General features: G+C 44.8%; 1 protein-coding gene across 3 annotated transcripts; it reads left to right on the top strand.

The window, feature by feature from the left end:
- The first annotated feature begins 35,756 nt into the window (after positions 1-35,756).
- On the top strand, positions 35,757-138,488 carry SLC29A1 (solute carrier family 29 member 1 (Augustine blood group)). Of its 3 annotated transcripts, none has more exons than XM_063444156.1 (13): positions 35,757-35,794; positions 96,624-96,688; positions 117,476-117,557; positions 118,406-118,698; positions 123,201-123,340; positions 124,995-125,129; positions 128,147-128,244; positions 129,900-129,984; positions 131,316-131,389; positions 132,286-132,394; positions 135,911-135,996; positions 136,615-136,814; positions 137,431-138,488. In XM_063444156.1, exons 2-13 carry the CDS (start codon positions 96,666-96,668, stop codon positions 137,540-137,542), a joined length of 1,437 nt encoding a protein of 478 aa, XP_063300226.1. In that variant the 5' UTR covers positions 35,757-35,794; positions 96,624-96,665; the 3' UTR covers positions 137,543-138,488. The 3 variants fall into 3 exon arrangements, with proteins under 3 accessions (XP_063300226.1, XP_063300224.1, XP_063300225.1); XM_063444154.1 differs by lacking the exon at positions 35,757-35,794 and adding an exon at positions 36,616-36,696; XM_063444155.1 differs by lacking the exon at positions 35,757-35,794 and adding an exon at positions 77,892-77,972.
- The last annotated feature ends 5,691 nt before the right edge of the window (positions 138,489-144,179 follow it).

Raw genomic sequence — 144,179 nt, 5'->3', positions numbered from 1 at the left:
TCCATGAGAACGCAGTGTGTTAATACCAGCATTAAAATAGCGTCACATCCATGAGAACGCAGTGTGTTAATACCAGCATTAAAATAGCGTTACATCCATGAGAACGCAGTGTGTTAATACCAGCATTAAAATAGCGTTACATCCATGAGAACGCAGTGTGTTAATACCAGCATTAAAATAGCGTCACATCCATGAGAACACAGTGTGTTAATACCAGCATTAAAATAGCGTCACATCCATGAGAACGCAGTGTGTTAATGCCAGCATTAAAATGGCGTTACATCCATGAGAACGCAGTGTGTTAATACCAGCATTAAAATAGCGTTACATCCATGAGAACGCAGTGTGTTAATACCAGCATTAAAATAGCGTTACATCCATGAGAACGCAGTGTGTTAATGCCAGCATTAAAATGGCGTTACATCCATGAGAACGCAGTGTGTTAATACCAGCATTAAAATAGCGTTACATCCATGAGAACGCAGTGTGTTAATACCAGCATTAAAATAGCGTTACATCCATGAGAACGCAGTGTGTTAATACCAGCATTAAAATAGCGTTACATCCATGAGAACGCAGTGTGTTAATACCAGCATTAAAATAGCATTTCATCCATGAGAACGCAGTGAGTTAATACCAGCATTAAAATAGCGTTACATCCATGAGAACGCAGTGTGTTAATACCAGCATTAAAATAGCGTCACATCCATGAGAACGCAGTGTGTTAATGCCAGCATTAAAATAGCGTTACATCCATGAGAACGCAGTGTGTTAATACCAGCATTAAAATAGCGTCACATCCATGAGAACGCAGTGTGTTAATACCAGCATTAAAATAGCGTCACATCCATGAGAACGCAGTGTGTTAATGCCAGCATTAAAATAGCGTTACATCCATGAGAACGCAGCGTGTTAATGCCAGCATTAAAATAGCGTTACATCCATGAGATCGCAGTGTGTTAATACCAGCATTAAAATAGCGTTACATCCATGAGAACGCAGTGTGTTAATACCAGCATTAAAATAGCGTTACATCCATGAGAACGCAGTGTGTTAATACCAGCATTAAAATAGCATTTCATCCATGAGAACGCAGTGAGTTAATACCAGCATTAAAATAGCGTTACATCCATGAGAACGCAGTGTGTTAATACCAGCATTAAAATAGCGTCACATCCATGAGAACGCAGTGTGTTAATGCCAGCATTAAAATAGCGTTACATCCATGAGAACGCAGTGTGTTAATACCAGCATTAAAATGGCGTTACATCCATGAGAACGCAGTGTGTTAATACCAGCATTAAAATAGCGTTACATCCATGAGAACGCAGTGTGTTAATACCAGCATTAAAATGGCGTTACATCCATGAGATCGCAGTGAGTTAATACCAGCATTAAAATAGCGTTACATCCATGAGAACGCAGTGAGTTAATACCAGCATTAAAATAGCGTTACATCCATGAGAACGCAGTGTGTTAATACCAGCATTAAAATAGCGTTACATCCATGAGAACGCAGTGTGTTAATGCCAGCATTAAAATAGCGTTACATCCATGAGAACGCAGTGTGTTAATGCCAGCATTAAAATAGCGTTACATCCATGAGAACGCAGCGTGTTAATACCAGCATTAAAATAGCGTTACATCCATGAGAACGCAGTGTGTTAATACCAGCATTAAAATAGCGTTACATCCATGAGAACGCAGTGTGTTAATACCAGCATTAAAATAGCGTTACATCCATGAGAACGCAGTGTGTTAATACCAGCATTAAAATAGCGTTACATCCATGAGAACGCAGTGTGTTAATACCAGCATTAAAATAGCGTTACATCCATGAGAACGCAGTGTGTTAATACCAGCATTAAAATAGCGTCACATCCATGAGAACGCAGCGTGTTAATACCAGCATTAAAATAGCGTTACATCCATGAGAACGCAGTGAGTTAATACCAGCATTAAAATAGCGTCACATCCATGAGAACGCAGTGTGTTAATACCAGCATTAAAATGGCGTTACATCCATGAGAACGCAGTGTGTTAATACCAGCATTAAAATAGCGTTACATCCATGAGAACGCAGTGTGTCAATACCAGCATTAAAATAGCGTTACATCCATGAGAACGCAGTGTGTTAATACCAGCATTAAAATAGCGTTACATCCATGAGAACGCAGTGTGTTAATACCAGCATTAAAATAGCGTTACATCCATGAGAACGCAGTGTGTTAATACCAGCATTAAAATAGCGTTACATCCATGAGAACGCAGTGTGTCAATACCAGCATTAAAATAGCGTCACATCCATGAGAACGCAGTGTGTTAATACCAGCATTAAAATGGCGTTACATCCATGAGAACGCAGTGTGTCAATACCAGCATTAAAATAGCGTCACATCCATGAGAACGCAGTGTGTTAATACCAGCATTAAAATAGCGTTACATCCATGAGAACGCAGTGTGTTAATACCAGCATTAAAATAGCGTTACATCCATGAGAACGCAGTGTGTTAATACCAGCATTAAAATAGCGTTACATCCATGAGAACGCAGTGTGTTAATACCAGCATTAAAATAGCGTCACATCCATGAGAACGCAGTGTGTTAATACCAGCATTAAAATAGCGTTACATCCATGAGAACACAGTGTGTTAATACCAGCATTAAAATAGCGTCACATCCATGAGAACACAGTGTGTTAATACCAGCATTAAAATAGCGTCACATCCATGAGAACACAGTGTGTTAATACCAGCATTAAAATAGCGTTACATCCATGAGAACACAGTGTGTTAATACCAGCATTAAAATAGCGTCACATCCATGAGAACACAGTGTGTTAATACCAGCATTAAAATAGCGTCACATCCATGAGAACACAGTGTGTTAATACCAGCATTAAAATAGCGTCACATCCATGAGAACGCAGTGTGTTAATACCAGCATTAAAATAGCGTTACATCCATGAGAACGCAGTGTGTCAATACCAGCATTAAAATAGCGTCACATCCATGAGAACGCAGTGTGTTAATACCAGCATTAAAATGGCGTTACATCCATGAGAACGCAGTGTGTCAATACCAGCATTAAAATAGCGTCACATCCATGAGAACGCAGTGTGTTAATACCAGCATTAAAATAGCGTTACATCCATGAGAACGCAGTGTGTTAATACCAGCATTAAAATAGCGTTACATCCATGAGAACGCAGTGTGTTAATACCAGCATTAAAATAGCGTTACATCCATGAGAACACAGTGTGTTAATACCAGCATTAAAATAGCGTCACATCCATGAGAACGCAGTGTGTTAATACCAGCATTAAAATAGCGTTACATCCATGAGAACACAGTGTGTTAATACCAGCATTAAAATAGCGTTACATCCATGAGAACGCAGTGTGTTAATACCAGCATTAAAATAGCGTTACATCCATGAGAACGCAGTGTGTTAATACCAGCATTAAAATAGCGTTACATCCATGAGAACGCAGTGTGTTAATGCCAGCATTAAAATAGCGTTACATCCATGAGAACGCAGTGTGTTAATGCCAGCATTAAAATAGCGTTACATCCATGAGAACGCAGTGTGTTAATGCCAGCATTAAAATAGCGTTACATCCATGAGAACGCAGTGTGTTAATACCAGCATTAAAATAGCGTTACATCCATGAGAACGCAGTGTGTCAATACCAGCATTAAAATAGCGTTACATCCATGAGATCGCAGCGTGTTAATGCCAGCATTAAAATAGCGTTACATCCATGAGAACGCAGTGTGTTAATGCCAGCATTAAAATAGCGTTACATCCATGAGAACGCAGTGTGTTAATACCAGCATTAAAATAGCGTTACATCCATGAGAACGCAGCGTGTTAATACCAGCATTAAAATGGCGTTACATCCATGAGAACGCAGCGTGTTAATACCAGCATTAAAATAGCGTTACATCCATGAGAACGCAGTGTGTTAATACCAGCATTAAAATAGCGTTACATCCATGAGAACGCAGTGTGTTAATACCAGCATTAAAATAGCGTTACATCCATGAGAACGCAGTGTGTTAATACCAGCATTAAAATAGCGTCACATCCATGAGAACGCAGTGTGTTAATACCAGCATTAAAATGGCGTTACATCCATGAGAACGCAGTGTGTTAATACCAGCATTAAAATAGCGTTACATCCATGAGAACGCAGTGTGTTAATGCCAGCATTAAAATGGCGTTACATCCATGAGAACGCAGTGTGTTAATACCAGCATTAAAATAGCGTTACATCCATGAGAACGCAGTGTGTTAATGCCAGCATTAAAATAGCGTTACATCCATGAGAACGCAGTGTGTTAATACCAGCATTAAAATAGCGTTACATCCATGAGAACGCAGTGTGTTAATACCAGCATTAAAATAGCGTTACATCCATGAGAACGCAGTGTGTTAATACCAGCATTAAAATAGCGTTACATCCATGAGAACGCAGTGTGTTAATACCAGCATTAAAATGGCGTTACATCCATGAGAACGCAGTGTGTTAATACCAGCATTAAAATGGCGTTACATCCATGAGAACGCAGTGTGTTAATACCAGCATTAAAATAGCGTTACATCCATGAGAACGCAGTGTGTTAATGCCAGCATTAAAATAGCGTTACATCCATGAGAACGCAGTGTGTTAATGCCAGCATTAAAATGGCGTTACATCCATGAGAACGCAGTGTGTTAATGCCAGCATTAAAATAGCGTTACATCCATGAGAACGCAGTGTGTTAATACCAGCATTAAAATAGCGTTACATCCATGAGAACGCAGTGTGTTAATACCAGCATTAAAATGGCGTTACATCCATGAGAACGCAGTGTGTTAATACCAGCATTAAAATAGCGTTACATCCATGAGAACGCAGTGTGTTAATACCAGCATTAAAATAGCGTTACATCCATGAGAACGCAGTGAGTTAATACCAGCATTAAAATAGCGTTACATCCATGAGAACGCAGTGTGTTAATGCCAGCATTAAAATGGCGTTCCATCCATGAGAACGCAGTGTGTTAATACCAGCATTAAAATGGCGTTACATCCATGAGAACGCAGTGTGTTAATACCAGCATTAAAATAGCGTTACATCCATGAGAACGCAGTGTGTCAATACCAGCATTAAAATAGCGTTACATCCATGAGAACGCAGTGTGTTAATACCAGCATTAAAATAGCGTTACATCCATGAGAACGCAGTGTGTTAATACCAGCATTAAAATAGCGTTACATCCATGAGAACGCAGTGTGTTAATACCAGCATTAAAATAGCGTTACATCCATGAGAACGCAGTGTGTTAATGCCAGCATTAAAATGGCGTTCCATCCATGAGAACGCAGTGTGTTAATACCAGCATTAAAATGGCGTTACATCCATGAGAACGCAGTGTGTTAATACCAGCATTAAAATAGCGTTACATCCATGAGAACGCAGTGTGTTAATACCAGCATTAAAATGGCGTTCCATCCATGAGAACGCAGTGTGTTAATACCAGCATTAAAATAGCGTTACATCCATGAGAACGCAGTGTGTTAATACCAGCATTAAAATAGCGTTACATCCATGAGAACGCAGTGTGTTAATACCAGCATTAAAATAGCGTCACATCCATGAGAACGCAGTGTGTTAATGCCAGCATTAAAATGGCGTTCCATCCATGAGAACGCAGTGTGTTAATACCAGCATTAAAATAGCGTTACATCCATGAGAACGCAGTGTGTTAATACCAGCATTAAAATAGCGTTACATCCATGAGAACGCAGTGTGTTAATGCCAGCATTAAAATGGCGTTACATCCATGAGAACGCAGTGTGTTAATACCAGCATTAAAATAGCATTACATCCATGAGAACGCAGTGAGTTAATACCAGCATTAAAATAGCGTTACATCCATGAGAACGCAGTGTGTTAATACCAGCATTAAAATAGCGTTACATCCATGAGAACGCAGTGTGTCAATACCAGCATTAAAATAGCGTTACATCCATGAGAACGCAGTGTGTTAATACCAGCATTAAAATAGCGTCACATCCATGAGAACGCAGTGTGTTAATGCCAGCATTAAAATGGCGTTACATCCATGAGAACGCAGTGTGTTAATACCAGCATTAAAATAGCGTTACATCCATGAGAACGCAGTGAGTTAATACCAGCATTAAAATGGCGTTACATCCATGAGAACGCAGTGTGTTAATACCAGCATTAAAATAGCGTTACATCCATGAGAACGCAGTGTGTCAATACCAGCATTAAAATAGCGTTACATCCATGAGAACGCAGTGTGTTAATACCAGCATTAAAATAGCGTTACATCCATGAGAACGCAGTGTGTTAATACCAGCATTAAAATAGCGTTACATCCATGAGAACGCAGTGTGTTAATACCAGCATTAAAATAGCGTCACATCCATGAGAACGCAGTGTGTTAATACCAGCATTAAAATAGCGTCACATCCATGAGAACGCAGTGTGTTAATACCAGCATTAAAATAGCGTTACATCCATGAGAACGCAGTGTGTTAATACCAGCATTAAAATGGCGTTACATCCATGAGAACGCAGCGTGTTAATACCAGCATTAAAATAGCGTCACATCCATGAGAACGCAGTGTGTTAATACCAGCATTAAAATAGCGTTACATCCATGAGAACGCAGTGTGTTAATACCAGCATTAAAATGGCGTTACATCCATGAGAACGCAGTGTGTTAATACCAGCATTAAAATAGCGTTACATCCATGAGAACGCAGTGTGTTAATACCAGCATTAAAATGGCGTTACATCCATGAGAACGCAGTGTGTTAATACCAGCATTAAAATAGCGTCACATCCATGAGAACGCAGTGTGTTAATACCAGCATTAAAATAGCGTTACATCCATGAGAACGCAGTGTGTTAATACCAGCATTAAAATAGCGTTACATCCATGAGAACGCAGTGTGTTAATACCAGCATTAAAATAGCGTCACATCCATGAGAACACAGTGTGTTAATACCAGCATTAAAATAGCGTCACATCCATGAGAACGCAGTGTGTTAATGCCAGCATTAAAATGGCGTTACATCCATGAGAACGCAGTGTGTTAATACCAGCATTAAAATAGCGTTACATCCATGAGAACGCAGTGTGTTAATACCAGCATTAAAATAGCGTTACATCCATGAGAACGCAGTGTGTTAATGCCAGCATTAAAATGGCGTTACATCCATGAGAACGCAGTGTGTTAATACCAGCATTAAAATAGCGTTACATCCATGAGAACGCAGTGTGTTAATACCAGCATTAAAATAGCGTTACATCCATGAGAACGCAGTGTGTTAATACCAGCATTAAAATAGCGTTACATCCATGAGAACGCAGTGTGTTAATACCAGCATTAAAATAGCATTTCATCCATGAGAACGCAGTGAGTTAATACCAGCATTAAAATAGCGTTACATCCATGAGAACGCAGTGTGTTAATACCAGCATTAAAATAGCGTCACATCCATGAGAACGCAGTGTGTTAATGCCAGCATTAAAATAGCGTTACATCCATGAGAACGCAGTGTGTTAATACCAGCATTAAAATAGCGTCACATCCATGAGAACGCAGTGTGTTAATACCAGCATTAAAATAGCGTCACATCCATGAGAACGCAGTGTGTTAATGCCAGCATTAAAATAGCGTTACATCCATGAGAACGCAGCGTGTTAATGCCAGCATTAAAATAGCGTTACATCCATGAGATCGCAGTGTGTTAATACCAGCATTAAAATAGCGTTACATCCATGAGAACGCAGTGTGTTAATACCAGCATTAAAATAGCGTCACATCCATGAGAACGCAGTGTGTCAATACCAGCATTAAAATAGCGTCACATCCATGAGAACGCAGTGAGTTAATACCAGCATTAAAATAGCGTTACATCCATGAGAACGCAGTGTGTTAATACCAGCATTAAAATAGCGTTACATCCATGAGAACGCAGTGTGTTAATACCAGCATTAAAATAGCGTTACATCCATGAGAACGCAGTGTGTTAATGCCAGCATTAAAATAGCGTCACATCCATGAGAACGCAGTGTGTTAATACCAGCATTAAAATAGCGTTACATCCATGAGAACGCAGTGTGTTAATACCAGCATTAAAATAGCGTTACATCCATGAGAACGCAGTGTGTTAATACCAGCATTAAAATAGCGTTACATCCATGAGAACGCAGTGTGTTAATACCAGCATTAAAATAGCGTTACATCCATGAGAACGCAGTGTGTTAATACCAGCATTAAAATAGCGTCACATCCATGAGAACGCAGTGTGTTAATACCAGCATTAAAATGGCGTTACATCCATGAGAACGCAGTGTGTTAATACCAGCATTAAAATGGCGTTACATCCATGAGAACGCAGTGTGTTAATACCAGCATTAAAATGGCGTTACATCCATGAGAACGCAGTGTGTTAATACCAGCATTAAAATAGCGTCACATCCATGAGAACGCAGTGTGTTAATACCAGCATTAAAATAGCGTTACATCCATGAGAACGCAGTGTGTTAATACCAGCATTAAAATGGCGTTACATCCATGAGAACGCAGTGTGTTAATGCCAGCATTAAAATAGCGTTACATCCATGAGAACGCAGTGTGTTAATACCAGCATTAAAATAGCGTCACATCCATGAGAACGCAGTGTGTTAATACCAGCATTAAAATGGCGTTACATCCATGAGAACGCAGTGTGTTAATACCAGCATTAAAATGGCGTTACATCCATGAGAACGCAGTGTGTTAATACCAGCATTAAAATGGCGTTACATCCATGAGAACGCAGTGTGTTAATACCAGCATTAAAATAGCGTCACATCCATGAGAACGCAGTGTGTTAATACCAGCATTAAAATAGCGTTACATCCATGAGAACGCAGTGTGTTAATACCAGCATTAAAATGGCGTTACATCCATGAGAACGCAGTGTGTTAATGCCAGCATTAAAATAGCGTTACATCCATGAGAACGCAGTGTGTTAATACCAGCATTAAAATAGCGTCACATCCATGAGAACGCAGTGTGTTAATACCAGCATTAAAATAGCGTTACATCCATGAGAACGCAGTGTGTTAATACCAGCATTAAAATAGCGTTACATCCATGAGAACGCAGTGTGTTAATACCAGCATTAAAATAGCGTCACATCCATGAGAACGCAGTGTGTCAATACCAGCATTAAAATAGCGTCACATCCATGAGAACGCAGTGAGTTAATACCAGCATTAAAATAGCGTCACATCCATGAGAACGCAGTGTGTTAATACCAGCATTAAAATAGCGTCACATCCATGAGAACGCAGTGTGTTAATACCAGCATTAAAATAGCGTTACATCCATGAGAACGCAGTGTGTTAATACCAGCATTAAAATAGCGTTACATCCATGAGAACGCAGTGTGTTAATACCAGCATTAAAATAGCGTTACATCCATGAGAACGCAGTGTGTTAATACCAGCATTAAAATAGCGTTACATCCATGAGAACGCAGTGTGTTAATACCAGCATTAAAATAGCGTCACATCCATGAGAACGCAGTGTGTTAATACCAGCATTAAAATGGCGTTACATCCATGAGAACGCAGTGTGTTAATACCAGCATTAAAATGGCGTTACATCCATGAGAACGCAGTGTGTTAATACCAGCATTAAAATGGCGTTACATCCATGAGAACGCAGTGTGTTAATACCAGCATTAAAATAGCGTCACATCCATGAGAACGCAGTGTGTTAATACCAGCATTAAAATAGCGTTACATCCATGAGAACGCAGTGTGTTAATACCAGCATTAAAATAGCGTTACATCCATGAGAACGCAGTGTGTTAATACCAGCATTAAAATAGCGTTACATCCATGAGAACGCAGTGTGTTAATACCAGCATTAAAATAGCGTCACATCCATGAGAACGCAGTGTGTTAATACCAGCATTAAAATGGCGTTACATCCATGAGAACGCAGTGTGTTAATACCAGCATTAAAATGGCGTTACATCCATGAGAACGCAGTGTGTTAATACCAGCATTAAAATGGCGTTACATCCATGAGAACGCAGTGTGTTAATACCAGCATTAAAATAGCGTCACATCCATGAGAACGCAGTGTGTTAATACCAGCATTAAAATAGCGTTACATCCATGAGAACGCAGTGTGTTAATACCAGCATTAAAATGGCGTTACATCCATGAGAACGCAGTGTGTTAATGCCAGCATTAAAATAGCGTCACATCCATGAGAACGCAGTGTGTTAATACCAGCATTAAAATAGCGTTACATCCATGAGAACGCAGTGTGTTAATACCAGCATTAAAATAGCGTTACATCCATGAGAACGCAGTGTGTTAATACCAGCATTAAAATAGCGTTACATCCATGAGAACGCAGTGTGTTAATACCAGCATTAAAATAGCGTTACATCCATGAGAACGCAGTGTGTTAATACCAGCATTAAAATAGCGTTACTGTAACGGACCGTTTCACTTCCAAGAGGATAAAACCCAGTTTAGGCGATAATCCCCTTTTCTCAGAAAGGCACAGCTACTGCAGAACATCAGAACTCACGAACTGGATCCACACGAACACTGGAACAGCTGAACAAGAAAAGCAGACATCGGCTTACACTCTTGGCAGTCAGCATACAATCCCATTCCCCCAAAGACCGAGACGACACATCGCTTTGAGGGTTAAGCAAGAACTCTAGACTGGGACACCCAGTCTGGCTTTTATTTCCAACTCACACATACAGGCCACACCCAGGGGGAGGCATAAAATAACCAATGACATAGATGTTACCTCCCACACATCCCCTCCCCTTAGTGTGACACATAATCCCATTATGCATACAGTTTAAAATATACTTTTACACAACTTCCATAACTTTAAAACCATACATCACATTCACATAAAAATACATATCCACAATCAATCCATTCAGGGGAACAACATATTAAAAAATGGCATGAATCCGACCAGGGGTTTAAAAGTTACTAAAAGTATCTTTTGGGCCTGGGCTTGCAGCATGGCACAATCTGGCTCAAACAGAAGTAAAACATCCCCCACAATGCATCCCGGCTTCCTCCCTTCTGCCCTGGAGATAATTGGAGAAGTAATTCAATTATCTAGGACTAGAGTCAGACTCCATTAACCACATGGTTGCAAAAAGACAGTAAAAGACATAAAATTACCTACTGATACATTTAACACATAAAACACACATTTCTACATATCCACAGTTTAACTGAACACATAAATACCTACATAATATTTAAGACAGTATTACTGTGATATGTTACAAAGTCTTAAAGGGACATTAGTCCCAAAAGTCCCAATATGTCCATCGCTGATTTTAAAGGGCCAGTAGCAGCAATATAAATTATTACATGCCCAAATATAGTTTCTAAAGTGCAACACGTCCAGGGGCCATAGTCAGCGGGCAGGAGGCCAGCAGCCAGGCCTCTCCAGTTCACAGTGGCGAAGCTGGTTTCGCCACATTTCTCCCCTTTGCCAATTAGACTAACAGGGTACCTGACTTTCTGCCGGTCAGTGCCCTGGTTAGTCCAGCAACCCACCCACAAAACAGAAATAACAGAGCAGCCCACCCACACTAACCGGTTACTACATCTGGGTGAGGAAGGATTTTGTCCAAGTTCTGGTGTTTCACCCCTGCTGGGTGGGAGACGGGTAGGCTGCCTTGGTGGGTTGCTGAGGGGGCAGAGACCAGCGGTACTCTGTCTTGTTGCCAGCACTACCACGGGAGTAGTCTGGTGGGCGTCTGGTTGCTGGAGACTGGCTGTCTCCCCTTTAGGTGCACAGCTCGACTGCTGGAGGGGGAGACCGACTGTCTCCCCTTTGGATCCATCACACTGAGGCTGGGGAACAGGACCGACCGTCCCTATCCCTTGTGCTGTAAGTGCAGAGACTACGGTCCCATCTGTACAGTTGAGGGGCTTAACATCTCCCCTTGGTGGGTTAGGTTGCCGTGGGAGAGAGGGTGTAACAAGTTCCTCTCTCTGGATGGCAAACTGCCGCTGGGGAGAAAGGATGGCACCTTCTGCTCCCTGGGGTACACACTGCCGCTGGGGAGGAAGGATTGCACCTTCTGCTCCCTGAGACACCCCCTGCCGCTGGGGAGGGAGGACACGGCTCTCCTCTCCCTTTACTTCACACTGCCTTCCTGGCACATCACTTTGCTGCTGGGGGGCAGGAACAACAACCTCTGCCCCCTGTAACTCAGCCTGCCGCTGGGGAGGAAGGACGACACCTTCATCTCCCTGGGGTGTACGCTGCCACTGGGGAGGAAGGACGACACCTTCATCTCCCTGGGGTACACACTGCCGCTGGGGAGGGAGGACGCTGCTCTCCTCTCCCTTCACTTCACACTGCCCTCCCGGCACATCACTTTGCTGCTGGGGGGCAGGAACAACAACCTCTGCCCCCTGTAACTCAGCCTGCCGCTGGGGAGGAAGGACGACACCTTCATCTCCCTGGGGTGTACGCTGCCACTGGGGAGGAAGGACGACACCTTCATCTCCCTGGGGTACACACTGCCGCTGGGGAGGGAGGACGCTGCTCTCCTCTCCCTTCACTTCACACTGCCCTCCCGGTACATCCCTTTGCTGCTGGGGGGCAGGAACAACAACCTCTGCCCCCTGTAACTCAGCCTGCCGCTGGGGAGGAAGGACGACACCTTCATCTCCCTGGGGTTGCTCACAGGACCAGTCTAGGAACTCTGCTACCTCGGGTACTGCTGGTTGCTGTTGGGCGGGAGGACCGGTTGTCTCTTCCCAGGCCTCATTGATGAGTCGCAGGTAATCCCCCTCCAGGTTCCATTCCTGGGTGACCAAATATCGTAGGTCTGCCTCGAGGTCCACAGCGCCAAAGAGACCCAGCATGTTCTCCCGGATGCCGTACAGGTCCCAAAAACGATAGTCGGCATCTTCCCCAAAGTCCTCGTCACCACTATTATCCCAAAATAGACCGGGGCCAGTGTATTCTCCGCCTTCTGGGAACTCATACTCTGCCATCCTGGGGACACACTGAGCCGCGTACCACTGTAGCGCCTGGTATGCGTCGTCGAGCACCAGTTCTGCGTATACTAGAATCTCGAGTCTAGTCACCCACTTTTCTGTGGTCTGTTTTCTCAGGAGGGGCATCCGCTCTGCCATTCTAGCCAGAATTCGCTGCCTTCTGCTGCGGCGCTGATCCCCTCGTGAATACTGTACTTCCTCTAGGGCTTCGTCCCACAATTCGGCTCTGGCAGTCTCTCTGTACATCAACATGTCCTCTTCTGACATTGCTCTAGACCTCCGGAGTACGGAACCGTACAATCTATCCTGCAACTTCTCCTCCATTTTCTGAGTTCCTTTGTAGAAAGGGTCGCTGTACGGATACTAGCGTTGCCCTCAATTTGTAATCCAGAAATGGTGTTGTCTGTAGCTGTCCCTCTGGTTGTAGGAACGATCCCGCCGCTTGCCACCAATTGTAACGGACCGTTTCACTTCCAAGAGGATAAAACCCAGTTTAGGCGATAATCCCCTTTTCTCAGAAAGGCACAGCTACTGCAGAACATCAGAACTCACGAACTGGATCCACACGAACACTGGAACAGCTGAACAAGAAAAGCAGACATCGGCTTACACTCTTGGCAGTCAGCATACAATCCCATTCCCCCAAAGACCGAGACGACACATCGCTTTGAGGGTTAAGCAAGAACTCTAGACTGGGACACCCAGTCTGGCTTTTATTTCCAACTCACACATACAGGCCACACCCAGGGGGAGGCATAAAATAACCAATGACATAGATGTTACCTCCCACACATCCCCTCCCCTTAGTGTGACACATAATCCCATTATGCATACAGTTTAAAATATACTTTTACACAACTTCCATAACTTTAAAACCATACATCACATTCACATAAAAATACATATCCACAATCAATCCATTCAGGGGAACAACATATTAAAAAATGGCATGAATCCGACCAGGGGTTTAAAAGTTACTAAAAGTATCTTTTGGGCCTGGGCTTGCAGCATGGCACAATCTGGCTCAAACAGAAGTAAAACATCCCCCACAATGCATCCCGGCTTCCTCCCTTCTGCCCTGGAGATAATTGGAGAAGTAATTCAATTATCTAGGACTAGAGTCAGACTCCATTAACCACATGGTTGCAAAAAGACAGTAAAAGACATAAAATTACCTACTGATACATTTAACACATAAAACACACATTTCTACATATCCCCAGTTTAACTGAACACATAAATACCTACATAATATTTAAGACAGTATTACTGTGATATGTTACAAAGTCTTAAAGGGACATTAGTCCCAAAAGTCCCAATATGTCCATCGCTGATTTTAAAGGGCCAGTAGCAGCAATATAAATTATTACATGCCCAAATATAGTTTCTAAAGTGCAACACGTCCAGGGGCCATAGTCAGCGGGCAGGAGGCCAGCAGCCAGGCCTCTCCAGTTCACAGTGGCGAAGCTGGTTTCGCCACAGTTATATCCATGAGAACGCAGTGTGTTAATACCAGCATTAAAATAGCATCACATCCATGAGAACGCAGTGTGTTAATACCAGCATTAAAATGGCGTTCCATCCATGAGAACGCAGTGTGTTAATACCAGCATTAAAATGGCGTTCCATCCATGAGAACGCAGTGTGTTAATACCAGCATTAAAATAGCGTTACATCCATGAGAACGCAGTGTGTCAATACCAGCATTAAAATAGCGTTACATCCATGAGAACGCAGTGTGTTAATACCAGCATTAAAATAGCGTTACATCCATGAGAACGCAGTGTGTTAATACCAGCATTAAAATAGCGTTACATCCATGAGAACGCAGTGTGTTAATACCAGCATTAAAATAGCGTCACATCCATGAGAACGCAGTGTGTTAATAGCGTTAAAATAATATTATATTTATAACAGCTTAGTGTTGTTATACCAGCGTTAAAATAGCATTATATTTATAACAGCTTAGTGTCGTTATACCAGCGTTAAAATAGCATTATATTTATAACAGCGTTGTGTCGTTGTACCAGCGTTAAAATAACATTATATTTATAACAGCGTAGTGTCGTTATACCAGCGTTAAAATAGCATTATATTTATAACAGCTTAGTGTCGTTATACCAGCGTTAAAATAGCATTATATTTATAACAGCTTAGTGTCGTTATACCAGCGTTAAAATAGCATTATATTTATAACAGCTTAGTGTCGTTATACCAGCGTTAAAATAGCATTATATTTATAACAGCGTTGTGTCGTTGTACCAGCGTTAAAATAGCATTATATTTATAACAGCGTAGTGTCGTTATACCAGCGTTAAAATAGCATTATATTTATAACAGCTTAGTGTCGTTATACCAGCGTTAAAATAGCATTATATTTATAACAGCGTAGTGTCGTTATACCAGCGTTAAAATAGCATTATATTTATAACAGCGTAGTGTCGTTATACCAGCGTTAAAATAGCATTATATTTATAACAGCTTAGTGTCGTTATACCAGCGTTAAAATAGCATTATATTTATAACAGCGTTGTGTCGTTGTACCAGCGTTAAAATAGCATTATATTTATAACAGCGTAGTGTCGTTATACCAGCGGTAAAATAGCATTATATTTATAACAGCGTAGTGTTGTTATACCAGCGTTAAAGTAGCATTATATTTATACAAAAAGAGAAGTCCTGCGCTTAAGCAGCAAGGACTACAACACACATCAGCCCCAATATATAGTAAAAACCAAAGAAAAGAAAATGTTACTTGCGCTTTCTCCTTAATCCCTATGTATATTTAGACAAACGGAGGTCATTTAGTTGCTCCAATGGCCATTGGAGGGATGCCCGCCTGCCAACGTCAAGGCAGACCCCCCTAAGCGGGTCCTAACACTGACCCTTCAGCCTGCTTCCTTGAGCTTCTGGCAAAGATATCTCTAATGAGACAGAAAGGGGTATTTTTTATATACAACCCTTTACTTATTAACCCTTAATAGGGAACACATGGGATGGGTAGCAGCATTGTAACTAGGCTGTGTGATACAAAGTAAATACAAATACAAAAAGAGAAGTCCTGCGCTTAAGCAGCAAGGACTACAACACACATCAGCCCCAATATATAGTAAAAACCAAAGAAAAGAAAATGTTACTTGCGCTTTCTCCTTAATCCCTATGTATATTTAGACAAATGGAGGTCATTTAGTTGCTCCAATGGCCATTGGAGGGATGCCCGCCTGCCAACGTCAAGGCAGACCCCCCTAAGCGGGTCCTAACACTGACCCTTCAGCCTGCTTCCTTGAGCTTCTGGCAAAGATATCTCTAATGAGACAGAAAGGGGTATTTTTTATATACACCCCTTTACTTATTAACCCTTAATAGGGAACACATGGGATGGGTAGCAGCATTGTAACCAGGCTGTGTGATACAAAGTAAATACAAATACAAAAAGAGAAGTCCTGCGCTTAAGCAGCAAGGACTACAACACACATCAGCCCCAATATATAGTAAAAACCAAAGAAAAGAAAATGTTACTTGCGCTTTCTCCTTAATCCCTATGTATATTTAGACAAATGGAGGTCATTTAGTTGCTCCAATGGCCATTGGAGGGATGCCCGCCTGCCAACGTCAAGGCAGACCCCCCTAAGCGGGTCCTAACACTGACCCTTCAGCCTGCTTCCTTGAGCTTCTGGCAAAGATATCTCTAATGAGACAGAAAGGGGTATTTTTTATATACACCCCTTTACTTATTAACCCTTAATAGGGAACACATGGGATGGGTAGCAGCATTGTAACCAGGCTGTGTGATACAAAGTAAATACAAATACAAAAAGAGAAGTCCTGCGCTTAAGCAGCAAGGACTACAACACACATCAGCCCCAATATATAGTAAAAACCAAAGAAAAGAAAATGTTACTTGCGCTTTCTCCTTAATCCCTATGTATATTTAGACAAATGGAGGTCATTTAGTTGCTCCAATGGCCATTGGAGGGATGCCCGCCTGCCAACGTCAAGGCAGACCCCCCTAAGCGGGTCCTAACACTGACCCTTCAGCCTGCTTCCTTGAGCTTCTGGCAAAGATATCTCTAATGAGACAGAAAGGGGTATTTTTTATATACACCCCTTTACTTATTAACCCTTAATAGGGAACACATGGGATGGGTCGCAGCATTGTAACCAGGCTGTGTGATACAAAGTAAATACAAATACAAAAAGAGAAGTCCTGCGCTTAAGCAGCAAGGACTACAACACACATCAGCCCCAATATATAGTAAAAACCAAAGAAAAGAAAATGTTACTTGCGCTTTCTCCTTAATCCCTATGTATATTTAGACAAATGGAGGTCATTTAGTTGCTCCAATGGCCATTGGAGGGATGCCCGCCTGCCAACGTCAAGGCAGACCCCCCTAAGCGGGTCCTAACACTGACCCTTCAGCCTGCTTCCTTGAGCTTCTGGCAAAGATATCTCTAATGAGACAGAAAGGGGTATTTTTTATATACACCCCTTTACTTATTAACCCTTAATAGGGAACACATGGGATGGGTAGCAGCATTGTAACCAGGCTGTGTGATACAAAGTAAATACAAATACAAAAAGAGAAGTCCTGCGCTTAAGCTGCAAGGACTACAACACACATCAGCCCCAATATATAGTAAAAACCAAAGAAAAGAAAATGTTACTTGCGCTTTCTCCTTAATCCCTATGTATATTTAGACAAATGGAGGTCATTTAGTTGCTCCAATGGCCATTGGAGGGATGCCCGCCTGCCAACGTCAAGGCAGACCCCCCTAAGCGGGTCCTAACACTGACCCTTCAGCCTGCTTCCTTGAGCTTCTGGCAAAGATATCTCTAATGAGACAGAAAGGGGTATTTTTTATATACACCCCTTTACTTATTAACCCTTAATAGGGAACACATGGGATGGGTAGCAGCATTGTAACCAGGCTGTGTGATACAAAGTAAATACAAATACAAAAAGAGAAGTCCTGCGCTTAAGCAGCAAGGACTACAACACACATCAGCCCCAATATATAGTAAAAACCAAAGAAAAGAAAATGTTACTTGCGCTTTCTCCTTAATCCCTGTGTATATTTAGACAAATGGAGGTCATTTAGTTGCTCCAATGGCCATTGGAGGGATGCCCGCCTGCCAACGTCAAGGCAGACCCCCCTAAGCGGGTCCTAACACTGACCCTTCAGCCTGCTTCCTTGAGCTTCTGGCAAAGATATCTCTAATGAGACAGAAAGGGGTATTTTTTATATACACCCCTTTACTTATTAACCCTTAATCCATGAGAACGCAGTGTGTTAATACCAGCATTAAAATTGCGTCACATCCATGAGAACGCAGTGTGTTAATACCAGCATTAAAATAGCGTTACATCCATGAGAACGCAGTGTGTTAATACCAGCATTAAAATGGCGTTACATCCACGAGAACGCAGTGTGTTAATGCCAGCATTAAAATAGCGTTACATCCATGAGAACGCAGTGTGTTAATACCAGCATTAAAATAGCGTTACATCCATGAGAACGCAGTGTGTTAATACCAGCATTAAAATAGCGTCACATCCATGAGAACGCAGTGTGTTAATGCCAGCATTAAAATAGCGTTACATCCATGAGAACGCAGTGTGTTAATACCAGCATTAAAATGGCGTTACATCCATGAGAACGCAGTGTGTTAATGCCAGCATTAAAATAGCGTTACATCCATGAGAACGCAGTGTGTTAATACCAGCATTAAAATAGCGTTACATCCATGAGAACGCAGTGTGTTAATACCAGCATTAAAATGGCGTTACATCCATGAGAACGCAGTGTGTTAATACCAGCATTAAAATGGCGTTACATCCATGAGAACACAGTGTGTTAATACCAGCATTAAAATAGCGTCACATCCATGAGAACGCAGTGTGTTAATAGCGTTAAAATAACATTATATTTATAACAGCGTAGTGTCGTTATACCAGAGTTAAAATAGCATTATATTTATAACAGCTTAGTGTCGTTATACCAGCGTTAAAATAGCATTATATTTATAACAGCGTAGTGTCGTTATACCAGAGTTAAAATAGCATTATATTTATAACAGCTTAGTGTCGTTATACCAGCGTTAAAATAGCATTATATTTATAACAGCGTAGTGTCGTTATACCAGAGTTAAAATAGCATTATATTTATAACAGCTTAGTGTCGTTATGCCAGCGTTAAAATAGCATTATATTTATAACAGCGTAGTGTCGTTATACCAGCGTTAAAATAGCATTATATTTATAACAGCGTAGTGTTGTTATACCAACGTTAAAATAGCATTATATTTATAACAGCGTAGTGTCGTTATACCAGCGGTAAAATAGCATTATATTTATAACAGCGTAGTGTCGTTATACCAGCGGTAAAATAGCATTATATTTATAACAGCGTAGTGTCTTTCCAGCTACTAATTTAACACGGTATACCTACTACTTCTGATCACACACCAAATGACATGTCAACTGCAACATGTTTACTTTAATGAAAAGTGCAGTTATCTCTTGCCATGATATTGTTTATGTTGCAAAGTTTACATATGACATTGTGGCAATGCAAGCATGTATGATAATCTTTTGCACAACAAAAATAAAAATGAAAAAATAAAATAAAGCATTACATTTATAACTGCGCAGTGTCATTATAGCATGGTTTCTAATGGTGTTTGTCGTTAAATTTTGGGGTACATAAGTATCACGTATTCATCCGCACATAAAAATGTGGTTAATGGCATTTACTGTCCTGACAGGAAAAGTTGTGCCGAGCAGCAATCATGCACATGGAAACCTGGTAATTACTTTTGGGGTCAAAGGCCAGTTATGGCCAATCAGATCCACAGGAGGGTATTTAAACCCAGCTCTCCTCTTGCTCATTGCCCTGTTTTGGTTTCATGCCTATGGTTATCCGAGAGTGCGTTCCTGATCTTGATTTTATGGTATTTGACTTTGGCTTCGTTTTGACTTCCCTGAATTCTGGTATCCTTGACTTTTGGGTTTCCCTCATCTTTGTGTCGGATTCTGTGTCCCTGACCTCGGCTAGTATTTTGACTATTCTTGGATACGTCCGGCCATTCTAAGGTCCGGTTATACTTTAACCTTAGTCCTAGGTGTGACACAGGACTGCGTGCTGAATCAACTTGTAATCCTGACAATAAGCTAGCCATAATAACCATAGATAACTGTAACGAAGCTCCGTGTACTCCGACCGAGTACCCTCCGTTGATGGATGCTCCTAGCGCTCTCAGAGGACTCCAAGCACTGCAGACGACACCACAACCAACGCAGGCTCCACAACCGCCGTAGCTTAACTGGAGCCTCGCCGTCCTCCTTCCACCCTGGATCGAATTCTGTCCTCCAGGACCATGTGGGGAAGACCTCTCCTCCAGGAGAGCGTATCCGGAACAAGCTCTTAAAAGAGCTAAGTGATTGAAAGCTCAGGGGAATATGCAGAGCATAGCAATCCCCAGTGTGATATAGCAGTTCCCTCCAATAACGAGACAAGGCTACGTATTGAGGGTCAGAAGAGGTCTGAGGTCTGGAACACCCAGCCTGCTTTTTATTACAAAAAGTACACACAGGACACACCCAGGGGGAGGCATAAAATAACCAATAACAGAATAGTACAGCCCACAGGTTGCCTCCCCTCTGCTTGGGAGATAATTGAGTTTCCTACTATATCTACTCAATTATCTCCAAGCTAAAACTTACATATTTTTATACATTTTTATGCACTTTCATAACTTTCCCATTTTACATAGCACATTAATAAAACTTACATTTTTATGCACAACATAAATTGTGGAACGACATATTCAAAATTCGTGAGAATCCGTCCAGTGGTTCCAGAAATATTAAAAAGTCCCTTTGGACCGACCGCACGCCTGTTTGCATGCCCAAAAACAGTTCCACAGATTCAGGCTGTGTGGTCGGTCTATTTCTGTCCTGAAAAACGGTAAAGTCCCATCCGAAAGCGGTGTTCGAATAGTCGAACGCACTTCGACTTTTGTCGAAGTGTCGAAGTCAAATGCGGTTAAAACTTCCGCGGTGATCGCTAGTCGAGTGGCGATCTATTTCCCCTGAAAAGATGATAAAGTCCCATTCGAACGTGTGTTCGAACGTTCGAACGGGACTTAGTCTCCAGCTGTGGTGTCAAAGGATAAGGAAAAGTACAGGTCACCGCTGACCGCGTTCGATTGCCTTAAGATGGCCGCCGCCACGTGTTCGGCTTCAATACTTCGACGGCTTTGGTACTTCGACTGCATTCGAAGTGCCAGTTAAAACGTTGAAACACTGCTCCCAAGTATTAAAAGGGCCAGGAGCAGTATACACAAATCCATTATGCCCAAATGTACGTTTTCCAGGGCAATACAGTCCAGGGCCATAGTCGCTGGGGAGGAGGCAGGCAAGCAGGCTTCTCCAGGACAAAGTGGCGAAGGGCACTTCGTCACACATCTCCCCTTTGGGGGAAAGACTAACCAGGCACCTGACCTTCTGTCGGTCAGTGCCTCCGTTAGTTGATCCACCAACCCACAATAAATAGGTGCCAGAGTAGCCCCCCCACAACAACAAAGTACAAGAGCAGCCCACCCACAACAAACAGTTACTGCACCTGGGTATTTTGCTGTGGTGATGAGGCAACACGCTGAGGGGACTTGAAGGGCAGAGGCCAACGGCACTCTGCCCAGCTGCCAGCTCTTCTGCTGGGGTAGCCTGCGGGACATCAGGCTCTGGACCAGGGACAAAGGTAGGGCAGAGGCCGACTGCACTCTGCCCAGCTGCCAGCTCTTCTGCTGGGGTGCTGGTAACGTAGTCTGGCTCAGTAGCCAGGGAAACATAGGAGTCAGTGAGGGTTAATGTCGCCTCTGTTAACCCTGGTGCCACGCTAGGAGTTAGCTGGGGAGGGGAATTTGTACTTACCCCCTCCTCCTGTTGTCCCGGTGAGGGTCATTGGGGATCTGGACAGGTTGTCCAGCATCCCTGTAGGTCAGGCACAGAGACCACGGTCCCATCTGCGCCGTCTGGGAGATTGGTGTCTCCCCTTGTTAGGGTAAGCTGCCGCTGGGGAGAGGGGTTGCTGTGCTCCTTTCCCGGAAACACAGGCTGCCGCTGGAGAGGGAGACCGCCTGTCTCCACTCCCGTAACATTGTCCTGCTGCTGTAGAGAGGGACCAACTGTCTCTGCTCTCTGTAGGACACACTGCTGCTGGGGGGGAAGGATGACACCTTCGGCCCCCTGTAACTCACACTGCCGCTGGGGGGGAAGGGCGACACCTTCGGCCCCCTGTAACTCACACTGCCGCTGGGGAGGAAGGACGACACCTTCAGCTCCCTGGGGTTCACACTGCCGCTGGGGGGGAAGGACGACACCTTCGGCCCCCTGGGGTACACACTGCCGCTGGGGAGGAAGGACGACACCTTCAGCTCCCTGGGGTTCACACTGCTGCTGGGGGGGGGAGGACGAAACCTTCGGCCCCCTGGGACTCACACTGTCGCTGGAGATCTGGGTTGGTTGCCCAGGATCCCTGTAGGGCCGGTAGAGAGACCTCGGTCCCATCTCTACCTGCCATCTGGAGGTCATCGCCGGACCAGTCAGTGAGGTCTGGTTCTGCTTGTCGGGTAGGTTGGGGCTGCACGAAGCTGAGCAGGTGTTAGTAGTCCTGCTCCAGCTCCCACTCCCTTGTTACCAGGTGGGTCATGTCTTTTCTCACCTCGTGTTCGTCAGCCCAGACATACATGCCCATCCGGTAGTCATAGCTGTCCCAAAACCTAGACCCCTCCGTGCTGCCAAGATCAATGCTGTCCTCCAAGGCATCCCATAATAGACCCGGGCCATCATAATCATCCCCCTCCGGTAAGTCGTGCTCGGCCGTCCAGGGGGTAAGTCGAATGGTATGCCACCAGAGGGCCTGGTATGCGTTGTCTAGCCAGATCTCTCGCCGTACCAGGGTCTCTAGTCTGGTCACCCACTCATCCAGGGGATGCTCTCCCAATAGATACATCCGCATCGCCACACGCTTCTGTAGCCGCTGCTCATCACTGGGGAGACTCTCACCTCGCCGCCACTGGGCGTCTTCCAGGGCATCATACCAGAGTTCCTTTCTGTCTGCATCCCTGTAATCTGCGGCCGCCTCCTCCTCGTCATCATGGAACGCTGTCCGAAAACTAGTTGATTCCATCCTGCTGTAGCCAGGGGCGCTGTACGGATGCTAGCGTTGCCCTCAATTTGTAATTCCAAACGTTACCAGTGTCTCCGAGCTGCTTCTCCTCGCACTAGGACGCCATCCCACTGCTGCCACCAATGTAACGGAGCTCCGTGTACTCCGACCGAGTACCCTCCGTTGATGGATGCTCCTAGCGCTCTCAGAGGACTCCAAGCACTGCAGACGACACCACAACCACCGCAGGCTCCAAAACCGCCGTAGCTTAACTGGAGCCTCGCCGTCTTCCTTCCACCCTGGATCGGGTTCTGTCCTCCAGGACCGTGTGGGGAAGACCTCTCCTCCAGGAGAGCGTATCCGGAACAAGCTCTTAAAGAGCTAAGTGATTGAAAGCTCAGGGGAATATGCAGAGCATAGCAATCCCCAGTGTGATATAGCAGTTCCCTCCAATAACGAGACAAGGCTACGTATTGAGGGTCAGAAGAGGTCTGAGGTCTGGAACACCCAGCCTGCTTTTTATTACAAAAAGTACACGCAGGACACACCCAGGGGGAGGCATAAAATAACCAATAACAGAATAGTACAGCCCACAGGTTGCCTCCCCTCTGCTTGGGAGATAATTGAGTTTCCTACTATATCTACTCAATTATCTCCAAGCTAAAACTTACATATTTTTATACATTTTTATGCACTTTCATAACTTTCCCATTTTACATAGCACATTAATAAAACTTACATTTTTATGCACAACATAAATTGTGGAACGACATATTCAAAATTCGTGAGAATCCGTCCAGTGGTTCCAGAAATATTAAAAAGTCCCTTTGGACCGACCGCACGCCTGTTTGCATGCCCAAAAACTGTTCCACAGATTCAGGCTGTGTGGTCGGTCTATTTCTGTCCTGAAAAACGGTAAAGTCCCATCCGAAAGCGGTGTTCGAATAGTCGAACGCACTTCGACTTTTGTCGAAGTGTCGAAGTCATATGCGGTTAAAACTTCCGCGGTGATCGCTAGTCGAGTGGCGATATATTTCCCCTGAAAAGATGATAAAGTCCCATTCGAACGTATGTTCGAACGTTCGAACGGGACTTAGTCTCCAGCTGTGGTGTCGAAGGATAAGGGAAAGTACAGGTCACCGCTGACCGCGTTCGATTGCCTTAAGATGGCCGCCGCCACGTATTCGGCTGTAATGGCGGCCACTTCGACGGCTTCGATACTTCGACGGCTTTGGTACTTCGACGGCTTCGGCACTTCGACTGCATTCGAAGTGCCAGTTAAAACGTTGAAACACTGCTCCCAAGTATTAAAAGGGCCAGGAGCAGTATACACAAATCCATTATGCCCAAATGTACGTTTTCCAGGGCAATACAGTCCAGGGCCATAGTCGCAGGGGAGGAGGCAGGCAAGCAGGCTTCTCCAGGACAAAGTGGCGAAGGGCACTTCGTCAAAATAACCACACTGACATTACGGACACACCATTATAAAGGTCCCCAAAATGAAGCCACTCTCTTAGTTAGCAGGAAACTCTACATGCTGACCCTGCCCTTTGGCACCAATGTTTTTTACCTTAATACCCCTAACCCTAGCAGGGAGATTAAAGTTTTGGTTTATTTTGAATGTCGCCGTGATGGCGTTGCTCTCTTATAATACAGCTCTGTCACATTAAGGGACACTGGACACTGGCTGCTGATCCTCCAACCCAACTGGAACGGTCACAGTGCTGTTATTGCAGATTTTCTTTCCTTTCAATTTGGCCCAACATGCCGACACCCCATGAGAGGCATACTGCTTTCTCCCTCTCTACCTAAACCATGCGTGCCAAAAGGCGTTAATGTGGCATGTTATTACGGCTGATAATTCCCCCACAGGCGATAGTCTAATAGTCCATATTCTCACATTGTCTGTCTGACGGGGGGCTGTCCGGGAGTTGTATGTTATCAGAATTCCCTTCCCCATTAAAAGGAATTGTGATCAAGGTGGCTTTTCTAGTTTCATTTTCAAATAGCCTGTTTCTTCTTCTTCTTATTATTAATATTATTATTTATATAGCGCCATCAAATTCCGCAGCGCTTTACAATAGGTAGTTGTAACCAGACAAGTTGGACACATAGTAACAGAAGGGTTGAGGGCCCTGCTCAGTGAGTTTACATGTTAGAGGGAGTTGGGTATAGTGACACAGTAACAGAGGGATTGAGGGCCCTGCTCAGTGAGTTTACATGTTAGAGGGAGTGGGGTATAGTGACACAGTAACAGAGGGATTGAGGGCCCTGCTCAGTGAGTTTACATGTTAGAGGGAGTGGGGTATAGTGACACAGTAACAGAGGGATTGAGGGCCTGCTCATGTTAGAGGGAGTGGGGTATAGTGATACAGTAACAGAGGGATTGAGGGCCCTGCTCAGTGAGCTTACATGTTAGAGGGAGTGGGGTATAGTGACACAGTAACAGAGGGATTGAGGGCCCTGTTCAGTGAGTTTACATGTTAGAGGGAGTGGGGTATAGTGACACAGTAACAGAGGGATTGAGGGCCCTGCTCAGTGAGTTTACATGTTAGAGGGAGTGGGGTATAGTGACAGTAACAGAGGGATTGAGGGCCTGCTCAGTGAGTTTACATGTTAGAGGGAGTGGGGTATAGTGACACAGTAACAGTGGGATTGAGGGCCCTGCTCAGTGAGCTTACATGTTAGAGGGAGTGGGGTATAGTGACACAGTAACAGAGGGATTGAGGGTCAGGCTCAGTGAGCTTACATGTTAGAGGGAGTGGGGTATAGTGACACAGTAACAGAGGGATTGAGGGCCCTGTTCAGTGAGTTTACATGTTAGAGGGAGTGGGGTATAGTGACACAGTAACAGAGGGATTGAGGGCCCTGCTCAGTGAGTTTACATGTTAGAGGGAGTGGGGTATAGTGACAGTAACAGAGAGATTGAGGGCCCTGCTCAGTGAGCTTACATGTAAGAGGGAGTGGGGTATAGTGACACAGTAACAGAGGGGGTGGAGGGCCCTGCTCAGTGAACTTACATGTTAGAGGGAGTGGGGTATAGTGACACAGTAACAGAGGGATTGAGGGCCCTGCTCAGTGAGTTTACATGTTAGAGGGAGTGGGGTATAGTGACACAGTAACAGAGGGATTGAGGGCCCTGCTCAGTGAGTTTACATGTTAGAGGGAGTGGGGTATAGTGACACAGTAACAGAGGGATTGAGAGCCTGCTCAGTGAGTTTACATGCTAGAGGGAGTGGGGTATAGTGACACAGTAACAGAGGGATTGAGGGCTCTGCTCAGTGAGTTTACATGCTAAAGCGAGTGGGGTATAGTGACACAGTAACAGAGGGATTGAGGGCCCTGCTCAGTGAGATTACATGTTAGAGGGAGTGGGGTATAGTGACACAGTAACAGAGGGATTGAGGGCCCTGCTCAGTGAGTTTACATGTTAGAGGGAGTTGGGTATAATGACACAGTAACAGAGGGATTGAGGGCCTGCTCAGTGAGTTTACATGTTAGAGGGAGTGGGGTATAGTGACAAAGTAACAGAGGGATTGAGGGCCCTGCTCAGTGAGTTTACATGTTAGAGGGAGTGGGGTATAGTGACACAGTAACAGAGGGTTTGAGGGCCCTGCTCAGTGAGTTTGCATGCTAGAGGGAATGGGGTATAGTGACACAGTAACAGAGGGATTGAGGGCCCTGCTCAGTGAGTTTACATGTTAGAGGGAGTGGGGTATAGTGACACAGTAACAGAGGGATTGAGGGCCCTGCTCAGTGAGTTTGCATGCTAGAGGGAATGGGGTATAGTGACACAGTAACAGAGGGATTGAGGGCCCTGCTCAGTGAGTTTACATGTTAGAGGGAGTGGGGTATAGTGACACAGTAACAGAGGGATTGAGGGCCCTGCTCAGTGAGTTTACATGTTAGAGGGAGTGGGGTATAGTGACACAGTAACAGAGGGATTGAGGCCCTGCTCAGTGAGTTTACATGCTAGAGGGAGTTGGGTATAGTGACACAGTAACAGAGGGATTGAGGGCCCTGCTCAGTGAGTTTACATGCTAGAGGGAGTGGAGTATAGTGACACAGTAACAGAGGGATTGAGGGCCTGCTCAATGAGTTTACATGTTAGAGGGAGTGAGGTATAGTGACACAGTAACAGAGGGATTGAGGGCCCTGCTCAGTGAGTTTACATGCTAGAGGGAGTGGGGTATAGTGACACAGTAACAGAGGGATCAAGGGCCTGCTCAATGAGTTTACATGTTAGAGGGAGTGAGGTATAGTGACACAGTAACAGAGGGATTGATGCCCTGCTCAGTGAGTTTACATGCTAGAGGGAGTGGGGTATAGTGACACAGTAACAGAGGGATTGAGGGCCCTGCTCAGTGTGTTTACATGTTAGAGGGAGTGGGGTATAGTGACACAGTAACAGAGGGATTGAGGCCCTGCTCAGTGAGTTTACATGCTAGAGGGAGTTGGGTATAGTGACACAGTAACAGAGGGATTGAGGGCCCTGCTCAGTGAGTTTACATGCTAGAGGGAGTGGAGTATAGTGACACAGTAACAGAGGGATTGAGGGCCTGCTCAATGAGTTTACATGCTAGAGGGAGTGGGGTATTGTGACACAGTAACAGAGGGATTGAGGCCCTGCTCAGTGAGCTTACATGCTAGAGGGAGTGGGGGTATAGTGACAGTAACAGAGGGATTGAGGGCCCTGTTCAGTGAGTTTACATGCTAGAGGGAGTGGAGTATAGTGACACAGTAACAGAGGGATTGAGGGCCTGCTCAATGAGTTTACATGTTAGAGGGAGTGGGGTATTGTGACACAGTAACAGAGGGATTGAGGCCCTGCTCAGTGAGCTTACATGCTAGGGGGAGTGGGGTATAGTGACACAGTAACAGAGGGATTGAGGGCCCTGCTCAGCGAGTTTACATGTTAGAGGGAATGGGGTATAGTGACACAGTAACAGAGGGATTGAGGGCCTGCTCAGTGAGTTTACATGTTAGAGGGAGTGGGGTAGAGTGACACAGTAACAGAGGGATTGAGGGCCTGCTCAGTGAGTTTACATGTTAGAGAGAGTGGGGTATAGTGACACAGTAACAGAGGGATTGAGGACCTGCTCGGTGAGTTAACATGTTAGAGGGAGTGGGGTATAGTGACACAGTAACAGAGGGATTGAGGGCCTGCTCAGTGAGTTTACATGTTAGAGGGAGTGGGGTATAGTGACACAGTAACAGAGGGATTGAGGCCCTGCTCAGTGTGTTTACATGTTAGAGGGAGTGGGGTATAGTGACAGTAACAGAGGGATTGAGGGCCTGCTCAGTGAGTTTACATGTTAGAGGGAGTGGGGTATAGTGACACAGTAACAGAGGGATTGAGGGCCCTGCTCAGCGAGTTTACATGTTAGAGGGAGTGGGGTATAGTGACACAGTAACAGAGGGATTGAGGGCCTGCTCAGTGAGTTTACATGTTAGAGGGAGTGGGGTATAGTGACACAGTAACAGAGGGATTGAGGGCCCTGCTCAGTGAGTTTACATGTTAGAGGGAGTGGGGTATAGTGACACAGTAACAGAGGGTTTGAGGGCCCTGCTCAGTGAGTTTACATGCTAGAGGGAATGGGGTATAGTGACACAGTAACAGAGGGATTGATGCCCTGCTCAGTGAGTTTACATGCTAGAGGGAGTGGGGTATAGTGACACAGTAACAGAGGGATTGAGGGCCCTGCTCAGTGTGTTTACATGTTAGAGGGAGTGGGGTATAGTGACACAGTAACAGAGGGATTGAGGCCCTGCTCAGTGAGTTTACATGCTAGAGGGAGTTGGGTATAGTGACACAGTAACAGAGGGATTGAGGGCCCTGCTCAGTGAGTTTACATGCTAGAGGGAGTGGAGTATAGTGACACAGTAACAGAGGGATTGATGCCCTGCTCAGTGAGTTTACATGCTAGAGGGAGTGGGGTATAGTGACACAGTAACAGAGGGATTGAGGGCCCTGCTCAGTGAGTTTACATGTTAGAGGGAGTGGGGTATAGTGACACAGTAACAGAGGGATTGAGGGCCCTGCTCAGTGAGTTTACATGTTAGAGGGAGTGGGGTATAGTGACACAGTAACAGAGGGATTGAGGGCCCTGCTCAGTGTGTTTACATGTTAGAGGGAGTGGGGTATAGTGACACAGTAACAGAGGGATTGAGGCCCTGCTCAGTGAGTTTACATGCTAGAGGGAGTTGGGTATAGTGACACAGTAACAGAGGGATTGAGGGCCCTGCTCAGTGTGTTTACATGTTAGAGGGAGTGGGGTATAGTGACACAGTAACAGAGGGATTGAGGGCCCTGCTCAGTGAGTTTACATGTTAGAGGGAGTGGGGTATAGTGACACAGTAACAGAGGGATTGAGGGCCCTGCTCAGTGTGTTTACATGTTAGAGGGAGTGGGGTATAGTGACACAGTAACAGAGGGATTGAGGCCCTGCTCAGTGAGTTTACATGCTAGAGGGAGTTGGGTATAGTGACACAGTAACAGAGGGATTGAGGGCCCTGCTCAGTGAGTTTACATGCTAGAGGGAGTGGAGTATAGTGACACAGTAACAGAGGGATTGAGGGCCTGCTCAATGAGTTTACATGCTAGAGGGAGTGGGGTATTGTGACACAGTAACAGAGGGATTGAGGCCCTGCTCAGTGAGCTTACATGCTAGAGGGAGTGGGGGTATAGTGACACAGTAACAGAGGGATTGAGGGCCCTGCTCAGTGAGTTTACATGCTAGAGGGAGTGGAGTATAGTGACACAGTAACAGAGGGATTGAGGGCCTGCTCAATGAGTTTACATGTTAGAGGGAGTGGGGTATTGTGACACAGTAACAGAGGGATTGAGGCCCTGCTCAGTGAGCTTACATGCTAGGGGGAGTGGGGTATAGTGACACAGTAACAGAGGGATTGAGGGCCCTGCTCAGTGAGTTTACATGTTAGAGGGAGTGGGGTAGAGTGACACAGTAACAGAGGGATTGAGGGCCTGCTCAGTGAGTTTACATGTTAGAGAGAGTGGGGTATAGTGACACAGTAACAGAGGGATTGAGGACCTGCTCGGTGAGTTAACATGTTAGAGGGAGTGGGGTATAGTGACACAGTAACAGATGGATTGAGGGCCTGCTCAGTGAGTTTACATGTTAGAGGGAGTGGGGTATAGTAACACAGTAACAGAGGGATTGAGGCCCTGCTCAGTGTGTTTACATGTTAGAGGGAGTGGGGTATAGTGACAGTAACAGAGGGATTGAGGGCCTGCTCAGTGAGTTTACATGTTAGAGGGAGTGGGGTATAGTGACACAGTAACAGAGGGATTGAGGGCCCTGCTCAGCGAGTTTACATGTTAGAGGGAGTGGGGTATAGTGACACAGTAACAGAGGGATTGAGGGCCTGCTCAGTGAGTTTACATGTTAGAGGGAGTGGGGTAGAGTGACACAGTAACAGAGGGATTGAGGGCCTGCTCAGTGAGTTTACATGTTAGAGGGAGTGGGGTATAGTGACACAGTAACAGAGGGATTGAGGGCCCTGCTCAGTGAGTTTACATGTTAGAGGGAGTGGGGTATAGTGACACAGTAACAGAGGGATTGAGGGCCTGCTCAGTGAGTTTACATGTTAGAGGGAGTGGGGTAGAGTGACACAGTAACAGAGGGATTGAGGGCCTGCTCAGTGAGTTTACATGTTAGAGAGAGTGGGGTATAGTGACACAGTAACAGAGGGATTGAGGACCTGCTCGGTGAGTTAACATGTTAGAGGGAGTGGGGTATAGTGACACAGTAACAGAGGGATTGAGGCCCTGCTCAGTGTGTTTACATGTTAGAGGGAGTGGGGTATAGTGACAGTAACAGAGGGATTGAGGGCCTGCTCAGTGAGTTTACATGTTAGAGGGAGTGGGTTATAGTGACAAAGTAACAGAGGGATTGAGGGTACTGCTCAGTGAGCTTACATGTTAGAGGGAGTGGGGTATAGTGACACAGTAACAGAGGGATTGAGGGCCTGCTCATGTTAGAGGGAGTGGGGTATAGTGATACAGTAACAGAGGGATTGAGGGCCCTGCTCAGTGAGCTTACATGTTAGAGGGAGTGGGGTATAGTGACACAGTAACAGAGGGATTGATGGCCCTGCTCAGTGAGTTTACATGTTAGAGGGAGTGGGGTATAGTGACAGTAACAGAGGGATTGAGGGCCCTGCTCAGTGAGTTTACATGTTAGAGGGAGTGGGGTATAGTGACAGTAACAGAGGGATTGAGGGCCCTGCTCAGTGAGCTTACATGTTAGAGGGAGTGGGGTATAGTGACACAGTAACAGAGGGATTGAGATCCTGCTCAGTGACCTTACATGTTAGAGGGAGCGGGGTATAGTGACACAGTAACAGAGGGATTGAGGGCCCTGCTCAGTGAGGTTACATGTTAGAAAGAGTGGGGTATAATGACACAGTAACAGAGGGATTGAGGGCCCTGCTCAGTGAGGTTACATGTTAGAGGGAGAGGGGTATAGTGACACAGTAACAGGGATTGAGGGCCTGCTCAGTGAGGTTACATGTTAGAGGGAGTGGGGTATAGTGACCGTAACAGAGGGATTGAGGGCCCTGCTCAGTGAGCTTACATGCTAGAGGGAGTGGGGTATAGTGACACAGTAACAGAGGGATTGAGGCCCTGCTCAGTGACCTTACATGTTAGAGGGAGTGGGGTATAGTGACAGTAACAGAGGGATTGAGGGCCCTGCTCAGTGAGCTTACATGCTAGAGGGAGTGGGGTATAGTGACACAGTAACAGAGGGATTGAGGCCCTGCTCAGTGACCTTACATGTTAGAGGGAGCGGGGTATAGTGACACAGTAACAGAGGGATTGAGGGCCCTGCTCAGTGAGGTTACATGTTAGAGGGAGTGGGGTATAGTGACAGTAACAGAGGGATTGAGGGCCCTGCTCAGTGAGCTTACATGCTAGAGGGAGTGGGGTATAGTGACACAGTAACAGAGGGATTGAGGCCCTGCTCAGTGACCTTACATGTTAGAGGGAGCGGGGTATAGTGACACAGTAACAGAGGGATTGAGGGCCCTGCTCAGTGAGGTTACATGTTAGAGGGAGTGGGGTATAATGACACAGTAACAGAGGGATTGAGGGCCTGCTCAGTGAGTTTACATGTTAGAGGGAGTGGGGTATAGTGACAGTAACAGAGGGATTGAGGGCCCTGCTCAGTGAGCTTACATGCTAGAGGGAGTGGGGTATAGTGACACAGTAACAGAGGGATTGAGGCCCTGCTCAGTGACCTTACATGTTAGAGGGAGCGGGGTATAGTGACACAGTAACAGAGGGATTGAGGGCCCTGCTCAGTGAGGTTACATGTTAGAGGGAGTGGGGTATAGTGACAGTAACAGAGGGATTGAGGGCCCTGCTCAGTGAGCTTACATGCTAGAGGGAGTGGGGTATAGTGACACAGTAACAGAGGGATTGAGGGCCCTGCTCAGTGAGTTTACATGTTAGAGGGAGTGGGGTATAGTGACACAGTAACAGAGGGATTGAGGGCCCTGCTCAGTGAGTTTACATGTTAGAGGGAGTGGGGTATAGTGACACAGTAACAGAGGGATTGAGGGCCCTGCTCAGTGAGCTTACATGTTAGAGGGAGTGGGGTATAGTGACACAGTAACAGAGGGATTGAGGGCCCTGCTCAGTGAGGTTACATGTTAGAGGGAGTGGGGTATAATGACACAGTAACAGAGGGATTGAGGGCCTGCTCAGTGAGTTTACAAGTTGGGAGCACGTAAGACCACTGAGAAGGGGATTGCAATAGTCAAGTTGAGAAAGAGCAATGACATGGACCAGCACCTTAGCTGCGTCTGGTGTTAAATAGGGGCGGATGCGAGCTATGTTTTTGAGATGGAAGCGGCTGGATTTGGTGATCTACTGGACATGAGGGGTGAAGGAGAGGTTGGAAGTCAAAGAGAACACCTAGGCAGCAAACCTGCGAGGTAGAGGTGATGGTGGCGCCATTGACTTGGAGGGAGACAGAAGTAGCAACATTTGAGGGAGGAAAGATCAGAAGTTCTGTTTTGGACAGGTTGAGTTTAAGGAAGTGAGCAGCCATCCAGTTGGAAATCGCATAGAGGCAGTCAGAGACACGAGTCAAGATGGGCGGAGAGAGATCAGGAGAGGACAGGTAGATTTTTGTGTCATCCACATAGAAATGATATTGGAAGCCAAAGGAGCTGATGAATTTACCAAGGGAGGCAGTATAGATGGAGAACAGTAGGGGACTAAGGATTGAACCTTGGAGGACACCAACAGAGAGGAGTTAGGGAGAAGAGGCACAGCCAGAGAAAGAAACACTGAAAAAGCGTTGTGAAAGGTAGGAGGAGCACCAGGAGAGAGCAATATCTTGTAGACCTATATTGCGGATAATGAGAAGAAGTTGTTGACGATCAACAGTGTCAAAGGCAGCAGAAAGATCAAGGAGAATTAGCGAGATTTAGCAGCAATTAAATCGTCGGATACTTTGGTCACAGCTTTTTCATGAGCGCGGAATCCAGACTGAAGCAGAGAGTTGGATTCGAGGAACTCTGTCAATCTTGCATACAGAACTCTCTCGAGGATCTTGAAGGAAAATGGCAGTAGTGATATAGGGCGGTAGTTGGATTGGGAGTTGGGCTTTTTAAGAATTGGCGTTATGGTTGCATGCTTGAAGGGTGAAGGAAATGTGCTGGAGGAAATGGAGAGATTTAACATTTTAGTGAGAGGAAGAGCAAGCGAGGGAGACATAGTGCAGATGAGATATGAGGGAATAGGATCGAGGGTACAGGTGGTGGGGCGGGAGGACCGGAGCAGAGCGGAAACCTCTTCTGTTGTAGTAGGTGCGAACGAGCATAGAACAGAGGAGGGAGTGGGGTTGGGTGATGTATTGGAAGATGTATTGGAAGCGGAGGGAGAGAGGTTAGAGATCTCTTTCCTGATTGTAGAAATCTTCTCCCCACTATTACCCTTCCCATCTTTTTCTTCTCTCTCTATATTTCCGACTTTAATTTTCACTTCTTATATCTATTGCTATTATATCTTTTCACTCTGACTGACTTCTCCAATTCAACAAATTTGTCGGCGAAACCCCCGCACTAGGTACAGGGCGCCTACAGATTAAACTAGGTCCGACAGGCCATCCAAAAAGGCAAACCCGTACGCTAGGTTGGAGATAGCAGACATAGCTAATCGATGTATAAGTTACACGAGTCGATGACTCTGGACACTTTGTCAGAGTAACAGGCATACTATAGTCAGTCAAATGTCTTTGTTTTACCTATATTCCAAAACAGGGTGGGGCACCATGAATATATGGACTCTCATGGCCAACAAGCACTCATCCACTACATTGCTTATAGGCGGTTATTTGAATGTGCACTTTGGCTTGCCTCATTTTAATGTTGGTATCTGAATATGTTCGTATATGCTTTCGTATTATATTGTTTCTGTTGAATATGGTGTCTGACCTTGCAATAAATAAAGAATTAAAAAAAAAAAAAGATAATAAATCTTCTCAGTGAAGTGAGTTGCAAAGTTTGAGGCGGACAGGATAGTAGGGAGAGGGGGAGTAACAGGGCGAAGGAGAGCATTAAAAATGTGAAAGTCGTTTGCTTTGCGGGAGAGTGTGGTTATGAGGGTATTGAAGTCATTTACTTTTGCAGAGGTAAGAGCCAGAGTGTAGGAGCGCACCATAAATTTATAGTGGAGGAAGTCAGGTGTAGAGTGAGACTTTCTCCAACCTATTGTTCCTGTAACATTTTGTAATTGTCTCATTTATTGTTAAATTCCCCCCTTTATAATATTGTAAAGCTCTGCAGAGTAAGTTGGCGATACTGTATATAAACACCACTAATAATAATAATAATGAAGCCATGTGCTGCCCTCTAGGGGATGGATGGTGAAGTGCAGGTTGTCTCTGTGGTTAGTGGGATTTAAGGTAAGCTGTACAGTCAGCGTGCATGCAGACTGTGTCTTTCCAATTTGGAGATTATCCCATGCATTCTTACAGCGGACCCAGCACATTCCTGGAATCCTACGTTCAGGGCGTAACACTTTCATGTTTTCGCTTGCTGGCTCTGACCTCGTGGATAATGCGCTACAGATGGACCTAGAACTCAGGAACACTAATCCTAGTACCCCATATTTACCCTTTGCACCCCAGGACCAGCCATTTACCCATATTAAATCTACAGGTTCTTTAAATGGGATTTTTTTTCTATACCCAAATTTGACTGCTATGCGACAATATTAGAAATATACATGAAGTGGTTTTGGTGTATAAATCATGCCCCTGCAGTCACTGCTCAATTCTTTGCCATGTAGGAGTTAAATCACTTTGTTTATACAGACCTAGTCAAACCTCCCCTGGCTGACACTCACACACAGCCTGCATGACAATAATAAAGGCTTTCAATCTTACAGCTCTGTGTTTACCTTGGTATCTCCTCCTCTTAATTAAACTTTAGTCTCACACACAGAACTCCGCTGCGCACTCTAGCAGACAATTCATGTATCTGCCTACTAAAGAGTCACTGTGAGTAGTATAAGGTCACTGTGAGGGTCTCTGAGTGCTACGAGGGTCTCCGTATACTGTGAGGGTCTCTATGTACTGTGAGGGTCTCTGTATACTGTGAGTCTCTGTATACTATGAGGGTCTCTATGTACTGTGAGGGTCTCTGTGTGCTATGAGGGTCTCCGTATACTGTGAGTCTCTGTATACTATGAGGGTCTCTATGTACTGTGAGGGTCTCTGTATGCTGTGAGGGTCTGCGTATACTGTGAGGGTCTCTATATATACTGTGAGGGTCTCTGTGTACTGTGAGGGTCTCTGTATACTGTGAGTCTCTGTATACTATGAGGGTCTCTATGTACTGTGAGGGTCTCTGTATACTGTGAGTCTCTGTATACTATGAGGGTCTCTATGTACTGTGAGGGTCTCTATGTACTGTGAGGGTCTCTGTGTGCTGTGAGGGTCTCTTTATACTGTGAGGGTCTCTTTATACGGTGAGGGTCTCTGTGTGCTATGAGGGTCTCTGTATACGGTGAGGGTCTCTGTGTGCTATGAGGGTCTCTGTGTGCTATGAGGGTCTCTGTGTGCTATGAGGGTCTCTGTGTGCTGTGAGGGTCTCTGTGTACTATGAGGGTCTCTGTGTGCTGTGAGGGTCTCTGTGTGCTGTGAGGGTCTCTGTGTACTATGAGGGTCTCTGTGTACTGTGACAGTCCCTGCCATGCTGGAGAAGCAGAGATAGAGGAGGAGGGATTGAGTGTGAGAGATGGGAGCTGCCATTTCTGGCCACTGATAGCAGAGGGGAGTGAGTCTGAGGAGGAGCTGACAATCAAACTCAAATTGAAGTGATTGTGAGTGTCAGAGTGTGAGAGAGAGAGTGTGACAGCGACTTTGGGCGCCAGACTCAGCTCCAGGACCCTCAGACACAGGTACTAAGGGGGGCTCTCTGTATACAGTGTGTGCAGTTATAGGGGGGCTCTCTGTGTACAGTGTGTGTAGTTATAGGGGGGCTCTGTGTACCCTGTGTGTAGTTATAGGGGGGCTCTGTGTACAGTGTGTGCAGTTATATGGGGGCTCTGTATACAGTGTGTGCAGTTATAGGGGGGCTCTCTGTGTACAGTGTGTGTAGTTATAGGGGGGCTCTGTGTACCCTGTGTGTAGTTATAGGGGGGCTCTGTGTACAGTGTGTGCAGTTATATGGGGGCTCTGTATACAGTGTGTGCAGTTATATGGGGGCTCTGTATACAGTGTGTGCAGTTATATGGGGGCTCTGTATACAGTGTGTGCAGTTATATGGGGGCTCTGTATACAGTGTGTGCAGTTATAGGGGGGCTCTCTGTGTACAGTGTGTAGTTATAGGGGGGCTCTGTGTACAGTGTGTGCAGTTATATGGGGGCTCTGTGTACAGTGTGTGCAGTTATAGGGGGGCTCTCTGTATACAGTGTGTGCAGTTATAGGGGGCTCTGTATACAGCGTGTGCAGTTATAGGGGGGCTCTGTGTACAGTGTGTTTAGTTATAGGGGGGCTCTGTGTACAGTGTGTGCATTTGTTATAGGGGGGCTCTGTGTGCAGTTATAGGGGGGCTCTGTGTACAGTGTGTGTATTTATAGGGGGCTCTGTGTACAGTGTGTGTGCAGTTATAGGGGGGGGGCTCTGTGTACCCTGTGTGTAGTTATAGGGGGCTCTGTATATCCTGCGTGTAGTTATATGGGGGCTCTGTGTACAGTGTGTGTAGTTATATGGGGGCTCTGTGTACAGTGTGTGTAGTTATAGGGGGGCTCTCTGTATACAGTGTGTGCAGTTATAGGGGGCTCTGTGTACAGTGTGTGTAGTTATATGGGGGCTCTGTGTACAGTGTGTGTAGTTATAGGGGGGCTCTCTGTATACAGTGTGTGCAGTTATAGGGGGGCTCTGTGTACAGTGTGTGCAGTTATAGGGGCTCTGTGTACAGTGTGTGCAGTTGTTATAGGGGGGCTCTGTGTGCTGTTATAGGGGGGCTCTGTGTACAGTGTGTGCAGTTATAGGGGGGCTCTGTGTACAGTGTGTGCAGTTATAGGGGGGCTCTGTGTACAGTGTGTGTAGTTATAGGGGGGCTCTGTGTACAGTGTGTGTAGTTATAGGGTGGGGGGCTCTGTGTACAGTGTGTACAGTTATAGGGTGGGGGGCTCTGTGTACAGTGTGTGCAGTTATAGGGGGGCTCTGTGTACCCTGTGTGTAGTTATAGGGGGCTCTGTATATCCTGCGTGTAGTTATATGGGGGCTCTGTGTACAGTGTGTGTAGTTATAGGGGGCTCTCTGTATACAGTGTGTGCAGTTATAGGGGGCTCTGTGTACAGTGTGTGCAGTTATAGGGGGCTCTGTGTACAGTGTGTGCAGTTATGGGGGCTCTCTGTATACAGTGTGTGCAGTTATAGGGGGGCTATGTATACAGTGTGTGCAGTTATAGGGGTCTCTGTGTACAGTGTGTGCAGTTATAGGGGGGCTCTGTGTACAGTGTGTGCAGTTATAGGGGGGCTCTGTGTACAGTGTGTGTAGTTATAGGGAGGCTCTGTGTACAGTGTGTGTAGTTATAGGGTGGGGGGCTCTGTGTACAGTGTGTGCAGTTATAAGGGGGCTCTGTGTACCCTGTGTGTAGTTATAGGGGGCTCTGTATATCCTGCGTGTAGTTATATGGGGGCTCTGTGTACAGTGTGTGCAGTTATAGGGGGGCTCTGTGTACAGTGTGTGCAGTTATAGGGGGACTCTGTGTACCCTGTGTGTAGTTATAGGGGGGCTCTGTGTACAGTGTGTGCAGTTATAGGGGGGCTCTGTGTACAATGAGTGTAGTTATAGGGGGGCTATGTATGCAGTTATAGGGGGGCTCTGTGTACAGTGTGTGTAATTATAGGGGGGCTATGTGTGCAGTTATAGGGGGGCTCTGTGTACAGTGTGTGTGTAGTTATAGGGGGGCTCTGTGTACAGTGTGTGTGTAGTTATGGGGGGCTCTGTGTACAGTGTGTGCAGTTATAGGGGGGCTCTCTGTATACAGTGTGTGTAGTTATAGGGGGACTCTGTACAGTGTGTGTAGTTATAGGGGGGCTCTGTGTACAGTGTGTGTAGTTATAGGGGGGCTCTGTGTACAGTGTGTGTAGTTATAGGAGGGCTCTCTGTGTACTGATAATGTATCTGTATGTGGATACACTCCTATATATTATTATAGTTATAATGTATCTGTGTGTACCTGTGATGTTGCCTCTCCACTTGTTTGGGTGCAGGAGAGGGTTAATGTGCATCGTATTGGGTGCAGGATAGGGTTAATGTGCATCGGATTGGGTGCAGGATAGGGTTAATGTGCATCGGATTGGGTAGAGGAGAGGGTTAATGACCATTATATTGGGTAGTGGAGAGGGTTAATGTGCATTGTATTGGGTGCAGGAGAGGGTTAATGTGCATTTTATTGGGTAGAAGAGAGGGTTAATGAGCATTGTATTGGGTACAGGAGAGGGTTAATGTGCATTGTATTGCGTAGATGAGAGTGTTAATGAGCATTGTATTGGGTAGATGAGAGGGTTAATGAGCATTGTATTGGGTAGATGAGAGGGTTAATGAGCATTGTATTGGGTGCAGGAGATGGTTAATGAGCATTGTATTAGATGCAGGAGAGGGTTAATGTGCATTGTATTGAGTAGAGGAGAGGGTTAATGAGCATTGTACTGGGTGCAGGAGAGGGTTAATGTGCATTGTATTGGGTAGAGGAGAGGGTTAAAGACCATTGTATTGGGTGCAGTAGAGGGTTAATGAGCATTGTATTGGGTAGAGGAGAGGGTTAATGAGCATTGTATTGTGTAGAGGAGATGGTTAATGGCCATTATATTGGGTAGAGGAGAGGGTTAATGAGCATTGTATTGGGTGCAGTAGAGGGTTAATGAGCATTGTACTGGGTGCAGGAGAGGGTTAATGAGCATTGTATTGGGTGCAGGAGAGGGTTAATGAGCATTGTACTGGGTGCAGGAGAGGGTTAATGTGCATTGTATTGGGTAGAGGAGAGGGTTAATGAGCATTGTATTGGGTAGAGGAGAGGGTTAAAGAGCATTGTATTGGGTGCAGTAGAGGGTTAATGAACATTATATTGGGTAGAGGAGAGGGTTAATGAACATTGTATTGGGTGCAGTGGAGGGTTAATGAGCATTATATTGGGTAGAGGAGAGGGTTAATAAACATTATACTGGGTGTAGGAGAGGGTTAATGAACATTGTACTGGGTGCAGGAGAGGGTTAATGTGCGTTGTACTGGGTAGAGGAGAGGGTTAATGAGCATTGTATTGGGTAGAGGAGAGGGTTAATGAGCATTGTATTGGGTAGAGGAGAGGGTTACTGAGCATTTTATTGGGTAGAGGAGAGGGTTAATGAGCATTGTATTGGGTGCAGTAGAGGGTTAATGAGCAATATATTGGGTAGAGTAGAGGGTTAATAAACATTATACTGGGTGTAGGAGAGGGTTAATGTGCACTGTACTGGGTAGAGGAGAGGGTTAATGAGCATTGTTTTGGGTAGAGGAGAGGGTTAAGGAGCATTGTACTGGGTCCAGGAGAGGGTTAAGGAGCATTGTATTGGGTGCAGTAGAGGGTTAATGAGCATTGTATTGGGTGCAGTGGAGGGTTAATGAGCATTGTATTGGGTAGAGGAGAGGGTTAATGAGCATTGTATTGGGTGCAGTAGAGGGTTAATGAGCATTGTATTGGGTGCAGTAGAGGGTTAATGAGCATTATATTGGGTAGAGGAGAGGGTTAATGAGCATTGTATTGGGTGCAGTAGAGGGTTAATGAGCATTATATTGGGTAGAGGAGAGGGTTAATAAACATTATACTTGGTGCAGGAGAGGGTTAATGAACATTTTACTGGGTGCAGGACAGGGTTAATTATTGTACTGGGTAGAGGAGAGGGTTAATGTGGATTGTATTGGTGCAGGAGAGGGTTAATGAGCATTGTATTGGGTGCAGGAGAGAGTTAATGTGCATTGTATTGAGTAGAGGAGAGGGTTAATGAGCATTGTATTGGGTGCAGTAGAAGGTTAATGTGCACTGTATTGGGTAGAGGAGAGGGTTAATGTGCATTGTATTGGGTGCAAGAGAGGGTTAGTGTACTACATTGCTCTGAGTATAGGAGAGAGTACTGGCTGGGTGTGTGGAGGGTTAATTTGTGCTGGGTGAGGAGAGGGTACGTTGTGCTGGCTGGGTGTGTAGAGGGTTAATTTGGTCTGGCTGGGTGTGTAGAGGGTTAATTTGTGCTGGCTGGGTGTGTAGAGGGTTAATTTGTGCTGGCTGGGTGTGTAGAGGGTTAATTTGTGCTGGCTGGGTGTGTAGAGGGTTAATTTGGGCTGGCTTGGTGTGTAGAGGGTTAATTTGCGCTGGCTGGGTGTGTAGAGGGTTAACTTGGTCTGGCTGGGTGTGTAGAGGGTTAATTTGTGCTGGCTGGGTGTGTAGAGGGTTAACTTGGGCTGGCTGGGTAGGTGGTAAATAATGTCATGCTCACTCTGTCCTCAGGGAAACTGTAGTGAATTTTACTATAAACATTTGGGTTTGGGAAGTTTTTCTTTGGCCTGCAGCTCCCGCCTTTCTCTCTCTCGGTGTCATTGAGATCCATGGAGAGATTTACTAACATTAAATAGTGAGTGGTCACCGTGCCCCGGCCTGGAGAGACATGTGTGCCAGGATAGGAGGGCTGCATACGCTGCAGGTTGGGGGAGGACTCAAATTCACAAATTATTTCCTAACGGAGAATTCAAAGTGAATTTTAAATTTGAAAGCCGGGATCTGAAATAAAAAAAAAAATAGCTGAATGTTTCCTATTTAAAATGTGAAATTCTGAATTCTCTCTTTAGTAAATAACCTATCTGATTTCTGAGGAATCCTTCGGCTGATGGAGTACAAAGTCTGAGATTAGAAGAGCAAAGTCTCTCGGTAATGCCCACTGTGTGCGCTGTGTCACGCACGGACACGTCACATGCCTTGCGTTCTGCCAAGCATACAGAGAGTTAACCGGTCTAGAAGGTATTCCACGTGCTCACTGTGGCGGATTTAAATAGAGTGCTTTTTGTCACATGTCTCAAGCATGTTCATAGTGTGAATAATTAGTACGTCACTCCATTATAGGTGGGCTGACCGCTGCTTCCCACGTCTCTAATTGCCAGGTATCAGCGTGCCACCAAAACACCCCAGCAGGAGCCATTAGTAATATCTGGACATGCTGGCATCATGTAAACAGTCCGTTCCTGCCATTTATGAATGTCACATGCTCTGAGGATTTGTTACATGAAACAAGACAAGGATTTTGTTTCTGTTAAAGGGACAGTAATTTGTACAGTACAGTAATTTGGTCAGTTCCAGGCACCAACACAGAGCGATTTACTTTCCTCGCCAGCAGGTCTCACACAGAACCGTTCTATGCAGTCAGATTTACAGCAGATTGAGCCCAGACCGCAGTGCTTAAACCAAGTACCTGAGGTGGTCAGTTAGGTCAGTCCAGGGTGTTAGAATAGGCTGTTTTGGGGGTGAGAAGAGAATACCACCTCCATGTCATCCCCACATCTCTGGCATCTCCCCCCAAAGGTATCCCATCCCCCTTCTTCTATAAAATACTCCATGGTCTACGCTGGAAGATCATGGAGCCACAATCAGTTGCGGCAGAAAACTGAGCTTATTTATTGGCGGCATTTACAAAAGATAGACTGTGCTCTCACTCCCGATGTTCGAGGGAACATTGACCAAGGTGGGACCTAGATGGCCTGGTCCGGGTGTCAGATGCTGAAAGCCAGCATGGCAGAATGCAAAGAGGGGCAGAGCTGGACCTGTCAGGGCAGAAGAATGGGAGAGGAGTCCCTGACGTGCAGAGACAACATTTTATCAAACTGATTTAAGACATCTCTTAGAGACACAGCATGACTGCAGCCAACACCGAGAGTCCGTCTCATAGCGACACACTGGGATAACTGAATTGACGCACATCATGTGCCATAGAGACCCGTCGTTGGACTGACCAGAAATCATCATCACAAACAGAGCAGTGGGCATACTGGGACAGTGCTAGATGGAAGGGGGGGACCGTAAATCTAACAGTTAAAAGGAACATTTTATTATCTGTTTTAACAACATTTGTGATATTACCGAGTAATAATGTGAATCACTGGATGATGCAGGTATATAGGGTGCATTTCAAATTTACCACCAAGAACTGGAAAATTATTAATTTACAGCACGAAAACCCAAAGACAATCAGCCGGATTTAAAGTCTGGAGTACAAAGTGCAGTCTCGGTGTCTGCCATTTGATGGATTGCGGACTCGGTATCTGCCATGTTGGAATGTCCATTGGATGGAGTGCGGACTCTGTGTCTGCCATGTTGGAATGTCCATTGGATGGAGTGTGGACTCGGTATCTGCCATGTTGGAATGTCCATTGGATGGAGTGTGGACTCGGTATCTGCCATGTTGGAATGTCCATTGGATGGAGTGTGGACTCGATATCTGCCATGTTGGGATGTCCATTGGATGGAGTGTGGACTCGGTGTCTGCCATGTTGGGATGTCCATTGGATGGAGTGTGGACTCGGTGTCTGCCATGTTGGGATGTCCATTGGATGGAGTGTGGACTCGGTGTCTGCCATGTTGGGATGTCCATTGGATGGAGTGTGGACTCGGTGTCTGCCATGTTGGGATGTCCATTGGATGGAGTGTGGACTCGGTGTCTGCCATGTTGGGATGTCCATTGGATGGAGTGTGGACTCGGTATCTGCCATGTTGAGATGTCCATTGGATGGAGTGTGGACTCGGTATCTGCCATGTTGGGATGTCCATTGGATGGAGTGTGGACTCGGTATCTGCCATGTTGGGATGTCCATTGGATGGAGTGTGGACTCGGTATCTGCCATGTTGGGATGTCCATTGGATGGAGTGTGGACTCGGTATCTGCCATGTTGGGATGTCCATTGGATGGAGTGTGGACTCGGTATCTGCCATGTTGGGATGTCCATTGGATGGAGTGTGGACTCGGTATCTGCCATGTTGGAATGTCCATTGGATGGAGTGTGGACTCGGTATCTGCCATGTTGGGATGTCCATTGGATGGAGTGTGGACTCGGTGTCTGCCATGTTGGGATGTCCATTGGATGGAGTGTGGACTCGGTGTCTGCCATGTTGGGATGTCCATTGGATGGAGTGTGGACTCGGTATCTGCCATGTTGAGATGTCCATTGGATGGAGTGTGGACTCGGTATCTGCCATGTTGGGATGTCCATTGGATGGAGTGTGGACTCGGTATCTGCCATGTTGGGATGTCCATTGGATGGAGTGTGGACTCGGTATCTGCCATGTTGGGATGTCCATTGGATGGAGTGTGGACTCGGTATCTGCCATGTTGGGATGTCCATTGGATGGAGTGTGGACTCGGTATCTGCCATGTTGGGATGTCCATTGGATGGAGTGTGGACTCGGTATCTGCCATGTTGGAATGTCCATTGGATGGAGTGTGGACTCGGTATCTGCCATGTTGGGATGTCCATTGGATGGAGTGTGGACTCGGTATCTGCCATGTTGGAATGTCCATTGGATGGAGTGTGGACTCGGTATCTGCCATGTTGGGATGTCCATTGGATGGAGTGTGGACTCGGTATCTGCCATGTTGGGATGTCCATTGGATGGAGTGTGGACTCGGTGTCTGCCATGTTGGGATGTCCATTGGATGGAGTGTGGACTCGGTGTCTGCCATGTTGGGATGTCCATTGGATGGAGTGTGGACTCGGTGTCTGCCATGTTGGGATGTCCATTGGATGGAGTGTGGACTCGGTGTCTGCCATGTTGGGATGTCCATTGGATGGAGTGTGGACTCGGTGTCTGCCATGTTGGGATGTCCATTGGATGGAGTGTGGACTCGGTATCTGCCATGTTGGGATGTCCATTGGATGGAGTGTGGACTCGGTATCTGCCATGTTGGGATGTCCATTGGATGGAGTGTGGACTCGGTATCTGCCATGTTGGGATGTCCATTGGATGGAGTGTGGACTCGGTATCTGCCATGTTGGGATGTCCATTGGATGGAGTGTGGACTCGGTATCTGCCATGTTGGGATGTCCATTGGATGGAGTGTGGACTCGGTATCTGCCATGTTGGGATGTCCATTGGATGGAGTGTGGACTCGGTATCTGCCATGTTGGAATGTCCATTGGATGGAGTGTGGACTCGGTATCTGCCATGTTGGGATGTCCATTGGATGGAGTGTGGACTCGGTATCTGCCATGTTGGGATGTCCATTGGATGGAACGCATACTTTATGTATATTTATAGTTTATGGCTTTGAATTACATGGGCATTGTGCGAAGTCAGTAACATTTCTGTGACTTTCACCTCAAAATCGGTCAATGGAGGAGATCCCTGCTCTGTGTGAGTGAGCTGTTTGCAGAATTAATCTTTAAAAACCTTGCCAAAGAAATAGTGGTCACACTTTTGACATGTTTTCTGCTTCTCAGAAAAAAGCTAACTCTAATTACAATTTACAGGGTTATTCTATAAAGTGAATTTCAAATTTCAAAATGACTGAAACCCCTGTACTGCTGTACCCCGCAATATATTCACCCTGTACTGCAGTACCCCGCAATATCATCACCCTGTACTGCTGTACCCCGCAATATATTCACCCCTCTCCTGCTGTACCCTGCAATATTATCACCCCTGTACCACACAATTTTATCACCCCTGTACTGCTGTACCCCGCAATATATTCACCCTGTACTGCTGTACCCCGCAATATATTCACCCTGTACTGCTGTACCCCGCAATATATTCACCCTGTACTGCAGTACCCCGCAATATATTCACCCTGTACTGCAGTACCCCGCAATATATTCACCCTGTACTGCTGTACCCCGCAATATCATCACCCCTCTCCTGCTGTACCCCGCAATATATTCACCCTGTACTGCAGTACCCCGCAATATCATCACCCTGTACTGCTGTACCCCGCAATATCATCACCCTGTACTGCTGTACCCCGCAATATATTCACCCTGTACTGCTGTACCCCGCAATATCATCACCCTGTACTGCAGTACCCCGCAATATATTCACCCTGTACTGCAGTACCCCGCAATATATTCACCCTGTACTGCTGTACCCTGCAATATATTCACCCTGTACTGCTGTACCCCGCAATATCATCACCCTGTACTGCAGTACCCCGCAATATCATCACCCTGTACTGCATTACCCCGCAATATCATCACCCTGTACTGCAGTACCCCGCAATATCATCACCCCTCTCCTGCTGTACCCCGCAATATTATCACCCCTGAACTCCTGTACCCCGCAATATAATCACCCCTGTACTCCTGTACCCCGCAATATAATCACCCTGTACTGCTGTACCCCCAATTGAATAATCCCCCTATTCTGATGCCAGGGGGTGTCTCCCTGTATTTCAGGCTCTTTGTCCAATGCTTGTGGTTTGCAGATTCCTTGTAACGTACAGAATGATATTCAGCCGAGGTGCTGTGTCAGGAGATATCGTTGGGACATGGAGTAGTAGAATGACGTACGTGTACCGTGTGCATGTTGGAGATAACACAGAAACTCTGCTGTGTTCACTCATTTCGCTGACCCAGAGATACTTGTCATGAGGAATCGCAGCGATGGCGTCAGAGAGTGCGCAACGGACGTCACCGCCATCTGCTTTACTGATTAAAAGCTCCTTCCATCCTCTCGTACTGATAGGAGCGGGCAGAAGAGCTTACACTCTTATAAGATCTGCTTCTCTCGGCAGGGGACAGTACTGCATGCTCTCACCACTTGGTGGTTTCTACGGGGTTGTTGGGGGTAGATTGGTCTGATGGCAGGACACAGAGAAGATTGCTGCCCGCTGACGTGCCTGGAGTAGAACAGACATTTTATACAACACTGAGTCAGATCCATAACTCTTTGTTCCCTGACATTTACATGAGTGAGCACGCACTTTGCTATTCACACTAATAAAAATGTACCGTGTCGCCTGCGCCAGCAAGATCCTATCGATATCACTTGACATCCTCCTCCTAGTGAGCCACACTATCCATAAATAGACATTCGCTCGACTAATGCCCACCGCCGACAATAATGGGAGACGCAAGATCTTCATATCCAAAACTGAAGTGGTGATGGTGCTTTGGGTAATGCTTTTACTATGCGGATATTAGATGGACCTTGAGTCAGGCACTGCCCACGAGACAACAAGCCACAGTGGTTATGGTGATTTAAACGTGTTTGCCGTGGAGCCAGTGCTGCCCTGTGCGTGGTTCATACGCCACTAATTAAAGGGACAGTGTGCATGGATTATCAATTTAACCAAAACCTGGATCTCGTGGCACCCTCCAGGCTATTTTGTTACAGTTCAATCAGCCGCTGAGTTGGATTAACTGAGTGTAATCTTTAATTGCCTGTTAGTTCATCATTAGTCATCGATAAGCAGCTTATCTCCATTATGGTTTCACTGTATCATTAATAAGGGCGAGGATCCCAGCGCTATACACTATAGTGAGAATTCATAGAGTAACCAGGCTGAAAGCATAACTGGCTCAGATAGTTTGACTCACTTTGAATTCTCCTTAGTAAATAGTCCTGAGGCTCATTCCCATCATTCCCAGACAGTCGCACGTAGACGGGTGTGTTCCTTGTTTCAGGGTTTTACATTTTAAGATATTTCTTTATTTTATCTGTTTACTGTGATCTTGCACTGTCCAGTCCAAATGGATGTAGAACTCGGTCCAGCTGGTGGTAGTGTTGTTACAGGCTGCCATGTTTGCGCGGTCTCTCGTTATCTCTATAATCGATGGTCGTGCCGTGATTGGAACGTGTTTATTGTCTTCGCTTGTAGGAGAATAAGGTGGGAATTAGAATGAAGATCCAGCAGGAATTCCAATGGTTTCCATGGCGACCATTATACAATTACAACTTTTATAAGGTGTCCGCTGTGTGGGAGCGGTGCTGTAACGAGCCTCATTTCATGTGACGCCCTAAAAGTCCACGTTTTTCTGGTTAATACAGACTTTGGAATCTCGCTGTGAGTTCCAGCGATTTTTGCCAGTCGGCGTATTTGAACATTTTGTAAACACAGCAAGACAAGTTTGGAGGCCAGAGGTTGCCTCGTGCAGATAGTAAACCCGGCTAAGATTAGTGAGTCAGCACAATAATCCTGACTTCTGTGGGACGTGGGAACGGCTTGTCTAAACAGCAGCAGCATAGACCATAGCGCTGTACAACAGGAGCGCCTCATCACAGTGCAAATGCATTAAAAAAAAGAAATTACAATGTTTTCCCTGCTTTTATAAACACACATATATATATATATATATATATATATATAAAATAAACTAATACGGTAATGTACTGATACTCGCTGATGTCAGTACTAGCCCAGAGCGCTCTCCTATCCATATAAATTATAATAAAATAATACAGTATTATTATAATATACTGATACTCACTGATCTCAGTACTAGCCCAGAGCGCTCTCCTATCCATATAAATTATAATAAAATAATACAGTATTATTATAATAATATACTGATACTCACTGATCTCAGTACTAGCCCAGAGCGCTCTCCTATCCATATAAATTATAATAAAATAATACAGTATTATTATAATATACTGATACTCACTGATCTCAGTACTAGCCCAGAGCGCTCTCCTATCCATATAAATTATAATAAAATAATACAGTATTATTATAATAATATACTGATACTCACTGATCTCAGTACTAGCCCAGAGCGCTCTCCTATCCATATAAATTATAATAAAATAATACAGTATAATTATAATATACTGATACTCACTGATCTCAGTACTAGCCCAGAGCGCTCTCCTATCCATATAAATTATAATAAAATAATACAGTATTATTATAATATACTGATACTCACTGATCTCAGTACTAGCCCAGAGCGCTCTCCCATCCATATATATTATAATAAAATAATACAGTATTATTATTATAATATACTGATACTTGCTGATCTCAGTAATAGCCCAGAGCGCTTTCATATTCTCGTCTTCCCTGGATTTGCGCAGATAATTTGCAAGTAGAGGGGCTCGGGGTTTGGATGGCTCAGGTTTTCTTACACGGCAGGAACTGCATTCAAATACTTTATGTACCATAACAACTACAATAAGCCTTAATAGTACAGTAAGTTGTTATAATACAGTAAGCTGTAATGTTACAATGAGCTGTAATGGTACAATAAGCTGTAATGGTACAATCCACTGTACGATACTATAAGCTGTGATAATACACTGAGCTGTAATAATACAATGAGCTGTATGAAACAGTAAGCTGTAATGTTACAATGAGCTGTAATGGTACAATAAGCTGTGATAATACAATGAGCTGTAATGGTACAATAAGCTGTGATAATACAATGAGCTGTAATGGTACAATCCGCTGTACGATACTATAAGCTGTGATAATACAATAAGCTGTGATAATACACTGAGCTGTATGAAACAGTAAGCTGTAATGTTACAATGAGCTGTAATGGTACAATAAGCTGTGATAATACAATGAGCTGTAATGGTACAATCCGCTGTACGATACTATAAGCTGTGATAATACAATAAGCTGTGATAATACACTGAGCTGTATGAAACAGTAAGCTGTAATGTTACAATGAGCTGTAATGGTACAATAAGCTGTGATAATACAATGAGCTGTATGAAACAGTAAGCTGTAACGTTACAATGAGCTGTAATGGTACATTAAGCTGTGATAATAAAATGAGCTGTAATAGCACAATCCGCTGTACGATACTATAAGCTGTGATAATACAATAAGCTGTGATAATACACTGAGCTGTATGAAACAGTAAGCTGTAATGTTACAATGAGCTGTAATGGTACAATAAGCTGTGATAATACAATGAGCTGTAATGGTACAATCCGCTGTACGATACTATAAGCTGTGTTAATACAATAAGCTGTGATAATACACTGAGCTGTATGAAACAGTAAGCTGTAATGTTACAATGAGCTGTAATGGTACAATAAGCTGTGATAATACTGTAATGGTACAATGGGCTATAATAGCACACAGATCTCTTATAATCGTAACAGAAAAAAAAATAGGAGAGGAACAGCACTACAGTACTGATCACAGGGGAGAATAGAGCTGCACACCTGAGGGGAAGGGTAACCCTCAAACCCTTCAAAGAATGGAGAGCACAAGATACAACAAATACAGGGTGCGCTAAGTAGGACAATGAGAGATAATAAAAATAATTTGCTGATTTTTGTTTATTATCTCTCATTGTCCTACTTAGCGCACCCTGTATTTGTTGTATCTAGATCTCTTATAATACAATAAGTTGTTACACTAAAATAAGCTGTAATGTCCCTTTTAAATATACACATTGAGATGTGAGAGTTTTGCCCTGACTTTGGCAGATGAGCTTGCACTTTAGGCCATTAAGTTATATTAAGTTGCTGAGACAAGGAAGACAATAGAGAAGAAACTGCAATTAGAATATGTTTAAAATTATATTGTTAAATATCCAGGGGTTAAAGCTTCCATGTAACTGAGCAATTTTATCTGATTATATTAAGGAAACAAAAAAAAGCTCAATAATATGGTTACAATTATATCGCTAAATGCTCAGGGATTAAATTCTCCATGAAAGCGAGCAATTTTATTTGATTATATTAAGAACGAAAAAGCTCAGATTATCTTCTTCCAAGAAACACACTGGTGAAGGGCAGATAGTCTAAGATGTATCCCACGAAGGTTTCCAATAGTGGTATCCACGTCATTAGAGAAGGAGAGAAAAAGAGGGGTTGCTATTTTGATAAGTGAAGATATAGACGCTAAAATTATATACCAAGAGGTGGATGAGGAAGCTAAAGTCATTATATTGATAATTGAAATCACAGCAGAAATCTATACATTAGTTAATATAACCCTTCGAGTAGATATTTTATAAATCTGCTAGACAAAAGGATAAAACAAGGAAAGGTACTTATAGCGGGTGACTTTAATCGAATTCTAGATGTAAGTTTAGACAAAGAACGAGTAGCAAATAAAAACCTAGTTTCGCAAGCTGTACTTAGGAAATCTGGATGATTGGACATATGGCGTGTCTTCCATCCAGGGGAGAGGGACTTTACATGCTTCTCCAGAACACATTTTTCGTACTCAAGAATAGATTTATTTTTGGGAAATGATACCTTGGCCAATAGCATTAATAAAGTGCTGATACATGAAGTCACCTGGTCCGATCATAACGCTATAATCACCGAACTGATAAAAAAGTGCAAAAAGAACAACGTGGCGATTAAACGATAATATCCTCATTAAAAAGGATAATGAAGAACATATAACAGAGATGGCAGAAAAATACTTTGTAGAAAATGAAGGAGAAGTATCTCTTCCCTCGGTATGGAATGCATAGAAATACGTTATACAAGGATATTTAATTAAACTTGGTACAATTGAAAAAAAAATAGGGGAAAATCTCTTGCTGACCTGTGTATAGATTTGTATAAACTATCTAAAGAAAACAAAGTTTTACCAACCAAAGAGAAACGTATACAAATATTAATTCAAAATAGTATAAATGAATTACTGATTGAGGAGAAAAAAATAGGAATTTACAATATCTAAGGATAAATTGGTATTATAAGAGTAATAGAGCAGACAATTTACTCACAAATAAACTGAAAAATAAAAAACAAATGAGGAGGATTTACAATATTGGATGGAGAATGAAACACATATGTGCCAGATGAAAAACAACCTCCCTCAAAGGAATATTTTAAAAATAAAAAATGCCAAAAATATCTAGAGATCAATTAAAAACTATAAATACACCTATAACTCCAGAAGATATAAAAGTAGCAATAAATAAGCTGAAGATTAATAAAGCTCTTGGGCCAGATGGGTATACAAATAAATTCCATAAGATACTTAGAGGTGTATTGTAGTAAAATGTATAAGAAGTGGAGCGATATAAAGTGAATAAGCCCCTATCACCAAACAAAGATAAATTTTAATTTATACTTAGACTTTGCTGGATAGGATTCAAATTTCAAATGCAACATGCAAAAAAAGATCAACAAGAGATCATAGCACAGATCTGTATGGACTGATATAAATTCATATACGTATGTATAATATAAAAATTAACAATTTATTGTATACAATTCATAAAACAGCTAAAATGTAGCTAAATAGCAGTAAAAAACAAATTCCTGCTTACTGGAAATGATGGTGAGCATAACGGTATATGTTCCCGTTTGCTCACAGCAAGACTGTCCCACACTGGGTGATGTCTCCTGAATCACACGAGTTTGAATGGAGCTCCTGTTATTGAAGTCGGGTCGGCAGGCGAGTGTAAGCTCGTTCTCTACTTCCGTGTTCCCGGCTCGTATTTTGGCTCCGCCTCCTCTTTTGCGTGATTGCGTGTTTGTCACGTGTCTGTCTACGCGTTTCGCCGTTCTCGGACGGCTTCGTCAGGACTTAGAGGTGTATTATCTGAACGTCTCTCAAGGATATTTAATGAGATTATTGTCAATCGTATTTTTCCCAAGGAGATGCTTCAAGCCAACGGAGATGTTAAGATTTATGCCATGATCCTAGCGGATCGACTAAAAATGTGTATTTCTGATTTAATACAAAAAGACCAAGTTGGATTTATCCCAGGAAGAGTAGCAGCAAGAGGCCTTAGACGAGTTTTGGACGTGTGTGATGCAGCACAGCGGATGAATGTCCGCCTTCTGACCCTACCGTTGGATGCTGAGAAAGCCTTCAACGGGTTCAGATGGGATTTTTTGAGTGACTCTTTAACGGCGTATGGGCTGGTAGGGGCCGTGCATGACGCAATTATGGCGTTATATACTGTACCTTCAGCTAGGACAGGGGGATTCAGAATGGTTTACTATAACTAATGGCACCAGACAGGGCTGTCCCCTGTTCCCTTTATTATACGTTTTAACAATAGAACCTCTGGTTGATGAAATAAGGGAAAATAAAAAGATTGTAGGTTTCAGGATAAAAAAGGCAGAACATAAAGTTAATCTATATGCCGATGATGTCTTGCTTACTTTACAAAGCCCAAGGATATCTCTGCCGGAATTGATTAAGGTATTAGGACATTATAGTGAATATTCAAATAATAAATTAAATATAAATAAGACCACCTTAATGACAAGTAAGATTGATAGTGAAGATAGGAACTTTATTAGAACAACATACAATTTTGCTTGGGCAAAGGAGGATATTACATTTTTGGGTATTAAAATTCCAAGAAATATGAGGCGGAGTCTGACCGCCAAGCTGAACAGACGTGGGTGAAAGGAGCTCCCGCTGGGCGGGCAACACACCAGGCATAAACGGCGGCTGAAAAGCCCATAGAGCACCTAGGGGGCACCACCCAAGTCAGGGGTGCACTCCACTATCGAATGATATCTTTTTCGAGCCCAGCGGAGCTATGCAACCGAAAAGCAGGCTGCGGCCTAATAGAGATGGAGCCGGAGAGAAGCGGCCGCTCTTACCGGCACCAAACCCCCCAAGACACTCTGATGGTCTCCTCCCCCCCCCTCTCCCCCCCCTTAGGACCGACGGGGATTATCCCGGTCCCCACAGGACAGGTGGGCCGAGCCGGCGGTAGAGTCATGTCGGCCACAAAGCATGCCAAGGCACAGGACCGTCGAGGCGCACCCAAAATGGCCACCCGGCGAGAACCAAGGAGTGGGAACACGAGGGTACCCCCCCACCCCCTGGAAACTTTGGACCGACTAAGCCTGCGCTTCTGTGCGATATTGTGCAGCAGGGGAGTGCCTTATCGTCAAGCGGCCCAAACCGTGGCCTCATGGATCCGGCCTATCACCCGCAGGCGACAATATGACAACCCAATAAGGGCCTTCCAGGCGGCCACCCGGCCAGGTGGGCGCCAAAAGCCACCATGGAGGGAAACAAAGGCCAGCCACTGGGGCGCGGGCACCGTCCCCCATGCACAGCAGAGAGAAACTGGAAACATGGGTTGCTTGAGCGCAAACGTCAGCCCCCACACACACGCACCCGCGCCCGGCATGGATCATCCCAATGCTCTCCACTCGAGGATGCGAGCATCGGAACCAAACAAGTGAACACACCACAGAATACGACCGAAGCAGAGCCTCAGACCGGAGAAGCCATCAAACACCCGCCCAGGCACGCACGGCCTCCAGGATGGGCATCGGCTGAGGCAATATGGACAGACACGTGGTGAGGCCCACAGCCCAAGACCCTGCACACAATGCAGACTCTCTCCCTCCAAAGCTCACTGTATGTCAGACTCACTACACCTGTTTACTTGTGTTTAGCTCTACTCTGCCTCATTTTGATATTCATTTGTCTGTTGTTTAATGCGCAAAATAGGCAAATAGGCAAATACCATAAATACTGGATTGCATTGCATCGCATAATGCTGCTTCTACTAGCTTCTCAACCCGTCAATCCCACCGCTATGCGCATGAGGCGAACATAGCAAACTAAATGCAAACCACACATTCATAAACGTAAGCGTAACTAATATAACTATAAGCGACGCTACCCCAGCAGGTTATACCATATAAGCGAACTGTCTAACATCAACAGGTACACATGTACTAGCTGAATGTTGTCACTAGCGTTGTACTACACTACCTGTACTATCTATGTTGCCTCTATCCTAACTCACGCATGAACCAAACCTGTTTGTATGATGTACTTACATTTCAACTGATGCTTTAACGTTACATTAATTAACCCTGATAAAATATAAAAATTATGCCAGTTAATCGTATACCCCGCATGTTAAGCGTGGGAAACCCCCGAGGATTGCTTTTGGGGCACCTCAAGCTTACCTGTCTTATTTACGTGCACTACAAAAATAAAGAATTTAAAAAAATAAATAAAAAAATTCCAAGAAAATTAAATAAAATAATTGAGGTAAACTTTCTTCCGCTTATGAAATATACAAATATTTTTTTTTAAAAATGGGTGTATAAGGAGATCTCTTGGATGGGAAGTATAAATACGATTCGATCATACATTCTGCCCAAATGGAACTGTATCTTTAGAATGTTACCTGTATCTTTAGAATGTTACCTGTATCTTTAGAATGTTACCTGTATCTTTAGAATGTTACCTGTATCTTTAGAATGTTACCTGTATCTTTAGAATGTTACCTGTATCTTTAGAATGTTACCTGTATCTTTAGAATGTTACCTGTATCTTTAGAATGTTACCTGTATCTTTAGAATGTTACCTGTATCTTTAGAATGTTACCTGTATCTTTAGAATGTTACCTGTATCTTTAGAATGTTACCTGTATCTTTAGAATGTTACCTGTATCTTTAGAATGTTACCTGTATCTTTAGAATGTTACCTGTATCTTTAGAATGTTACCTGTATCTTTAGAATGTTACCTGTATCTTTAGAATGTTACCTGTATCTTTAGAATGTTACCTGTATCTTTAGAATGTTACCTGTATCTTTAGAATGTTACCTGTATCTTTAGAATGTTACCTGTACAAGTTCCCCTACCTTGGCTAAAAATGATACAGTCAGCTTTTTCTAAAGTTATTTGGAAAGGGAGGAAACCCAGAATAAATGAAAATTTGTTATCGAAGAGAAAAAAAGATGGGGGACTAGCAGCTCCAAATATAATAGAATATGATAATGCTGTATGCTGGCACATGCTATTACTACTCAAAGTAGAGATCAAAAACAAGAAGCTCGCTACTAAATAGAGTCAGAAATGGTGAGTAGAAAGTTTCTCAGAATTATTTTGGACAACAACAAAAAATCTAAAAATCTAAATAGTATCGTGGTTCCAGAAAACTCATTGGTTATCGGTAACATTCTGAAAGTTTGGTATAGATTTAAAAAAGACTATAAAATAGAATATAGATTGTTTCCTTTTTTGCCCGTGGATGTAATTAATATCAGTAAATGGCTGCAGGCGGAATTCAGAATATCAAGGAGTGTATAACTAAAACAGAAATGAGGTAATTTAATCAGAAACAAGCAGAGTTTGGACTCCAACGTAAATAGATCTTCACATATTTGAGAATTCATTTTTATGGGGGGAAATATTTGGAACTTAAGGAAGCAGTTATATGTCCTTTCTGCTTATAGTTGGTCCTGGAGAGGCTTGCTTGCCAGCCTCCTGCCCTGCGACTATGGTCCTGGGGTGTATGGCCCCTTTAAAACATTATTTTGGGCTTATTGACTTTTTAAAGACTGTTTCTGGCCCTTTAAATGCTTTGGGAAAGGATTGGTCCTTTTCATATGGCACTTCGGATAGAGCCGAAGTAGTCGAAGTGGCCGCCATTCGACAAATGAACACGTGGCGGCGGCCATTTTAATTCAGTCGAACGCGGTCAGCAGGGTGTGCCGTCAAATCTCTGGAACTGAAATCGGCTACATGACGGCACGAACACCGCTGAACCTTACCTTCATTTCCACTTTGACACTTCGACAGAAGTCGAAGTGTGTTCGACTATTCGAACGCCGCATTCGAATGGGACTTAGTTATTTTTCAGGGCAGAAATAGACAGGGCGCACAGCCTGAATCTGTGGAACTGGTTTGGGCATGCAAACAGGCGTGCGGTCGGTCCAAAGAGACTTTTTACTATCTCTGGAATGGATTTACACGAATTTTGGATATGTTTGTCCCCAAGTTATACTGGTTATAAAAATATAAGTTTTATGCGTGTATAATGTAAAACCAAGGAGTTATAAAAATCTATAAAAAGTGTAATTTTTCAGCTTGGAGATAATTGAGCAGATACAGTAAGTGACTCAATTATCTCCTAAGCAGAGGGAAGGAATGTTCTGTAATTGCTGGGTGTGTTTCTATTGTACTATGGTGTTTGATTGGCTGCTGTACTTGCATTGTTGGTGCCGTAAAATCCTGCATAAAAGCAGCAATAAACGCTCAGTGGAGTCAGTTCTGGGGATTGCTATGCTCTGCATATTCCCCTGAGCTTTAATCACTTAGCTCTTTTAAGAGCTTGTTCCTGGAGGAGAGATCTTCCCCACACGGTCCTGGAGGACAGAAGCTGATCCAGGGTGGACAGAAGACAGTGAGACTCCAGTAAAGCTATGGCGGTTGTGGAGTCTGCGGTGGTTGTGGTGTCCAGTGCGGTGCTTGTGGTCCTCGGCGCAGGCTAGGAAGCGTCCATCAACGGAAGATACTCGGTCGGAGTACGGGGAGTTCTGTTACAATTATTAATAACTATAAGCAGAAAGGAAATATAACTAGATGTTTCAAACTTGTAAAAGAGTTAAAGAAGAACTCTTAGTGGAAGTCTAAGATTCATTGGGAAAAAAATCTTAATATAGAATTTACAAACGAAGATCTGACTTGGGCCATAGTTAATGTGAACAAAACAGTACACTGCTTGAATATTATCGAGAATTTTTATAAGTTGGTAAATAGATGGTATATGGTTCCAGAAAAACTGTCTAAAATATACAAAGATAGGCAAAATAAATGCTGGAGATGTGAAATATGGTGGCACTGCGAGCAGCTAAAAAAAGTATAGAAGGATATTAAAGATCCGATATATGCGATATGTGAGGTAAATATACCTTTTACTCTACAGAGTTTTCTATTACACCAGGATTGGCCCAGCATGCCTATTGAAAAAAAGTACAATGAAAATTCATATCGTGATGGCAACAAAGGTAGTTTTGGCGACAAATTGGAAAAGTAAAAATATTTTTGAGTGGAAATAAATAAAAAATCAAACGATATATCAATGTAAAATGGAATTTGGAATAATTAAAAATAATACATATGGCTTAACAAAAGTTAACAAATGGATAGAAATTGGGGAAACGTTCTAAGATAGATAAAGTAAGATCGTACAAAAAAAGACGGAGTGTAGAGAAAAGTAGAAATAATTACCGGTAACTATAGTTAAATAAAATCTATATTGTCTCCGGTATGAATGGGGCCCAAAGGAAGTTAAGAGATTCCATGTTTGGTATATATATATATATATATATAATAGTAGAGATAGTAGACAGATAATAGAGGGGTATCTGCCGTTGGAGATGTCCTTCTTCCCGGCAAGATGCTGTGCTGTAGTGGAGTGATGATATCCCATCCGCTGGATCCTTGAAGAGAGAGAAGCAGAGCTCTTAAAAGAGCTAGTGATTACGCTGAGTAGGATCCCTTTCAATAACGAGACGAGGCTACGTTTTGAAGGGTTAAGCAGAACCTGTCAGGGTACCTGTTGTCTCTACCTCTGAGGAGGTGAGACTCTTGGACGTTCTTCCTCCCAAAAGGGTTGAATCACTCATTCCTCGCGGTTCTCCCGGTCGTTTACACGCCGGCCGCGAGGTACCCACTTCCTTTTATGACGCGGCGCTCAGTAGCCGACGTCATGACGACAACCCGTCCCGACCTGTCAATCAAGTCCTGAGCACGAATGAGGACTCGTCGGGGGCGTGATTACCTATCTGGAACCAGGGTATAAAGTAGGGCTTTCTACATTTGTTCATTGCCCTGTCGTGGTTCTAGCTTGTCTAGTCACTCAGTGCTCTTGTTATATATTCTGTCTCTTTGGTTTTGACCCGGCTTGTTTGTTATACCTCGCTTACCTCTATTACCCTTGACTCGGCTTGTCTCTCGCTTACCTGCTCTCTCGTTACATCGACCTCGGCTTGTCTCTAGACCATTCTTTACTTTCACCTACGTTAGTCCGGCCATTCTAAGGTCCGGTATACGTACCTATTACCTGTTTGTACTCTGCGTGTTGGATCCCTGTCCCGATCCTGACAGAACCGATTTAATGACCACACAAGCAGTTTCTTTTATGCAGGTTTTACAATAAAGTTGACCCACTTGACCTGGTGGGGCACTGACAATGGAAATACAGCAGCCAATCAGTTACAATTGTACATTAAAAGTACACCCATTAATTACAGTACATTCCTCCCCTCTGCTTAGGAGATAGAGTTAATCGTTATATCCGCTCAATTATCTCCAAGCTAAAAAATATACTTTTTCACATTTTCCATAGCTCTAAAACTATGCATACGATTTTAACAAGTTACATTTTAATAATCAGTACACTCAGGGAAACAACATATCCAAAAATGGCTCGAATCGGACAGGTGGTTCGGGAGTTAGTAAAAAAGGTGGATGTTCCTCAAAGAAGTTCCACAGATTCACTCTGTGCGGTCGGTCTATTCTCCCTTGACAATAAGTGTAAATAATATGAACGGAGGCGTTCGGGTCTACCATCAATGAATATTATATTTCCAAAATAGTGCTGTGTTCGTATGGTTCCAGACGACCGCACGGAAAGTAGAAGTTCAGCGGTGTTCGTGGACAAAGGTAGCCAAGTTAGTTCCACGTGGTCGACAACCAAACAACGCTGAGTGCGTTGGATTAAACAAAATGGCCGTCGCCACATGTTCGCACAGATGAACGACAACCACCCTGTTAAACATTGGAGGTGTTTGCGGTTTTACAGATTAAGAGGGTTAATTGGTGCCACACTCCTGCTCTGGGTAGTCGGGCATTCGACAGAATATTCGTTATACGAACGGTTATGGCCAAATACACGATCAGTCATTTTAAGAGAATGCAAATAAACAAATGGTCTTTGTTCTTAGCTGCGTGCAGCAAATTACAGGGACTGAAACAAGGGTTTAGTGCCCACAGTTGGGCTGATGCTTCCAGGCAATAACGGGGGTTCTGTTACAGTTGGTTTAACGGGGGGGTTGTATGGTGCTGGGAGGTACATTGGTGGGATTGTATGGTTGGTGGTTGGTTTAACAGTGGGGTTGTATGGTTACTGGGTGGTTTAACGGTGGGGGTTGTATGGTTGTTGGTTGGTTTAACGGTGTTGTATGGTTGCTGGGTGGCACATTGGTGGGATTGTATGGTTGGTGGGTGGTTTAACGGTGGGGTTGTATGGTTACTGGGTGGTTTAACGATTTGGTTGTATGGTTACTGGGTGGATTAACGGTGGGGTTGTATGGTTACTGGGTGGTTTAGATTGTATGGTTGCTGGGTGGTTTAACAGTGGGGTTGTATGGTTACTGGGTGGTTTAACGGTGGGGTTGTATGGTTACTGGGTGGTTTAGATTGTATGGGTGCTGGGTGGTTTAACAGTGGGGTTGTATGGTTACTGGGTGGTACATCGGTGGGATTTTATGGTTGCTGGGTGGTTTAGATTGTATGGTTGCTGGGTGGTTAAACGGTGGGATTGTATAGTTGCTGTGTTGTTAAACGGTGGGTTGTAAAGTATTGCAGGCTGAGCTCGTGACCCTGCTGTGTAAATATGCAATAATGCCCAGTATAAAAAAGGTAATGGCTTTCAAATGGGAGGTGCGTTTACTTGGAAGCTTGGCAAGAGATTAAACAGTGAGGAATTTAAGAGTCCGGGTGCAGCCAGAACTGCGTTGTAAACATGCATTATAATAGGTAATGAGTGAGATGAGAGGTGAAGGTCGATGACCATAACAATGCTTTGTTTGGAGAGTTGTTGAGGCCGGAGGTTGAATATAGGAGGGTCTGATGGGCTGCTCTGTCCTTAAAGGGTCTCTCTGAAAACATAACAGTTCAGCCACATCAAAGGTTAACCTAATCTCACTCTTCCCATCCAAAGCGGTTTAAAACTGCAGCAAGTTGCAAAAATCACACTTCTATAAGCCTGACTTTTTATCTCTGAGTTTTACTTCTTCGTTTGTCGTCCAAGATCTGTCCAAGCTGTGCGCAAGCCATGCGCACAGTGCATACACAACTTGTCCGTTTGTTCCTCTGTTCCTCCCTGCAGTTCAGATAAATCTTCAACCTTTGGGAGGTGTGGAATCACTGCGGACAGGACTAGGGGGCATGGCGGTGATACTGCATGTGCCACTAACCATACACAAAGGAGCGTGCGTACCTTAAAAGAGACAGGCCTTTCCTAACTGGCCACAAAGCTTGACCGCCCATGCAGTGTGGCGCGTTTGCAGAGCGTTGGTAAATGCTCTGGGCTCGATTCCTTGAGAGAAGTTTGCACAGCACAAGTGCATCTAATGATTTGCTATTGCTGCCCATCTTGGGACTCATGGAAACAAACCTGAGATAAAACCGGGCCTGGAATGCTGAAACTGGGACTATTGGGAGCTATGCAATTTGCACTATGCAGGGGGTATTATGACCAGAAGATTTAACAAAGGCATCTGGATGCCGGCGGGGAATCTATTGGTCAAGTAATTGGTAAACCTGTTGATGGATAAAATATCAGGAGAAACGTTTCCCTTGTTTCTGTAGAATCTTTCCATAACGTTCTGCCCATCGGAAGTCATCCTACCATTAATATAAATGGAGATTTATGTCTTAAGGAGCTGATATTGTTTTATTTGGTTGTAGGTTTTTCTGTTAGAATGAAATGTTAAGATTATAATGATCCTAGTAACCATTTTCTGAACATGCTGCTATTGTTCCTTCTTGTTAAATAACACATCCTAGGTTCCCCCGACACCCCCAAAAATGATTATTGACAATTTCATAGACCTTAGCTGAAAGTGATTTGTTGGCAAGCCTAACAATTTCTCAGCCGTTTTAGTAGCCGTCCCACCCTGGATTGATACATAGCAAACTGTGCAGTTAAAACGAAAAAAATGAGAAAGGAAGCAGATCAATGTTGCTGGTGATTTATTAGTGTAACCAAGTGTTCACACTCCGTCACGCATCGAATGGCAGAAAGTGCACGTTAAACGAGGCTAATTACCCAAGGTTTTCCAGTGACACTAATTAATGTTATAGTGGAGGGTGTTTGCTGTCTGTGGCCAAGGTCACTCAGTGGTAGATTGCGTGTCCTCGGTTTGTGGTGGGAACTCTAGTAACGAGCATGTGACTCTGGGATACAGGGAATTAAGCCAAATTCTCCCCCTCATCATTTGTTCTTGAACCAGACCAGATCATCTCCTGCTATTCAAAAACTGGCAAAAAAGTACCTCCTACGCCCACTTATTAACACCGTGTGTGCTCCGTCTGACTGGCTGGATTCATCATTGGACATCCGGTGCTATGTTCTATCTGTTATCCTCCAATGTGCTGATGTGCAGTTTTTACACGTTCAACAACTTCGGTGGTGGAGCATGTTTGTGTGGATTAAAGGGACACTCCAGGCTCCCACACACGTTAGATGCACTGTGTAGGTGTCAGGATCGGGTCAGGGATCCAACACGCAGAGTACAAAGAGTAGCAGATACGTATACCGGTCCTTAGAATGGCCGGACTTAACGTATAACTACGATAGAATGGTCAGAGACAAGCCGAGGTCGAGGGAACGAGAAAACAGGTAAGCGAGAGACAAGCCGGGTCAAGGATAACAGAAAGACAGGAGAGTAAATATCAAAGCCGGGTCGGAACCAAAAGACAAGAGAATAACAAAGCACTGTGTGACTAGGCGGACTAGAACCACGACAGGGCAATGAGTGAATGAGATAGCCACTGTTAAGTATGCTGGTTAGGGAGAGAAGACACGCCTCCGGCGAGTCCTGATTCGTCTCCACTGATTTGAGTGACAGGGTGTTCCGGGTTGGCGTCATGACGTCGGCCTCTGAGCCTCCTGCTATAAAAGGAAGTGGCTCCCTCGCGGCCGGCGTTTGCAAGACCGGGTGAACCGCGAGGAACCGAGGCGACATGCCGTCCGGACGGATAAACTTCTAAGTCTCTACCTCTCTTAGAGGTAGAGGCTTCAGGTACCCTGACAGTACCCCCCCTCTCAGATACGCCCACCGGGCGGAAGGAGCCGGGGCGAGATGGAAAGCGAGAGTGAAATGCCCTGCGAAGGTGAGGAGCATGAACATCCTCTTGTGGTACCCAACTCCTCTCCTCAGGACCATAACCCCTCCAGTTAACCAAATATTGTACTCTCCCCCGGGAGACACGAGAATCAATAATGGAGTTAACCTCATACTCCTCCTGACCCTCCACCTGAACAGGGCGCGGAGGGGCGATTGTGGAGGAGAATCTGTTACAGATTAGAGGTTTCAGCAATGACACGTGAAAGGAGTTTGGGATGCGTAAAGCGGCTGGGAGAGCTAGACGATACGCCACTGGATTAATTAGAGTCAAGATCCTGTAGGGACCAATATAACGAGGAGCGAATTTCATGGAAGGAACTTTAAGGCGAATATTCCTAGTACTCAACCAAACTCTATCGCCTGGAACAAAATTCGGAGCCGCCCTTCTACGTTTGTCAGCATGTTTCTTAACCAGCATAGAATTGTGTAGAAGAATCTGTCGAGTCTGATCCCACAACTTCCTCAAATTGGCCACATGGACATCAACCGACGGCACTCCTTGGGAAGGAGAAACCGAGGGAAGAATAGATGGGTGAAAGCCATAGTTCATGAAGAAGGGGCTTGAATGCGTAGAGTCACAAACGAGATTGTTGTGCGCAAACTCCGCCCAAGGAATCAAACCGACCCAATCGTCCTGGTGTTCGGAAACAAAACAACGTAGGTATTGCTCAATCTTCTGGTTGGTACGCTCGGCAGCTCCGTTAGACTGAGGATGATAGGCGGAGGAAAAATTCAATTTGATGCCTAATTGAGAACAGAATGATCTCCAGAAGCGTGAAACAAATTGGGAACCTCTATCAGAAGTGATCTCCGAGGGAATCCCATGCAAGCGAAAAATTTCTTTAGCAAAGATTTCCGCCAATTCAGGAGAAGTCGGGAGTTTAGGCAACGGTACGAAATGTGCCATCTTGGTAAACCTATCGACTACGGTGAGGATAACAGTGTGCTTTTTAGAAACAGGCAAATCCACAATAAAGTCCATTGCCACACAGGACCAAGGTTTGCCAGGAATTTCCAGAGGCTGCAGGAGACCACAAGGAAGCGAATGCGGTAATTTAGTTTTAGTACAGACCACACAAACTCCGATAAAATCCTTAATATCCTTCCGTAGCGAAGGCCACCAGAAATCTTTGGAGATCAAAGAATACGTCTTGCGAACACCCGGATGACCGGCCACCTTACTCTCGTGAAGACACTGTAAGAGCTCCAATTGGAGTTCAGGAGGAACGAAAAGTCTGGAAGCCGGAGTCAGTCTAGGTGCCAGATGCTGCAAGCTCCTTATCTGATCAAGTAGCGGAGAATGGACTTTGAGAGTAGTGTTAGCAATAATGTTACACTTGGGTACTATAGAGGACAAAACCGGCTCAGATACGGCAGCAGGTTCATACTGGCGAGATAAGGCGTCGGCTTTAGAATTCTTAGAACCTGGCCTATATGTGAGTACGTAGTTGAAGTGAGTGAGAAATATGGACCAACGAGCCTGTCTAGATGATAGTCGTTTAGCCTCTCCAATATAGGATAAGTTTTTATGATCTGTCAAAATAGTAACAGGATGCAAAGTACCCTCCAATAAATGTCTCCACTCCTTCAAGGCCATTATAACCGCTAGTAGTTCTCTGTCACCAATGTCATATCTGCTTTCAGTACCTGACAACTTTTTGGAAAAGTATCCACAAGGATGTAATGGTTTATCTACACCCAACCTTTGGGACAGAACAGCACCTATACCTGTCTCAGAAGCGTCAACTTCGAGTAGGAAAGGTAGTGTAGTATCAGGGTGAACTAAAATTGGTGCGGAAGCAAACAGCTCCTTGAGTGTCTTAAAAGCCAGAAGTGCTTCAGTAGACCAATTCTTAGTGTCAGCCCCTTGTTTGGTCATATTGGTGATGGGAGCAATGATAGAGGAGTATCCCTTAATGAAACGTCTGTAGTAATTGGAGAAACCAATAAATCTCTGGATAGCCTTGAGACCCTTAGGTAAAGGCCAATCTAATATGGATTGGAGCTTCTCCGGGTCCATTTCAAACCCCTCCCCAGAAATCACATAACCAAGAAAGGTAGTTTGTGATTGGTCAAAGCTGCATTTCTCTAGTTTGCAGTATAAGCCATGCTGAAGGAGTTTGTGTAAAACCCTTCTGACTTGTCCGTGGTGAGTCTCAATATCCCTGGAATGTATAAGTATATCATCAAGGTATACAATCACACAGTCATCTTGAAACTCCCTAAGAACCTCATTAATAAGGTCCTGAAATACCGCCGGGGCATTGCAGAGACCAAAAGGCATTACAGTATACTCATAGTGCCCATATCGAGTATTGAATGCAGTTTTCCACTCGTCACCGTCGTGAATTCTCACCAAATTATAAGCACCTCTAAGGTCTAACTTAGTGAAAATTTTAGAACTTTTTAATCGATCAAAAAGCTCGGTGATCAAGGGAATCGGATAAACATTTCTGATGGTTATCTTGTTAAGACCTCGGTAGTCAATGCAGGGTCTTAAAGAACCATCCTTCTTTTTAACAAAAAAAAATCCAGCCCCAGCAGGAGAGGAGGATCTTCTAATGAACCCCTTGTCTAGGTTCTCACGAATATACTCCTCTAGAACTAAGTTTTCATTCGTAGACAAAGGATATACATGACCCCTGGGGGGCATGGTACCAGAAAGTAAATTAATTTTGCAATCAAAAGGCCTATGTGGTGGTAAGGTATCAGCCTTTCCTTTGTCAAATACTGCCTTTAAATCTTGATACAGGGACGGTATCTGTACCTTGGTAGAGTCGGTAGCGTTATTAAGTGAGTTGACACTACAAAGAGGTGACACTTTCTTTACACAATTCTCTTGACAATCCTGACCCCACGAAACTATCTCCCCTGATCTCCAATCTATAACGGGGTTATGTCTCTTAAGCCAGGAGTATCCCAGGACTATGGGAACAGAAGGAGATGAAATGAGTAGTAGGGATATTTCCTCCTTGTGTAGAATACCAGTAGTTAAGTAAAGAGGTATGGTCTCCCGGAAAATCACAGGCTCAACTAAAGGTCTACCATCGATGGCTTCAACAGCCAAGGGTGTCTTCCTTAACTGGGATGGGATAGTGTGTTTGGTGAGAAACTCTTGGTCGATAAAACTCTCAGCAGCGCCGGAGTCTATCAATGCCATAGTCTCTAAAGTTCCCTTCTCCCAAGTTAAAGAGACCGGTAATAGGAGTCTATGTTCTTTGTAGTTATGAGTAGAGGACAAAATCGAAACACCCAAGGTCTGTCCTCTAGAGAAACTTAGGTGCGAGCGTTTCCCGGACGACTGGGACAGCTCAAACGTACATGACCTCTGGCCCCACAATACATACACAGTCCCTCCCTTCTCCTGTACTGTCTCTCCTCCTCTGATAGACGAGTAAGGCCTAACTGCATAGGTTCTGAAACCTGTGGATTTTTGGTTTCAGAAATTTGAAATGATGGTGCTAGTGTAAAGGAAGATTTACCGGTTCTATCTCGAGTATTTTGTCTCTCCCTTAGACGTTCGTCAATACGAGAGATAAAGGAAATTAAGTCCTCCAGATTCTCGGGAAGCTCTCTTGTCGCTACCTCATCAAGTATTACATCAGATAATCCATTTAGGAATACGTCTATATAGGCCTGTTCATTCCATTTTACCTCTGCCGCCAAAGACCTGAACTCTAGTGCGTAATCCACAAGTGTTTGGTTGTCTTGTCTAAGGCGCAACAGTAATCTGGCTGCATTGACCCTCCTGCCAGGGGGATCAAAAGTTCTTCTAAAAGCAGCTACAAAGGCATTATAGTTATAGACTAATGGATTATCATTCTCCCACAACGGATTAGCCCATCTCAGAGCTCTCTCAATGAGTAAGGTAATAATAAATCCCACTTTTGCCCTATCAGTAGGGTATGAACGAGGCTGTAGTTCGAAATGAATACTAATCTGGTTCAAAAAGCCACGACACCTTTCAGGAGAACCAGCATAACTGTCAGGGCTCCGCGGGCAGCGGTGAGGGGAGGCTGCAATCCTCTCGCAGCACTCACCCTCGGTCCGTCGCCGCCCGCGGTCCCCTCTCCCCTTACCGTTAAGCGAGCGGCGTCCTCTCCTCCTGACACGCCGCTCGCGTCGTCCTCTCCTCCTCCCAGCGGCAGCATGTCTAACGCTGCACGCTGGGAGCCGGCACTATTATCTAAGCGCCGGGGTCACGCACGTGACCCGGCGTTAAAGCTACAGTGCAACAAACACAGTGGGGGGTATAGATATCCTCCACGTGTGTTTGTTAATACTGATTGGTGGTTAGCCAATCAGGATTCAGGCTAGGATTTAAATACTTACCTTTCCTGTCTATCTGTGCCCTGTTGTGGTCTTTGCTTTATAGTATTGATTCTGAACGTGTGATTTCTGGTTACGTACTCTCTGGCTTGTTATACTGACTTTGTGACTTTCTCCTACCCTTTGACCTCGGCTTGTTTCTCGTTATTCTGTTTTCTGGTTCCCCTTACTCGGCTTGTCTCCTGACTATTCTTTGTGTGCTTAGCCCGGCCACTCTAAGGACCGGTACAGCACACTTTCTGTGTGTGTGTCTGTGTGTGTGTTAGCGTGTTGGGTTCCCCGGGATCGTGACAATAACGTACAGGTGGGGTAACTCGGGAAGAAGCACCTACAGTAGCTACCTCTAGCCCTGAACCCACAGAAGAAGCAGACATATTACGCATCTCTTCAGGTGGATTAATAGGACGAGACAGCAGCGCCTGTAGTGCTAGAGCCATCTGATCCATCCTATGATCCATGGCGTCAAACCTAGGATCAGGAGAACCAAGCTGACAATTTGTACCTGCAGGATCCATGGCCCTGTCGTAATGTCAGGATCGGGTCAGGGATCCAACACGCAGAGTACAAAGAGTAGCAGATACGTATACCGGTCCTTAGAATGGCCGGACTTAACGTATAACTACGATAGAATGGTCAGAGACAAGCCGAGGTCGAGGGAACGAGAAAACAGGTAAGCGAGAGACAAGCCGGGTCAAGGATAACAGAAAGACAGGAGAGTAAATATCAAAGCCGGGTCGGAACCAAAAGACAAGAGAATAACAAAGCACTGTGTGACTAGGCGGACTAGAACCACGACAGGGCAATGAGTGAATGAGATAGCCACTGTTAAGTATGCTGGTTAGGGAGAGAAGACACGCCTCCGGCGAGTCCTGATTCGTCTCCACTGATTTGAGTGACAGGGTGTTCCGGGTTGGCGTCATGACGTCGGCCTCTGAGCCTCCTGCTATAAAAGGAAGTGGCTCCCTCGCGGCCGGCGTTTGCAAGACCGGGTGAACCGCGAGGAACCGAGGAGACATGCCGTCCGGACGGATAAACTTCTAAGTCTCTACCTCTCTTAGAGGTAGAGGCTTCAGGTACCCTGACAGTAGGTTAGGTTACAGTTATACTGGGTGGGTTTATATTATTAAAGGGACACTCCAGGCTCCCACACACGTTAGGTGAATTGTGTAGGTTAGGTTACAGTTAGTTATACTGGGTGGGTTTATATTATTAAAGGGACACTCCAGGCTCCCACACACGTTAGGTGCACTGTGTAGGTTAGGTTACAGTTAGTTATACTGGGTGGGTTTATATTAATAAAGGGACACTCCAGGCTCCCACACACGTTAGTTGCACTGTGTAGGTTAGGTTACAGTTAGTTATACTGGGTGGGTTTATATTATTAAAGGGACACTCCAGGCTCCCACACACGTTAGGTGAATTGTGTAGGTTAGGTTACAGTTAGTTATACTGGGTGGGTTTATATTATTAAAGGGACACTCCAGGCTCCCACACACGTTAGGTGCACTGTGTAGGTTAGGTTACAGTTAGTTATACTGGGTGGGTTTATATTATTAAAGGGACACTCCAGGCTCCCACACACGTTAGGTGCACTGTGTAGGTTAGGTTACAGTTAGTTATACTGGGTGGGTTTATATTATTAAAGGGACACTCCAGGCTCCCACACACGTTAGATGCACTGTGTAGGTTAGGTTACAGTTATACTGGGTGGGTTTATATTATTAAAGGGACACTCCAGGCTCCCACACACGTTAGGTGAATTGTGTAGGTTAGGTTACAGTTAGTTATACTGGGTGGGTTTATATTATTAAAGGGACACTCCAGGCTCCCACACACGTTAGGTGCACTGTGTAGGTTAGGTTACAGTTAGTTATACTGGGTGGGTTTATATTAATAAAGGGACACTCCAGGCTCCCACACACGTTAGTTGCACTGTGTAGGTTAGGTTACAGTTAGTTATACTGGGTGGGTTTATATTATTAAAGGGACACTCCAGGCTCCCACACACGTTAGGTGAATTGTGTAGGTTAGGTTACAGTTAGTTATACTGGGTGGGTTTATATTATTAAAGGGACACTCCAGGCTCCCACACACGTTAGGTGCACTGTGTAGGTTAGGTTACAGTTAGTTATACTGGGTGGGTTTATATTATTAAAGGGACACTCCAGGCTCCCACACACGTTAGGTGCACTGTGTAGGTTAGGTTACAGTTAGTTATACTGGGTGGGTTTATATTATTAAAGGGACACTCCAGGCTCCCACACACGTTAGGTGCACTGTGTAGGTTAGGTTACAGTTAGTTATACTGGGTGGGTTTATATTATTAAAGGGACACTCCAGGCTCCCACACACGTTAGATGCACTGTGTAGGTTAGGTTACAGTTATACTGGGTGGGTTTATATTATTAAAGGGACACTCCAGGCTCCCACACACGTTAGGTGCACTGTGTAGGTTAGGTTACAGTTAGTTATACTGGGTGGGTTTATATTATTAAAGGGACACTCCAGGCTCCCACATATGTTAGGTGCACTGTGTAGGTTAGGTTACAGTTCGTTATACTGGGTGGGGTTATATTAATAAAGTGACACTCCAGGCTCCCACACACGTTAGATGCACTGTGTAGGTTAGGTTACAGTTAGTTATACTGGGTGGGATTGTTACGACACTCACCGCCAGGTAGATAAAGCCGCCGTTTAGTGAATAATCCCCTTTCTCCAGAAATGCAGTTTTAATCCAGCCGATCGTCAAACTCCCGAACGGAGCATACGAACGCGGCAACTCCCGATCAGCAATTCAGTCGAACTCCTTCCACAGCTAGAAATAACGAAAGTACTGTCCCAATAATAAATCCCTCCACAAACGAGACCAAGCTCCGTCTTGGAGGTCAAACAGGAATGTGTTTAATGGGGGCTACCTGCCCGGTATTTATGCGGGTCTCCACAAGGTGGACACTCCCCTAGGGGACCTTGTGGAAGACTGTAAAACATATTGGACAGTAGCCAATCGCAGTGGCTTCAATATAAGCCCTTCCCATCTTACCCATAAATCCTTCTTCTCTATCCCGGAGATAATTAGGAAGAAACCTAATTATCTCCCAGGATAGAGACAATCACCATTTTAAAATACAATAGGAAAAATACAATAAAATACATAACTTAAGAAATACAGAATGCATATGGTTCGTGTAACGTATCTCCAGATAGCCTGGATCTGAGTGCATATTTCTACCGAATAGCGCTCAGATCCGATGTACCTAGTTCAATCGCCATGGAGTCAAAGTCTTTCACAAGTCCTTCGGTATACGAATGACTCCATGGGACGGCTATCTGGGTAAAGTCCATACGAATGTTAGAAACTCCCGAACTTACCGTTGTTCGTACGCCTCGACGAAATAGAAGGCGGGCGGCGACTTCCAGCGGTGTTCGGCAGATAAAGTGTCCGTTTTTAGTTCCATAGGATTTGCACCGAACACCGCTGATTCTCCTCGTGTCCCAAAATGGCCGCCGCCTCGTGGTCGGCATACGAACGACGACCACCCGTACGAATGGAATGGAGAGGTGTCTGCGGTTAACCGCAACGTTCTAATTGAGGCCAATAGGTTAACCAGCAGCACACTCCTCTCCTGGGTGGCCGTCCGTTCGGTAGTTTCAATCGGTATTTGGAGAAACACACGAACAGGGTCATACGGACAGGAAATCCAACGAAATTAAGGCAAACAGACGAACCAGCAATATAAGTCTATACAGATGGATCTGTCACAGGGATTATATTATTAAAGGGACACTCCAGGCTCCCATACACGTTAGATGCACTGTGTAGGTTAGGTTACTGTTAGTTATACTGGGTGGGTTTATATTATTAAAGCGACACTCCAGGCTCCCACACGCGGTGCACTGTGTTAGTTAGGTTACAGTTAGTTATACAGTTAGGTATAACCTCTGCAGCAATGCTGGCAGCACTCATACGTCTATTTCCCCAAAACAACCTCAGGATATGACGCTGAGCTCGTGCACTCCTTTGGTTGACCATGGCGAGCCCTGTTCTGAGTGGAACCTGTCCTGTGAAACCGCTGTATGGTCTTGCCCACCAGGTTGCAGCTCAGTTTCAGGGTCTTGGCAATCTTCTTATAGCTTAGGCCATCTTTATGTAGAGCAACAATTCTTTTTTTTCAGATCCTCAGAGAGTTCCTTGCCATGAGGTGCCATGTTGACTTTCTAGTGACCAGTATGAGAGAGTGTGAGAGCGATATCACCAAATTTAACACACCTGCTCCCCATTCACACCTGAGACCTTGTAACACGAGTCACATGACACCGGGGAGGGAAAATGGCTAAATAGGCCCAATTTGGACATTTTCACTTAGGGGTGTAGTCACTTTTGTTGCCAACCGTTTAGACATAAATGGCTGTGTGTTGAGTTATTTTGAGGGGACAGTAAATACACAGTGTTATACAGACTGTACACTTACTGCTTTACATTGTAGCAGAGTGTCATTTCTTTAGTGTTGTCACATGAAAAGATATAATAAAATATTTACAAAAATGTGAGGGGTTGTAACGGAACGCTGGTGTCTCACAGACTATTTCCGCTGGGAGTCCAGGTGTGACTCAGGAACAAGTAATAAATCCAAGAGAGTAACAGGCACAATCAGCAATATAATCCAAGACTATCCCATCACCCTTCCCAATAACTGGGCGGCACACAGTTTCAGGAGCAGAACTTAACTGAGGTTTAATTTCACATGCCCTGCTTTTAAGCAATTCTCCCATGCAAGGGAGACACCCACAGTAATTAATACAGTAACCAATAAAATACATGTTACCTCCCACACATCTCCTCCCCTCTGCATGACATATAATCCACTTAATCAGTGTACATTATTTTCCCAGTTTCTGGATGTACCCCAAATACATAGGATACACCCCTATATATGGTATCCCCTGATAGCCCTGATTTGGGTGAGCAACATACTAAAAAATCACCCAGATCTAAACAGGGGTTCGGGAGTTATGGAGGAGTAAAGTTTTGACCGACCGCACAGGCAACAGTAGCCGAAAACAGTTTCATAAGTTTTGGCCTTGCGGTCGGTCTCTGTTGGTGGGTATAAACGGATGAAAATACTGAATTAAATAGCTGTTCCTTGCCTTCATATGAATCCCCTTGTTCGTATGAATCTTTCTACCGAACGCCGGCTCGTTCGGTTGTTTCAGCACGAAGATATGGAAGTCTGGAGGTCTCAGCAGTGTTTGCTTAGTCGAGTGTCCGATTTGGGTTCCAGACACTCGACGACCAAACACCGCTGTTAGGGAGTTAAGATGGCCGCCGCCACGTGTTCATATTCTGATTGTTGGGTAGTTTCACTCGTATAATAAACGGAGTGATTTTATCGAACAATCAGCCGAATGCTGCATACAATAGGAATACACAGAATAAGCAATACACAAACGCATATTAAAACACACACATTTTGGTAGACAGCTCAATGTCCTTCGCTGCATAAGGTATATAGTTTGAAGTCTCTGTTATACTATATGTCCTTAGCTGGTTCTTACAGGGCCAGCAGTGCCATACAAAATCCATTAAGGCCAGCCATTGTACTTAAAGGGCCGCATCTTCCCGGGACCGTAATCACTGGGCAGGAGGCGGGCAACTTTTGTGAGATACTGTGTATATATATATATAATTAATATTAAAATACACTTTTAATAATGGTGTATGTGTGTTTATATGCATGTAAAATTATTTATATAAGTTTTTTTTGTAAATATGTTTTTATTGACGATTTTTCAACTTAAAAGTTTTAATATGGACTTGCAGGTCCCCTTGTTTACGTGTGGTCGCATATATAAGTGGTAAGGTACCGTCTTTTAGATGTGCATTGGCGACTCGCAGGTCGCATTATGAGATATATGACATGTGCATAGTGGACTCGCAGGTCCAGTAGTACATAGTTGTAGGCAGTACTCGTTTATGTCAGATGGGTACCATTTTTACATTGGGTTGAGTATTATCTCCCGCAAGTTTTCTTCTGTACCTTATTTTTGACTTTCCCAGTGTCCCCCTTATAGCCGTTACGCATTAGTGAGACTTGCAGGTCTCCTTTTGTTTAGGATCCCTTCAGGGTATGCAGGTCCCCAGTGACATTGTGTCTAGTGTCCTATGTGACAGTGTAATGGTGTGTTGCCTCCCCACACTGGTTCTATTTGTCTCTGCTTTGCGCTACATATATTGTTGATGGAGATACCTTGGGGGATGTCCTGCGATTCCATCTGAACTGATAAACTTTGTAACTAACTACACTGATGGGCTTCCGCCCCGTTTACTATGGCGTTTAAGTTTCTGTCTGCCGGCCGGGGCCGTCTCCACGGTCCGGGGGAAGAACAGAGGGCCCGCGGTACCTTGCGTATTTTGGGAGGGCACTCGCGTGTCCCCACACAGTCGGTGTAGGTGCATGTGGCCTTGAGCCATTTTGAGTATGGCAGGCGACTGCACCCTGACGGGTATAACGGTGTGACCACAGCAATCTGGCTGGGCATGCATTCTGCCTCTTGCGCACCCGGTATGCCCTTACGGGGTCAACTTCCGGGCCACACCCCGGGCTCCAGGGCCCACACTCTGCACGGGACCGGTCAGGGGGGGGGGGGGACCGCGGTGCAGTGAGGTGCCGTGCTTTGAAAGCGGGTGTGGGTCGTCACATTAGTCTCCCGGTGTGTCCTGCTAGGGGTTATTAGTTCCTCCCCCTATGGTCAGATATGCGGTCCGAATTGCCTCCGTGCCCACCCGTGCCAGTCAGGGCGTCCATGTGTCTATGTGTGTCTGCTCTCGGTCTTGGGCTGTGTACCAGAGTTCCTCTGTAACTCGTAACTCCTCCATTTTAGTAAACCACAGGGAGAGCGTGGGGGTTGTGTCTTTTTTCCAGTACAAGGGTATTCAGTGTTTTGACACATTAAGGATTCGAATGGTCAGGGAGCGTTTGTATCTTGATGTGGGGGTTTTCGTGTGGTGCAGGAGGTATGGGTCTGGCTTGAAGGGTGGGGTGTTGTCTGTGAACAGGGCCACAACGGCAGCAATTTTTTCCCAGAACGGTACTATGAGTGGGCAATCCCACCATATGTGGAGGAAGGATCCCACCCCTCCCCTGCACCTCCAGCAGAGGCCGTCCGTGTCTATGTGCATTTTCTGAAGGCGTTCTGGTGTCAGATACCTTGTAGGCCGTTTCCTGGGTTTTACTAGCAATTGCGCAATGGTGCGCCAGATCACAGATCTTGTGCCACTGGGTCTCAGTGAGTATTTCCCCTATGGCGGTTTCTCATTTGGACATGAAGGGGGGTGAGGGGTATCCCTGTTGTCGTTATAGAATTGAATAGAGGTAGGAAATGCTGTGGGGCATAGGCCTCGGGTCCTGGCACAGTTGTTCGAATGGTGTAATGTCCCTATAGATGTCAGGGTGTTGCAGTATGGTGGCAATGTAGTTCTTAATTTGTGTATATCTAAAGTCCGTCATGAAGGAGTGATTGGGTGTGCCCGTGAGCGTCTGCAGGGGCAGGATTTTCCCGTTAGTAGTTATGTCTTGGAGTCTGGGTATGTCTTGTGGGAGTGCCTGGTCTTATCCCCGGTTTGAAGTCCGGGTTGTGCACCAAGGGTAGTAGTGGGGTTGGGAAGGAGGAGAGACATAGTTTCCTCGCTTGTGAGTACCATACAGACAGAGTGGCTGTGACGAAAGGTTGTTGGGAAACTATCCGCCTACCGATGGTGGGGTCCAACCACAGGAGGGCTGAGAGGGGCCTGCCTGTGTGGTGTGTTTCGATGGCCTTCCAGGGTTTGCTTATCCCATCCTTTGCCCATTCCAGGGCCCGCTGCATGTGGCATGCTTGGGAATACAGAAACATGAAAAATAGCATATCGTCCGCATATGCTGCAATTTTATGGTGGTCTGCCCCTACCGGTACCCCCGTGAGGTCTGGGTTGTCCCTTACTGCCTGTAGGAAGGGTTTGAGGGCCAGGAGGAATAGTGGAGACAGGGGGCAGCCCTGCCTGGTTCCGTTTCTGACCGGTAATGCGTCCATATAGACCCCGTTTATGCACACCCTGGCCGTGGGAGATGAGTAAAGAGATTCTATCCACTGGCGCATATGGTTCCCCAGGCCAATGTGTTCCAGTACCGAGAACAGATAGTCCCACGCCACCCTGTCGAAGGCCTTCTCCGCATCAGTGGAGAGGAGGAGAAGGCTCTCCGAGGTGCGTTGCGCATGGTGGATCAGGGAGAGAGCCCTCACCGTGTTGTCCCTGGCCTATCTGTGTGGGACGAATCCCACCTGGTCAGGGGAGATCAAGTCTGGTATGTGTGGACCCAACCTCGTGGCTAGTATTTTGGCGAACAGGCGTAGCCCGTACGTTCAGTATCTCCCCCCTCCTTTGGTAGCAGGACAATGTTGGCCGCCAACGTCTGCTGAGGAATGGTATTTCCCTCTGTTATGGAGTTGAAGGCCGAGATAAATTGGGGGGATAGAGTAGCCAAAAAGGTTTTATAATATTTGAGGGGGAGGCCATCTGGGCCTGGGCTTTTGCCTGTCTTTGAGGTTTTGATGGCGAGGGCCAGTTCCCCCTCCGTCAGTGGCGCCTCCAGGGCCTCCGCTGCATCCGAGGAAAGTTTGGCTTTTGTGTATTTAGTAAGGTATGAATTTATGCGGGTTGCCCCTATTTGCAGGTTGGCTCGGGGTGTGTGTGAGGGGAGTGCATAGAGGTCTGTGTAAAAGCGTGTTACAGCTGTAGCGATTTGGTCCGGCATGTGACGTAATTGGCCCGCGGTGTCGCGCATGCGTGCAATATATGTCATGGCGCGTTTTTTGTTTATTATTCTGACGAGCAACCGGACACATTTATCTCCTTCCGCGTGGAAAAATGATTTAGTGCGTTGGAGGGCCCTAGTGTACGATTGTCGCAAGACCCGTGCTAGTTCTTCGCGCGCTGCTGTGAGTTCCCCTAGGAGTGTGTCATCCAGTGTTCATTTGGGTGCTTGTGTCAGGTTCCCTATCTTCTCGCATCGTGTGTTCCCTTGCCTTTTTCAGGGCAGAGAAGTGCGAGATAAGGATCCCTCGGATCACACACTTGTGAGCCTCCCATGTCAGGAAGGGGGATGTGTCCTGTGGCAGGTTCTCTGCGAAATAATTTGTTAGGGCTTGTTGTACGTCTTGGGCCACCTGCGGGTTAGATAGGAGGTTTTCGTGTAGCCACCATGTAGTGGTTTTAGGTTTGTATAGTGGAGATGTTAGTTGTATCGTAAATGGCGCGTGGTCTGACCACATTGTCCCCCCTATAGTGGAGTCCCGCAGTCTGGGTAGGTAATAATATGGAAGGAAGAAATATTCAATGCGTGTGCAACAGTCGTTCGGGGCCGAATAGAAAGTGTAGTCCCTATCTGTCGGATGTGTCGCCCTCCAGCAGTCTGTAAGTCTGTACTGGTGGAGGAGTTTGCGTATTTTGAGCAATGTGGGGGAAGGTGTCGATGAGTGGCCTCTGGATGCATCCACCGTCGGGTGTAGGGCGATATTGAAGTCCCCCCCTAGGACCAGACAGCCCGTCGTGGAGGGCACGGAGTGCGTCCCGAAGGAATTTGTCCTGTCGCGTGTTTGGGGCGTAGATGTTGGCAAAGGTATAGGTTTCATCCAGGATTCTACCCCTGACAAACACATATCGGCCCGCGTTATCTGTCATGGTCGAGTCAGCCACAAAGGGTATCGATTTGTGTAGGAGTATTGCTGCCCCCTTGGATTTCCCGTCTGGGTTGTGGCTGTAGAATCCCTGGGTATATATGTGGTTACAGAGTTTCGGTGCGGAGTCGAATTTAAAGTGGGTTTCTTGGAGATAGATTACATGAGCTCTAGCTTTCTGGCAGAGGCACCGTGCGTGTGACCTCTTTTCGGGGGAATTTAGACCCTTGGCGTTTAGGGATAGGAAGTTGAGTGGGGCTGGTGCGTATTTGGGTGTGTGCGTAGCCATGCTGTCAAGTCCCATGAGCGTCTGTGTCGCCCCAATCTGTGAGGGCGGGCAGAGACCCCGTAAGGTGGGGCCCGGCCCGGGATAGGTGGAGCGGAGAGGGTAGCCTTGTGCGGTGGTATCTAACCCACACGGCGTCGCACGGTAGCGCAGTTGAGAGCCCAGGGCGCAGAAGGAGTCGCCCCCACCAGGGCAGGCTGGGCCCCTGTGTCCAAGGTGACGCCTCGGCCAGGCGGTAGCAGATATAGGGCCTAGCAACTGTTCGCATAGCCCAGCAAGAGGGGCCACTCAGCTCTGTATTGCAGCCTCAGTACCTGTGGGCCTAGTGGCCTCCTGGCATTCCCACCGGGTGCATTGCGGCTGCGCCGGTCTCGGATAGGGGTTTCTTGCTGCGTTGTACATGTCCAATGGGTCTGGCCACCTCATGTTGATAGCGGGCAAGTAGAACTCTGTGCCCAGCGCTATGTAGTCGCTGTGTGTGCAGACCAGGAATGGACCTCTCGGTGTGTGAACAAGCAATCCCGTGGGCATCTGCCATCTGTCCAGGATCTGTTGGGCAACTAGTAATCTCGTGAGCGGTTTCAGAGCATGTCGGTAGGTCAGGGTAGCCGGTGACAGGTCTGGGAAGAGTTGCAGGTCTTGATTCCGGTATGTGAGTGTCTGCTGTTCTCTTGCTTGTTTAAGGATGGTCTCCTTTAAGGCAAAATTCGCTAGGCAGCAAATTACATCCCTGGGTGGGCTATCTGGTGGGCCCTTTGGGCGAAGGGCTCTATGCACTCTCACAAATTCTATTAGTGCCTGGTGATCACGGCCTAATAGCCCATTAAATATTTCCAAGAGGCTTTCCCACAGTTGCAGGGGGGGTCTTCTGTTTCAGGGAGGCCGCGCAGCCTTATGTGTAGGGACAAGCCGGCTAGTCCGGCCATGTGATCGCGAGGACCCCACGATCACATGGCCCGGGAGGGCCGGATCGGGCAGTGGGGGTCTGCCTGAGCTCCCAGGCAGACCTTAGGATCACGATCACCAGCAGGGGATCGCCAGCGATCAGGTAAGTCCCGATCTACTAAATGACGTACCAGGTACGTCCACGGTCTTAAACAACCCTTTTTTTGGCAGACATACCTGGTACGTCACCTGTCACTTAGGGGTTGAATGTATGTAGTGAGTGTAGAAGCAGCAAAATAATTTGCATAATGCGCAAAGTCAGCTTTACCTTAACTAATTTCATTGTCAGCCAGTCCACACACATTTTGTTCCCCTACATCCTTCTTAAGATTCAATTCTTAAACAAGAGCATGTGCAGAGTAGTAGCTGCAGCTCCATCAGCCCCTATGTTAATCTGGCCCTGGCGCTTTGTCTAAACCCCCATAGGACACAGTGTATAAAGTAACACCCTGCAGGGGGCGCTCTGTTTCTCCTTAAAGGCACAGTAACCTGTACTGTGAGCGCTGTCTGCATGGAATATGATATATTTCGATCAGGAGATTTAACATGTTTGGCAGTATGCTCTGCCTAGCTATCTGCCACGCTCATTATTTATGCTAGTTCAGAGTGTGCCTTATCTGGGCACAAATATTTACATGGAAATTAAGTGATGCAGAGAAGCCTGGTCCATTCACTCCATCTCCCGACTTTACAGAAAGCCAGGGCTGTCACGCAAACCACCTGCACTCCTAGAAAACGACAGTTCCCAGAACCCCTCACTCCGTCTGCTTACACTGCACACAATATTTCGCCAAAGAATGCGCTTTGCCCGAAATAGACCAGTTTTGGGAGTAATTTGTGTGTTTTGTTTGAAGGTAACACTTCTGTTAAATGTTGTATTCAGAACCCCTGGATGACGTGCCAGGGCTGCAGCTGGTTCCTGTGTTTTGCTGGCTAGCTGGGTCCTGTACGTTGCCTGCAGCGTGAATTTAGTAGGTTGGAAGAGGGAGAGCGGCGGTGAGCTGAGCGCGAGGCTTCTTGCGATGCGGCATGTGTTGGCTCCACACACCAAGCCTCAGGGGGAGGACAATCACAGGATATTGCAGGACTGACTCCACCTGGGATTATTTAGGTGGACAGTGTGACCTGGCATACAGGGCAGAGAACACAACTCCCAGGACTCTTAGCCACGCTGAGCAGCAGTAATGAATAGAAAGAATATTTCAATATAACGGGCCGAGCTTTTCACTTGTTTTTTGTTTTTATGGATTTTTGTTTAGATATTTGGAGTTACTTTTATTCTAGAGATAGCCCAGTTGTGAGACAACCCTGTAAGTATTTAGGGGTATTTCTGTTGGGGGTGGAAACACAGCTAAGGTATTTGGAGTATTACATGCACTGAATGATAAATTACTGATTTTTTTTCCCCCTCATTGTAATTATACATTATTATATTTATAAAGCATTAATAAATTCCATAGCGCTGTACAATGGGTGGACTGACAAACATGTAATTGTAACAAGACAATTTTGACGCACAGAAACAGAGGGGTTGAGGCCCTGCTCAATGAGCTTACATGTTAGAGCGCATGGGGTATAGTGACACAAAAGGTAAGGGAAGTATTAGGGTACTATAGGGTAGAATAGTATTCATTGAAGACTTAGTGTGGGTTTTTTGGTGCCATTAACAGTTAAATTTATACACTTTCGTAAAAAAGTGAGTTTTTAATTATTTTTTTGAAAGAGTGGTGACTGGGTGAGGGTAGGGAAGGGAGTTCCACAGGAACGGTGCTGCCCTAGAGAAGTCTTGAATGTGAGCATCAAAAGTGGGAGTATGAACAGAGGATAGATAGATCTCCATCAGAGCGTAGGGGCCTAGACAGGACATACTTGTGTATTAGGGAGGATAAATAGGTGGGAGTAGCATGTAGAGATATGAAAGCAAGAACCAGAACTTTATATTAAGCCATATATCTTACAGGAAGCCAATGCAGGCACTGACAGAGGAGTGAGGCATGGGAGGTGCGGGCGGACAGGAAGATGAGCCTCACCGCCACCTTTATTATAGACTGCAATGCGGCAAGTTGGGAACGCGTAAGACCACAAGCAGATTGCAGTAGTCAAGGCGAGATAGTGGCATGGACCAGCACATTAGCCGTTTTTTGCGTTAAGTAGGTGCGAAAGCGCAATGTTTTTGAGATGGAAGCGGCAGGATTTGGCGAACGACTGGACATGAGGTGTGAAGGAGAGGTCGAAGTCAAAGAGAACACCTAGGCAGCAAGCCTGTGTGGTGGAGCTGATGGTAGCACCATTAACGTGGAGGGAGACCGAAACGGGTAGCAACACTTGAGGGTGGAAAGACCAGAAGTTCTGTTTTGGACAAGTTGAGTTTAAGGAAGTGGGCAGCCATCTAGTTAGAACTAGCAGAGAAGCAGTCAGAGACACTAGTCAAGAGGGATGGGGAGAGATCAGGAGAGGACAGTTAGACTTGCGTATCAACCACATAGAAGTGATATTGGAAGCCAAAGGAGCTAATGAGTTTACCAAGGGAGGCAGTATAGATCGAGAACAGTAGAGGACTAAGGACTGAACCTTGGGGGACACCAACAGAGAGGAGGTGGGGAGAAGAGTCAGAGCCAAAGAAAGAAACACTGAAAGAGTGCTAAGAGAGGTAGGAGGAGCACCAGGAGAGAGCAATATCTCGTAGACCGAGATTACGGATGAAGAGAAGAAGCTGTTGAATATCAACAGTGTCAGAAGCGGAAAGGTCAAGGAGAATTAGGATAGAATAGTGACCACAAGATTTTGCAGCGAGTAGATCTTTGGATACTTTGGTCAGAGCCGTTTCCACAGAGTGCTAAGCGTGGAAACCAAACTGAACGGGGTTGAGCAGAGAGTTGGACTCGAGGAAGTCTGTCAATCTCCTCTCTACTGGTGACCTTCTCCTTTCTGCTGCTCGCACCCTTACTGCAAATTCACACCTGCAAGACTTCTCATGGGGGCTCCTTTCCTTTTGGAACAGCCTGCCTCCCACTGTCAGACTCTCCCCTAGTCCTCAATCCTTTAAGAAGTCCCTCAAAACCCATTTTTTCAGGATTGCTTATGGCCTCCAAGAGTAACTTCTATCTCTCAAACCTTCCTCTCGCTCTCTCTTATAGGGCCACACTTCACTCTCACCTCCAGTTCTGCTACTTTCCCACCATGTCTTTTTGCGGTCTCTCTCAATACCCTTCCTATTGTGTTTTTTTACCCCACCTCCTCTAGACTGTAAGCTTGTTTGAGCAGGGTCCTCATCTACCTTTTGTTCCTGTTACATTTTGTTATTGTCTCATTTGGTAAATTCCCCTCTTATTGTAAAACCCTGCGGAATAAGCTGACGCTATATAAATACCAATAATAATAATCTCACACAAGTCTTTCCAAGATCTTGTGTGCAAAAGGCAGTAGCGAGATAGGGTGGTAGTTGGACGGGAGGTAGGGTCAAGGTTGGGCTTTTTTAAAATCGGGGTTACAGTTGCATGTTTGATGGGTGATGGAAGTATGTCAGAGGAGAGAGAGAGATTGAGCATTTTCATGAGAGGCAGACCAAGAGAAGGAGACAGAGTACAGATGAGATGGGAGGAAAGAGGATCAAGGGAACAGGTGTTAGGGCGGGATATTATAGAACCCTGGATATAATTAAGAAATTGGCCAATTATTCAATGACTCCAGGATATAACCAAGAAATGGGCTAATTATCCACTGACCCGGGATATAACCAAGAAATGGGCTAATTATCCACTGACTGCGGGATATAACCAAGAAATGGGCTAATTATCCACTGAACCCGGGATATAACCAAGAAATGGGCTAATTATCCACTGACCCCGGGATATAACCAAGAAATTATCCACTGACCCCGGGATATAACCAAGAAATGGGCTAATTATCCACCGACCCCTGGATATAACCAAGAAATGGGCAAATTATCCACTGACACTGGGATATAACCAAGAAATGGGCTAATTATCCACCGACCCCTGGATATAACCAAGAAATGGGCAAATTATCCACTGACACTGGGATATAACCAAGAAATGGGCTAATTATCCACTGACCCTGGGATATAACCAAGAAATGGGCTAATTATCCACTGACCCCGGGATATAACCAAGAAATGGGCTAATTATCCACTGACCCCGGGATATAACCAAGAAATGGGCTAATTATCCACTGACCCCGGGATATAACCAAGAAATGGGCTAATTATCCACTGACCCCGGGATATAACCAAGAAATGGGCTAATTATCCACTGACCCCGGGATATATCCAAGAAATGGGCTAATTATCCACTGACCCCGGGATATAACCAAGAAATGGGCTAATTATCCACTGACCCCGGGATATAACCAAGAAATGGGCTAATTATCCACTGACCCCGGGATATAACCAAGAAATGGGCTAATTATCCACTGACCCTGGGATCTAACCAAGAAATGGGCTAATTATCCACTGACTGCAGGATATAACCAAGAAATGGGCTAAGTATCCACTGACCCCGGGATATAACCAAGAAATGGGCTAATTATCCACTGACTGCGGGATATAACCAAGAAATGGGCTAATTATCCACTGACTGCGGGATATAACCAAGAAATGGGCTAATTATCCACTGACTGCGGGATATAACCAAGAAATGGGCTAATTATCCACTGACCCTGGGATCTAACCAAGAAATGGGCTAATTATCCACTGACCCCGAGATATAACCAAGAAATGGGCTAATTATCCACTGACCCCGGGATATAACCAAGAAATTATCCACTGACACTGGGATATAACCAAGAAATTGGCTAATTATCCACTGACCCCGGGATATAACCAAGAAATGGGCTAATTATCCACTGACCCCGGGATATAACCAAGAAATGGGCTAATTATCCACTGACCCCTGGATATAACCAAGAAATGGGCTAATTATCCACTGACCCCGGGATATAACCAAGAAATGGGCTAATTATCCACTGACCCCGGGATATAACCAAGAAATGGGCTAATTATCCACTGACCCCGGGATATAACCAAGAAATGGGCTAATTATCCACTGACCCTGGGATCTAACCAAGAAATGGGCTAATTATCCACTGACTGCGGGATATAACCAAGAAATGGGCTAATTATCCACTGACCCCGGGAACCAAGAAATGGGCTAATTATCCACTGACCCCGGGATATAACCAAGAAATGGGCTAATTATCCACTGACTGCGGGATATAACCAAGAAATGGGCTAATTATCCACTGACTGCGGGATATAACCAAGAAATGGGCTAATTATCCACTGACTGCGGGATATAACCAAGAAATGGGCTAATTATCCACTGACCCCGGGATATAACCAAGAAATGGGCTAATTATCCACTGACCCCGGGATATAACCAAGAATTGGGCTAATTATCCACTGACCCTGGGATATAAGCAAGAAATGTCGCTGATGGCTTCTTCATGCAGGCCACCTGAATAATAGTGGGAACACACGTTGGTTGGGGGTGAATCTCAGGAATGCCAGGTCCTGTAAGGCCTGTTACATGTGGCCGATCCTCATGCGTGCAGACTGACTTCATATTAAATAGAGGAACATTCTGTACTTGGTGTTATACAGAGTACACAGCCGTACCTCCTGTGTGTTATACAGAGTACACAGCCGTACCTCCTGTGTGTTATACAGAGTACACAGCTGTACCTCCTGTGTGTTATACAGAGTACACAGCCGTACCTCCTGTGTGTTATACAGAGTACACAGCCGTACCTCCTGTGTGTTATACAGAGTACACAGCCTTACCTCCTGTGTGTTATACAGATTACACAGCCGTACCTCCTGTGTGTTATACAGAGTACACAGCCGGACCTCCTGTGTTATACAGAGGACACAGCAGTACCTCCTGTGTGTTATACAGAGTACACAGCCGTACCTCCTGTGTGTTATACAGAGTACACAGCCGTACCTCCTGTGTGTTATACAGAGTACACAGCCGTACCTCCTGTGTGTTATACAGAGGACACAGCCGTACCTCCTGTGTGTTATACAGAGGACACAGCCGTACCTCCTGTGTGTTATACAGAGGACACAGCCGTACCTCCTGTGTGTTATACAGAGGACATAGCCGTACCTCCTGTGTGTTATACAGAGTACCCAGCCATACCTCCTGTGTGTTATAAAGAGTACCCAGCCGTACCTCCTGTGTGTTATACAGAGTACACAGCCTTACCTCCTGTGTGTACACAGCCATTTGATCACCCAGAGCAATCCAGCCACCTAATGTTTTGTATTTCTGTGCAAAGCTAAGTTATATTAAGATCAATGAGGGGATACCAGCGGCGTATTGATCAAATATGCCCTGGATACCATTCTGGGGTGCTGATGGTGTATCCTCTGGACACCCCATATCTGAGCTGTAGGAAGAGCACCCCCATTAGCTCATAGTCAAGGATGTCTCTGTATTGCACAGAGGTTGGATTTCGTGCCCAGCCCCCTCCACCCACGGTGCCCGTATCAGGTTTAACTCAGGACAAATATAGCTCAAAGCGGGCATTACTGGCGGTCTATATCAATATAGTGACCCCATACACACTGCATGGGGTTTAACACTAAACTCCCAGAGTTCAGGAACAGGTTAATATCTACTGACCCCCCCTAACTGCCCCGAGTCCAGGAACAGGTAATATCTACTGACCCCCCTAACTGCCCAGAGTCCAGGAACAGGATAATATCTACTGACCCCCTATCCGCCCCGAGTCCAGGAACAGGTTAATATCTACTGACCCCCCTAACTGCCCCGAGTCCAGGAACAGGTATTATCTACTGACCCCCTATCTGCCCCGAGTCCAGGAACAGGTTAATATCTACTGACCCCCTATCTGCCCCGAGTCCAGGAACAGGTTAATAACTTCTGACCCCCCCTAACTGCCCCGATTCCAGGAACAGGTTAATATCTAATGACCCCCTAACTGCCTCGAGTCCAGGAACAGGTTAATATCTACTGACCCCCCCTAACTGCCCCGAGCTCAGGAACAGGATAATATCTACTGAGCCCCCTAACTGCCCCGAGTCCAGGAACAGGTTAATATCTACTGACCCCCCCCTAACTGCCCGGAGTCCAGGAACAGGATAATATCTACTGACCCCCTAACTGCCCGGAGTCCAGGAACAGGTTAATATCTACTGACCCCCCCCTAACTGCCCCGAGACCAGGAACAGGATAATATCTACTGACCCCTTAAGTGCCCGGAGTCCAGGAACAGGATAATATCTACTGCCCCCCCCTAACTGCCCTGAGTCCAGGAACAGGATAATATCTACTGACCCCCCTAACTGCCCCAAGACCAGGAACAGGTTAGTATCTACTGACCCCCCCTAACTGCCCCGAGACCAGGAACAGGATAATATCTACTAGTACTGACCCCCCTAACTGCCCGGAGTCCAGGAACAGGTTAATATCTACTGACCCCCTAACTGCCCCGAGACCAGGAACAGAATAATATCTACTGACCCCCAACTGCCCCGAGTCCAGGAACAGGTTAATATCTACTGACCCGCTAACTTCCCCGAGACCAAGAACAGGATAATATCTACTGACCCCCTAACTGCCCCGAGTCCAGGAACAGGTTAATATCTACTGACCCCCTAACTGCCCAGAGACCAGGAACAGGATAATATCTACTGACCCCCTAACTGCCCGGAGTCCAGGAACAGGGAATATCTACTGACCCCCCCTAACTGCCCCGAGACCAGGAACAGGTTAATATCTACAGGATAATATCTACTGACCCTCTAACTGCCCGGAGTCCAGGAACAGGATAATATCTACTGACCCCCCCCCCCCCTAACTGCCCCGAGCCCAGGAACAGGATAATATCTACTGACCCCCCTAACTGCCCCGAGTCCAGGAACAGGTTAATATCTACTGACCCCCCCTAACTGCCCGGAGTCCAGGAACAGGTAATATCTACTGACCCCCCCTAACTGCCCCGAGACCAGGAACAGGTTAATATCTACAGGATAATATCTACTGACCCCCTAACTGCCCGGAGTCCAGGAACAGGATAATATCTACTGACCCCCCCTAACTGCCCCGAGCCCAGGAACAGGATAATATCTACTGACCCCCCTAACTGCCCCGAGTCCAGGAACAGGTTAATATCTACTGACCCCCCCCTAACTGCCCGGAGTCCAGGAACAGGATAATATCTACTGACCCCCCTAACTGCCCCGAGACCAGAAATAGGTTAATATCTACTGACCCCCCCTAACTGCCCCGAGACCAGGAACAGGTTAATATCTACTGACCCCCTAACTGCCCCGAGACCAGGAACAGGATAATATCTACTGACCCCCTAACTGCCCCGAGACCAGGAACAGGATAATATCTGCTGATCCCCCCCTAACTGCCCCGAGACCAGGAACAGGTTAATATCTACTGACCCCCTAACTGCCCCGAGACCAGGAACAGGTTAATATCTACTGACCTCCATAACTGCCCCGAGACCAGGAACAGATTATTATCGACTGACCCCCTAACTGCCCCGAGACCAGGAACAGGATAATATCTACTGACCCCCTAACTGCCCCAAGTCCAGGAACAGGATAATATCTACTGACCCCCCTAACTGCCCCGAGACCAGGAACAGGTTAATATCTACTGACCCCCTAACTGCCCCGAGACCAGGAACAGGTTAATATCTACTGACCCCCCTAACTGCCCCGAGACCAGGAACAGGTTAATATCTAGTCCAGGAACAGGATAATATCTACTGACCCCCTAACTGCCCCGAGACCAGGAACAGGATAATATCTACTGCTCCGAGTCATCCACACACACTGGCACACTGTCCCACTATATATGTTTATATATAGTTATATAATATATATACCTAATACACGGGGTCTCTGCCCACACAGGGGGATTGTGGGTAATGTTATATCTGCCCACACAGGGGGTTTGTGGGTAATGTTATATCTGCCCACACAGGGGGTTTGTGGGTAATGTTATACCTGCCCACACTGGGGTTTTTTGGTTAATGTTATATCTGCCCACACAGGGGGCTTGTGGGTAATGTTATATCTGCCCACACAGGGGGATTGTGGGTAATGTTATATCTGCCCACACAGGAGGGTTGTGGGTAATGTTATATCTGCCCACACAGGGGGATTGTGGGTAATGTTATGTTATATACTCTTCTTCCCCCCTCCCCTGTCCCATAGTGTTTTCTTCTCCCCCCTCCCCTGTCCCATAGTGTTCTCTTCTCCCCCCCCTCCCCTGTCCCATAGTGTTCTCTTCTCGCCCCTCCCCTGTCCCATAGTGTTCTCTTCTCCCCCCCTCCCCTGCCCCATAGTGTTCTTTTCTCCCCCCCCCCTGTCCCATAGTGTTCTTTTCTCCCCCCCTCCCCTGTCCTATAGTGTTTTTTTCTCCCTCCTCCCCTGTCCCATAGTGGTCTCTTCTTCCCCCCCTCCCCTGTCCCATAGTGTTCTTTTCTCCCCCCTCCCCTTTCCCATAGTGTTCTCTTCTCCCCCTCCCCTGTCCCATAGTGTTCTCTTCTCCCCCCTCCCCTGTCCCATAGTGTTCTTTTCTCCCCCCTCCCCTGTCCCATAGTGTTCTCTTCTCCCCCCTCCCCTGTCCCATAGTGTTCTCTTCTCCCCCCTCCCCTGTCCCATAGTGTTCTTTTCTCCCCCCTCCCCTGTCCCATAGTGTTCTCTTCTCCCCCCTCCCCTGTCCCATAGTGTTCTCTTCTCCCCTCCTCCCCTGTCCCATAGTGTTCTTTTCTCCCCCCCTGTCCCATTGTGTTCTCTTCTCCCCCCTCCCCTGTCCCATAGTGTTCTCTTCTCCCCCCCTGTCCCATAGTGTTCTTTTCTCCCCCCCTCCCCTGTCCCATAGTGTTCTCTTCTCCCCCCTCCCCTGTCCCATAGTGTTCTCTTCTCCCCCCCTCCCCTGTCCCATAGTGTTCTCTTCTCCCCCCTCCCCTGTCCCATAGTGTTCTCTTCTCCCCCCTCCCCTGTCCCATAGTGTTCTCTTCTCCCCTCCTCCCCTGTCCCATAGTGTTCTTTTCTCCCCCCCTCCCCTGTCCCATAGTGTTCTCTTCTCCCTCCTCCCCTGTCCCATAGTGTTCTCTTCTCCCCCCTCCCCTGTCCCATAGTGTTCTCTTCTCCCCCCCGTCCCATAGTGTTCTCCCCCCTCCCCTGTCCCATAGTGTTCTTTTCTCCCCCCTCCCCAGTCCCATAGTGTTCTCCCCCTCCCCTGTCCCATAGTGTTCTTCCCCCTTCCCCTGTCCCATAGTGTTCTTTTCTCCCCCCTCCCCTGTCCCATAGTGTTCTCCCCCTCCCCTGTCCCATAGTGTTCTTTTCTCCCCCCCTCCCCTGTCCCATAGTGTTCTCCCCCTCCCCTATCCCATAGTGTTCTCTTCTCCCCCCCCCCTGTCCCATAGTGTTCTTCTCCCCTCCCCTATCCCATAGTGTTCTCCCCCCTCCCCTATCCCATAGTGTTCTTTTCTCCCCCCCCTCCCCTGTCCCATAGTGTTCTCCTCTCCCCCCCCTCCCCTGTCCCATAGTGATCTCCCCCCCCCCCGTCCCATAGTGCAGTATTCTTGACTTTTCATGTTATCATTATCTTTCATTGTGATATATAATCATCTGAATTGTTAATGCAAGCATGTCTGTTAAACTATGCACTACAAAAATAAAAAATATAAAAAAGAAAATTAAATTTTTAAAAATTTCTGCAAATTTGACCCATTTTCAGCAGAAAATTTCAGCAGCCAAACGTTTGGTGCATCCCTAGCCCACACAGGGGGATTGTGGGTAATGTTAAATCTGCCCACACAGGGGGATTGTGGGTAATGTTATATCTATGGGTTCGTTGGCATTATATAAATTATAATAATTATAATTATAGAGAAACGGACTGAGAACGAGAAAAACCTGGCACATTCTGACCCTGTGCTTCCCACTGCTGTAATCTGTCTTATAGCGCCACCTATGGGGGACTCTGTGGCATCACTGAGCTGTATCTGTGGACTTTGAATGTATATTGGCAGGTTAGAGCCCAGAACTGGGACAGAAACCGCCTTGCCAGGACCCACCCATCTTACATTAGATTGTAAACTTGTTTGAGCTGGGCCTAGCAATAGAACGTGCTGCGGAATATGTTGGCGTTGTCTAAAATGTAAAGAGAATTAATTCATTTTGCTAAACCTTGACGTAAAGTCATGATTTTACTAATGAAACAAAGGCCGGCATTATGCTTTCTGTTTTTTTATTTAAATCTAGCAGCAAGGCGAATTAATAAATAAACTGAAGCAGATTTTAAAATCTGCTTCAGCTGACATAAACAAATAGCCAATCAGATTATAGGATAGTTTGTCGACAATATTCCAACATCCTCATCTTTGCAACTAAAACAGGTTAATATTCCAGTAATATCGAAACAATCCAACACGCGATAAACAACTTGAACTGGAATTCCGAATACGAGGAATAAACTTCAGGAAACCATAGGAACTGGATGCAAGGAGACGCGTTGAAAATCTTTCAAATTTCGATATTTCGGTGCAGAATTACACTATGAAAACAATATTAAAGTAAATTTACATCAATTGTTGAATTAAATAATAACTAAGTTATGAACTGATCTAGAAATATATTAGATTACAATAATAATATATATGATAACCATAAATAAGTCACACGTATAGTGAATAACTATAAGACACAGTAATATATGTATAAATAAAAGGGAGGGAAGACATAATAGGGTAGGATAATACTCGCCTCCGTATCTTTAATAAAATCATGACTTTACGTCATGTTTTAGCAAAATCAATTAACTTTATTATAAGACATGGAGGCTCATATTATGCTCGTTTAAAGCTGAGAAATAATAGATGAAGAAACGTTGAATCGGTTTAAAATAAAAACAAAAATTTAATTAGATTTGATAGACCAATCAGAAGATTTAATAATATCCTCGAATCCTCCATTTGTGAGGCCTTCGCTTCATGATTAGAATGTGAACCAAAGACAGAAATGTCAATCCCAGCCAAATCAAAAGACCATTTCACCCAACAAGTTTGTGAGGTTTCTGTAAAGATATAAATAGGTGTGGAATTTTAGGATTCTGAAGAGACGAAGTATGATGTTCGTATTCCTACACAGTACTGGACAAAGGGCAGGTTGTTGAGGAAAAGCCAAATAAAATACTGAAGAAATGTTGGTTTTGGTTCTACGTGAGATATAAAAACGAACTCCTTATGGGATGTAGAAACGTGAAGTTAAGTCTAAGGCTGGAGCATCCAAAATGTTTGCAGTTGATAAGACATGATAAAGTGACCAGTTTTCCAGAACATTAGTGGAGTGAGTTCATCATTGTCTGGCCATGAGTCAAAGACGGTAAGAACTTGATTAATATCCAAACTGTAAGAATATTTAGATGATGGTTGTCTAGATATTTTAACACCTTTCCTCAAACATCATATTCGCTGGTGCCTTCCTGAGGAAGAACCTAAAAATCCATTATGACTTGCTGAAATTGCTGATCTGTCAAGATTAATATTCAATAAGCGTTCTCTGATTCAAACATGTGAGACAAAAAATGCAAAATGGCTGCTACAGGAGAAGATATGGGATCCAAATCCCGTTCCATGCACCAGCGAGACCACAAAATCCAGGCATTCCTATATGAATTTCTGGTACCTGGAGCCCATGCTTCAGTGAGTAGTCTTGACATTGTCTCTGAAACTCTGTTGATATATATACCAAGGTCCCCTGATATCAAATGAGTTGAAGTAGATTCTCTTGAAATAATGGGTTAGTCAAAAATCCACAGGATTTGGGTTAGTCAAAATCCACAGGAATAGAGGGAGAAGTCTTGGACAATTTATTGATCATTCCAGAAGTTGAGGGTACCATGGTTGTTATGCTCACATTCAAGTTATGAGGACAAGGATTAATTTCTGATGACATATTTGAAAAATTGTCCTAGCAATCATAGAGAAAGGAGGAAAAACGAAGTTGCGGGGTGTTGACCAATCCTGAAGAACCGCATCGATAGCCTCTGCTTCTGGATCGGCTTTCTAACTGAAGAATTGTGGAAGTTAAGTGTTCAGTCTGGTGACGAATAGGTCTGTGGACAGAAGACCAAAAATATCTGATCCATGAATAAATACTTCTCTGTCCAACTTCCATTCGATGTGATCCGAAAGTATCTCGAATTCCAATCTGCTGTTGTGTTGTTCAAGCTTGAAATATATTCTACTTGAACAGATATGTTTCTGTACAGGCCTGTACCTTTGTGAGACTCTTTAAGGACCCTGTGAGAAGTTCCATACAATTAATGAAAATACCACCTAATGCCTGTTGACATATAACCACAACAAACTCCCCAGCCATGATTGTTGGGGTCGTATTTGTTGAATACGTCCGGTTTCATGCTGAAAATAGCCTTGCCGTTCCATGCTACCATGTGGTTTAACCACCAATGGAGGGCTTCATTTGCTTTCCCATTTATGGGAATATGGTTGGAGTAAAAAGAGGCCTCTCCAAAGATAAAGAATCGTCAGGCATTGTTAAGCCCTGTAGTAAAGAAGGGCTTGAAAAATGGCCTGAATTGAGGATGAGAGAATGCCAATGATTCTTGCAAGTTGTCTCACTTAGATAGTATGGCAAGATAAAGTACTGCAAATTTATTTATTTTATATTGTGCAACTTTGCCTTCAGTAAACTTGGGGTTTCTTGAACGGAATCTATTAAAAAATCCTGGAAATTCCATCTTTTGAGATGGAACCAAAATAGATTTCTCAGAATTTATTAAAAATCCGAGATTTGTGAAGATCTAACATTAAATGAACGTGAGATAAAAGGGTGTTCTTGTCTTGGGATATAAACAGGATGTTGTCCAGATACATTTTTATTTGAACACCTCTGTCTATTAAAATGTTGTCATTTTTGGAACACGTTATTGGCTGAAGAGAAGGGAGAGAAGTGAACTCTATGTGATATCCCAAAACTGTATTTAGGATCCAAGAATGTGAGCTTAAATGACAACAAGCTTAGAAAAAATGGGTGAGTCTGCCACCCACCTTTCCTGGGGAAGAAAGGTGATGTAAAAGACTACTTACTGAACTGATGTCAGTAGTTTGTCAGCCCTCTGATTAAAGCAGCCCCTATTAATTTGGAATAAATCAGATCCTAGACTGGACAGGCGGCCCCTGCCTCTGCCGCCCTTGGGAAAACACGATTTGTTTAATATTAGATTGCGCCTTATCCCAGGCTGTGAAGGCACTAACAAACGTGCTTAATTCCTTATAAATCCATCACCAAATATCACGCCATTAGCTTCCTTCCCAGCATCGGAAGTAACAAAATTTACCCATTTGGACTCAATTTAAATTTAAAATAGCCTGGCGTCTTTCAACTCATATTGTGGTATATACATTCCTAGCTGGAACCAGGGAAAGCTCAGCGCTTCTACCCCAGTCGCCGTGGCTTGACTCGCGTCCTCTTGGAGCCTCTCCGTCCTGGAGCAGGATAGGAGACTAGCTCTATTCCATCCCAGGGACTGGACAACACACAGTCCCGGGAGCTATAGTCCTTACAAAGACTTTTCCAGCTGAATCCTCCATGAGCTGAAACAAGGTGCTAAGCAGTGATTATAGTCCTTCCCCTCCGAGTAACTAGACGGCACATAGTTCTGGGAGTACAACTGGTTTTAATGGGCCAAACTCAGCCTTCTATGCACCGACCCCAGCAGGGGGTCTCCAAGCAATGCAATACAAGCCCCTCCCAGGAATCTCTGGGCCTGGAAGATAATTGAGTTAAAGACCGGTAAGCTAATTATCTCCCAGGAGCAGAGAGCCAAACCTAAATATATAAAATTACCAAAACAGCATAAAAATATACAATAACCCCAAATGTCCTACATCCCTGCCTTGATCTGAGCGCCCAAGTTGTCCAAATAGCGCTCAGATCCACGCACACGTGGTCCTATGCCCAAAATAGCTCCAGGGCGTTTGGTGCTTTTGCCGGTCCACTTTCGGGAGCTCCTGTGTCCAAAATACGGGGTGCTCCGCCTGGCTCTACACCTTCCCTCCAAAAAACACTCTCCTTGTGGGTCGCAAAGCGGTTCAAAACCCCGGACCAAGTTGTCCGGGAATCACAAGGTCAACTTACGCCGAAAACAGTTCCATAACATTTGCGGCTAAGTACCGCGAGGACTGTTCGTGGGTTTGTTAATGCAAACAACCACCAGGGAGCTAACGTACGGTTCCATTCAAATGAAGGGAAAGTGCCGAACCAGGGGCACAGAGGGAAAGCTGCTAATGGCGGCTGGGCAGGTAACTCCCAAACACAGACAGAAAGCTGTGAATCTCCACCGTGAATGCGGAACAACTGAGATTCACATGAAAATGACAAGAAAATAGCCGAACGGCAACATAAACTGAACAAGACACAACAAACTGAAACAAAACATTGTTTCCATAAAACTAATACGCCTCTGTTCCCGCTGAGAAGAGGCAAAGAAAGAGGACTCTGGAACATTGCAGACAGTATTTATAAGCTGCCCTGTTACCTGATTGGCTATTCATTTATATCAGTTGATGCTAGTTTTTAAATCTGTTTCTGTTTATTTATTAAAGGGACACTATAGGGTTAGGAACACAAACTTGTATTCCTGACCCTATAGTGTTAAAACCACCATCTAGCCCCCTCTTACCCCTCTTGCCCCCCTAAAAATAGTAAAATATTACTTTTATACCAGTCTGCGGCTTCTGGCTCTGCCCCTGACCTGCCTGCTTGGCTGACATCATCAGAATTGATTATCTGAGCCAATCACAATGCTTTCTTATAGGAAAGAATTAGATTGGCTGAGATTGCCAAGGAGATGGGCTAGGGGCAGAGCAAAATGCCACCCGGGCCAGTCAGCATTTCCTCATAGAGATACATTGAATCAATGCATCTCTATGAAGAAAGTTCAGTGTCTGCATGCAGAGGGTGATGACACTGTCAGTCACACTGTGCAGCACTGCCCCAGGAAGCACCTCTAGCAGCCATCCGAGGAGTGGCCAATGGAGGTATCACTAGGCTGTAATGTAAACACTGCATTTTCTCTGAAAACACAGCGTTTACTGCAAAAAGCCTGAAGGAAATCATTATACTCACCAGAACAAATACAATAAGCTGTATATTATACAATGATCTGTGTCCTATACAATAATCTGTAGCTGTTCTGGTGACTATAGTGTCAGTTAATTATCTTTGCTGCTATGTGTAAGTAGAGAGAGCACAATACGAGCCTCCATGTCTTGTAATCTAACTATGTGTTTAGGTGATTGGCCCCATTGGGACTAAATGAAGATTTAACTTCTCCTGCTTTCATAGTAGCGTTGAACACCGGAGCTGGTACTTTGGTATACTATATTAGATCATGTACATCTCATGCCCCCTAGTGGTGGTTCTCTTTATCGACTGATTGGATGACAATTTACAATTTTGGAAAAGATGGGGAGAAATATATTATTGGATTAAATAGATTCAGCCCTTACTGTTTACACTTTCCCTTTTTTGTAACACTAATAGTAAGTTAATCAGTGTTTTAGGCTGTACAGGTTCCTCTCTGGAAGCCAGTAAGCAGATCTTCTGATAAGTCATGTGCTGTTTTTTCCTTTTCATAGAATAGGCTGAGCCAGCACTTGTACTCATAGCCCACTCCAATCACTCCTGTGTGACTGCTGAATGTGGCTAATATGCTCAGGCAGGTTAGTGGCCCCTGTGTCTGTGTGTATTTATGTAACATGTGACAGTGTGTGTCCATGTGATATGGGACACTGTGTGTCCATGTGATATGTGACAGTGTGTGTCCATGTGATATGTTAGTGTGTGTCCGTGTGATATGTGACAGTGTATGTCCGTGTGATGTGTGACAGTGTGTTTATCTGTGTGATGTGTGTCCGTGTGTATCTGTGTGATGTGTGACAGCGTGTGTCTGTGTGTATCTGTTTGATGTGTGACAGTGTGTGTCCATGTGTGTGTGATATGTGACAGCGTGTGTGCCTGTGTGATATGTGACAGTGTGTGCCTGTGTGATATGTGACAGTGTGTGTCTGTGTAATATGTGACAATGTATGTCCGTGTGATGTGTGACAGTGTGTTTATCTGTGTGATGTGTGTCCGTGTGTATCTGTGTGATATGTCACAGCGTGTGTCTGTGTGTATCTGTTTGATGTGTGACAGTGTGTGTCCATGTGTGTGTGTGATATGTAACAGCGTGTGTGCCTGTGTGATATGTGACAGTGTGTGTCTGTGTAATATGTGACAGTGTGTGTCCAGAAATGATGAGGCACATTTTATTGTGTACTGTTGTAGATTGTAGTGTATTGTTTCCTTTTGTATAATGTAGATTGTTGTGGGGTAGTAAAACAGATTGTGTGTATGTTGCCTGGTATATTATAGAAGATGGTTCTGTGTTAATGCCTGGCGTTGTGAAGTATAACAGATCGTGTTTTGGTGCCTGGCGTTGTGTAGTATGACAGATCGTGTTTTGGTGCCTGGCGTTGTGTAGTATGACAGATCGTGTTTTGGTGCCTGGCGTTGTGTAGTATGACAGATCGTGTTTTGGTGCCTGGCGTTGTGTAGTATGACAGATCGTGTTTTGGTGCCTGGCGTTGTGAAGTATAACGGATTGTGTTTTGGTGCCTGGCGTTGTGTAGTATGACAGATCGTGTTTTGGTGCCTGGCGTTGTGTAGTATGACAGATCGTGTTTTGGTGCCTGGTGTTGTGTAGTATGACAGATCGTGTTTTGGTGCCTGGGGTTGTGAAGTATAACAGATCGTATTTTGGTGCCTGGTGTTGTGTAGTATGACAGATCGTGTTTTGGTGCCTGGTGTTGTGTAGTATAACAGATTGTGTTTTGGTGCCTGGCGTTGTGAAGTATAACAGATCGTGTTTTGGTGCCTGGTGGTGTGAAGTATAACAGATCGTGTTTTGGTGCCTGGTGTTGTGAAGTATAACAGATCGTGTTTTGGTGCCTGGTGGTGTGAAGTATAACAGATCGTGTTTTGGTGCCTGGTGTTGTGAAGTATAACAGATCGTGTTTTGGTGCCTGGCGTTGTGTAATGTAACAGATCGTGTTTTGGTGCCTGGTGTTGTGAAGTATAACAGATCGTGTTTTGGTGCCTGGCGTTGTGAAGTATAACAGATCGTGTTTTGGTGCCTGGCGTTGTGTAATGTAACAGATCGTGTTTTGGTGCCTGGTGTTGTGAAGTATAACAGATCGTGTTTTGGTGCCTGGCGTTGTGAAGTATAACAGATCGTGTTTTGGTGCCTGGCGTTGTGAAGTATAACAGATCGTGTTTTGGTGCCTGGCGTTGTGTAGTATAACAGATCGTGTTTTGGTGCCTGGTGTTGTGTAGTATGACAGATCATGTTTTGGTGCCTGGCATTGTGTAGTATAACAGATCATGTTTTGGTGCCTGGTGTTGTGTAGTATGACAGATCATGTTTTGGTGCCTGGCATTGTGTAGTATAACAGATCGTGTTTTGGTGCCTGGTGTTGTATAATGTAACAGATCGTGTTTTGGTGCCTGGTGTTGTGAAGTATAACAGATCGTGTTTTGGTGCCTGGTGTTGTGAAGTATAACAGATAGTGTTTTGGTGCCTGGTGTTGTGTAGTGTTGTGTAATTATATAAAATCTGCTTTTTATGATGATATAAAGTTTAAGCTACAGTAAACTGTCTAATTGTCTATCCAGGAACTGGCTTCCGAGAAGACACCGATTGACCAGCTGCTCGTCATGACAAAGCCCCCGAAAGACAGGTGAGTGTTGGCTGCTGGGTGACACTCTGGGGAACATCTGGACAGCTCAGGTAGGGACGTCGGTAAGGCTCTGTTCAGCTATCTGACACTATTAATATTCATAAATTGCCAACAAATTCTGCAGTGCTGTACGATAGGTGGTGTTAGCTCATTCATCGAATAATCACCAGTTTCAGCGAAGATATGAGCCAGATATGAGCGGTAGATACCGGGATCTTGACAGATATGAGCGGTAGACACTGGGATCTTGGCAGATATGAGCGGTAGTCACAGCGATCTTGGCAGATATGAGCGGTAGACACCGGGATCTTGGTAGATATGAGCGGTAGACACTGGGATCTTGGAAGATATGAGTGGTAGTCACAGCGATCTTGGCAGATATCAGCGGTAGATACTGGGATCTTGGCAGATATGAGCAGTAGTCACTGAGATCTTGGCAGATGTGAGTGCAGATGTGAGTGCAGTAGACACTGGGATCTTGGCAGATATGAGTGGTAGACAGTAGGATCTTGGCAGATATGAGTGGTAGACAGTAGGATCTTGGCAGATATGAGCGGTAGTCACAGCGATCTTGGCAGATATGAGCGGTAGTCACTGGGATCTGGGCAGATATGAGCGGTAGTCACTGGGATCTGGGCAGATATGAGCGGTAGTCAAAGCGATCTCGTCAGATATGAGCAGTAGACACTGGGATCTTGGCAGATATGAGCGGTAGTCACTGGGATCTGGGCAGATATGAGCGGTAGTCAAAGCGATCTCGTCAGATATGAGCGGTAGACACTGGGATCTGGGCAGATATGAGCGGTAGTCAAAGCGATCTCGTCAGATATGAGCGGTAGACACTGGGATCTTGGCAGATATGAGCGGTAGACACTGGGATCTTGGCAGATATGAGTGGTAGACACTGGGATCTTGGCAGATATGAGCGGTAGACACTGGGATCTTGGAAGATATGAGTGGTAGTCACAGCGATCTTGGCAGATATCAGCGGTAGATACTGGGATCTTGGCAGATATGAGCAGTAGTCACTGAGATCTTGGCAGATGTGAGTGCAGATGTGAGTGCAGTAGACACTGGGATCTTGGCAGATATGAGTGGTAGACAGTAGGATCTTGGCAGATATGAGTGGTAGACAGTAGGATCTTGGCAGATATGAGCGGTAGTCACAGCGATCTCGTCAGATATGAGCGGTAGACACTGGGATCTTGGCAGATATGAGCGGTAGACACTGGGATCTGGGCAGATATGAGCGGTAGTCAAAGCGATCTCGTCAGATATGAGCGGTAGACACTGGGATCTTGGCAGATATGAGCGGTAGACACTGGGATCTTGGCAGATATGAGTGGTAGACACTGGGATCTTGGCAGATATGAGCGGTAGACACAGCCACTTTGGCAGATATGGGCGGTAGTCACTGTGATCTTGGCAGATATGAGCGTTAGACACAGCCACTTTGGCAGATATGAGCGGTAGACACAGCCACTTTGGCAGATATGGGCGGTAGTCACTGTGATCTTGGCAGATATGAGCGGTAGACACAGCCACTTTGGCAGATATGAGCGGTAGTCACTGGGATCTGGGCAGATATGAGCGGTAGTCAAAGCGATCTCGTCAGATATGAGCGGTAGTCACTGGGATCTTGGCAGATATGAGCGGTAGACACAGCCACCTTGGCAGATATGGGCGGTAGTCACTGTGATCTTGGCAGATATGAGTGGTCGACACAGCGATCATTATTGCAGACTGTCAGGGTACCTGTTGTCTCTACCTCTGTGGAGGTGAGACACTTGGACGTTCTTCCTCGCAAAAGGGTTGAATCACTCGTTCCTCGCGGTTCCCTCGGTCGTTTACACGCCGGCCGCGAGGGATCCACTTCCTTTTATGACGCGGCGTTCAGTAGCCGACGTCATGACGACAACCCAACCCGATCTGTCAATCAAGCCCCAAGCACGAATGAGTATTCGTCGGGGGCGTGATTACCTGTTTTGAACCAGGGTATATAATAGGGCTTTCTACATTTGTTCATTGCCCTGTCGTGGTTCTAGCTTGTCTAGTCACTCAGTGCTCTTGTATTCTGTTAGTTTCTTTGGTTTTGACCCGGCTTGTCTGTTCTACCTCGTTTACCTCTATTACCCTTTGACTCGGCTTGTCTCTCGCTTACCTGCTCTCTCGTTCCCTCGACCTCGGCTTGTCTCTAGACCATTCTTTACTTACTACTTACGTTAGTCCGGCCATTCTAAGGTCCGGTATACGTACCCTGTACCTGTTTGTACTCTGCGTGTTGGATCCCTGTCCCGATCCTGACATTACGACAGGGCCAATGGATCCTGCAGGTACAAACACTCAGGTTGGTCCTTCCGATTCTAGATTTGATGCCATGGATCACAGAATGGACCAGATGGCTCTAGCGCTGCAAGCTTTATTATCTCGATCTAGTAATCCACCGGAAGAGATGCGAGCCACATCCATCTCCTCTGTAAGTTCAGGTCTAGAAGTAGCCACTGTAGGTGCTTCTTCCCGTATTACACCTCCTGTACGTTATGGTGGTTCTCCGGAGAAGTGCCGTGGTTTCTTAAACCAAATTGGTATTCATTTTGAATTACAACCTCGCTCTTACCCTACAGATAGGGCAACGGTTGGATTCATTATCACACTCCTCATTGATAAGGCTCTGAGATGGGCCAATCCTCTGTGGGAGAATGATAACCCGTTAGTCTATAATTATAATGCCTTTGTCGCTGCTTTTAGAAGAACTTTTGACCCTCCAGGTAGAAAGGTCAATGCAGCTAGATTACTATTGCGCCTTAGACAAGATAACCAAACCCTTGTGGATTATGCACTAGAGTTCAGGTCTTTGGCGACAGAAGTTAAGTGGAATGAACAGGCCTATATAGACGTATTTGTAAACGGATTATCTGATGTAATTCTAGACGAGGTGGCTACTAGAGAGCTTCCTGAAAATTTGGAAGATTTAATTTCTTTTATTTCTCGTATTGACGAACGTTTAAGAGAGAGACAGAACACTCGAGATAATATTCGTAGACCTTCCTTTAAACTAGCTCCTTTATTTCAAAGTCCTCAAACCACTATCCCAGTTTTTTCTGAACCTATGCAGATAGGCAATACTCGCCTCTCAGAAGAAGAGAGACAGTACAGGAGAAAGGAGGGGTTGTGTATGTATTGTGGAGTAAGAGGGCACCTTCGCCTAAATTGTCCTAATCGTCCGGGAAACGCTCGCACCTAAGTTTCTCTAGAGGACAGGCCTTGGGTGTTTCTATTTTGTCCTCTATACACAATTATAAAGATCACAGGCTTCTGCTACCTGTTTCTTTAGCATGGGAGAAGGGAGTAATAAAGACTATGGCATTGATAGACTCCGGAGCTGCTGAGAGCTTTATTGACCAAGTTTTTGTTTCTAAACACTCTATCCCATCTCAGCTAAGAGACACTCCCTTGGCCGTTGAGGCCATAGATGGTAGACCATTATCTGAACCTGTGATTTCTCATGAGACTATACCTGTTATTTTGACTGTTGGTATCTTACACGAGGAGGGTATATCCCTTATGCTTATCTCTTCCCCTTCTGTTCCTATAGTTCTGGGGTATCCATGGTTAAAGAAACATAACCCTATTATTGATTGGGAGCTAGGGGAGATAACTTCATGGGGTCAGGGTTGCCAGGACAGGTGTTTACAGAAAGTCTCACCACTTTGCGTAGGTAATACACCGGTTAACTCCACCCAGTCTACAGACTTACAAATACCGTCTCGGTATATAGATTTAAAGGCAGTCTTTGACAAGAAGAATGCTGATACTTTACCTCCACACAGGTCCTTTGATTGCAAGATTAATCTCCTACCTGGTACTATGCCTCCGAGGGGCAATGTATATCCTTTATCCACTAAGGAGAACTTAGTCTTAGAGGAGTATATCCGTGAGAATCTAGACAAGGGATTCATTAGGAGATCATCCTCGCCTGCCGGGGCCGTTTTTTTTTTTGTGAATAAGAAGGATGGCACGTTAAGGCCTTGCATTGATTACCGAGGTTTGAATAAAATAACTATCAGAAATGCATACCCAATCCCTTTGATTACTGAGCTCTTTGATCGTTTAAAGGGTTCCAAGATTTTCACCAAGTTAGATCTCAGAGGGGCGTATAACTTGGTGAGAATTCAGCAGGGAGACGAGTGGAAAACAGCGTTCAATACTCGATATGGGCACTATGAGTACACGGTAATGCCTTTTGGGCTCTGTAATGCACCGGCAGTATTTCAGGATCTGATCAATGAAGTTCTTAGGGAATTTCAACAGGATTGTGTTATTGTATATTTGGATGATATACTAATACACTCTAGAGAAATTGAGACCCACCACAGACAAGTCAGAAGGGTATTGCGCAAACTCCTACAACATGGGTTGTACTGCAAATTGGAGAAATGTAGTTTTGACCAATCTCAGATAAACTTTCTTGGTTACTTGATTTCTGGGGAAGGCTTTAAAATGGATCCGGATAAACTCCAGTCTATTTTAGATTGGCCATTACCCAGGGGTCTCAAGGCCATTCAGAGGTTTATTGGATTCTCCAATTATTATAGGCGTTTCATTAAAGGATACTCTTCCATTATTGCTCCTATTACCAATATGACCAGACAGGGGGCTGACACTAAGACTTGGTCTACTGAAGCTCTCGTTGCCTTCAAGACACTTAAGGAACTGTTTGCTTCTGCACCAATTTTAGTTCACCCCGATACAACTTTACCTTTCCTACTCGAGGTAGACGCCTCAGAGACAGGTATAGGTGCCATCTTGTCTCAAAGGTTAGGCGTGGATAAACCATTACATCCATGTGGTTTTTTTTCCAAGAAACTATCTGGGACTGAAAGCAGATATGATATTGGTGACAGGGAACTACTAGCTGTTATCATGGCTTTAAAGGAGTGGAGACATTTATTGGAGGGGACCTTGCATCCTGTTACTATTCTGACGGATCACAAGAACTTGTCTTATATTGGGGAGGCCAAGCGCTTATCCGCCAGACAAGCTCGTTGGTCCTTGTTCCTCACCCATTTCAATTACGTACTCACTTATAGACCTGGTTCTAAGAACTCTAAGGCCGATGCTTTGTCTCGCCAACATGAACCTTCTACTATATCTGAGACGGTTTTGTCTTCTATAGTTCCCAAGTGCAATATTATCGCCAACACTAGCCTCAGGATTCATTCTCCGTTGCTTGCCGAGATTATGAAGCTACAACATCTGGCTCCTAGACAGAGTCCTGAGTCACGGTATTTTGTTCCTGCTGAACTCCAACTAGAACTGCTACAATGCTTTCACAATAGTAAGGTGGCTGGGCATCCTGGCATTCGTAAGACATGCTCCTTAATAGCCAAAGATTTCTGGTGGCCCTCTTTACGTAAAGATATTAGGGATTTCGTCGAAGCATGTGAGGTCTGTATGAAGACTAAACGACCTCAGACGCTTCCATGTGGGCTTTTGCATCCCTTGGAAATTCCCGAGAAACCATGGACCTGTTTGGCTATGGACTTCATTGTCGATTTACCTGTTTCTAAAAAACAGACTGTGATTCTCACGGTGGTTGACAGGTTTACTAAGATGGCTCATTTCGTGCCCTTACCTAAACTTCCATCTTCTCCTGAATTGGCTGAGATATTCGCTAAAGAGATATTTCGTTTACATGGGATACCTTCCGAAATTGTTTCCCAATTTGTTTCCCGTTTTTGGAAGTCATTCTGCTCTCAAATGGGTATCAAATTGAATTTCTCTTCTGCCTATCATCCCCAGTCTAACGGAGCTGCTGAACGCACTAATCAAAAGATCGAACAATATTTGCGTTGTTTCGTTTCCGAACACCAGGACGATTGGGTTGGTCTGATTCCTTGGGCAGAGTTCGCACACAACAATCTCGTTTGTGATTCTACTCGTTCTAGCCCCTTTTTCATGAATTATGGCTTTCATCCCTCCATTGAGGAAGTTGTGGGATCAGAGAAAATTGGCGTATTCCCTGGCGGAAAAGGCTTCAGGAGCGCCGGAGGGAGGAGCTCTGCAGCTGTTGTGCTGCTTTAAATAAACGTCTAAAATTATTTAATTGCGGGTATCATTCAAAACATGATCCCAAATGAAAAATATACACAAATAATAATATTATACACAAATAGAACTAAGAAAAACCATCACCGTACTATACATATGAAGGTGGGTCTGAGAAGTGGAGAGTGGCCCGTCGGCAACCCGTAGTGTGGGTGGTGCTGGTAGGGGACACAGCGACTGCTAACACAGTATGGTGAATGAAGGACTGTTGTTCTTGAAAAGCCCAGCCAACCATAAGCTGTCTCAGGTCCCTTAATATCAGCGTGTAGAAAACTCCCCGCTAGTAGGGTACAAATCAGGCTACCCCCTCTAAGGAAATCTCTAAAACAACAGAGAGACCCCTTCTAACAACTTGTTGCACCTAAACCCCAGAGCGTTAGCCCACTAAAGATTAAGGACTGGCCCGGTATGGTAATTGCCAAAGTTGTCTTAATAATGGTCATAGAGGTAATAGTCAACCTGATTCAAATTAGCCCAGATATGAGCTATGTGGATTCAGTGCTCTCTAGTGAAGTCAGGTAGCGGCTTTTCTGGAACATAGTATCTTTTCTGTGAACCAGAAGATACACAGTAACAACTTTCTATATCCCATAGAGGACTGTAGTGGACCTGTTAGGGAAGGAAAAAGATTTCTATCCTCATATCTGCCTAGGCTCTTGAGTACATAACATCTGCTTAGTGCGTTTGATTGTCCAGAAAGTTTGGCCAGGATACTGCTGCTGAAACGGAAAAAGGAATTTTTCACTTCACTGCTGCTGAAAAGGAAAAAGATTTCTACACTTCACACTGTAACTTAATTACGCTGACGTAGGTCAGTCAACACTAACACTCTCAGCCCTCCCTCAGTGGTCACATCAACTGTGCAGGTGAAACATCTAAAAGTAAAAACGAGAAAACGACCTAACGTCCGTTTCGGCGCTGTTAGAGCGCCTTTTTCAAAGGTGAACCGGCTTTGTGCCTTACAGAGTTTAAATACCCAGACCAATAGTGCTCGTAGCCAATCACGGCGCTGGGCGTGTCCTGCCCTTTCGCGCCCGATTATCTAACGCTTTGGCGCCTGTCAATCATGTTCACATCCGCCCACGTGGGTGTAGCAGGGGGGCGGAGCCTCACGAAGGAGTCAGTGACTGACTAGCAGTGGAGAGACTCCTCCCCCTATGTAAGCATATCGACGGCTTTTTCTTTGCGTTATTGCCTACCTCTATTATATTGTAGGCTGTCCTGTATATGTTCCCCAAGCTGTGGTAAAAGGGGCTTGTTAACTTACCACCCCATATCACTGCTGTAGTTCTTGCAATTAAGCAGATGAACCTTTATATGTCTGCAAACGCAGGTTATCAATGTTACATAGAGCCTGTAGACCTCAAGAGACAGGGGGATTAACTTTGCTACCATTGTACATCGTAAATGTGTGAAAAAGGGAGCATAGTATAATTCTTATTATCACAGTGACATTGATTTTGATTATTGGGGGGCTAATATGGGTAAGGAGCCCTTACTTTACTTATAAATAGGGAAGAATCCTATTTGAGGATGGGGAAGATTTTTGCCATTTGGTCCACCCATTATACTGAAAGGGAGAACAAAGAGGACAGCAATATAAGTGGATAGGCACTATCTGGTTACTTGCTATATGGTCAGTCAAAGGGCACCCGGTAAATCACGCTTTATGTATACATAGAATAGTATCTGTGCGCATGAAGACATTAGTTAAAGGCTGGACAACACAAATCTATATACATATATACACAGTGAGGCTCATCATGTTTCAATGAATGGTGTGTAGGTAAAACCTTCGTTTAAACCCTTGGGGGCTAGTGTATCGAATTTGTATATCCAATAACACTCCCTTCTTTTAAGGGTTTGGTCTAAATCTCCACCTCTTTTACCCAGTTGGATTTTCTCTATCCCCGCAAATCTGATACATCTGGGGGTGTCCATATGGTTGGATCTGACGTGTCTGGCAACTGGCGTGTCTCTGTTGGAAGTTATGGAATGGACGTGTTCCATAATCCGTCTCTTAAATGGGCGTATGGTTTTGCCCACATATTTCATCCCACATTTACAGGTGAGTAGGTAAATCATTCCTTGAGTATTACAGTTAAAAAACTGTTTTATAGGAATTTCTACGGAGTTGTTATGGTTAGTAAGAGTTTTCGACCCTTTAGCTATAAAGGTACATGCCACACATTTCCCACATTGGTACGTGCCGTGTACAGTCATCCAGGTCTTGTTAGTCTTGTTGGATGTGGAAAGGTAGCTAGGTACGAGCATTTCTTTCATATTCTTTCCCCTCCTCGCTGTGATGGACACTTTGTTGGAGATTGTGTCCTTTAGATGTGGATCTTGGGTTAATAATGGCCAAAAACGCCCCAACACCTTTTTTACCTCATCCCACCCGGCATCATAGTTTGCAATACATCTAATCTGTTTCTTTTCTTCCTGTTTGGGCTTATCCTTGAGCAACTCTTCACGGGTACATTTTAGCGCTCTCTGATAGGCAAGTTTTAGACAGCGATTTGGATAACCCCTTTGTTTAAACCTGAGCCTCAGTTCCATTGCTTTTAACTTGAAATCCTCGATAGTGGAGCAGTTCCTCCTAAGCCGCAGATACTGACCCACCGGAATCCCTCTTTTGAGTGGGGTGGGGTGGTGGCTCTCCCACCGTAGCATGTTGTTGGTGGAAGTTGGCTTACGGTATAGGGTAGTTGCGATCTCCAAGTCTTTAGTAATCCTAAGTGTGCAGTCTAGAAAATTTAATGACTGGTCTCCAAACTCCATAGTGAGTTTGAGGTTCAGATTATTTCTATTGAGTGTTTCTACAAAGGTCTCAAAATGTGATTGAGTGCCTGTCCAAATAATGAGAATGTCGTCTATGTATCTTTTCCACAAAAAGATACAATCAGTGAAAACCGCATTGTGCTCTGTAAAGACCTTTTCACATTCCCACCAACCTAGGTGCAGGTTGGCGTATGATGGGGCACAGGATGTCCCCATCGCCGTCCCCTGCACCTGGTGGTAATATTTATTCTGAAAGATGAAAAAATTATGCGTGAGAATGAATCTCAGGAGGTCTAATACAAAAGTGGTATGTGTATTATGTTCAACGCCTCTCTTTTTGAGAAAATAACTAATGTGGTCTAGACCGCTCGCATGTGGAATGGAGGAGTATAGACTCTCCACATCTAGACTACATAAAACTGCACCTTTGGGTACTGTGACAAGTGCAAGGCATTTTAATGTGTCCTTGGTGTCTTTTAGATACGATGGCAAAACTTCTACGAAGGGGCGAAGAATTTTATCTACATAAATACTGCCTCTGCTAGTGAAACTATTTGTCCCTGAGACAATAGGTCTTGCTGTCAGGGTTGGTTGTTGCTTGTGAATTTTTGGAAGGCAGTAAAATGTGGATATCGCCGGATTTTTAATGTAGATGCCTCCGTATTCATTCTTTGACAGTACACCATTGTCAAAGGCTTGATCCAATAGTGCTTTATAGTCCATCTGATATCTTACCGATGGATCTGAGGGTAGTAACTTATATGTCGTCTCATCAAACAGGATAGTTTCGACCAGTTGTATATAGTGTTTCCTATTCAGGAGGACAATGTTGCCTCCCTTATCAGCAGGTTTGATTATTATTTGGTCATTGTCCTTTAGTTCACACAGAGCTTTCCATTCATTCCCAGAGAGATTGCTTCTCGGTTGTACTCTCAGCATATCTGTATTGATCTTTTTGATCATTGTCGTAGTGGATTCAATGAAGGTATCGATGTTCTTAAACTCTCTAAGGTTGGGAGTGAACTTACTCCGCTGACATAAGTCAGTATATGGTGCAGTCGGGGTATTATCGTTGTCTTCTAACAGAGACACCAATTCCTGTAGGCATTGGTACTCCCTGGAATTAAACCCCAGTTCTTTTGCTTTTTTATCGTCCTTGAGTTTTTTAAGAACATCGATACCTTCATTGAATCCACTACGACAATGATCAAAAAGATCAATACAGATATGCTGAGAGTACAACCGAGAAGCAATCTCTCTGGGAATGAATGGAAAGCTCTGTGTGAACTAAAGGACAATGACCAAATAATAATCAAACCTGCTGATAAGGGAGGCAACATTGTCCTCCTGAATAGGAAACACTATATACAACTGGTCGAAACTATCCTGTTTGATGAGACGACATATAAGTTACTACCCTCAGATCCATCGGTAAGATATCAGATGGACTATAAAGCACTATTGGATCAAGCCTTTGACAATGGTGTACTGTCAAAGAATGAATACGGAGGCATCTACATTAAAAATCCGGCGATATCCACATTTTACTGCCTTCCATAAATTCACAAGCAACAACCAACCCTGACAGCAAGACCTATTGTCTCAGGGACAAATAGTTTCACTAGCAGAGGCAGTATTTATGTAGATAAAATTCTTCGCCCCTTCGTAGAAGTTTTGCCATCGTATCTAAAAGACACCAAGGACACATTAAAATGCCTTGCACTTGTCACAGTACCCAAAGGTGCAGTTTTATGTAGTCTAGATGTGGAGAGTCTATACTCCTCCATTCCACATGCGAGCGGTCTAGACCACATTAGTTATTTTCTCAAAAAGAGAGGCGTTGAACATAATACACATACCACTTTTGTATTAGACCTCCTGAGATTCATTCTCACGCATAATTTTTTCATCTTTCAGAATAAATATTACCACCAGGTGCAGGGGACGGCGATGGGGACATCCTGTGCCCCATCATACGCCAACCTGCACCTAGGTTGGTGGGAATGTGAAAAGGTCTTTACAGAGCACAATGCGGTTTTCACTGATTGTATCTTTTTGTGGAAAAGATACATAGACGACATTCTCATTATTTGGACAGGCACTCAATCACATTTTGAGACCTTTGTAGAAACACTCAATAGAAATAATCTGAACCTCAAACTCACTATGGAGTTTGGAGACCAGTCATTAAATTTTCTAGACTGCACACTTAGGATTACTAAAGACTTGGAGATCGCAACTACCCTATACCGTAAGCCAACTTCCACCAACAACATGCTACGGTGGGAGAGCCACCACCCCACCCCACTCAAAAGAGGGATTCCGGTGGGTCAGTATCTGCGGCTTAGGAGGAACTGCTCCACTATCGAGGATTTCAAGTTAAAAGCAATGGAACTGAGGCTCAGGTTTAAACAAAGGGGTTATCCAAATCGCTGTCTAAAACTTGCCTATCAGAGAGCGCTAAAATGTACCCGTGAAGAGTTGCTCAAGGATAAGCCCAAACAGGAAGAAAAGAAACAGATTAGATGTATTGCAAACTATGATGCCGGGTGGGATGAGGTAAAAAAGGTGTTGGGGCGTTTTTGGCCATTATTAACCCAAGATCCACATCTAAAGGACACAATCTCCAACAAAGTGTCCATCACAGCGAGGAGGGGAAAGAATATGAAAGAAATGCTCGTACCTAGCTACCTTTCCACATCCAACAAGACTAACAAGACCTGGATGACTGTACACGGCACGTACCAATGTGGGAAATGTGTGGCATGTACCTTTATAGCTAAAGGGTCGAAAACTCTTACTAACCATAACAACTCCGTAGAAATTCCTATAAAACAGTTTTTTAACTGTAATACTCAAGGAATGATTTACCTACTCACCTGTAAATGTGGGATGAAATATGTGGGCAAAACCATACGCCCATTTAAGAGACGGATTATGGAACACGTCCATTCCATAACTTCCAACAGAGACACGCCAGTTGCCAGACACATCAGATCCAACCATATGGACACCCCCAGATGTATCAGATTTGCGGGGATAGAGAAAATCCAACTGGGTAAAAGAGGTGGAGATTTAGACCAAACCCTTAAAAGAAGGGAGTGTTATTGGATATACAAATTCGATACACTAGCCCCCAAGGGTTTAAACGAAGGTTTTACCTACACACCATTCATTGAAACATGATGAGCCTCACTGTGTATATATGTATATAGATTTGTGTTGTCCAGCCTTTAACTAATGTCTTCATGCGCACAGATACTATTCTATGTATACATAAAGCGTGATTTACCGGGTGCCCTTTGACTGACCATATAGCAAGTAACCAGATAGTGCCTATCCACTTATATTGCTGTCCTCTTTGTTCTCCCTTTCAGTATAATGGGTGGACCAAATGGCAAAAATCTTCCCCATCCTCAAATAGGATTCTTCCCTATTTATAAGTAAAGTAAGGGCTCCTTACCCATATTAGCCCCCCAATAATCAAAATCAATGTCACTGTGATAATAAGAATTATACTATGCTCCCTTTTTCACACATTTACGATGTACAATGGTAGCAAAGTTAATCCCCCTGTCTCTTGAGGTCTACAGGCTCTATGTAACATTGATAACCTGCGTTTGCAGACATATAAAGGTTCATCTGCTTAATTGCAAGAACTACAGCAGTGATATGGGGTGGTAAGTTAACAAGCCCCTTTTACCACAGCTTGGGGAACATATACAGGACAGCCTACAATATAATAGAGGTAGGCAATAACGCAAAGAATAAGCCGTCGATATGCTTACATAGGGGGAGGAGTCTCTCCACTGCTAGTCAGTCACTGACTCCTTCGTGAGGCTCCGCCCCCCTGCTACACCCACGTGGGCGGATGTGAACATGATTGACAGGCGCCAAAGCGTTAGATAATCGGGCGCGAAAGGGCAGGACACGCCCAGCGCCGTGATTGGCTACGAGCACTATTGGTCTGGGTATTTAAACTCTGTAAGGCACAAAGCCGGTTCACCTTTGAAAAAGGCGCTCTAACAGCGCCGAAACGGACGTTAGGTCGTTTTCTCGTTTTTACTTTTAGATGTTTCACCTGCACAGTTGATGTGACCACTGAGGGAGGGCTGAGAGTGTTAGTGTTGACTGACCTACGTCAGCGTTATTAAGTTACAGTGTGAAGTGTAGAAATCTTTTTCCTTTTCAGCAGCAGTGAAGTGAAAAATTCCTTTTTCCGTTTCAGCAGCAGTATCCTGGCCAAACTTTCTGGACAATCAAACGCACTAAGCAGATGTTATGTACTCAAGAGCCTAGGCAGATATGAGGATAGAAATCTTTTTCCTTCCCTAACAGGTCCACTACAGTCCTCTATGGGATATAGAAAGTTGTTACTGTGTATCTTCTGGTTCACAGAAAAGATACTATGTTCCAGAAAAGCCGCTACCTGACTTCACTAGAGAGCACTGAATCCACATAGCTCATATCTGGGCTAATTTGAATCAGGTTGACTATTACCTCTATGACCATTATTAAGACAACTTTGGCAATTACCATACCGGGCCAGTCCTTAATCTTTAGTGGGCTAACGCTCTGGGGTTTAGGTGCAACAAGTTGTTAGAAGGGGTCTCTCTGTTGTTTTAGAGATTTCCTTAGAGGGGGTAGCCTGATTTGTACCCTACTAGCGGGGAGTTTTCTACACGCTGATATTAAGGGACCTGAGACAGCTTATGGTTGGCTGGGCTTTTCAAGAACAACAGTCCTTCATTCACCATACTGTGTTAGCAGTCGCTGTGTCCCCTACCAGCACCACCCACACTACGGGTTGCCGACGGGCCACTCTCCACTTCTCAGACCCACCCTCATATGTATAGTACGGTGATGGTTTTTCTTAGTTCTATTTGTGTATAATATTATTATTTGTGTATATTTTTCATTTGGGATCATGTTTTGAATGATACCCGCAATTAAATAATTTTAGACGTTTATTTAAAGCAGCACAACAGCTGCAGAGCTCCTCCCTCCGGCGCTCCTGAAGCCTTTTCCGCCAGGGAATACGCCAATTTTCTCTGTTTTATGTATTCATACAAGGGTTACACCCTACGGAGTTCTACAGCCACACTCTAATTCCCCTTGTTGGGAACCAAGCACTTCGGTGCATTCCGTTTTAAGTTGTGGGATCAGACTCGACAAATTCTTCTGCATAATTCCATGTTGTTCAAGAAACACGCTGATAAACATAGGAGGGCGGCTCCAGTCTTTGTTCCAGGGGACAGGGTATGGTTGAGTACCAAAAACATTCGCTTGAAGGTTCCTTCTATGAAATTCGCTCCTCGTTACATTGGACCTTACAAGGTCCTGACTCGAATTAACCCTGTTGCGTATCGTCTGGCTCTTCCATCTGCCTTACGCATTCCTAACTCCTTTCATGTTTCCTTGTTAAAACCCCTAATATGTAACAAGTTTTCCTCCACTGCATCCTCTCCTCGCTCTGTTCAGGTTGAGGGACAAGAGGAGTATGAAATCAATTCCATCATCGATTCTCGTATCTCCCGGGGGAAGTTACAATATCTGGTTGATTGGAAGGGATATGGTCCTGAGGAGAGGTCTTGGATACCTCAGGAGGATGTGCATGCGCCTCGCCTCCACAGGGCTTTTCACTCCCGTTTTCCATCTCGTCCCGGTTCCTTCCGCCCGGTGGGCGTTTCTGAGGGGGGGGGTACTGTCAGGGTACCTGTTGTCTCTACCTCTGTGGAGGTGAGACACTTGGACGTTCTTCCTCGCAAAAGGGTTGAATCACTCGTTCCTCGCGGTTCCCTCGGTCGTTTACACGCCGGCCGCGAGGGATCCACTTCCTTTTATGACGCGGCGTTCAGTAGCCGACGTCATGACGACAACCCAACCCGATCTGTCAATCAAGCCCCAAGCACGAATGAGGATTCGTCGGGGGCGTGATTACCTGTTTTGAACCAGGGTATATAATAGGGCTTTCTACATTTGTTCATTGCCCTGTCGTGGTTCTAGCTTGTCTAGTCACTCAGTGCTCTTGTATTCTGTTAGTTTCTTTGGTTTTGACCCGGCTTGTCTGTTCTACCTCGTTTACCTCTATTACCCTTTGACTCGGCTTGTCTCTCGCTTACCTGCTCTCTCGTTCCCTCGACCTCGGCTTGTCTCTAGACCATTCTTTACTTACTACTTACGTTAGTCCGGCCATTCTAAGGTCCGGTATACGTACCCTGTACCTGTTTGTACTCTGCGTGTTGGATCCCTGTCCCGATCCTGACACAGACATACGTTAGATAGACACTTGGATCATGGCATTCAGTGATAGTTGGGGGCAGGGTTAAGTTTTAGACATAAGAGGGTAGGTTGGTGCAGAGAGCAGTGTAAAATAATTATCCAACTAATCTCTGCCTTTATTTATTGAGGCTAGAATTTGTATTATTATTATTATTGCCATTTATATAGCGCCAACAGATTACATAGCGCTTTACAATATTATGAGAGGGGGGATGTAACTATAAATAGGACAATTACAAGAAAACTTACAGGAACAATAGGTTGAAGAGGACCCTGCTCAAACAAGCTTACAGATTATAGGAGGTGGGGTATTAGAAACGTTAGGACAGGAAATATCAAATAGGGTGGGAGTGAAGCAGAGCTGGAGGAGAGAGTTAAGCACTGTCCTATAGGAGAGAGCAAGAGACAGCTATGTAAGGTAGAGATTACTCTGGGAGGCCATACGCTTTCCTGAAGAGATGAGTTTTAAGGCCCTTCTTAAATGATTGAAGACTAGGGGAGAGTCTGATGGCGGTAGGCAGGCTATTCCATAGAAAGGGAGCCGCCCGCAAGAAGTCCAGCAAGCGTGAGTTGGCCGTACGGGTGCGAGCAGTGGTCAGGAGGAGGTCAAGGGCAGAGCGGAGGGAATGAGGAGGGGCATACCTATGGATCAGCGAAGAGATATAAGAGGGGCTAGAATTGTTCAGTGCTTTAAATGTATGGGTTAGCACTTTTAATTGACTCTTATAGGATACAGGGAGCCAATGGCAGAGGGGTGAGGTGTGAGAGGACCGACTAGAGAGGAAAATCAGTCTAGCTGCAGCATTCATTACAGACTGTAGCGGGACAATACGGCTTTTGGGGAGACCAATCAGTAGAGGGTTCCAGTAATCCATGCGGGAAATTACTAGAGCATGGACAAGCTCCTTGGTAGCATCTTATGTAAGAAAGGGGCAGATGCGGGCTATGTTTTTGAGTTGGAACCTACAGGACTTGGCAACAAACTGGATGTGAGACTCACATCAGGTGAGACCAGAGTCAAGTATGACGCCAAAACAGCGCGCTTGCAGGGATGGATTTATGTGGATATCACTAACTTGAAGGAAGAGCGAGAGAGGAGGATCAGTATTAGGAGGAGGAAAGACAAGGAGTTCAGTATTAGAGAGATTGAGTTTCAGAAAGCGTGAGGACATCCAGTCAGAGATGGAAGAAAGGCAAGCAGTGACACGTTGCAGGGCGGCAGGAGAGAGGTCCGGGGAGGAGATATATATTGTGACGAGACCAATCTCGCCACATTGCATTGGAGGAGCCTGGTTGCCCGCCTGTTGCCTCTGGACTATGGCCCCATGTTAAAAAGCTTGATTTTCCCCTGCAAAGACACGAAAGTCGGGTCATTCGGTGCTTGCCCTGTTCGAGCGGTGATACCCCAGATAGCTATGCCATGGAACCCATTCGTATAATGAAAGACTATGTGAAAGACTTTGGCTCCATAGCAGTTGAACTGTATGTATGAGATCTGAGCGCCATTCAGTAATAATGTGTGCTCAGACCTAAGCTATCTGGGGATATGTTGAATGTACCTGTTTTATGCAATGGCTGCACAGTTATATATTTTTATGTATTTTATTGTCTTTTGCTGCCATGTGTTCAATGGAGTTTTGCCTCTGTCCTTGGAGATAATTGGATTACTTCCCAATTATCTCCAGGATAGAAGACTCTGTGGAACTGGTTTTGGGCAGAAAAGCCATGCTTCATTTGGTCACAAAGGACTACGATCTATCTTTTGAACCACTGGACCAATTTGTATGATGACGTATGTTTGTATTTGGAGTATGCGGATTCTGAAAATGTGAATGTGATGCATACTTTTAAAGTTATGAATAATGTGGAAAAACTGTATTTCTCTGCCTGTTATAATTACATTACCCATTGTGTAAGGTAATTGTATCACAGGCAGAGGGGAGGATTTTGTGTGGGAGTGTCTGAGTGTATTGTACGTGTTTATTGGTTGTTTTCCAAAACCCTGTGGGTGGTACTAATGTGTATATAAGAACAATAAACACACAGCTCTGTCTGTTCACTGCTTGACCCTCAACACAGAGCTTTGTCTCGTTCTTGGGGGGATTTATTGTATGCTGTTCCAGTTTGACTGCTAGGAGTGTGACCTATTTGTATTTTTTTTCCTATTCGTCTGTTTACAGCATTCGTATGGTTCCGGTTCAGCTGTTTACGGCATTCATATGCTTCGGTGGATTGGTGTCTACAGTAGCCGCCTGTATATCTGGAAGGGAATATCTCCTAGACGGCTGTTAACCCCTTTTATGCCTGGGGGTGCTGTTACATATATATATATATATATATATATATATATGGGTGTCATCAGCGTACAGGTGGTAGTGGAATCCAAAAGAGGCAATAGGTTTACCAAGAGAGGCAGTATAAAGAGAAAATAGAAGGGGACCAAGGACAGAGCCTTGGGGAACTCCAACCGAGACAGGACGAGGGGAGGAGGTATCCTTGGAAAAGGAGACACTGAATAAGCGTTGGGAGAGAGAGGAGGAAAACCAAAAGAGGACAGAGTCACAGAGACCGAGCGATTGAAGAGTTTGAAGGAGGAGAGCATGATCAACGGTGTCAAAGGCAGCAGAGAGGTCAAGGAGAATTAATATGGAGTAGTGACCTTTGGATTTAGCGGAGATTAGGTCATTAGTAACTTTGATAAGAGCAGTCTCAGTAGAGTGGAGAGGGCGGAAGACTAAAGAGGGTCAAGGAGAGAGTTGGAATTAAGGAAGTGAGACACACGGGTAAAGACAAGTATTTCCAAAAGCTTTGATGAGAAAGGGAGCAGGGTTATGGGACGATAGTTAGAGGGGGAGGACGGGTCAAGAGATGTTTTTTTTCAGGATAGGTACTAAAGTGGCATGTTTAAGGTCAGCAGGAACAGTGCCAGAAGAGAGAGAGCAGTTAAAGATGTGTGTTAGGGTAGCACAAGACAAGGGGAGAGAGATCTGATGAGGTAAGATGGGACAGGATCGAGCGGGCAAGTGGTGGGGCGAGAGGAATGGAAGCGCAGCCACCTCTTGTTCAGTAGCCGGGGAGAAAGTCTGGAGGGTAGGGAAAGCATGATCTATGTGTGGTTGAGAAAGAGAACGGCAAGGAGGGGAGAATTGTTTCCTTAGCTGTTCAATCTTGTCGGTAAAGTAGCATGCAAAGCTATCAGCTGTAAGGTTAGTTTGGGGGGTGGCAAAGCAGGGCAGAGAAGAGAATTAACGGTGTCAAAGAGACGTCTGGGATTGCGGGAGCATGAACTAATGAGAGAGGAAAATTATGACTGTTTGGCGATGGCAAGGGCTGCGCTGTATGAACACAATATGAATTTATAATGGAGAAAGTCTGCCTGGGTGTGGGACTTCCTCCAGGAGCGTTCAGCACAACGGGAGCAACTCTGCAGATAGCGTGTTAATTTAGTATGCAAAGGTTGGGGTCGTGTCCTCCTCGAGGTGCATGTTTGGAGTGGGGCTGCAGCGTTCAAGGCAGAGGTGAGGGTAGTGTTTTATGTGGAGATGGCCAGTGAGGGACAGGAGAGGAAAGGGATGGATAGCAGTTGTGAATCAATGTCAGCTGACAGCTGCTGTAGGTCAATAGAGTTAAGGTTCCTCCTGAGCTAAGGGGGTTTAGGCTGAGGTTGTTGGGTGAGGGGGTAATTGAGAGCAAATGATAAGAGGTGGTGATCAGAGAGAGGAAATGGAGTGTTGCAGATATTAGATACTGTACATGAATAAGAGACATTGCCAGCTACATGAGTGGGAGAATTAGCCCACTGCGATAGTCCGAGGGAGGAAGTAATTGAAAGTAGTTTAGAGGCTGCTGAGGTCAAAGGTGGGTTAATGGGAATATTGAAGTCTCCAAGAATTATGGATGGAATATTAGAAGAGAGGAAGTAGGGTAGCCAGGCAGCAAAGTGGTCAAGGAAGAGGAGAGGGGAACCAGGGGGACGATAGATAACGGCAATGTTAGCAGAGAAGGGTTTGAAAAGGCGAATTGAATGAATTTCAAATGATGGGAAAGAGAGGGAAGGGGGGGTGAGCAGGGTTTTAAAGGAGCAGTGGGGTGAGAGAAGAAAACCTACACCGCCACCTTTACTCTCAGCTTGTCTTGGATTGTGGGTAAAGTGAAGACCACCAAAGGACAGTGAGGCAGGGGTAGCAGTATCAGAGGGAGAGAGCCGTGTTTCTGTTAGTGCAAGTAGGTCTAGGGAGTGTGAGATAAATAGGTCATGGATGGAAGTAGATTTAAAGGTGCTGCACACAGAGCGTGCATTCCAGAGGGCAGCTTTAAAAGAGGAATTATAGTGAGAATAACATGGAATGGTATCTCAGAAGTGAGCCAGGTTTGCAAATACTCAAGATAAAGCTAACTAGTGAAGGAAAGATAATCTTTATCTTGAATAAACAGCCATGAAACGGGAGAACCGCGTTAATTCTGCAGTAAGAGCCTAGAAAATCGAATCCAGCTGTTTGTAGATGTCATTTTTGTTTCTATGCACTTTTTGCATTCACTCACCGCGCAAACAGAGACCTTCATTGTTTCTGCATCTTTTAAACTGGTGGAACCGAAGGCACAGACTGCTGCTCTTCTCAACGTTTTGAGACCTGCTAGATTGTTAGATCCTCCAAGCAGGGTCTGATCATCATCAGCCGAATGTTCTTCTCACAACGTACCCATAGCAAGACCACTTAATGTTATCTCACATATATATTATTATTATTATTATTATTAAGTGTTCTTGCTTATCACAATATGACCATTTGTTTGCAACTCACGCCGTCCATTGACATTCATTGAAACTCCACTCTGCAAAGCTCACATTTGAAGGGCAATTTCTAAACTGCGACTGTGCCTTCATTTTTAATATTGACATACTATGCATCAAAATGTAGGTCTGGGTCTTGTGATTCTCACAATATAAAGCTCTTCACTGAAGGATTTATAGTTTTTAAAATACGACCGTTTGAAGATGGCTACCGCCAAAATACTCTGACCTGTGCCAGGCTGCAGCAGCAAGTGATGTCATAGACAGGGCCTTTTGTACACCTGCTAATGTTTTTATAACTGTATGTTTTAATGTAACTGTGAAGCACTTTGGGCAACAACGTTGCAATTAAATGTGCTATATAAATAAATAATAACTGTTACTCCGCCCACTCCAGTTGTAGACTGCTGGTGGAGGCAAGAACACTTCACACAATTTCCCCAGAAATTGTAGCTTTTCTAGTTTGTTATGAAATTTCCCCCTTTATAAAATTGTAACACGCGCTGAATACATAGGCGCTATATAAATACAAATAATAATCATTAAATATGAAACATAATAAATTGTAAAAAACAAACTAACCCCACACATTTCATTTTAAAAACTTTTTGTAGCGTGACCTTGTAAGAAGATGTAAGATGTTTCTAGTGCTGCAGAGTTCATTAAGATCAGTAAAGGAGTCTAATAAAGTGCTTATTTCATAGATGTTTCTTCTTGGAGCCGTGATGGATGCTGTATAGATTGTGGTACCTGGTTTGGAGGAGTCCTGTAGGTGCATGGTGGGGGGTTGCAGAGGGTTAATGTATTGTCTGTCTCTCCTGCAGGTACAATGCCGTCTGGTTAATATTCTTCATGCTTGGACTCGGCACTCTGCTACCATGGAATTTTTTCATGACGGCAACCATGGTAAGTATTAAACCTGCAGCGTCCGTTCCCAGAGTAACCATGGTCTGGAGTCGAGCAATGACTGAGCTGATCGGAGTATTGGGGACTGCTCCCAGCAGCTGATTTAAATTAGAGGGGCATTAAATTGGAGGGGAAAAGGTTTAAAAATAATATCAGGAAGTATTACTTTACTGAGAGGGTAGTGGATGCATGGAATAGCCTTCCAGCTGAAGTGGTAGAGGTTAACACAGTAAAGGAGTTTAAGCATGCGTGGGATAGGCATAAGGCTATCCTAACTATAAGATAAGGCCAGGGACTAATGAAAGTATTTAGAAAATTTGGCAGGTTAGATGGGCGAATGATTCTTATCTGCCGTCACATTCTATGTTTCTATGTAACTACTATAGAAATTAGGGGCTGAGTTTGCCCTCATATAATCTATTTACAAATAGGAGACAAGGTCACACATTTAGACTGGAAGAAAGGAGATTTAGTCTAAGGCAAAGGAAAGGGTTTTTTACCGTAATAATAATAATGATGTGGAATCCTCTGCCTGAAGAGGTGGTTTTATCAGAGTCTTTATGGATATTTAAACATCAACTGAATGAATTTTTGCAAAAATTTTATAATCAGGGATATAATTTGTAATAGTTTTTTTTCATAGCTATGTGAGGAAGGCTCTTTTCAGCCCATGTAAATATTAATGTTCTGCACTGATCCCAGACTGCCAGGTTTGTGCCACGTGAGTTCACGGATCGCAGGCAGCTGTGATGGGAGTTTGCATCTCTTTTGCTTAGTGTACCAGACAATATACTAATGGGCCACTGTTCCACCAGTCGGTAATGTTGTGTTTCTGCTTTCTCGGTCAGTATTTCACTAGTCGCCTCACTGAGGATGGTCATTTGCCGAATGTACAGGATGTCCCTCATTTAGAGCGCAGCGGCCAGGGTGACTTTGGACCTAGTACATCTTCTGTTCTCATTACGGAGGCAACCCCTGAGGGCAGTCCACCAATCACATCCGTGGTAGGGAATGACAGTATGTCCTCCGTGGCAATCCCACAGCAAACCTACCTGCAGAGCAAGTTTAATAATGTGATGACTCTGTGTGCAATGCTCCCTCTGCTCATCTTCACCTGCCTCAACTCCATGCTACACAGCAGGTAAGTGATACTGTTAGACCACCAATCCCTGTATTCATTAATGTGCCACGTTAGGGACCCCCAATCCCTGTATTCATTAATGTCACCAATCCCTGTATTCATTAATGTCACCAATCCCTGTATTAATGTCACCAATCCCTGTATTCATTAATGTCACCAATCCCTGTATTAATGACACCAATCCCTGTATTCATTAATGTCACCAATCCCTGTATTAATGTCACCAATCCCTGTATTAATGACACCAATCCCTGTATTCATTAATGTCACCAATCCCTGTATTAATGTCACCAATCCCTGTATTCATTAATGTCACCAATCCCTGTATTCATTAATGTCACCAATCCCTGTATTAATGTCACCAATCCCTGTATTAATGACACCAATCCCTGTATTCATTAATGTCACCAATCCCTGTATTCATTAATGTCACCAATCCCTGTATTCATTAATGTCACCAATCCCTGTATTAATGTCACCAATCCCTGTATTCATTAATGTCACCAATCCCTGTATTAATGTCACCAATCCCTGTATTCATTAATGTCACCAATCCCTGTATTAATGACACCAATCCCTGTATTCATTAATGTCACCAATCCCTGTATTAATGTCACCAATCCCTGTATTCATTAATGTCACCAATCCCTGTATTAATGACACCAATCCCTGTATTCATTAATGTCACCAATCCCTGTATTAATGTCACCAATCCCTGAAATTATTGTCACCAATCCCTGAATTCATTGTCACCAATCCCTGTATTAACGTCACCAATCCCTGAAATTATTGTCACCAATCCCTGTATTAATGACACCAATCCCTGTATTAATGTCACCAATCCCTGTATTAATGACACCAATCCCTGTATTCATTAATGTCACCAATCCCTGTATTAATGTCACCAATCCCTGTATTCATTAATGTCACCAATCCCTGTATTAATGTCACCAATCCCTGTATTCATTAATGTCACCAATCCCTGTATTAATGTCACCAATCCCTGTATTCATTAATGTCACCAATCCCTGTATTAATGTCACCAATCCCTGTATTCATTAATGTCACCAATCCCTGTATTCATTAATGTCACCAATCCCTGTATTAATGTCACCAATCCCTGTATTAATGTCACCAATCCCTGTATTCATTAATGTCACCAATCCCTGTATTAATGACACCAATCCCTGTATTCATTAATGTCACCAATCCCTGTATTAATGTCACCAATCCCTGTATTCATTAATGTCACCAATCCCTGTATTCATTAATGTCACCAATCCCTGTATTAATGTCACCAATCCCTGTATTAATGTCACCAATCCCTGTATTCATTAATGTCACCAATCCCTGTATTCATTAATGTCACCAATCCCTGTATTAATGTCACCAATCCCTGTATTCATTAATGTCACCAATCCCTGTATTAATGTCACCAATCCCTGTATTCATTAATGTCACCAATCCCTGTATTAATGACACCAATCCCTGTATTCATTAATGTCACCAATCCCTGTATTAATGTCACCAATCCCTGAAATTATTGTCACCAATCCCTGAATTCATTGTCACCAATCCCTGTATTAACGTCACCAATCCCTGAAATTATTGTCACCAATCCCTGTATTAATGACACCAATCCCTGTATTAATGTCACCAATCCCTGTATTAATGTCACCAATCCCTGTATTCATTAATGTCACCAATCCCTGTATTAATGTCACCAATCCCTGTATTCATTAATGTCACCAATCCCTGTATTCATTAATGTCACCAATCCCTGTATTAATGTCACCAATCCCTGTATTCATTAATGTCACCAATCCCTGTATTAATGTCACCAATCCCTGTATTCATTAATGTCACCAATCCCTGTATTAATGACACCAATCCCTGTATTCATTAATGTCACCAATCCCTGTATTAATGTCACCAATCCCTGTATTAATGTCACCAATCCCTGTATTAATGACACCAATCCCTGTATTCATTAATGTCACCAATCCCTGTATTAATGTCACCAATCCCTGTATTAATGACACCAATCCCTGTATTCATTAATGTCACCAATCCCTGTATTAATGTCACCAATCCCTGTATTAATGTCACCAATCCCTGTATTCATTAATGTCACCAATCCCTGTATTAATGTCACCAATCCCTGTACTCATTAATGTCACCAATCCCTGTATTAATGTCACCAATCCCTGTATTAATGTCACCAATCCCTGTATTCATTAATGTCACCAATCCCTGTATTAATGTCACCAATCCCTGTATTAATGTCACCAATCCCTGAATTCATTGTCACCAATCCCTGTATTAATGTCACCAATCCCTGAAATTATTGTCACCAATCCCTGTATTAATGACACCAATCCCTGTATTAATGTCACCAATCCCTGTATTCATTAATGTCACCAATCCCTGTATTCATTAATGTCACCAATCCCTGTATTAATGTCACCAATCCCTGTATTAATGTCACCAATCCCTGTATTCATTAATGTCACCAATCCCTGTATTAATGTCACCAATCCCTGTATTCATTAATGTCACCAATCCCTGTATTAATGTCACCAATCCCTGTATTAATGTCACCAATCCCTGTATTCATTAATGTCACCAATCCCTGTATTAATGTCACCAATCCCTGTATTAATGTCACCAATCCCTGTATTCATTAATGTCACCAATCCCTGTATTAATGTCACCAATCCCTGAATTCATTGTCACCAATCCCTGTATTAATGTCACCAATCCCTGTATTCATTAATGTCACCAATCCCTGTATTCATTAATGTCACCAATCCCTGTATTAATGTCACCAATCCCTGAAATTATTGTCACCAATCCCTGTATTAATGACACCAATCCCTGTATTAATGTCACCAATCCCTGTATTCATTAATGTCACCAATCCCTGTATTAATGTCACCAATCCCTGTATTAATGTCACCAATCCCTGAATTCATTATTGTCACCAATCCCTGTATTAATGACACCAATCCCTGTATTAATGACACCAATCCCTGTATTAATGTCACCAATCCCTGAAATTATTGTCACCAATCCCTGTATTAATGACACCAATCCCTGTATTAATGTCACCAATCCCTGTATTCATTTAATGTCACCAATCCCTGTATTCATTAATGTCACCAATCCCTGTATTAATGTCACCAATCCCTGAATTCATTATTGTCACCAATCCCTGTATTAATGACACCAATCCCTGTATTAATGTCACCAATCCCTGAAATTATTGTCACCAATCCCTGTATTAATGACACCAATCCCTGTATTAATGTTACCAATCCCTGTATTCATTAATGTCACCAATCCCTGTATTCATTAATGTCACCAATCCCTGTATTAATGTCACCAATCCCTGTATTAATGTCACCAATCCCTGTATTCATTAATGTCACCAATCCCTGTATTAATGTCACCAATCCCTGTATTAATGACACCAATCCCTGAATTCATTAATGTCACCAATCCCTGTATTAATGTCACCAATCCCTGTATTCATTAATGTCACCAATCCCTGTATTAATGTCACCAATCCCTGTATTCATTAATGTCACCAATCCCTGTATTAATGTCACCAATCCCTGTATTAATGTCACCAATCCCTGAAATTATTGTCACCAATCCCTGAATTCATTGTCACCAATCCCTGTATTAACGTCACCAATCCCTGAAATTATTGTCACCAATCCCTGAATTCATTAATGTCACCAATCCCTGTATTAATGTCACCAATCCCTGTATTAATGTCACCAATCCCTGTATTCATTAATGTCACCAATCCCTGTATTAATGTCACCAATCCCTGTATTAATGACACCAATCCCTGAATTCATTAATGTCACCAATCCCTGTATTCATTAATGTCACCAATCCCTGTATTCATTAATGTCACCAATCCCTGTATTAATGTCACCAATCCCTGTATTCATTAATGTCACCAATCCCTGTATTAATGTCACCAATCCCTGTATTCATTAATGTCACCAATCCCTGTATTCATTAATGTCACCAATCCCTGTATTAATGTCACCAATCCCTGTATTAATGTCACCAATCCCTGAAATTATTGTCACCAATCCCTGAATTCATTGTCACCAATCCCTGTATTAACGTCACCAATCCCTGAAATTATTGTCACCAATCCCTGAATTCATTAATGTCACCAATCCCTGTATTAACGTCACCAATCCCTGAAATTATTGTCACCAATCCCTGAATTCATTAATGTCACCAGTCCCTAATGTCACCAATCCCTGAATTAATTAATGAGCAATGCTAGCTGACCACTCTTGTAACTGTGCCACACCTGGGATGACTACTAATCTCACTACTAACCCCATGTCTATCACTGTGAGCCAGCGTACCACCCAATCCCAGCTCAATCACGCCACTTAGAAAGATTAGTACATAGTATGAAGAGTGGCACGCATATTACATATCTTCTTCTCTTCCTCAATCTGGATCAGGATCTCACAGAATATCCGGATCGCAGGCAGCTTGGTCGCAATTTTTCTGGTGTTTTTGCTGACAGCAATATTTGTGAAGATTAGCTTCTCACCTGTCACTTTCTTCACACTCACCATGCTAAAGATTGTGTTTATTAACTGTAAGTATTGTGACTATGTGCGCACTTGAACTCACTGTGTGCTGTCACATGGAGTCTGTGTATGCTGTCACATGGATTCTGTGTGTGCTATCGGAAGGACTCTGTGTCTGTGTGTGCTGTCACATGGATTCTGTGTGTTCTATCGGAAGGACTCTGTGTCTGTGTGTGCTGTCACATGGATTCTGTGTGTGCTATTGGAAGGACTCTGTGTCTGTGTATGCTGTCACATGGATTCTGTGTCTGTGTGTGTGCTATCACATGGATTCTGTGTCTGTCTGTGCTATCGCAAGGACTCTGTGTCTGTCTATGCTATCGCAAGGACTCTGTGTCTGTGTATGCTGTCACATGGATTCTGTGTCTGTGTGTGTGCTATCACATGGATTCTGTGTCTGTCTGTGCTATCACAAGGACATTATGTGTCTGTCTGTGCTATCGCAAGGACTCTGTGTCTGTCTGTGCTATCGCAAGGACTCTGTGTCTGTCTGTGCTATCACATGGAGTCTGTGTATGCTGTCACATGGATGCTGTGTCTGTGTGTGCTGTCACATGGATTCTGTGTGTGCTATCGCAAGGACTCTGTGTCTGTGTATGCTATTACATGGATTCTGTGTATGTGGTCACATTGATTCTGTGTCTGTGTTTGCTATCGCAAATACTCTGTGTCTGTGTATGCTATCACATGGAGTCTGTGTATGCTATCACAGCACTCTGTGTCTGTCTGTGCTATCGCAAGGACTCTGTGTCTGTGTGTGCTATGGCATGGACTCTGTGTTTGTGTATGTACTATTGCAAGGACTCTGTGTCTGTGTGTGCTATAGCATGGATTATGTGTCTGTGTGTGCTACCGCATGAACTCTGTGCAGCGGACTCCGGGTAACCCGACTGGTTACCTCCGCTAATTCCTCCTCTCAGCCAGACTAGAACCGTTAAACATGCAAGCATCCATTCCAGACGAAACATAGTTCTGAGAGTCAACTGATTTTATTCAAGCCACTCATGGCTTTTATGCACAGACCCCTAACATGAGCTCTCCAACACAACATTACAAGGTTTCCCTTCCCAATGTCCTTTGTGTCTGAGAGATATCGCAGGGACTCTGTGTCTGTGTGCGCTATCGCACGGACGATGTGTCTGTGTGCGCTATCGCACGGACGATGTGTTTGTGTGCGCTATCGCACGGACGATGTGTCTGTCCGCGCTGTCACATGGACGATGTGTCTGTCCGCGCTGTCACACGGACGATGTGTCTGTGCGCGCGATGTCGCACGGACTGTGTATGTGTGTTGGCTATCGCACGGACTCTGTGTATGTGTGTTGGCTATCGCACGGGCTCTGTGTATGTATGTTGGCTATCGCACGGACTCTGTGAATGTGTGTTGGCTATCGCACGGACTATATATCTATGCGTGTGCTATCATGTGAACTTGATGTATCTGTGTGTGTGCGCGCATTTATAAATACAACTACAAAATATTGTCACAAAAATATATTTTTCTGTTGTGACAATACAGATTCTATTTGTCTGACTGTACGCAGTTCTGAATCTGTGTGTATGTCTCTGGGCATTGCAGAGTGTATGTCTGTCTGTGTCTACTTGTCTTGCTGTCATTGCTCACTAGTCTTTCCTGTCTGATTTATTTTCTCTCCCTGGCAGCATTTGGTGCTCTCCTGCAGGGCAGCCTTTTTGGATTGGCTGCACTCTTCCCAGCCAGTTACACGACTCCCATAATGAGTGGCCAGGGTCTGGCAGGAACGTTTGCTGCTTTCTCTATGATCTGTGCTCTTGCCAGTGAGTATGACTTTATCTCCACCGTTAGCTGGACTTTTCACTCCCAATAATAACAGTAGATGTCTCTTCTGGAAATATAGAGCCCCAAACAGGAAACAAAAATGTGTGATCCTCCCATATCTCCAACCAACTTCTAATTGTCTCCAAGTAACTCTTGTCCCTATTCCGATTGTCTCCAAGTAACTCTTGTCCCTATTCTGATTGTCTCCAAGTAACTCTTGTCCCTATTCCGATTGTCTCCCAGTAACTCTGGTCCCTATCCCCATTGTCTTTCTGTAAGTCTGGCCCTTATTCCCATTGTTTCCCAGCAACACCAGTCCCTATTCCCATTGTCTCCCAGTAATTCAGGTCCTTATACCCATTGTCTCCCAGTAAATCCGGTCCATATTACCATTGTCTACCAGTAACTCTGGTCTCCTGGTAACACTCCCGTCCCTATTCCCATTGTCTCCCAGTAACTCCGGTCCCTATTCTCATTGTCTCCCAGTAACTCCGGCCCGTGTTTCTCTTGTCTCCCACTAACTCCGGCCCGTGTTTCTGTTGTCTCCCAGTAACTCCGGCCCGTGTTTCTGTTTTCTCCCAGTAACTCCGGCCCGTGTTTCTCTTGTCTCCCACTAACTCCGGCCCGTGTTTCTCTTGTCTCCCAGTAACTCAGGTCCCTATACCCATTGTCTCCCAGTAAATCCGGTCTATATTACCATTGTCTACCAGTAACTCTGGTCTCCTGGTAACACTCCCGTCCCTATTCCCATTGTCTCCCAGTAACTCCGGTCCCTATTCTCATTGTCTCCCAGTAACTCTGGCCCGTGTTTCTCTTGTCTCCCAGTAACTCCGGCCCGTGTTTCTCTTGTCTCCCACTAACTCCGGCCCGTGTTTCTCTTGTCTCCCAGTAACTCCGGCCCGTGTTTCTCTTGTCTCCCACTAACTCCGGCCCGTGTTTCTCTTGTCTCCCAGTAACTCCGGCCCGTGTTTCTCTTGTCTCCCAGTAACTCCGGCCCGTGTTTCTCTTGTCTCCCAGTAACTCCGGCCCGTGTTTCTCTTGTCTCCCAGTAACTCCGGCCCGTGTTTCTCTTGTCTCCCAGTAACTCCGGCCCATGTTTCTCTTGTCTCCCAGTTACTCCGGCCCGTGTTTCTCTTGTCTCCCACTAACTCCGGCCCGTGTTTCTCTTGTCTCCCAGTAACTCCGGCCCGTGTTTCTCTTGTCTCCCAGTAACTCCGGCCCGTGTTTCTCTTGTCTCCCAGTAATTCCGGCCCGTGTTTCTCTTGACTCCCAGTTACTCCGGCCCGTGTTTCTCTTGTCTCCCACTAACTCCGGCCCGTCTTTCTCTTGTCTCCCACTAACTCCGGCCCGTGTTTCTCTTGTCTCCCAGTAACTCCGGCCCATGTTTCTGTTGTCTCCCAGTAACTCGGGCCCGTGTTTCTCTTGTCTCCCAGTAACTCCGGCCCGTGTTTCTCTTGTCTCCCAGTAACTCCGGCCCGTGTTTCTCTTGTCTCCCACTAACTCCGGCCCGTGTTTCTCTTGTCTCCCACTAACTCCGGCCCATGTTTCTCTTGTCTCCCAGTAACTCCGGCCCGTGTTTCTCTTGTCTCCCAGTAATTCCGGCCCGTGTTTCTCCTGTCTTCCACTAACTCCGGCCCGTGTTTCTCTTGTCTCCCACTAACTCTGGCCCGTGTTTCTCTTGTCTCCCAGTAACTCCGGCCCGTGTTTCTCTTGTCTCCCAGTAACTCCGGCCCGTGTTTCTCTTGTCTCCCAGTAACTCCGGCCCGTGTTTCTCTTGTCTCCCAGTAACTCCGGCCCATGTTTCTCTTGTCTCCCAGTTACTCCGGCCCGTGTTTCTCTTGTCTCCCACTAACTCCGGCCCGTGTTTCTCTTGTCTCCCAGTAACTCCGGCCCGTGTTTCTCTTGTCTCCCAGAAACTCGGCCCGTGTTTCTCTTGTCTCCCAGTAACTCCGGCCCGTGTTTCTCTTGTCTCCCAGTAACTCCGGCCCGTGTTTCTCTTGTCTCCCAGTAATTCCGGCCCGTGTTTCTCTTGTCTCCCACTAACTCCGGCCCGTGTTTCTCTTGTCTCCCAGTAACTCCGGCCCGTGTTTCTCTTGACTCCCAGTTACTCCGGCCCGTGTTTCTCTTGTCTCCCACTAACTCCGGCCCGTCTTTCTCTTGTCTCCCACTAACTCCGGCCCGTGTTTCTCTTGTCTCCCAGTAACTCCGGCCCATGTTTCTGTTGTCTCCCAGTAACTCGGGCCCGTGTTTCTCTTGTCTCCCAGTAACTCCGGCCCGTGTTTCTCTTGTCTCCCAGTAACTCCGGCCCGTGTTTCTCTTGTCTCCCAGTAACTCCAGCCCGTGTTTCTCTTGTCTCCCAGTAACTCCGGCCCGTGTTTCTCTTGTCTCCCACTAACTCCGGCCCGTGTTTCTCTTGTCTCCCAGTAACTCCGGCCCGTGTTTCTCTTGTCTCCCACTAACTCCGGCCCGTGTTTCTCTTGTCTCCCAGTAACTCCGGCCCGTGTTTCTCTTGTCTCCCAGTAACTCCGGCCCGTGTTTCTCTTGTCTCCCAGTAACTCCGGCCCGTGTTTCTCTTGTCTCCCAGTAACTCCGGCCCGTGTTTCTCTTGTCTCCCAGTAACTCCGGCCCGTGTTTCTCTTGTCTCCCACTAACTCCGGCCCGTGTTTCTCTTGTCTCCCACTAACTCCGGCCCGTGTTTCTCTTGTCTCCCACTAACTCCGGCCCGTGTTTCTCTTGTTTCTCTTGTCTCCCAGTAACTCCGGCCCGTGTTTCTCTTGTCTCCCAGTAACTCCGGCCCGTGTTTCTCTTGTCTCCCACTAACTCCGGCCCGTGTTTCTCTTGTCTCCCAGTAACTCCGGCCCGTGTTTCTCTTGTCTCCCACTAACTCCGGCCCGTGTTTCTCTTGTCTCCCAGTAACTCCGGCCCGTGTTTCTCTTGTCTCCCACTAACTCCGGCCCGTGTTTCTCTTGTCTCCCAGTAACATGGTTTGCATTATGTGCCCTTTCTTTATCCCCAGGTGGCTCTTCATTGGAGGACAGTGCTTTTGGCTATTTTATTACAGCGTGTGTGGTAATCTTACTCGCACTCCTTGCATACTTGGCTCTTAACAAGCTGGTAAGTACTTTGCAAAATACAAAAAGTAAGAGGTGGACCGGGTTTTGCCCAGAGATTCTCAACGGCGGCGTGCGCGTAGCGTCCCAACGGCTGCGTGCGCGGAGCATCCCAACGGCTGCGTGGCCAGATGTGTGGCACTTCTAATTCTTTTTTTAAATTACACAGAGTGTGTGAATAGGTGCTTTCCCGACGTGAACCATAAAAAACATACACAGTGTGACAAATCACTCATAGTGTGTCCAATAAATAAATAATATACTTCTGGACAGAAATACTGTTTGTGGGTTTAAAATGTAGAGCCTGAAACAGAAAGTACAACAAATTTTGTATACTGCTAATACATCCAGATATGAGGATAATCAATGGTTGCACTCACAGATTGCAGAGCCGTACCAGGCTCTGTATAATGTGCCCAATGCTGCCTAAACAGGCAAATGGATATCACTTGTGGGTGACTCCAGTGGAGTGTTTCCAAAAAGCGAAGACAAATATATTAAAACAAATGAAACACAAATTTGTATATGCGTAGGTAAAAGTAGATTAAAAGTCCTTCCAAGATCAGATGTGTTTCGACTATTCTCCAGTCTTTCTCAATGTCTCTGATAAGACCGGTGTGTTCACCGGCCAAATTACTTCATCTGTTACATGTGAGGTGCTTCCGATCGGTGTGCCGTCTGACATCATTTCTGGTCAGCGTAATTCTGCGTAATTTCTATTCCGGCTTTGTGTAACAACACATACTCATAAGATAAGCCATAACTATTCAGTAACTAATACGTCTTAAAGTTATAAGAGAGAAAACATCATAGAAAATGCAACAGAATGTGTTACTGGATGAGTAACGCTGTACAGAAAGTATAAAATATATTATTCAAAATAATACATGGTAGCTGAATATATATAATAGAGAAATCCATGGGAGGGTGAATGGAGCTTAAAAAGATAGTGGATAAAGTGAAAAAATCACTATTTAAAAATACTAATAGAAATAGAAAAAAAATCTTCTAAACCTATAAGTATAAAAATGAATAAGTTCAAAGTCTAAATTAAGACCCCGAGGATCCTTGGAATTGTCTTCACCCCCCCCCAATCTCTTTCCTTCTGGTGTATGACCATAACACTGACCACCAGCTTTGCTGGAATTAGTGTATGTGGGGCATTGATGGGCATCGATGGGCATTGCTAGCTCACACTATGTGATATAACTGGGTATCCTGTGACTGGCATCAATAGGCATTGCTAGCTCACACTATGTCATATAACTGGGTATCCTGTGACTGGCATTGATGGGAATTGCTAGCTCACACTATGTCATATAACTGGGTATCCTGTGACTGGCATTGATGGGCATTGCTAGCTCACACTATGTGATATAACTGGGTATCCTGTGACTGGCATCGATGGGCATTGCTAGCTCACACTATGTCATATAACTGGGTATCCTGTGACTGGCAACAATAGGCATTGCTAGCTCACACTATGTCATATAACTGGGTATCCTGTGACTGGCATTGATGGGCATTGCTAGCTCACACTATGTGATATAACTGGGTATCCTGTGACTGGCATTGATGGGCATTGCTAGCTCACACTATGTGATATAACTGGGTATCCTGTGACTGGCACGGCGCCCAACTCCACTTGTTCTGTTGCAGGAATTTTACCGATATTACACAGAGGAAAACGTAAAAGATTCCACAAATTCACAGCTGGAAATGAAGAAAGATTTACTGACAAAAGGTGAGACTTCAACAGAAATCAATGGGAGACGGGTTACCTGGGATGGCACACCTGTAGGAGGGGTTACCTGGGATGGCACACTGGTATGAGACGGGTTACCTGGGATGGCACACCTGTAGGAGGGGTTACCTGGGATGGCACACCTGTAGGAGGGGTTACCTGGGATGGCACACCTGTAGGAGGGGTTACCTGGGATGGCACACTGGTGGGAGGGGTTACCTGGGATGGCACACTGGTATGAGACGGGTTAACTGGGATGGCACACTGGTATGAGACGGGTTACCTGGGATGGCACACCTGTAGGAGGGGTTACCTGGGATGGCACACTGATATGAGACGGGTTACCTGGGATGGCACACTGGTGGGAGGGGTTACCTGGGATGGCACACTGGTGGGAGAGGTTACCTGGGATGGCACACTGGTATGAGACAGGTTACCTGGGATGGCACACTGGTGGGAGGAGTTACCTGGGATGGCACACTGGTATGAGACAGGTTACCTGGGATGGCACACTGATATGAGACGGGTTACCTGGGATGGCACACCTGTAGGAGGGGTTACCTGGGATGGCACACTGATATGAGACGGGTTACCTGGGATGGCACACTGGTATGAGACGGGTTACCTGGGATGGCACACCTGTAGGAGGGGTTACCTGGGATGGCACACCTGTAGGAGGGGTTACCTGGGATGGCACACTGGTGGGAGGGTTTACCTGGGATGGCACACCGGTGGGAGGGGTTACCTGGGATGGCACACCGGTGGGAGGGGTTACAGGGGATGGCACACCGGTGGGAGGGGTTACCTGGGATGGCACACTGGTATGAGACAGGTTACCTGGGATGGCACACTGGTGGGAGGGGTTACAGGGGATGGCACACTGGAGGGAGGGGTTAGAGGGGATGGCACACTGGAGGGAGGGGTTAGAGGGGATGGCACACTGGAGGGAGGGGTTACAGGGGATGGCACACTGGTGGGAGGGGTTAGAAGGGATGGCACACTGGAGGGAGGGGTTACAAGGGATGGCACTCGGGGGGAGGGGTTACAAGGGATGGCACACTGGTGGGGGGGGTTACAGGGGATGGCACTCGGGGGGAGGGGTTACAAGGGATGGCACTCTGGGGGGAGGGGTTACAAGGGATGGCACTCTAGGGGGAGGGGTTACAAGGGGATGGCACTCGGGGGGAGGGGTTACAAGGTGATATTATGACATATGCAACTACCCAAAACTAGCAAGCAGAGTTTGGAACAGTATCTTACGGGGCAGGAAAGAGAATGCTGGAGGAGGCAACCAACTGCAAATAGATTTATACATTTTTTAACCCTTTCAGATGGTAGTAAAGCAGAGGCCGGTGATAAAGAACCAGAAACTACGAAACCATCAATAATCAATATTTTAAAAAAGGTCTGTAATGTCTGACTCTCTTGTGACACCCCCAGGAGTTCTACCTCCCCCCCCCCCCCCACTGCTCCCGGAGTTCTAGCCCCCCCCCCCCTCCACCTCCTCCAGGAGTTCTACCCCCCCCCCCCCACCTCCTCCAGGAGTTCTCCCCCCCCCCTATTGAAACTACGGCCCCCACCTGCTGCTCATGGGTGGGGGCCGGCGAAGGCAGTAGGTCCCCCCTATTGTATCTTAGAGCCCCCACCCATTGGGGGGAGGCAGTAGGTCACCCACCATTGTATGTGAGGGCCCCCCACCCGCTGCTCATGGTGCACGAGGTGGATCATTTTTAAAGGTGCCCCACTAAGAGGCACTTTATTAGAATGTTGGGGGGTCTTTTTTTACAACAGTAAGCAGCCACTGGCTGCTCACTCTTTACTAGATATGCCCCTACTTACAGTATAGCAAGTAGGGGCAGAAGTTTTTTTTTGTTTCTCCTCAGTGCTGTGGGGGTTAATTCTCTTGCAGCACTGAGTCTATTAACCCCTTAAGGACACATGACATGTGTGACATGTCATGATTCCCTTTTATTCCAGAAGTTTGGTCCTTAAGGGGTTAAACGGAAGAACTGAAAAGAAAAGGTAATGCATTTCATATATAATTTGTATGTAGGACTTTGGTTTATGTTTTAGTAAATGAATACGAAAAAGTCACAAAATTCGGACGAAATCATATTCGTCCAGTAACGAATGCACATGTCTACAATCTGTATACTAAGCAAGGTTTGGGAATCTTTGCTGATCTACTGCAGCCCATCCTTATTGATTGATCACAGTGAGTGCCTAGGTGTTTTTTATTTATCTGATGTTTTTACCCCTCTGATTACAGGAATGTTTTATTTGTTCTCTCCTGGTCTCTAGATATGGGTCATGGCTCTGTCCGTCTGCTTGGTGTTCACCGTCACCATCGGAATTTTCCCCTCTGTCACCGCTGATGTAAAATCCACCATTGCAGGGGACTCGAGTTGGAGTAAGTTGGATTGACCTTTCCTAATGAGTGGGTCATGGTAGAGGTAGAGAAGAATCAGGCTTTGAACAAATTGAAGAAGGATTTACTCTCTCGATTGTCTGTCTAAAGTGAAGAGATGGCTTGTGGTGCCAACATTACTGAACCACAGTTAGATATATCATGATGTAGGCAAGCACATTGTCTACAACAATGACCATCTCCAAAGATTTTGTACCTAAACAAGATCAACTCAACCACTGTCAATTAGACGGTAGGTTAGAGTACTGGACTCACCCATTGATGGGTTCATCTGGAGATCGGTTAAACTGGAGCTTAGTGGACTGGAGATGTATTAAATTGGAGGTCCATGACTGGAGATGGGTTAAACTGGAGGGTAATGGGCTGGCCTGGACTGTTGATGGTGAGATGGTTTTCATTGGGAAGATAGTGAACTCACTACAGACAGAATCCATGTAAGGTAATGGATGTAAAAGGTTAGTGTCTCCCATTAACCAGGAACAGATCTTGGTTTTGACTCCAGGAAGATATGACAAGGGTTTAAACAATGGCAGTTAAAGCGGCACTGTCATGGCCGCATCATTTTTTTTTTTATCCCTCTCCCGACTCCAATACATCTAATTCCCCCCCTCCCCCCCTAGTCACCTCCATATGCACCTAGGCCCCCCCATATTACCTTTTTTAAAATCTTTACTTTGTGCCCGGACCTAGGACCTGGGCGCCGCCATCTTTGTGTGGGTAGATGAAGGCCCTGTGGGACACGGCATCTGCCCACACTAGATAGCACTATAAAATCCCCACGCATGACGGCAATTTCGTCAATTAATTCGTCAGAAAGACAAATGGATGAATAGAAATGTCAGACGAACAAACAAACACCGAATATCGGTGTTCGTTTCTTTAGTTTATTACAAAGGAGGGAGCTACCAGCACGTAGCTCCCTCCTTGTAATATGTAAAGATAGAAGCTGCAGGGAGCATAGAAACATAGAAACATAGAATGTGACGGCAGATAAGAACCATTCGGCCCATCTAGTCTGCCCAGTTTTCTAAATACTTTCATTAGTCCCTGGCCTTATCTTATAGTTAGGATAGCCTTATGCCTATCCCACGCATGCTTAAACTCCTTTACTGTGTTAACCTCTACCACTTCAGCTGGAAGGCTATTCCATGCATCCACTACCCTCTCAGTAAAGTAATACTTCCTGATATTATTTTTAAACCTTTGTCCCTCTAATTTAAGACTATGTCCTCTTGTTGTGGTAGTTTTTCTTCTTTTAAATATAGTCTCCTCCTTTACTGTGTTGATTCCCTTTATGTATTTAAATGTTTCTATCATATCCCCCCTGTCTCGTCTTTCCTCCAAGCTATACATGTTAAGATCCTTTAACCTTTCCTGGTAAGTTTTATCCTGCAATCCATGAACCAGTTTAGTAGCCCTTCTTTGAACTCTCTCTAAGGTATCAATATCCTTCTGAAGATAGGGTCTCCAGTACTGTGTACAGTACTCCAAGTGAGGTCTCACCAGTGTTCTGTACAATGGCATGAGCACTTCCCTCTTTCTACTGCTAATACCTCTCCCTATACAACCAAGCATTCTGCTAGCATTTCCTGCTGCTCTATTACATTGTCTGCCTACCTTTAAGTCATCAGAAATAATCACCCCTAAATCCCTTTCCTCAGATGTTGAGGTTAGGACTCTATCAAATATTCTGTACTCTGCCCTTGGGTTTTTACGTCCAAGATGCATTATCTTGCACTTATCCACATTAAATGTCAGTTGCCACAACTCTGACCATTTTTCTAGTCTACCTAAATCATTTTCCATTTGGCTTATCCCTCCTGGAACATCAACCCTGTTACATATCTTAGTATCATCCGCAAAAAGACACACCTTACCATCAAGACCTTCTGCAATATCACTAATAAAAATATTAAAGAGAATGGGTCCAAGTACAGATCCCTGAGGTACCCCACTGGTGCTCCCCGCCACTTCCTAAGCCCACCATGATTGAAATCTCCCGAATGCCACTATCCACTATGCTGCAAGTAGGGGCATGTCTACTAAACAGTGAGCAGCCTGTGGCTGCTCACTGTTTGAAAAAAAAAAAAGCCCCCCCTCCCCTTCTAATAACTGGCCCTCATGGTGTGGCATCTATAAACTAGCAGGGGGGACAGTGTTGTCCCCCGCCCTGAGCCCCTACCCGTGTCCCGCGAGTGGGGGCTATTCAACTAAACGTGGGACATAGGGTACCCATGAGCCACAGGTGGGGGCCCTAAGTGGCAATAAGGGGGGGACCAAGCGCCCCCCAGCTCCCACCCATGAGCGACGGGTGGGGGCCCTAAACGACAATAATGGGAGGGGGAAACCTATTGTCCTCCCCCCGGCCCCCACACATGAGCAACTGGTGGGGCCCTAAATGACAATAGGTAGCCGGTCTCTATCGGTGAAACATTCTGTATTTATAGACAGTCTCTATAGAAGCCCAGTTATTATTATTTTATTATTTATATAGCGCCATCACATTCCGTAGCGCTGTACAATGGGTGGACTAAAAGACATCTAATTTTAACCAGACAATTTGACGTACAGGAACAGAGAGGTGGAGGGCCCTGCTCAATGAGCTTACATTCTAGAGGGAGTGGGGTATCGGTTGTGTCTAAGGTGTTTTTAGAAAAGAAAAACAAAAAAACACTTTAGACACAACAGGTTAATCCCTAAATCCTGGACTAGTAGGGGGTACTTGAGGACTGGGTTGGGAACCCCTGCTATAGGTAAAACATTCTGTATAGGTAACCGGTCTCTATAGGTGAATTATTCTGTATAGGTAGCCGGTCTCTATAGGTGACACATTCGGTATAGGTAGCCGGTCTCTATAGGTGAAACATTCGGTATAGGTAGCTGGTCTCTATAGGTGAAACATTCGGTATAAGTTGCCAGTCTCTATAGGTGAAACATTTGGTATAGGTAACCGGTCTCTATGGGTGAAACATTTGGTATAGGTAACCGGTCTCTTTGGGTGAAACATTCGGTATAGGTAGCCGGTCTCTATGGGTGAAACATTCAGTAGATGTAGCCGGTCTCTATAGGTGAAACATTCGGTATAAGTTGCCGGTGTCTATAGGTGAAACATTTGGTATAGGTAACCGGTCTCTTTGGGTGAAACATTCGGTATAGGTAGCCGGTCTCTATGGGTGAAACATTCAGTAGATGTAGCCGGTCTCTATAGGTGAAACATTCGGTATAGGTAGCCGGTCTCTATAGATGAAACATTCGGTATAGGTAGGCGGTTTCTATAGGCGAAACATTTGGCTCCTGCCGTCTCTCCTGTCTGATCTTCACATGCATTAATGTTAAATTGATTAATGTGGGTATACGTTACCCAGTGTTGTAATAAGGACATATGGTGACCATGTTTTGTATAAAGACACAGATGATGAATATGGACTAGAATTATTTATATAATAGATAGTTGATACTTAGTATTAATGTGCAGCATTGTCCCTTTCCCTTCCTCAGGTATATATTTTATTCCTGTCTCTTGCTTCCTGTTGTTTAACCTGTTTGACTGGGCGGGGCGAAGCATCACTGCTGTCTGTCTGTGGGTGAGTAAAGTTGGGATTTGCCTTGTTTTTAGGGATATGCTGGTGAAGGGTCTCCGCTGAGGAGGGAGCGATAGATGGAGGGAATGATACTATTTATTCAGGACCGGCGCATTTTACAATAGTTAATTTTCTGGTACCGTACGGTCATTCACATTTACTAAGCTTGTTTGTTTTATTGGCAATATGAAAAGCATTTTCAAATATTTAGACTTTTCTAATGCATTTATGACATCAAATGATACATAATTTACCTCAAGCTGGGTATTTTACAAAAAGTCTAAATCGTCTAAAAAGGGTGTTTGTTTTTGTGTTGTTTAAAATTGGGTAAAATTACAGGGGGAGTTGGAAAGCCTACTTGCAGGAGTTATACTCCTCCTGGGTGGGTTATGTTCCTCGTGGTTGAGGTCACACTTCTTGTGGGCAGGTTCCATTCTTCGTGGATGTGTTACATAGCTCATGGGCGGGCTCACACTCATGGGTGGATTACATGACTTGTGGGTGGGGTCACATTCCTCATGGGTGTGGTCACGCCCCTTGCTGTCCAATGAGGTAAAAGAGAGCACAATGAAATGTTGTTTGTGTGCCTAATAACCCTGTTTATTTGGTTGTTTCCCACAGCCTGGGAAGGACAGTAAACTGCTCCCGATTATGGTAATAACTCGTCTCGTGTTCTTGCCTCTCTTTATGCTGTGCAATGTGAGCCCTCGTAATTACCTACCCGTGTTCTTTGCCCACGATGCCTGGTATATCTGTATCATGGTGATCTTCGCCTTGTCCAATGGCTACCTCGCGAGCCTGTGTATGTGCTTCGGGCCCAAGTAAGTGCAGCAATCAGATTATATGCTGTGAGTAGTCATGATTAGAATTTAACAGTAAATAAATATATTTCGAGCAATTGCCAGGGTTATTCACCAACGTGAGAATTCAAAGTTTCCAATTTAAAGGACAAATAAAGGCATCCAGACCACTTCATCTCCTTGATGTATCTCAAGAAAGTGTTCTGGGTGATATGGTCCTGTAGTGTAAAACATTGTAGTTTTGTAGAAATGTTTCCAGGGTTAACGTACCTTGAGTGGCATCCCCTACAGACGCCTCTGTGAGGAGGGAGTTAAACATAACTAAAGCACAGTTTTATTGGAGCCTTTCCTACGGAGATGAATTGGGTTGATGCTCTCCGCTGAGGAGATAGCAGCGAGATGAGGGAGGTCGGTAAAACTCACCTTTTTTCATGAACTCAAAGTGAACACCTAACAAGCTACAGGACACTATCGCGTTAGGAATACATGTTCCTTTAAGGTCAAAATATGCAGGCTGGAAAAATACTTTGATTTCTCACCTTTGTAACTAACCCTGTAAGTGTTCCATTGTTTAGACTCCTACCTCTGTGTGTGTCCGTGGTGATATTTCCCTCTAATGTATGTTTCCTCCATACAGGAAGGTGGAGGTACACGAAGCAGAGACTTCTGGCGCCATCATGGCGTTTTTCCTGTCGTTAGGCCTGGCTTTGGGAGCAGGATTCTCCTTCATCCTGAGAGTTCTTGTTTGATAGAGACCTGATTATGAATCTGCGTGGACTCCTCTCCAGCGATACCTCTCTCTATAACATGGCGTCTGCCCAGCTTCTTCATACGGACTCGTAAACTGACATACCCTGCCCCTTGGACACCTCATGGTCTATAAGGCCTTATTGCCACATGAAAAATACATGGTGCCCCCCACATACCTGTGATCCAGAACACAGGAATTTACGGACCAGCAGGCAGTGTGTGTGTGTGTGTTTGTATTTTTCGGTTAAATATCCCTGATTGTTGCGGTGGAGCTCTGGATGGTTCTCTTAATTCCTTCAACTATGACAACACAGGCCGTGTTATTTACTAAAGTGAGAATTTAAGGTGAATTTTGAATTTCAGGCCAAATTAGCCAAACTGGATAAATTCTCGAAGTCCGCTATGCCTTCCCTTCAGATACTCTAATCTTAGCTTCACATTCAAAGAATAACCTCGTGGAATCCCTTGGGGAACATCACCGGTCCCCACCTTAACCCCTTCACCGCCACATGCCCCTTCCTTAACCTGTTCACTGCCGCAGCTCCGTGGTAGAACGGCAAGGGCCGCAGTCCTGGATCTAAATGGCTTGTGCTGTGGATTTCTAGCGATTGGCTGTTTGCAGATTCCCGGAGGCTGCAGTATTTTATTAGTTCTGTGTATATTGCTAGACATTTTCATTAACCGTTCACTATATTGTGCTCTAAATGTTTACAGGGTTTTTATTAGTTTATTTTAATTTTTTTGGAGAAACAAATAATTGAATGATTTCCTATTATTATTTTTAATCTTTTTTTGGCATTGCGCTTTGGTTCCAAACAAAAAGAATTGTATTTAAAGGACTTTCCTTTGTATCAAGGAGAATGTTTGTTTTCATGTATTAACATGTTCTGCTTGTTAGAGTGATTTAAATAACATAAAAGGTATTGTTTTCCTTCTGTGTGTAAATGAAGTGCTTTTATTTCTATTCGTAGGATCTGGGATTCACCAAAGAACAGAATTCTAGAACAGAGTATAATGTAATAGAGTGCTAGTGATGGGACGGGCGAGTTTAGAAATATATTGTTTATTACAATCTATTTTCATAGCACGGTGATACATTTATTTATGATGCATTGCTCGGACAGTCTGCGAGACCACCTTTCCCTTCTCAAACCTAGAACTCCCCTCTAAGGCAGTTGCGAGAGGGTCTTCTCTATCGCTCGAAGATCCGCAGTACTGATCACAACTGGATTTACATAGAGAGACCACTCAACATTTCACATGGTCACAGGGAGACCCTTTAAGTTGAGGGGTGTGAGTGGGGGTGTGGCCAGGGGAGGGGCTGTTCTATAAATCGTTATGTCACCTGAAATTTCGCAGAACTAAAATGTAATTTATAACAAAAACAACGTATCTTATTTACACAGACTGATTTCTAAACACAGTTATTGTAGTTTCAAGACACATTACTGGGAGTATTATTACTGTGGAGCTCTGTTATACACTCAGACACATTACTGGGAGTATTATTGCTGTGGGGCTCTGTTATACACTCAGACACATTACTGGGAGTATTATTGCTGTGGAGCTCTGTTATACACTCAGACACATTACTGGGAGTATTATTACTGTGGAGCTCTGTTATACAATCAGACACATTACTGGGAGTATTATTGCTGTGGAGCTCTGTTATACACTCAGACACATTACTGGGAGTATTATTACTGTGGAGCTCTGTTATACACTCAGACACATTACTGGGAGTATTATTACTGTGGAGCTCTGTTATACACTCAGACACATTACTGGGAGTATTATTACTGTGGAGCTCTGTTATACAATCAGACACATTACTGGGAGTATTATTGCTGTGGAGCTCTGTTATACACTCAGACACATTACTGGGAGTATTATTACTGTGGAGCTCTGTTATACAATCAGACACATTACTGGGAGTATTATTGCTGTGGAGCTCTGTTATACACCCAGACACATTACTGGGAGTATTATCGCTGTGGAGCTCTGTTATACACTCAGACACATTACTGGGAGTATTATTGCTGTGGGACTCTGTTATACACTCAGACACATTACTGAGAGTATTATTGCTGTGGAGCTGTTATACACTGAGACACATTACTGGGAGTATTATTGCTGTGGAGCTCTGTTATACACTGAGACACATTACTGGGAGTATTATTGCTGTGGGGCTCTGTTATACACTCAGACACATTACTGGGAGTATTATTGCTGTGGAGCTCTGTTATACACTCAGACACATTACTGGGAGTATTATTACTGTGGAGCTCTGTTATACAATCAGACACATTACTGGGAGTATTATTGCTGTGGAGCTCTGTTATACACCCAGACACATTACTGGGAGTATTATCGCTGTGGAGCTCTGTTATACACTCAGACACATTACTGGGAGTATTATTGCTGTGGGACTCTGTTATACACTCAGACACATTACTGAGAGTATTATTGCTGTGGAGCTGTTATACACTGAGACACATTACTGGGAGTATTATTGCTGTGGAGCTCTGTTATACACTCAGACACATTACTGGGAGTATTATTGCTGTGGGACTCTGTTATACACTCAGACACATTACTGAGAGTATTATTGCTGTGGAGCTGTTATACACTGAGACACATTACTGGGAGTATTATTGCTGTGGAGCTCTGTTATACACTCAGACACATTACTGGGAGTATTATTGCTGTGGGACTCTGTTATACACTCAGACACATTACTGGGAGTATTATTGCTGTGGAGCTCTGTTATCCACTCAGACACATTACTGGGAGTATTATTGCTGTGGGACTCTGTTATACACTCAGACACATTACTGGGAGTATTATTGCTGTGGGGCTCTGTTATACACTCAGACACATTACTGGGAGTATTATTGCTGTGGAGCTCTGTTATACACTCAGACACATTACTGGGAGTATTATTGCTGTGGGGCTCTGTTATACACTCAGACACATTACTGGGAGTATTATTGCTGTGGAGCTCTGTTATACACTCAGACACATTACTGGGAGTATTATTACTGTGGAGCTCTGTTATACAATCAGACACATTACTGGGAGTATTATTGCTGTGGAGCTCTGTTATACACCCAGACACATTACTGGGAGTATTATCGCTGTGGAGCTCTGTTATACACTCAGACACATTACTGGGAGTATTATTGCTGTGGGACTCTGTTATACACTCAGACACATTACTGAGAGTATTATTGCTGTGGAGCTGTTATACACTGAGACACATTACTGGGAGTATTATTGCTGTGGAGCTCTGTTATACACTCAGACACATTACTGGGAGTATTATTGCTGTGGGACTCTGTTATACACTCAGACACATTACTGAGAGTATTATTGCTGTGGAGCTGTTATACACTGAGACACATTACTGGGAGTATTATTGCTGTGGAGCTCTGTTATACACTCAGACACATTACTGGGAGTATTATTGCTGTGGGACTCTGTTATACACTCAGACACATTACTGGGAGTATTATTGCTGTGGAGCTCTGTTATCCACTCAGACACATTACTGGGAGTATTATTGCTGTGGGACTCTGTTATACACTCAGACACATTACTGGGAGTATTATTGCTGTGGGGCTCTGTTATACACTCAGACACATTACTGGGAGTATTATTGCTGTGGAGCTCTGTTATACACTCAGACACATTACTGGGAGTATTATTGCTGTGGAGCTCTGTGATACACTCAGACACATTACTGGGAGTATTATTGCTGTGGAGCTCTGTTATACACTCAGACACATTACTGGGAGTATTATTACTGTGGAGCTCTGTTATACACTCAGACACATTACTGGGAGTATTATTGCTGTGGAGCTCTGTTATACACTCAGACACATTGCTGGGAGTATTATTGCTGTGGAGCTCTGTTATACACTCAGACACATTACTGGGAGTATTATTACTGTGGAGCTCTGTTATACACTCAGACACATTACTGGGAGTATTATTGCTGTGGAGCTCTGTTATACACTCAGACACATTGCTGGGAGTATTATTACTGTGGAGCTCTGTTATACACTCAGACACATTACTGGGAGTATTATTGCTGTGGAGCTCTGTGATACACTCAGACACATTACTGGGAGCATTATTGCTATGGAGCTCTGTTATACACTGACACATTACTGGGAGTATTATTGCTATGGAGCTCTGTTATACACTGACACATTACTGGGAGTATTATTGCTATGGAGCTCTGTTATACACTGACACATTACTGGGAGTATTATTGCTGTGGAGCCCTGTTATACACTCAGACACATTACTGGGAGTATTATTGCTGCGGAGCTCTGTTATACACTCAGACACATTACTGGGAGTATTATTGCTGTGGGGCTCTGTTATACACTCAGACACATTACTGGGAGTATTATTGCTGTGGAGCTCTGTTATACACTCAGACACATTACTGGGAGTATTATTGCTGTGGAGCTCTGTTATACACTCAGACACATTACTGGTAGTATTATTACTGTGGAGCTCTGTTATACACTCAGACACATTACTGGGAGTATTATTGCTGTGGAGCTCTGTGATACACTCAGACACATTACTGGGAGCATTATTGCTATGGAGCTCTGTTATACACTGACACATTACTGGGAGTATTATTGCTATGGAGCTCTGTTATACACTGACACATTACTGGGAGTATTATTGCTATGGAGCTCTGTTATACACTGACACATTACTGGGAGTATTATTGCTGTGGAGCCCTGTTATACACTCAGACACATTACTGGGAGTATTATTGCTGCGGAGCTCTGTTATACACTCAGACACATTACTGGGAGTATTATTGCTGTGGGGCTCTGTTATACACTCAGACACATTACTGGGAGTATTATTGCTGTGGAGCTCTGTTATACACTCAGACACATTACTGGGAGTATTATTGCTGTGGAGCTCTGTTATACACTCAGACACATTACTGGGAGTATTATTGCTGTGGGACTCTGTTATACACTCAGACACATTACTGGGAGTATTATTGCTGTGGAGCTCTGTTATCCACTCAGACACATTACTGGGAGTATTATTGCTGTGGGACTCTGTTATACACTCAGACACATTACTGGGAGTATTATTGCTGTGGGGCTCTGTTATACACTCAGACACATTACTGGGAGTATTATTGCTGTGGAGCTCTGTTATACACTCAGACACATTACTGGGAGTATTATTGCTGTGGAGCTCTGTGATACACTCAGACACATTACTGGGAGTATTATTGCTGTGGAGCTCTGTTATACACTCAGACACATTACTGGGAGTATTATTACTGTGGAGCTCTGTTATACACTCAGACACATTACTGGGAGTATTATTGCTGTGGAGCTCTGTTATACACTCAGACACATTGCTGGGAGTATTATTGCTGTGGAGCTCTGTTATACACTCAGACACATTACTGGGAGTATTATTACTGTGGAGCTCTGTTATACACTCAGACACATTACTGGGAGTATTATTGCTGTGGAGCTCTGTTATACACTCAGACACATTGCTGGGAGTATTATTACTGTGAAGCTCTGTTATACACTCAGACACATTACTGGGAGTATTATTGCTGTGGAGCTCTGTGATACACTCAGACACATTACTGGGAGCATTATTGCTATGGAGCTCTGTTATACACTGACACATTACTGGGAGTATTATTGCTATGGAGCTCTGTTATACACTGACACATTACTGGGAGTATTATTGCTGTGGAGCTCTGTTATACACTCAGACACATTACTGTGAGTATTATTACTGTGGAGCTCTGTTATACACTCAGACACATTACTGGGAGAATTATTGCTGTGGAGCTCTGTGATACACTCAGACACATTACTGGGAGTATTATTACTGTGGAGCTCTGTTATACACTCAGACACATTACTGGGAGTATTATTGCTGTGGAGCTCTGTTATACACTCAGACACATTGCTGGGAGTATTATTACTGTGGAGCTCTGTTATACACTCAGACACATTACTGGGAGTATTATTGCTGTGGAGCTCTGTGATACACTCAGACACATTACTGGGAGCATTATTGCTATGGAGCTCTGTTATACACTGACACATTACTGGGAGTATTATTGCTATGGAGCTCTGTTATACACTGACACATTACTGGGAGTATTATTGCTGTGGAGCTCTGTTATACACTCAGACACATTACTGTGAGTATTATTACTGTGGAGCTCTGTTATACACTCAGACACATTACTGGGAGAATTATTGCTGTGGAGCTCTGTGATACACTCAGACACATTACTGGGAGTATTATTGCTATGGAGCTCTCTTATACACTGACACATTACTGGGAGTTTTATTGCCGTGGAGCTCTGTTATACACCCAGACACATTACTGGGAGTATTATTGCTGTGGAGCCCTGTTATACACTCAGACACATTACTGGGAGTATTATTGCTGTGGAGCTCTGTTATACACTCAGACACATTACTGGGAGTATTATTGCTGTGGAGCCCTGTTATACACTCAGACACATTACTGGGAGTATTATTGCTGTGGAGCTCTGTTATACACTCAAACACATTACTGGGAGTATTATTGCTGTGGAGCCCTGTTACACAC

Source organism: Pelobates fuscus, chromosome 2 (assembly GCF_036172605.1).
Source record: "Pelobates fuscus isolate aPelFus1 chromosome 2, aPelFus1.pri, whole genome shotgun sequence".
Taxonomy (NCBI): domain Eukaryota; kingdom Metazoa; phylum Chordata; class Amphibia; order Anura; family Pelobatidae; genus Pelobates; species Pelobates fuscus.
Note: the sequence above shows the minus strand (reverse complement) of the source record. Positions and strands in the feature narration are given on the sequence as shown.

Coding starts and splice junctions, on each gene's coding strand:
- SLC29A1 (XM_063444156.1), top strand. CDS start 96,666: ATGACAAAGCCCCCGAAAGACAG. Junction 123,341..124,994: donor AAAGATTGTGTTTATTAACT/GTAAGTATTGTG, acceptor TCTCCCTGGCAG/CATTTGGTGCTCTCCTGCAG. Junction 129,985..131,315: donor GAAAGATTTACTGACAAAAG/GTGAGACTTCAA, acceptor TAACCCTTTCAG/ATGGTAGTAAAGCAGAGGCC.